The 144,179-nt window shown below is 40.1% G+C and overlaps 1 protein-coding gene across 1 annotated transcript; it reads right to left on the bottom strand.

Annotated features, from left to right (window-relative positions):
- Window positions 1–62,394: 62,394 nt before the first annotated feature.
- camkv.L (CaM kinase-like vesicle-associated L homeolog) lies at window positions 62,395–115,932 on the bottom strand. The gene is given in 11 exon segments (NM_001092783.1): window positions 62,395–63,210; window positions 64,422–64,509; window positions 64,973–65,051; window positions 65,974–66,110; window positions 68,213–68,288; window positions 68,775–68,898; window positions 69,312–69,450; window positions 80,989–81,063; window positions 81,368–81,499; window positions 82,070–82,171; window positions 115,774–115,932. Coding segments are annotated over 10 exon segments (1,134 nt in total). The 5' UTR covers window positions 82,165–82,171; window positions 115,774–115,932; the 3' UTR covers window positions 62,395–63,021.
- Between the last annotated feature and the right edge of the window lie 28,247 nt (window positions 115,933–144,179).

Genomic DNA, 144,179 nt, shown 5'->3' with positions numbered 1-144,179 from the left:
ATCACCGGTGGGATGGCACTAGGGTTGCCACCTTTTCTGGAAAAAAATTCCAGCCTTCCTACATATTTATCATTTTTCCCTATTAATAACATTGGGATCAACCATCATTTTTGCCAGCCAGGCTCGGAGCTGTTAGTTTTCCGAAGTAGCTCGAAGTTTCCTCTCGAGGCAATTTCAGGCAAATTTGGAAAACTAATCGCTCCGAGTGCCAAAATTTTCATTTTAGCCGGCGGGAAGGCAGTCCTGGGAGATTAGTCATTGGATGCTGTGTCTTTTAATCAAATGTAATAATAAAGATAACTGTTCTTAAACTGAAGCTGAATTGAGCGATCCTTGACCTTCGGAGTGCGCTGCAACATTCTTTGGATTCGGGGAGATTAGTTGCCCCAAAGAAGAAGAGATTTGTCGCTGGGAATCTGCCTGTGTGCCCTGACCCTAAGGCTACAAATGTATTGTTATTGCTACTTATTACTCATCCTTCTATTCAGGCCACTCCTATTCATATTCCAGTCTCTCATTAAAATCAGTGCATAGAAACTAGGGTAATTTGTACCCTAGCAACCAGATTGCTGAAATTGCAAACTGGAGAGCTGCTGAATAAAAAGCCAAATAACTCAAAAACCATAGATATTAAAAAATGAAAATCAATTGCAAATTGTCTCAGAATATCACCTTCTACATCATACTAAAAGTTAATTCAAAGTTAACCAACCCTTTATGAACCCAGAGAGGCACAGGGAAGCACAGGTAAAAAACAATAAAACAAGTTACGCATACATGAAAAACTGCTGTGTGTATTACATTTTTGCAGTAGATCATTGGATCACTGTCAGGCGTTTCCCGTTCAAGAGAATGGCAGGCAGCAGGGGTGGTTATGGGCACTTATCCATCGGCTGAAAAACCGCATCAGCCATAGTTTTGCAAAGACATGAATATGTTTCCTATGTCTGGGTGTGATAAATCATTAGGAGATCATTTCCATTCCTGCTGTATTTTTGTTTTACTATTACAGTAGGGCATGCAGCAGCAATTTAACAAAAGCAAATATTTAAGGTATGGTGCCAAACAAGATAATTTACTGGGTAACTAAGTTAAAGAATTGTGAAACTCTTAATTCCTTTAAAGCTTCCGTAATGCCTGTGTCTTCTAAAGATGACATGAAAGGCAATTTGCACCACCTTTCTCTAATAAATTATGATGGGGCTTATTTACAATTAGTGGGGCAGTACTAAGTGCAAATACATAAGTTAACTCTTGTTAAAATGCCATATTTAAAGTGGCTGTGCCATTCAGGTCTGGACTGGGAGTCAAAATAGGTTCTTGCATTCCAAGTACACAGAGGCCCAAATAGTCCTCCACCAGCCCACTAAATAGTGACTGTCTATGGGACCTTACAGCAGCCCCTCTGGCATTTGCCAGAACCCACAGATTGCCAGTCCGGGCCTGGTGCCATTTCACATACTAATACCAGTAAGACCCAATGCTCAGCATACAAATCAGCCATATATTTGGCACTTCCCATCGACTCACTTGGCAGTATGTATGCAATGTGCCTGGATTCCTTTGCACTTATTTTTGCAGAAAATTATTCCTTTGCACTTATTTTTGCAGAAAATTGAAGGGCTTACAATTATAAACATTTATAATTATAAACATTTTACACTGCATTTCAGCAGCTGTAATTATGCTGTAATTCTTACTATAAAACAAGGCAATTTGCACCACCCTCCCCTTTTAGTAAATGAGACCCTAAATCGTGGCTTTTTGCTAATGGTTTAAGTGAGAGAGTTACTGGATTGTATTCAATATGTGTGTGCGAGGGGTTAATGGGCTGGGGCAAATTTACTCCATGTAACTAAATGAGCTGCCTTATTGTGCCTCTGGGCATTACGATGATAGGATTAGGGAAGAATTATATTATATCTAACATCATGATCCAGGCTGGCAGTGGATGGTGGGAGTTGCAGTTTTCTGCAAGCGGAGCACTTAAGGTTACCTATTCTGGTACAGTGATCCCAGTGCCTTTTTCACATATTTCAGTAGGCTAAGATTCCATTTAATTATAAGAAAACATTAGCTCTGAAAATGAACTGACTTTTACTGCAGGGGATAATTTAACACTGAATATGAATCCCCATTCATGAATAGTTCTAATTATAATGCCTGCATTATGTGTTGCCTTTCTTGTTTTAAGATCAGCGTTGGATAAAGAATTTTTCCCCGTTTAGGGAATACGCTTGGGAATTCTGGAGCATTTTATTTGCTCCCACTCTTTTCCCCTTCACTTGCTGCATCACTAGCCATTTAATCATCCCCTTCCCTGTTCTTTGTATTGCTGCCTTTGTGTCTTCACGCTGATTAACTTTCAATACACAGCTAGCGAGCACAGAGGATCCGGAGTGTGCAAACACAGCCCAGACTCAAAGGGGAAGAAAGGACAAGCAACCCCACCTTTTTGGTATCCTCCCACTGCTCCCTCCCAACTACTCAAATCCTTCACCTCCTATAGGGGTGCTTTATTGCCCTGCCATTGACCCATATTACTGCAGCACCACAGATCTCTGACTTCATTTCCCTGGAACATCATTTTGTGTTTGCCCAGTGCCTTGTTTGCTCTTGCTATCTGTAGGGTGTGTAAACATGGGCTGAGTCTATTATTGCCCCTGCCACAATATTTTAAAATTCCATCCTTGTCCTAGCTCTAGCACTGAGATCCGTATTTCCCCTCTGAATTATAGTTTTGCTTATCTTGCTTCCCCTTGCCTTATCTTTAGTTCATAGAGTTCTGCATCTTGTTACCAAGTCATTATGTTTTGGCAGTAAAGCAATTCTTGATCCATATCACTCTGCAAATAGACTCATGGCATGTCACACTGAACCTCAGTCTTGGTCTAATAGGCCAGTTTTTTTGGACCAGCACACGGGGAGGGGGCGGGGTGTTTTGGGACCCTTCTTTTCATATATAAATGGTTACAGATGGTGAAGTTGACACAATGAAGTCCCTGGCATATTGGATTACAGCACTGGCTTTTAAATAAAACTGCATACTTTGCAACTTTGTTTTAACCAATGAAATGCCACTTTATTTTGCCAAAGTACCCATCTAATTTAACGGTGAAAATACGCCGGCGATGGCTTTGAGCCATCGCAACACTTCGCCAGGCGTAAATTCACTAGGATAACGCTAATTTACAAAAATGCAAAGTTGCGTCCAAATTTTTGCTAGCGTTACTTCGGCAATCAAAGCGAAGTTGCGCTCAATTCTGCCTAGCGCAACTTTGTTAGAGGTCTACGCTGAGGCTGATTTGCATATGGTGGGAAATTTAAAGTTGAATGGATGTATATGTTGCAGCAAATACATTATATTACACAAGTCCAGGGAACCTTAATAAAGACAATAGAGTTGTTATATTGCCCTACACATGAGCCCACTGTATAGTTAATGCTTCATATGTTATAAAATGTATGGGGGAATTCGGTTACCCAAAAAAAATGTTAAGGTTTTTTGCAGGCTATCACTCTGAAAAAAGGAAAAGACGCCAGTGTTTTTTGGACTTTTTCCACTAAAAAAATATGATGTAAGTAACAGAGGATTGAGGAAATCCTATGCAATTCAATGCACTTCGCCTGGTCTGAGCTGGCGAAGGCAAGTCTGACGAAAGAGGTAACATTCAGTAAAATCCGCATCTTAGTGAATTTGCAGAGTAACGTCCATTCGCCAGAGCGAAAATTCGCCTGGCGATAGAGTATGAATGACCGCTAGCGTCTGTCTCTCTCGCTAGCAAAGTTACGCCAGCGCCTGTTAGTAAATCGGCAAAGTGCCTAAAAACGGTAACGCTGGCGAATCATCGCCAGCGTTAGTAAAATTTACCCCTAAGTGCCTTAGTATGAGCTTAGTTAGAATGGCTCAGTCTAAGCATCTTTTTAACTGATTTTTCTTTATTATTTGCGTTCTTCTTCCAACTCTTTCCAGCTTAAAATGGGGATATCTCAAAAACAAATGCTCTGTAAGGCGACACATGTATTGTTATTGCTACTTTTTACTGCTCATCTATTATTTAGGCCTCTCCTATTCATAGTCCAGTCTCTCATTCAAATCAATACATGGTTGCTAGGGTAATTTAGACACTAGCAAAAGGATTGCTGAAATTGCAAACTGGAGAGCTGCTGAATAAAAAGCAATATTACTCAAAAACCACAAATAATAAAAAATGAAAACCAATTGCAAATTGTCTCAGTATAACACTCTCTACATTAAACTCAAAGTAAATTTAAAGGTGAACAACCCCTTTAAATAAGTCCTTTGCTTTCTTGCCCCGTCACATGTTTTGTATTGTTGGAAAGGCTGTGAAAATATTCAGCCAAATTCTGATCGTTATTTCTCAGGAGGTGTAGCTTTTAAAATAGCTGCTTGTGGTTTGATTCCCTGTTTGCTAAATATTTCAGTACAGAATATGTGGCTTTATATTTCAAATACAAAGAAGGGATCTACAAAATACTCAGGACCTGGGGTTTTCCAGATAAGGGATCTTTTTGTAATTTAGATCTCCATACCTTAAAGGAGTGGTTCACCAATATGTTAATATGTTATATTCTATAATTCTAAGCAACTTTTCAATTGGTCTTCGTTATTTTTTTTTTATATAGTTTTATAATTATCTGCCATTTTCTTCTGACTCTTTCCAGCTTTTACTGACCTCATCTAATAACCAGTGCTCTGTAAGGTCACAAATGTATTGTTAAAAGCAAGTAATGCTTAAGATTGCTTAAAATGCAAACTGGAGAGCTGCTGAATAAAAAGCTACATAACGCAAAAACCACAAATAATAAAAAATGAAAACCAATTGCAAATTGTCTCAGAATACCGCTCTCTACATCATATTAAAACTTAGCTCAAAGGTGAACAACCCCTTTAAGTCTGCTAAAAATCATGAAAACATTAAATAAACCCAATAGGCTGGTTTTGCCTCCAATAAGAATTTATTATCTCTTATAAGTACAAGGTACTGTTTTATTATTACAGATTAAAAAGAAATCATATTTAAAAATGTAATTATTTGTTTAAGATGGAGTCTTCGGGAGATGGCTGTCCCATAATTCAGAGTTTTCTGGATAAAGGGGTTCTGGATAATGGCTCCCCACTTAAACTGAGTATTCTGAGTACAACTCTGCGAGTACAGTAGTGGTGCCAAGTGATTTTATGAAGGAGCTCATGACATTTCAGATTGCTGCAGAAAATGGAGAGCCATCGTCTCCTAGTACAATATTCATTTGTACCACCTGCAAACCAATAGTGAGTTCAGGCTTCTATAATGTTGAGCAATAAGAATTAGAATGTGGTGCCTTTGAGTTGGGGGAATAGTTACCAGGTTCAGACAGGTACAACACACAACCAGAGGATTCCCCCCATTGGGCCCTGTGATATATATATATATTACACAAAAGCCATGAATATCTTGTAAATTATATCCTTATAAACAGTGAGTTCTGATGTCATCAGTTATAAACGGTGAGTTCTGATGTCATTTCTGTCACATGACTCACTGAAACTTGTGGTGTATTATAATAAATAAGTACCCCCAGTTGTAAAATATGAGGATATTAGAAGTTACCTCGGAGTTCCATGACCTGTATAAAAACTGGACTTCTGCCACAAGCTTTTATATGGTCATAAAACTCCTCTGTAATTTATGATATCCTTATATTTTACAAGAGGGGGTACTTTATTCACTATATATATAATGGTTGTGAGAGTGGGCTCTTAGGGTGAAGACACATCGAGCCACTTGGAGGTTGCTCCCAGTGGGCTCAGTGCAAGTGCTCCAGGCAAGTTTTAGCAAAAAACCATATGTACTGTAGGCTGCAAGTCCACGTAGGGGCTACCGTTTGCCAATCCATGATTGAACATTTTCCATGATTTTGTTGCTCTTCAACTTTTTAAACATTTAAATGTGGCTCACTGGTAAAAAAAAATGTTGGGGACCCCTTGTTTAGGGATACAGACTTCCATTTAATAATTTCTGAAAGGGCAGTAGAACATCTAGGAGCCATGTTTAGATGAAGATCAAGATGGACCTGACGTTATGTCTTTTCCACAATCTTATCTTTTTGCATTTGTTTCCCTTGCAGTAAAAATGCAGGACATCTCATAACGTTACACAGACATATGCAAATCTGTATGCAGAAAATGTGTGTAGAACTGCTATATTTGCCCCAGTTGTATAGGTTTGGGCCCGTCTTCAGGGCACCTGTACAGCAGTTCATTGGAGACAACAGATGGATGTCTTCTGGCTCTGAATTTGTAACACTGAATTGTCCGCATGACTGGGGCTACATCAGGTTCAGTTAAGGTAAGCTGCTTTTTGCTACTTATTCTTGACCAATTAAACCAGATATTTCTGCAGAAATTTAATATAAAGATGAAATACACTTCATCAGGGGAATTCTTGATGTCATGCAGAGAAATAATGATGTATTGTACCTTACACATTTCTAGAAATAAGCCTTCCATTATGCTTGTTATTAATGGCATTTGAAAGCCACTTAATTCACAGGACCAGAGTAGATAGGAGATCTTTCAACCATCGTCTTCTTGAGCTCCAAGGGAATTTGGTGATTTTCAACCACTTAGATACCCTGACACCAACTGTTGGTGCCTGAGTGAATATTTACTGGGAGGATAACAGTCTTGTCTTCCAACTTGAAAGAAATATAGGGCCAGATTCATTTAGTGAGAAAAAGGTTTATCACGTGAAAACTCATGGGCGAGATTCAATTTGAGATGCAATTCAATTCAACAAAATTTATCTCACAGTTTATCATGTGAAAACTCCATTGGGAAAAAAAACTTTTCACGTGATAAACTAGGAGATAACTTTTTTCTCACTGAATTGAATTTGGCCCATAGTGTGTAGAGGTACATGAGGATGTCAGCAGATCTGTATCCTTACCTAGAGATAATGAGTGACAGGACAGTTTTGGAGCAAGTGTCAGCTTGGTGACAATAAATGAAATGTATCTTTTGGTTTAATAGACTCTGGATCTGCAGGTTGGGAGGTTTCCCACGTAAATAACTGTAACAGTAACAGGCCTCACCCAAGGGAACTGGCCCAGTGATGAGACTTGCCCAAAGCAAGATACCAAAGGTGGAGGCAGATTTGAGTTAAAGCCTGAAACAAAGATTTAAGCTCCCCATAGACGTGACGATTCTTCTTGCCGAACGACCGATTTTAGGGAAGCCCGACCAATCCTTCGAAATTATCGTGCGGTTAGTGGTATTCGAACGATCGTACATCTTACGATTTTTCGGCCGACATCTGTCAGGAAATTGATCGGCCAGGTCAAAAAATCTTTGTCGGTCCCAGTGCAATCTATCTATGTTTGCAGGGCCAAGCAGGCAGCTCCCCTTTGTTTTCCTGGCAAATTGGTCTTTTTAGTTGATGGACAATTCGTACGATCGTTCTGAGAAGATCGTGGTCTCACGATCAGGATCTGATCTTTTAAAAATCTCAACGTCTATGGCCAGCTTTAGTATGTGGAGATCAGGCCAAAGGTCGGGTCAGACAGCAAACAGGTGAGACAAAGAACAATAAATCAGTCACAATGTTCCAACACTAAAGACAATTGGAAAACAAATCCCAGATTAGTTTTATATTCCCAGTCAGGTGGCTTCCACACTTCACTAGTGTCATATAGTTCAAAGAACTCCAAAGAAATAAGAGGTCAGGCAAAACATAAATTTGCTATATGTTGGAACACATAAATGATCATTGAGCATTGTCCTGGATAAAACTACTTTTTAAAGCTGCTTCTACTGCTAAAGCGACTTCATCAGAAGTACATTATGCGGCAGATTTATCAAGGGTCGAATTTCGAAGTAATGGGAGATTTTTTAAACTCCCATAACTTCGAAACTCTAATGAAAAAAGAATAACCGAAAATTATCAAAAAAATCAAAGGTTTTTTTTTGTGGGCGAATAGGCCGTTTTCATACGAATTCGAATCGTACGAATCAAAGTAACTTTGTATTCAATCGAATTCGAATCAAAGTTTTTTAATGAAAAAAACGTAGCTTTTTCAAAGTGCACCAATTGACTCGGAATAGGTTCTAGGAGGTCCCCCATAGGCTAAAACAGCAATTCGGCAGGTTTTAGATGGTGAATGGTTGAAGTGGAATTGTTAAAGACAAGCAGTGAAGTGAGGGGACACAGGTATTTAGCACTGGCCTAGCCACACGCCAATAATGAATCCAATATAAATGAAGAAAGAAGTGATCACTGAGGAAGGGCCATGCGGTCCTGAAAGTTTGATCAATTGTAAAGTGCCAATAGCACCATGAAATAAGTTTGGGCTCACCCCTCTTACTGCAAAATAAGGTATCGAATTTTTAAAGAGACAGTATATGATAAATTTCAATATTCGAATTTGGACTATTCCCTAGTCGAAGTACACAAAAAATAGCTCAAAATTTGATTTTTTTTTTTACTTCGACCCTTGATAATTCTGCCTCTATGTGTAAATGTGGCGTTTGAGTGTTGCACCTCTAATGTTATACAGTATACTGGGTACTATAATAGTCAGGAGTGCCATGTGTGGAGTAAAAAGGGGGGGGGGGCAATCCTTACTATTCTGTTCAAATCAATTCAATTAGAAGGCCTATTTCCAACATAAAATGTTTTATATACAAATACAAGTTCAGTGTGTTATTTCAGACACAAAGACCCATAATGCAGCTTTTTCCTAAAATTCTAGCATAATTGAAGCTGTTCCCCAAGATTTATCCTCCACAGTTGTAGGTTAGAAGTGGGGGTGGCGTCACTTGTTGAATGCACATTCAAAATGGCATAATTCCGGTGCATCTATTGACTTTAGGAAGTGCAGTTTTATGCCCGGACTGGCAATCTTTGGGTTCTGGCCAATGGCAGAGGGGCTGCGGTACGGTGCCATAGAAAGTCAGTATTTAGTGGGCTGGTGGGGACTGTTTGGGCCTCTGTGTACCTATAATGCCAGGGCCTATTTTAATTCTTAGTCCGGGCCTGTGCAGTCCAAGTCCTGTTTGGCAGTGTGTCTGGACGCAAGTACCTTAATGAATACCCACACTTTTTGTTTGTAAATGACCCCTGCAGTGCCATATGATTAAAGTGCTACTGTTTGGTATATAATGAGGAAATTCATAAGCAATAACAAGCAGAAAAGTATTTAGCAAATTTAAAAAGGTTAAAACACAAACCTCTGCTAAAAGAAAGCAGGTGGTACAACCCGACGTATTAAGTAGCTACGGCTATAGCCGTGAAAGTGGCCCCTTTCCCTCATAACAAAGGAGCAGTATCTGCCCAATCCTACATAATACCGAGCAGTAACCAATAGCACTGGGGATTACAGGAAGCGACTATGAAAGTAAAGAAGTTATGACCTGAGAGACTGAAGGAGATCTAGGAAGGAGATTTATGGAGCACAAGTTACAGGAGGGATTAGAGTGAGTAATAGGAATGGCTTTTTATTAAGGAGGGGTTAGACAAACAGGAATTATATGAAGTTATAAGGAAACTATAAAAATAAGAGCAGTTCAGAAATGTTATTGCAAGTGGGATTTTAAACATAGGAGGGGTCATTTACTATACTGGTGTTATGTTAAGAGTCAAATATCAGCGCAAACTAACATTGTTTACCCATCATGCAGCATTTTGCTTAGCATTCCAGTGTAATTGCACTAGTCACAGGATTCATTAATACAGGCACAAACAGTTGGTGTGCCAGATTGTACAGCATCGGATACTACATCAGCCTGGGCCACTATCAGTAATCACAGGGACCCACATTACAAAGTTAGCAGGGTCTGCCTCCTTAAGGTGCCCCCAATTATTAACCCATATGACACCTAAGTTGTTGGGTGGAGAACCCTTCCAACAAGTAGAATGGGGCCCCTATTAATAAAAAGAGCTGTAGATCTATAGAAACCTAAAGCTTGCTAAACGATGCGCAACTTACATCTACATTCAAGTTCAGTAGAACTTTAAAGACTTACTAAAGCCTATATATTAATAAGGGTAGAAACGCTATATTTTATATACTGAACTTACTGTACCAGCCAGAGGCCCTGTAACAGTAATGATCCACACATTCAAAGTTGTCAGCAGCAGCTCCCCTTCTTATTCTTGTCATTGGCCCTGCACATGCTCAGTGTTCTCTGGGCTGCTGTTAAGAAGTCAAGCTTAGGGACAGTACAGACTGATTAATTAGATTAGATTTATTGTCGCAATCAATCTGAATGACTTTTTAGCAAGCGAGGCAATAGAAGGTTAAGGAAGATAGCTCATAGTACAAGTTGGTCCAGGGACTGGTCCGATTACCATTTTGGAGTCAGGACGGAATTTTTCCCCTCTGAGGCAAATTGGAGAGGCTTCAGATTGTTTTTTTGTTTTTTTTTTTTGCCTTCCTCTGGATCAACTAGCTGTTAGGCAAGGTAAAATAGAGTTAAAAGTTTGAACTTGATGTGTACTTGGAATGCCAGACCTGTCCTGTATTATAATAAATAAAGTACCCCCTGTTGCAAAATATGAGGATATTAGACATTATCACCTTGGAGTTCCATGACCTGTATAAAAACACTCGGACTCAAGCTTTTATATGGTCATTAGTGATGTGCGGGTTGAGAATTTCTTGACCAGCAACCGACCATAACCCACACGCTCCCTACCCGCATCCGACCCAGGCCCGCTGCTCCCCTTTATTTATAGACCCACCCTGCAGTGACGTCACAAAAGGAGCGGGGCAGGCGGAAGTCTATAAATTCCGGCGCCGGAAGCCCGCAGTACTAGATCATGGGCGGGGAGAGCAGGAGAGCCCTCGGGTCGGCCCGCACATCATTAATGGTCATGGAACTCCTCGGTAACTTATAATATCCTTATATTTTACAAGAGTGGGTACTTTATTCACTATAGAACAGTAATAGGTTTGGTCACATTTGGTATCTGCCCTACAACTTTGCAGCTTTGAGCACCGCCACTACACAAAGCAGAATGGCTTTTGATTGGTCAGTGCAGACATACAGTATTATGACAAAGTGGCTCAGGTATAAGCTTTGATAAATGTGTTGATTCTTTCAAAACTTCTGGTCTGGAAAGATTTGCTAAACAGGCAAAGTATTAAACTACTGGGATTCTCCATCCGAGTTTGCTATTTGATAATTCAGTCTCATGATCTTTGTATCTAAATATATTTGTACTTGTTATTATTAATATGTATTTTTAGAGCGCCAGCATATTGCGCAGCGCTGTATATTGCACTGACTCTCCTCCCTGATGTTTCTATTCAGACTATATAAAACGCTGCAGCACTGCATTTAGTGGCACTATATATATACACTATATAAATACAGGAATACATACACCTGGATATTCTACCACATACCATGATGTAGTGATAGAAACGCATAGCTATGGGGCACACAACCCTCTTGAGCCTTTTCGGTTTATTAAAGGTTAATTTGCCCGTGCTGAGCATGGAAAGGAATGTCACTACCCATTTCATGCCCACGAGCATCTGTTATGAAAACGAATGCTGTGTCAGGAACTCTTGTCAGAGCTTGTTGTAGTCTAAGATGGTTGTATAATCGCCAACAACCCGACTGCATCTACAGACATGGGCACGCCTTCCCTGGCACAGCATTTTCACCACCGCCCTGGCTTATTCTTTAAGTTTAAGTCTTGGGTCAATAGTCAGTTCAAGAGTGTAAAATAAAAATGTAACATGATGTGCATGCCACTGGCATCTATACCCTATGTATGGCATGGGTACAGTAAAGGGGTGGTTCCCCTTAATGTTAACTTTTAGTATGTCATAAAATGGCTTATTCTAAGCAACATTTCAATTGCTCTTCATTTTTTTTTTTTTTTTATAGTTTTTAAAATATTTGCCTTCTTCTTCTGTCTCTGTCCAGTTTTTAAATGGGGGTCACTGTCCCCATCTAACAAAAAAATGCTATGTAAGACTTTAAATGTATTTATTTATTGTTATTGCTGCTTTCGATTATTCATCTTTCAGACCCTCTCCTATTCATATTCCAATCTCTTATTCAAATCGGTGCATAGTTGCTAGGGTAATTTGGACCCTAGCAACCAGATTGCTGAAACTGCAAGATGGAGAGCTGCTGAATAAAAAAAGTCATATAAATAAGTCAAAAAACATAAATTATAAAAAATGAAAACCAATTTGCAAATTGTCTCAGAATATCACTCTCTACATATTAAACGTTAATTTATAGGTGAACAACCCATTTAACAATCTAAGCCAGCTGCAGAAGCAGATGTATGGCATATGTCTAAGTACTGCAACAAGGTTGGAATAAAGTTGTGGCCCGTAGTTTCAAAGTGACTTCAGTTCATGTTTATTAACATATAGTGGAAAACTGCTCATTATCTGACCGACTTCCCTTGGCATTCAATGGTTGTTGGGACGTTTTCCAGTGTAAAAAGTATTTTGTAATTAGAAAGATGCCAGGGAAGATGAGATCCCTTTCTGTCTGTGGCAAGAAGAAATATGTGTTTCGTTAGGTTACAGATAAGCTGGTTCAGAGTAATAATGCAAGCGGTTATCTCCTACAACAAACTACAGTGAGAACTGAGACAAACCAGGGACTCCGCACTGACACTGGCACTTGATGACTGATGACTTACATTAGTAAAAGGCCTTCTGGGAATGCAGTCCTATGTATTGCCCAATGGAAGTAATGGATTCGCTTGACTATCTTGATAGATATCTCTGTAGCAGTTTCATTCACTAGAGACGGCTCTTGTATATCAATAGGTGGGTCTGTCGGAGCTGATTGATGCATGGGTCCTTGTCTTGAGCAGAACCAAGAGCATCGCTCAGCAGGTATGATGGCAGCACCTGAGGCTGTCAAACAGGAAAGGCAGAATACTACATCAGCCCTACCAGAATAGGGAGCTTTAGTAAGCATGGTATGTGGATTGAAGGGAGGCTCAGATGAATTACAGTCGCCTGGTGCAGGACGGGTGGCGCACGCTTACTCTAGAAAAAAACACTATCTATACTAAACATAACTAGAGAACAGCTCTAGGCTAAAAAGAGGTACATCACTCTCACATATCTGAAGTCTCAGAAAGATAAAAATCACAGGGTTGCATAGTTTGACTTGTATATAAAGCTCTATATAGAGAAAAAGTACCAATTCCACATAAAATCATTAAAGGGCGTCTTCAGCCAAAAAAAACATTCCAAGTAGTATCCCAATATACATTAACTCATATTTTCAATGGTTTTACAGTTATTTGCGGAAGAAAGCCGTGTTTCTTTATCCCGTTCTGTTCTCAAGGCCTGATTCTTGAAATGTTTTAACAGAAGTCGGTTCTTACACAGGTCTTTTAATCAGCTGGCTTCAGCAACGTTGTTTCAGGAGTCTGAAGCAGTAGTGCAGAGAATGTAAATAAGCAAACGCATGCAGATTTCAGTACAGGTAAGGGAACTGTTATCCAGAAAGCATTCTGGATAACAGTTCCCTTACCTGTACTGAAATCTGCATGTGTTTGCTTATTTACATTCTGGGGTTTTCCAGATAATGGATGTTTCCATAATATAGAACTTTAAAGGAGAAGGAAAGGCTTGCAGCACTTGGGGGTGCCTAAGGTTTGGCTTACCTGACTTACCTGAATCCCCGGGCCGGTGCTCCTATCAGCAGAAAACTGCACCGGCCCGGGATTATACCAGTGAGCATCACGGAATGATCTGCTGTAGAACAAAATAGTCGACTTTGTAGCTAAACTTCCTCTTTCTTCGTGCGGCTGCGCAGTAGTATGAAAAGCCGCACTTTAACTAAAAATTTAATTAATTAAATTAGTTGAATTTTGGTCAACTGCAATGCGTTTGCCGCGGGAAATTTGAAGGAAGAAGAAGATGGAAGAGGATCGCTCCGTGATGCTCACTGGTATCACCCCGGGCCTGTGCAGTTTTCTGCTGATAGGAGCACTGGCCCGGGGTTTCAGGTAAGTAAATACAATCACTTGGGGATGCCTAACATTTGGCACCCCAAGTGCTTTGGGTAAGCCTTTCCTTCTTCTTTCTACTAGAAAATTATATAAACATTAAATAAACCCAATAAGCTGTTTTTGCTTCCAAAAATTTTAAAAAATGTGGATTATTTGGATACAATGGAGTCTATGGGAGACCCTCTTTCCATAATTTGGAGCTTTCTGGATAACGTTTTTCCAGAGAATGGATCCTATACTTTTAGTAATTACATTTACATTTATAATCATTGAAATGTTTATTGGAAAGTTACTATTTTATTATGCAAAAAAAAAAGTTGTTGGCGGGTGATCACTTTTTTCTGACGGATGAAATATTTGGTGCCTATTGAGCATGGATAGTACAGCTAATAGTGTACCTTCTACTTTATATGTACAAGAAGCCATGATGTGTCCAGTCATCCAGGAGAAAATAGGATGTGTTTCATGCCACACTGACAGGCAATGGAAAGGCCAATTAATAGTTTATTCCGATATATGCTTCTGTCAAATGTCTTTTTTTAACCATTCCTCTACTGAATATCTGCCCCTGTACTGAGGGGGGTCCGAGCCCACTGGGGCTGCTGCATCCCCCCCCCCCCGTCAGGGCCCCTGACCCCCCTCCACCACCTCCACAGGCCCCCTGCCCCAATCTCCCTCTACCAAGGTGTACCTGCTTTTCTCTTATTGATCGGGGGCGGGGGGAGCATACAGTATCAGACGGCTGTGGGGAGCGGGTTTGTGCTGGTGGAGCTGGGTTTCACTTGTTTTTTTCCCAGTGTCCTGCCACCCCAGTCTGACCCTATCCCAGACACTTTTCTCACCCATATGTAAGGTATTCTATAATTTGGATAAAAGATCTGCCTCTAATTTATTGGGTAAGTTTAAAAATCCCATTGGACGAGGATCACATCCTCTCCCATCAGGTCTACATAGGTCCCTTATAATATCTGATACTTGGCCTGGGGGGCCAAAAGAGTGGATAAAGATAAAGGTAGTGCTGCAGTATATGATTAGTATGTTGGCCTAGAATTCAGCTACAAATAGCATCTAGTGCAGGGATGCAGGCCAACACTTTCCCAAGCACAAGAGATGCAAATCAGACAATGGCTGCAAGTTATACACAGTTATTCAGTTATCTGCATTCGTTACTCATTAGGAAGTTAAATAAACAGATGTAAGCACTTTCCCGTAGCACATGGCTTTACGCAGTCATCAGAAAAGCAAGTGAAATGCTAAAGATTGGGGCTTATGTAAAGAAATACCTTGAAAATTGCTGACTGTGGTCGTATGGCACGCAAAATATATGAACCAATGTTCCCATTTGTATTCTATGATTCCATTGAAGGTGGGCTCATTGAAAGGGGTCATTGTTAACCCATAAATATGACAGGAAACTGGCTTTATAAGTCACTATGGCATCTAAAGGCTTTCATTCTAAATGCTGCTCTCTGATCAGCAGACCATGAAGTGAAGGTGTGTGTGGGGAGGGCTGCTTGTTACGACTGAGTGCAGTTCAGCAGCAACATGTCACCTTGCATCAATACTCCCACCCGCCCAGAGGCCTTGCATCTGCTCCTGACATGCTGGAGTGGTTGCTCTGTGCATTCCTAAGTAGAGTCTCAGAGCTGTCGGCGCTGGGTTCCCCCCAGGGTCTGGAACAGAACAGATCGGTGTCATCAAGAGCCATAGACAGTGCCATTATGCTAAAAAAGCAGAGAGCTGTATGTATTGCTAACATGAAGTCTCTGCAGAGATTTCCCAGTGCAATCTGTCTTTTTCACACATGCACAACATTCCAGGCAACATATCCCTCATCACTGAATAAATAGGACTAATTCTCAATCCCCAAATGCTTTCTTTTTATTATGCTGAAATATTTGCAAACAATTCTTTTCAGCTTTTCTGTGACACATATTGTTATTTCAAAGGAATTTCACATGTAATGGTATGGAATTATGCAGCATCACATCTATTATTTCCACTGTTTTGTATGGACTGTGGCACAACAATGCCGACGTGTTTTGCAGCCATGTACAATAGGGAGGTGTACATCAGATAGAAAGAATACGTGCAGCTATTGATGGATACAGGAGGTAAAGAGGGCCCTGCTAAATAGAACTTAAAATCTAATATATATATATATATATATATATATATATATAATCGAATATCTAATTTCTGCCATAAAGATTCTGTTCCTTGGGCATCCCAAGGCAGTCAGTTCTTCAGTTGGTGTTTTTAGCAGAGAGCTGATATGAACTGCATGTGCAGTAAGGACAGACACACCAACTTCTGTGTGATCAGTAACTTGGTTGTATTTATAGAACTCAGCATACCATGTGTGCAACAGGAACTTTTCATAGAGAGCATACACAGGAAGAGGAAAAAGAAAATCACACAGGGTTACAGGTCAAACATGACATCACATTGCTAAGCAACAATAGACCCTCCCTGCATTAAGTAACATCCACTGGAACGATCTCTGTCTGTTGTTTTCCAACAGGTGTTTCATCATAGCATCTTATATCGCAAACCTGGGTTAGACCGGCCCACATGAGCTCCAGTACTGGTGAGTACTTTTATGACTAGGGGCCACCTAAATATTACAGCTGTTGACCATAAGCTAATTTTCCAAACTCCTCTCTTATATCATCTTATTATTTCTTCTACTCTCTTCTCTTTGCATACTCTCATCTATCATTTCCTCCATTTCAACCCTCTTTGCTTTGATAGGCAAACAAGGCTAAATGGTTGGGTGAGCCATCCAGGGTGCTGGTTTTCTTGGTACCTTGGTGGAGCACTCCAACACTGAATTCCCTCCCTCCCTACCCACCTCTCCCATCCTGTCCCAAAACAGTGTGTGTGTCCTCTGAGGTCAGCTTCTCTGGTGATTCCCAGGTACCCCAGTCAGTCGCTAAACAGGGATATGCTTTGGTGCAAAATCATGGTTGCATATCCTTGATGATATACAGCTACTGGTTATTGAAACAATGTCTGTATCTCTTCATGAAAAAGCTCAAGTTTGTCAAATGTGCCAAAAAGAGTGAATATAAGACACACTGCTTTCAAAATATTTATAGAAGGACATTCAGCAACAACAGAGAGTGCTTGGATTGTGACTACAACCAGCCTTGGAACACCATACAATACCAACTGCTCAACACTCACAAACATGGAATGAGGAATATAGTTATATATATATATGGTGTTCAGGGTGTATGGATGGGCCATGAACCACATTTTGCACTGAGACCTATAGGTTTCTAAATAGATTTCTGAGAGTAAAATGATAAGTAGAGGCCAAATATCAATCATAGGGCCATGGAGACTCTCCCTAATAAGAGGTGAAGAAGAGTTTAAGTGCGGTAGCTAAAATACAGGTTATATGTCTATCATACACTCTGCATAGCTCCCACCCTTCAAGATGTGACTTATTGCTCTATCCTTATTGCTCTATCCTTTTTCTCTCCCTTGTGATCAATGTGTAGGTGGACAACCTGGTTACCCCCTAGCTCAGTAATATATCTATGACAATGGTCTTTGTGGAGAAGGCCTGGAGGTTAAAAAAGTGAAAATGTGTTTGAGGTAAGCACAGAGCTTTCATGAAAGCCCCCCACGTGCACACACAGGATGATAGATGTGAATAGGTGGCGTTTGGTGCAACAATATGGATGCTTGGATGCAAAGTAAAAAAATGGAGATGTGGAAGCACTCTAAAGGCTAAGTAATAGTATATTTAAGTATAATGGAAGTGCTAGTTTTAATGCACATTCCCTAGTCCCCTGTCTCAAAAATTTACAAAACAGGGGTTTTTAGTTACCAAGTTATGATCATAAAGTTGAAAAGCCAACACACTCAATAAGCCCAACATTTGAGTCCATTTTAGCATTGACAAACTTTCATTGTGTGCAAATATTGTCTTTATAATCACAAATTATTGAAATTTCCTTTTCTTAATAAAAAATGATGCTGCATAATACATTGGATTGAGGAGGCTTAATGATATATTTTAAGAACTATAAAAATAGAAAACAAAATGAACTTCCAATACAGTTTTGGTTCATGTTTATAGATATGAACATTTCCCTTTATGTTTAGTATTGTATAATTGACTGTAAGCTCTTGTGAACAAGACCTAATCCTTCTATTTCATTCTGTAATACTGGTCTGTACAATTACAATTAATGTACAAACTGCAAGAACACTAGAAGTAGCACTGAACAACTCAAGCAAACCAAGAAGCTATTTGCATTTTTGTGCATTCTTCTTTTAGTAGATGGCTCCTTTCTTATGCCTTGAGGCTGGGAGCAGCACAGGATGAGCCGGGAGGTGGGGGCAGGATGTCTTCAGTGATTGATTGTCCCCTTAAAACCTCTTCTTGACCCAAACAAGCAGTTCAGAGACAAATGTGACACTTACAAGAAGAGAGGAGAGATCAAGTTGTTTAAAATAACAGAGAGAGAATGTACAGAGGAGGTGTGGTGCCCCCTCTACTTGGGAGAGACAATAGAGGAGAAAATAGATTGTGAAAGTGAGGCTTGTAATGGGGAAACCAATAAAGTAAAGATTTACTGTAAAGGAGATGTGTCGGAGTGGGGAATCAATTTCACTAATGTCCCAGGACTTATTCCTGTCTTGTTTTTACAGTTCATCCAAACAACAGCAGCATTTTTCTCTTGACTTAGCAGAAGACTATGTGAATATGAAATTAACTGGGTGTAAACATTATTATTGATATAAAAGAACTGAATGGGCTTTTAAGTAAGTGAGGGCCCCTGTGTCCTGACAGGTCCTTATGCAGTCAAATTGGTTGCCCTCAGAAATTACATATATTCACATTGTACCACTATGAGATCAAACTAGTATTTTGTTGTCCTGCCAATATGAGTGTGTGTCCATGGCCTAACTAGAGGTTACTTGGCCTAAAATCTTGTTAGCCCCCCTGTCTTGGGGATAGCCTGCCCAACTGGATTCTTTTTATGTGATATTATCATTTTGTTATCATCTAGCCCCGACCATATGTTATAATGTCAGCTGACTTTAAGGATAAAGTTGCTATACCTACTGGACTTACAGATTCCTGCATATTGTACAAAGAAGTACAATCAAAACTTAGATCCATGTCTATTACACTGAGTGGTTAGGATTAGATTTGACATGGCTAGTAAGCTTTCATCGTGGCATTGTCCAGAAAATATTTTATGTATATGCCTGAAAACAATATGTAACGTCATTCTGGAAACAAAAGGGATACATGTTAAGTGCTATCAACATTTTCTGTGGTTAGGAAAAAAAAGAAATGACTCATAAACCGTAACAGAAGGCACTTGAGATCCATGTAGGTCTCTGAGGTCGGATTCACATGTTGAGGTGTGATGGGGAAACAGTAGCTTGTGGTTTAGATGAGTAGAGGAACATGATGCTTCCAGGAGGGAACAAACCCTGGCAACATGTTATGGTAATGGCAGATCTTTTCATTCTTTGCTTTTGTTACATGCCTACACCTTTCCCAGTGACTGCATATGTCTGGCTATCTTTTGCAAACCTTTACAAAACCAAGGAGCAGCCATTTTTCTGACATACGCTTGTTGGATATGTCATTAATTTGGCACAAACTGAATACGTTATTGCTTGATGCTAAATGGTATGCATTTCTAGTTCTTTCTGTAAATAAACAATGCTCTGTGGTGCTGTTGCTTACCTTAGCTTAGTGACTGATGCACAAGATACTCAATATATATAATATAAATGTCACAATATAAGGCTGAGACTGGTTAGTAAATAATTATTGGTACATGGCAGCTCAGAAACCACCACAATTAGCATCAGAATTTAATAATCAGTCCTGTAGCATCAGTTGACCCCCGTTTTCCGCTGTTTTATTTGTGATGACCCCTAAGCTTAGCTTCTCAGCAGCTGTTCAAAACACACTGAGCATGTGCGTGTCGCAGACACTCCTAATAATATGCAAGATGGGAAACTCCAGTGACAACTCCTTTGAAGGCCTGGATCATTACTATTATAGAGATGCTAATCTCCAATATACTTTAATTAAAAAATGTGTACTGTTTTTATAGGAAACCTGACTGTATGCAGTGAATTCTCCCTTCATTTACTGCTGTGGATAGGAATTGTCAGATGGTCCCTAACTGCTGAGCAGGGAAACAATCATACTTATGAACAGCAGGGGGAGCCCCCGTCTTACTTCCCAGCCATGCAGAACTCAAGCAGCTTTGTTTATGACGATCCCTAAGTAGCCCAGACCACACTGAGCATGTGCACAGTCTTAGTCTTGCAAAGATGTTTAAAAAACGTACAAGATGTAGCCAACTTTGAAAGCATAAACTATTTGTTTGATAAGGCTTGTGGTGCAGTAAGTTCATGTTTATATGTAGTATACAAAATACAGCATTTCTAGCCTTATTATTATTTTAGGCTTTCCTTGTCCTTTAATGCGTGAAAACATGTCTCTCTCAATAAAAATTAAAACTGAATGCAAAGAACATAAAACCACAATTACCAACAAGTTGACCTGATTTGAATTAAAGTCAAAGTAGTTACAAGTACAGTATAAACCACAATTTAGACATTAGCAGACATGAAACAAGATAAGCAGTTTTAGGGAAACCCTATATGTAAGTTTATTCTTTCTAGATGACAGTGCTTTGACTTTGTATTATACAATAGTTTTTTATTTTACATTATAACTATTTAAATACTTTACGACTGATTTATCATGTCTCGAGGAGGAGGATCATTGTTGGCAAAACAATTGCAGAAAAAGGTGAGGATGGGGAGCAAGCTAAAGCCATTGAGTGCAGAAGACGCAAGCTTAGGAAGTGAGTTCAGGAAGTCCCTTGTCTTTTCTGCGGTTGTTTTGCCCAATGGTCCCTAAGTGTGTTTGTGCATGTACAAAAAGAATATAAAAGAATTGCATTACATAGATTCCATAATATAAAGCACTTTCACCCCCTCCCCATAGCAATTCTGCTACATGTGCTGGATTAAAGATCTTGCAGCCAGTATCTAGGGGGGATGTCCATGTCCTGCTCTTTGCAACCACTTATAAAATATGTCAGCTCCCTGATATCTCCTGATGGCTTCCCCCTCACCCAGTTCCTTGACGCAACAGCCCAAATCACCTACTACTAGTAATGTGCACAAAAGCAAGATCTATATTGAAAAGGACAGTTGGGCAATCAAAAGTATATTGCGTCAGAGGGGCAAAGGAATCTTGTATAGCAAACTGAGAAACACACAATCAATTAGCAGATTAGGAATTGGGTCATCATCAGACACACACTTATTCCTCTGGGTTAGGAGATAAGTTGTAGCTGCTCGTTGTGACATACTTCACAGGGTGTATGCTTTTAGCCCCATGCTACAACATACAGTATTAGGAACTTTCTCAACCTCTAATGACTGCTTTAATTAGGGGTGTTAGAGAGACCAAGCAAAAGGGTGTCAGAAAGGAATCACTCTTGGATCCTAGCTTCTCAATATGCACCAAGACCCTCTGGACAATAAGGACCACCTAGTTACTGTTACGAGACCAACACCTCATTGATCACAGAAATTATCAGAAATGATTGGCTGTTGGGCTTCAGACACATTCTGCCTCTGATATAAAAGAAAGAGAAAGAATAGTAAAAAAAACTTGCAGAGGGAGAACATCAGACAGGTAGATAAATATTCTGAGAAAGAGAAAGGGTTCTGGAATAGCCAGAGGCTAAGAGTCACAAAAGCACTGCTGATCAGAGAGAGTGTGTGGCTTCTGTAATTAATGAGAACATGGAGGGATACAATGGAAGTGTGAAGAATATTTATCAGTGTTTGGAGGGGAAAGTAGAGGGATAAATGAAGGATTTGCTAAAAGAAAAGGAAAACCATAAGAGAGAAACTGTCAGAGACAAAGGAATGACAGTCAATGGGAGTCAGCCCAGCACTGAGCGAAATGAAGCTGAAAAACCATGTAAGACATTTAGCCACTTTAAGGGAGAACGCTGAGGAATCAGCAAATGCAAATTGAGAAAATAAAAAGACAAAGTAGCGCAGACTGATTCCAAGAGAGTTTCTAGAAAAAGACAGCGAAAGGGTGAAGAACAGAGTTTTGTGCAATAAAGTGGGAGATGGGCGCTGGTGAGAGCGTTAGACCACGGAGGCCCCAGCGGAAGCACCTGCCTCCCCCTGATATAAAGTTATTGCTTTATAAGATATTCCCTGGGTTTCTTTTCATTTAATAACACTTTGGTTTCATATTAGTGCGAAATTAATTTCTTTTTATATGTCACTGGACGCCACTGTGGTGGGGAGGAATAAGCGAGGGGGAATCACACACACCTGCACTGGCTGCAGAATACATGCAGGTGCCTGGTCAGGTCCACCGGGGCTGATCAAGGCATAAAGACAAACCTGATTTAACCCTTTCATCGCCTCGACATTTCCAGTGCACATGTTCTTAAAGTGGCAGGGTCTTATTACTTCTTACTTAAGCCATTGGGATTACACAGTTCTGTTTATTTAAAGCCCAGTATGCTAATATTGTACTGTACCTACCCCAGGTAAGTATAGTCCTACCCTGTCCATCCCATTGACTTCAATATGTTCCTGTCAGTGTTACTTGTCTAGGACTCTGTTGAGCAATTATGTAGAAATACAGGTTAATGAATAGTGAGCAGTATAGTAATAAGGAACATGCTTGTTATTATAGTTTGTATGTCCATCAATCATTAAGCAGTGCTGGATGGTAAATATTAGTATATCCCTATGTAGTGTGGCTTGCCTGTAATCAACGGCTTTCTTTAACCCCTGCAGGGAACCTATAAAATTTTATTGTTAGCATGCACTTCTTCATTAAACGCTGCTGCATTTTGGGTTTCTAAACATCCTTAAAGTCACTATATAATATTTGCAAGTTCCCAAGGAGCTATTAATGTATTTCCTTCAGCATTTATGGCTCTAGAGAGTGCGGCTGCTCTTAACCCTTTACTCAGAACGACCCCCACCATCTAGTAATAGCAGGGGGTTTCCCTAACACCCCCAATAATGAGGCGGTTGCACATTCCAGGTCATTTTATGGGGTCTGGAGTGCAGATGGTGTCTGGTGCTGATTTATGTTTTTTATAAGGTCATGTTTGGGGCCCTAGACAACTTCCTTTAACTGATTTCATACAGGATTCTTGCAGAGCTCTATGTATTGAGTAGAAACAGTTAAATTGTGTTTTTATGTGCATTATCTCTAAATAGTCATGCAATGCTTTTCTGACTTTCCCAGTCCTATTATGGATGCAATCTCCTGTATGATTCAAATACTCCCAATGTCTGCATTATCCCTGCCTTCACCATCCACATGGGACCTTCTTGTTGTCCTCCCCTCTTCCCCTTCCTTCTTGTTGTTGTCCTGCTGAATCTTTAAGCATCTATGTCCTAAAGTCAGCTCTGCTGGATATCAGCGTGTGTTAAAGAGTGCATATATTATCCATCTCTATACTGCTGCCTTACTGATCACTGTTAACTTGCTTAGACTCCACTGGGTCAGTGATGTCACCCTTTAATCGTCTGCACCCCAGAACAGAATTTCCTTTCTTATTATGTATGTGACCATGGTTACTAAACAGAGAGGTGGGAAAGAGACAAACCATAAGCAAGGGAAAGTGGAACTAAGGTCAGTATAAGGGAGATTCAAAGTGTGTGAAGCAAATTTATTGCGGAACATAGTGAAAGAATCTGACAACATAGCAGTAATATCCCATGCACTGGCGGAATAGTAAAGTATTTAATATTTAATTACGGCCACCAGAAAGCCTCATGGACAATTACTGCCCTGCCCTACAAAAGAACCATCAAGGTTGTGTGATGGACCAAAAGAAGCCAAATGTATCCCCATGCCAAATATGCATCAAGATCTACTGGTTTAATAGCAGAGATACAGCCTAATAATTCAGAGCCATAAATCTAAACTTACAGACAAATTGTATCCATCACTTTAAATCTTATAAGTGCAAGATATTGGCACATAGCTATTGGAGAGCAAAAGCAAATAAGAACTGTCAAGGTTAGGACAAGAAGGATCAAAAGGAGGCATAAGCTATCTTCAATGCAAGAAATTAATGTGCTACACACATAGCGCTGCCTTAAAACCAGAGATGAGAAGCTGTAACTCCCAGTCATTGTTGGTGGAGGCAAATTGCATCAACGCACCATGATGCATGGCTCCATGTGAGTCGAAACGCGTTGATGCACCATGCACTAATAAAAGCCTTTTGATATACATTTGAGGAGCTATTGCCGTGAGTGCTTTCACTGGTCTGATGCTTATGAATTTGGTTAGCACCCAGCCCTTAACTAGATGAATGGTGAGTGCCGATTTTCAAGATATATATATATTACTTTTTATATATGAATCATCTCCATTATAGAGCCACCATCAACATAAAGACAAAATATCCTATTTACAAGAAAAAGTTATAAGCCAAGGATACCATCTGACCTCTGCTTATTTCTGCATAAGTACCAAACCCATGTATCTGCTAACCAAAGTGGCCCTATGGTTGTGTTTTTCATGACTTGTTCTTGCCATGTGTCCCTATGAAGGCAAAGCATTGTTCAGAGCGTTAGCTAATAATATGGTTACAGATACATATAAATTCTGCTACTTCAGCCACAGTTCTAAAGATATACAGGAGAGCAAATATACATATTCCTCAAAACTTAACCTTACTGGCCGTCAGGCTGTACCCTTCTCCCCCAACAAAAGCTCTTGGGATCCATCAGCCCAACAGTTTTGAAACCACTGCCCTACAACACTATTGAAACTTTAATGGCATCCCTAGTAGTTAAACAGTAGCTTCTATTTATAAACTATAATTAAAGCTTCTAAAGTAGCATAGCGTTTTGACCACACAGGTTAATATTACATTATATTTAAACACATACACATTCCTTTCATTAATTTGGTGTTACTGATGTTTTCACGGTCAATATGCTATTTGTCCACATCCTTGCACACTTATGGGTTCTGAGGAAACTTTAGTGGTACTGGTACAGGAATCCGTTATCTGGAAAACAGTTATTCAGGAAGCTCTGAATTACAGAAAGACCATCTCCCATAGACTGCATTTTATCCAAATAATCCAAATTTGTAAAATAATAATAAAACAGTTCCTTGTACTTGATTTAAACTAAGATATAATTAATCCTTTTTGGAGGCAAAACCAGCTGTTTACAAGATTATCTATGATTTCATCTATCTATTTATGATTTCTATCTATGATTCTGATTTAAGAAATTTGATGGAAGGATATTCACACCTATTTATTCAAAGATAACTGCATTAAAAACACAGTCCTTACCAGTATCTCTAGTGCTTCCACACTTGTGGCAGTCCAGCTGGTGCAACTCTTTTATGTTTTAATCTCTCCTGGGTTGGTGGTCCTCCTCTTCTTAAAGTTACCATGAACGTTACCTTACCTTAGTCATGGCATCCTCAGGGGCACTGACAACATAGTCCTTAATTAATACTAAAATCTGTTAATCTTTTTCATTTTTGAATTTGGAAACATTACAGTTCAGAAAATAATAGATACAAATAACATTGCTACATAAAAACAGCAAAATTAATATGGGTAGTGTTATCTGGAACTTTGGATATAATACAATTAGAAATCTAGAACATTCGATGTCATACGATTATATTCCTAAGCATACCTTAACAAAATTGGGTCAAATCACATACTGGGAGTTTTTAAAATATTTTTTACCCTAGAAAGGCACTAACTAAAAACGTTTAAACCTCATAGTACTAGAGGCCTCAAGTAAGTAAAAAATTAGCTACAGTGTGTGTTAGTAGTGTTACAAATTAGAAAACAAGTGAAGCTCACCGAATGTATTTGTCGGTTTTTCCCACTGAGGAATCCTGTGTCTGATATCCAAATTAAGTCAATCTGTAGACAAATCCAGGGCAGCAACTGGACTGCAAACGTTCTTTATTGGGGAGTAGAGATACACTTGAAGGGGCCGATTCACTAACTTCGAGTGAAGGATTCGAAGTTAAAAAACTTTGAATTTCGAAGTTTTTTTTGGGCTACTTCAACCATCGAATGGGCTACTTCGACTACGACTTCGAATCGAAGGATTCAAAGTAAAAATCGTTCGACTATTCGACCATTCGATAGTCGAAGTACTGTCTCTTTAAAAAAAACTTCGACCCCCTAGTTCGGCAGCTAAAAGCTACCGAAGTCAATGTTAGCCTATGGGGAAGGTCCCCATAGGCTTTCCTAAGTTTTTTTGATTGAAGGATATTCCTTCGATCGTTGGATTAAAATCCTTCGAATCGATCGATTCGAAGGATTTTACACGTTCGATCGAAGGAATAATCCTTCGATCGTACGATCGCAGTATTTGCGCTAAATCCTTCGACTTCGATATTCAAAGTCGAAGGATTTTAATTCCTAGTCGAATATCGAGGGTTAATTAACCCTCGATATTCGACCCTTAGTGAATCAGCCCCCACATGTTTCGGGCTGCGCCCTTTGTCAAGTTTGTATTAGTAGTGTTGTTCAACCTTCCAATGTTCATTTATTATCTGTATATTTTAAGAGATACAGGATGGGCAAAAATGTATAAGCAAATTGCATGCAAATGAGTGGCAACCGGTTTGTATTGTAGTAACGCCGCTGCTTACACACTAGAGAATGTTATTACTGGTATGTCTTATTTGCTCTGTAATCACTCACAGTGGTCTGAGATACCTTTGATATTCAAGTAAAATACTAACAGTTTTCCCTGATTGTTCCCATACATCAATAGTTTGTACCCGGGATTTGTGACTTTGCTCATGCAGATGCAAGATGTTCATGAGTAGTGATGGTCGAATTTGCGCCGTTTCGCTTCGCCGAAAAATTCGCGAATTTCGCGCGAAATTCGCGGAACGGCGCCGGCGTCTCGTTTTTGACGCCGGCACCCGTTTTTTCGACGCCGGCGCCCGTTTTTGACGCAAATTTTTTCGGCGAATTTTCGCGGGCATTTCGCGAATTTATTCGCCTGCCGCGAATCACGCATATTTGCCGCGAATTCGCGCCTGGCGAATAAATTCGCCCATCACTATTCATGAGTGTCATTGGAACAGTTTCAGTGTTTGGTGGGTATCAGGTAGACTAGTACTAGTCTACCTTCCAGCCTGACATTGATATTGTTTGGCATTTATTAAGCCAGAACAAATTTTGCAATTGTGCACAAGCTGAGTATGCTATCACAGAGCAATAATTACAAAAATATACAAATACAGATGAGAGCCCTGTTGTAGAAAGGCCTTGGTCCTACTAAAGCTCATGACATATGAGGTGTATACTCCACCAGACATGTTCAACCTGTTTTTTTACAATAATAGAAGGCTAGGTTAGAAGTCAGGAGACTATGTGGCAGTGTAATTAAAAGTCACAATCGTTATTTAAAATGGGGTCTTTGCTAATGTTTAGCACTGCTAAATATAGTCTCTGGAGAATATTACATTATTGCATTTTTGCTAAGCAAAGGTTTGGCGTTACCACCTGCTCTGGAGTTTCATTCAATATTTTGTCGCTAAAAGGTTTTGCGATTGCCAAATCTTATTACATCCACTGCAAACGTTCGCAAAAACGTTTTGGTCGCAAACTTTGCGATGAAGTTGTTGAGGTCTTTAATTAGTCAAAAAGGAAACAAACTTGTCTACTAACGTTTGCAAGAGTCTCTGCGCAGAAACATATCACATTCCCCCTTATATATATGCACATAAGCAATTTGCACAAGGTTGTCTTGAAATAATTAATCATCATTAAGGTTCCATCGCAGCTAGAGGTAGGAGAAATAGAGATAAAAGGAATAAAGGCGTGGGATCAGCAGTTTCCACAATAGGATGGCTATTGTGAGGATTTCATTATTTCATTATAGGGGTGATTATAGTGTGGTTTAGAAGTAATTGAATGTTCCATATGAAAGGGAAAACAGTTAGATTAGGAATAAAAAAAGGTAAGAAGTTGTGATATTGTTACAGTAAAGGGTAAGGGAGAGAAATTGAAGAGGACATTGGTGAGTAGTGGTGTAACTAGATGCTCCACAGCAAACTATTTTTCAGTTGTAACTATTTAAGATAAGCGGGTCTCTTGGAGAAACTGTGACTTGCTGCTTAAAGGGCAATTCACCTTCATTAGCAAAACTGTAATAACACATAAAACCTGACCCTAAAACCCCCAGAAATGTGTTTAAACCTGGCAACTTGTGTAAAATGGACATAGTAATTTGGGGGTGTGGCCATAAAATAGGCATGGTCAAATATTTTCCATAAAATAGGCATGGTCAAATATTTTCCATAAAATAGGCATGGTCAAATATTTTCCATAAAATAGGCATGGTCAAATATTTTCGCTACCCCGTGTGCCGCACAGCTTTTTGTCCCTTCTATTTTCAAAATGTTGGGGGGTATGGTGTAGATATAAGTGTTTCTACTTCCAGTGCAAAAAACTGAGTCCAGACCTGTACCTGGTATGTTACAGTAGAAAACGGCATGGCTTAGTGATCCTTTAGTGCTCCATGCAAAGCCACCGAGTTTTCCTTCATGATGGGAAAATACCATTTTTACAGTATGGTCAGTAAAGTTATTTAATTCTCACTAAAGTTATTTCATTCCCATTATGAATGGGTTATTTAATCATATAGAGCCCCTTCTATTGCAGAATATAAGGATAGAATATACTACTGAGGAGCTCCATGACTATATATATTTTTTGCAAGCAACTCCCATTTTTTTCTCATAACGTAATATATGGTTAAGTGAAATAATGATGTTTTTGTTTCAATGGCTTCAGCAGAGGCCGAGGTTGCACAGTCTCAGCTTTGAGCAACTCTCATGTCACTCCCCAGCTACTAAGTGCCCTCAGATGTTGGCAACTATGCTTCAGAGGTTTGAAACATCTCAGCTCAGTTTTATTTCCCTCTTTTACCCTTAGGGTAATAGCAAACAGGCGTTATGATAGCCGCACTCTTTTTAGGGAGATCAAAAAGGCTTTTGCGCCAGCAGCAGCTTCCCCTATATGATAAATGGATGACAGTTGGGGCTTATGGTACCCTACATGTACTTAATACTATAGTGATGCTCTCTTATTATTGAAACAGTCCCTGGCCTAATAGCTAAATCAGAAACAGACCCATCAAGACTTCAGAACTGAAGCAAAGGGTATTTGATCATGCCATGTGTGAGACATTTGCTCTGATCTGTGTATAAATCCCATAAAGCAGGGCACAAGTTTTTCTTTTTTGCCAGGAAATTGCCAGATGAAATAGAAACGGTCACAGACTTCCCCTTACAAACACAAAAAGTGATGCTGTTTTACTTATTATTCCAGATCTGGTTTCAGGTATCCTTTATCAGTGGAACATGAATAATTATCCATGAGGTAGCTTTACATATGTACATGCACTGAATATTCTAAATGTGATGTTGCTTTTGGGCTCTTCCATGCTTTAATATGCTTCTGTGCCGGCGAAGATTTTTTACGTCTATTGGGCAGATTGACAATATCTATACCTTAATGCTTCAGCAAACACCTGGCCAAAATGGTACTAAACATCATTTAATATGATATTATAGGTACTACAGATATAGGATCTGCTATCCAGAAACCCGTTAGTCAGAAAGTTATGAATTACGAGAAGGCCATCTCCCATAGACTCTGTTTTGTTCAAAAAATTGAATTTTTTAATAATGATTTGTTTTTGCTCAGTAACAACAAAACAGTACAGGTATGGGGTCTGTTATCCAGAAACCCGTTAACCGGAATATCCGAAGTATGAAAAGGCTGTCTCCCATAGACTCCATTTTATCCAAATAATCCAAATATTGAAAAAATTATTTCCCTTTTCTTTGTAATAATAAAACAGTATCTTGTACTTAATCCCAATTAAGATAGGATTAAACCTTATTAGAAGCTAAAACAGCCTATTAGGTTTATTTATTGTTTACATGATGTTCTAGTAGACTTAAGGTGTGAAGATCCAAATTACATAAAGATCAGTTATCCGGAAAACCCAGGTCCCCAGCATTCTGGATAACAGGTCCCATACCAGTACCTTGTAATTGTTCCACTAAGATAAAATGAATCCTTATTGAAGGCAAAACAATCCTCCCAGATTTAATTAAATATTTAAAAATATTTTTTAGCAGGTATGGAGATCCAGATTATGGAGAGACCCCTTATCCAGAAAACCCCAGGTCCCGAGCATTCTGGTGAACAGGTGCCATACCCGCAGTAAGACCAGCTTTATGAACCAATGCTACTTGCCTCTAAACTTTACCGTTCTCTTGTTATGAACTGCTGCTTCATGCCTCTGACCTCTACTGTACTTTTACCTCTGCCTGATTATCAGCCATACCCCCATATGCAATAAAAGGCACTACATTTTCCCAGGAGCAGTAACCCATAGCAAACAATAAGTTTTATTTTAAACAGGTGACCAACAAATTCTACCTTCTGATTGGTTGCTATGAGTAACTGCTTCTGGGCAGGTCCATTTACTAAAGTGCGCTAAATTTGTTTCCGCATGTTATTGCTGCGAATATTTTTCCACCGGAATATTCGCATCGACTAAGTTTACTAAACAGCGATGCGCTCAGAAGTCATTGCGATCACTTGCTTTAACTACGTTAACAAACCAGCTTACGTTAGCGGAAATTTTAGCGAGTTGTGAATTTTCTGGCGACATGCTATAAAATAGTCTTGTTTTATGGCGTTTATTATGCCATGATTCGTGGCCAGAAAAAACTGCTAAACTTTATAGACATTATCAACAACACAGTAAACAGATTTCACCCAATCAAACATGTAGGCATCATATAAATCCACATTTCAATACATCCAGTCACAAGACTTAACTCCTGCCAATAGAATCATATAAATAAAATTCATAAACAAGTTTTACCAATAAATCTGTGTGCATCATATAAATGTAGTTTAATCTAGGCTGACGAAGCCTTAGGTCCCTCCTAGCCATAATAAATCGTCTTTCAGATGAAAAAGCTGCTGTATCAGCAGACAAAAGAATAATCCAAAACATCTTGATTATCCTGTAACTTCTCTCTTCTCCTGTCAGGAATGGCAACAGAAAAATAATGATGGGTAAAACAAGGTGTTATGGGATATTTCCTGTCCCCTTGAGAATTTTCTGGCGAAAAAAGAAATTGCCGCCACTGTATAGATGGCGGTAAAAGTTTGTAATATTCTGGCGTTAATTTTGTCTTTTGCACGTTTCGCTGTTTAGTAAACCAGGCATTAACGTGTACGTAGCTTTATTTTCAGTAAATGCCATAACTGGCGAAAACATATTCTTGAGCAAGAAAATATGCAAATTTTTATTTATCGCAGGTTAGTAAACTGGCGAAAACATATTCGGTGACAAATTTGTCTATATTTTGTGCGCGTATTTTTACCGCGGCTTTAGTAAATGGACCCATTAGTGCCTTTTATTACATAACCCTAACTGTCTAAAATCCATCAGCTTTGTATCTCCCTCCACTCTACTCCATACAAGCCTTCTGTTATGGTCTCCAGTTGGGCCTTGATCTATCCAAAGGTGCAACTGGACTAAAAACCTCTCATTTCTGTTTCAAGAATCCCTCCATTTCAGTAGAATAATTAATGGCTTCCCAAGCTTCTCCACCAGAAGGACCATCTTAAGCCAAAGCCCCAGATCTATTGCCTGAGACTAAACTATAAACTGTGCTATATACACATCAAGAACATAATAATGTGCTGAGAGTTCTGTGCAAACGTAGGGTATTGTCTAGGTACCTTTAAACGCTCAAGTTGCTGACACATTGACAAAAATTTGCAGTTACTGTAGACACTCGAGAAATCAGAGAATAAAGGAAAATGCAGTGTGTGTACAGCAGAAGGCAGGAGTTAAGAGAAAGAGTTTATCGACTGTGTTTGGTTAGTTAATGAAGTTGAAAAGCAGCAGTGATCCATCAAATTTAATCAATCTCAGGTCACTGTACTATCGTTCAAGAAGAAGCAAACAACTCCCCCCTACTGAAAACTGCATTCCCCTATACAATGAAAAACAACTGTGATGTGAGTCCACTGTCACATACCTCCGCAGGCTGACTTTTCCTGCCTTTGATCACATTTTATTTACTAGTTCCTCCTGTATATTTCATCTCTGTTTGTCTCCCATTCATTGTTTTGTTTGTATAGACAATATGTCTGGGCCTAGCACAACACATCATCTGCCCTTTCAAGTGGAATTGTTGCATGACCAGGGAGCTTCATGCAATTATGAACATATCTGAAGTTAGCAATGAACAGGCCAGTCAATCATATCTGATGAAATGGGTGCCCTATGCATCCCCAGAATGGGATTCCCTCCTTCAGTTTTGAAAAATAACTAATGCCTTATAAAAGTTAATGTTGGGGACAAAGTAGAGGTTCACAGGCCCTTCTGTACATGATTCAATACCCCCTGAGATGCAAGACATTACCCTTTCTGGCTTCTTATAAAATAATAGGAGGGTGCTGGGCAGGTTGCAATTGGAAATAATTGTGTAATGGAGCACAAAAACCTATGTCTTTACCATGAATACAGTAATGTACAGTAATGTTCAACAGTAAAGTATTCATGGGAGACAGACTGGGGTGGTATGTGGGTTTCCAGACTTATTCAGACACTCAAGCTGAGGAGCACCAGTAACAACCCATAAGGCTTCAGCACTTTCACTGGACTTTTTAAAAATGCGGCCTTACATCTATTGAAGCAATTTGAAATCAGATAGATTATTAATTTGCAGCTTTACTAAAAATCCCCACCGACATCTGAAATGTGTGGTTACCATGTGGGGTATGAGCCTTTGGCACAACACACTGACGCATATTAGTGATACATTTTTAACATTCGGAAGAAAGGTGAATGAACGATTCCACTGATATGCCCAGTATATACAGTCAATAGCATTAACATTTACTACTACATCCATGGACTCCTGGTTCCTCTTCCTTAATGATACCCTTGTACCAAATACAGAATGCCTGAAAGTAATCAGTAGCTGCAAATTAATAATCTATCTGATTTCAAATTGCTTCAATAGATGTAAGGCCGCATTTTTAAAAAGTCCAGTGAAAGTGCTGAAGCCTTATGGGTTGTTACTGGTGCTCCTCAGCTTGAGTGTCTGAATAAGTCTGGAAACCCACATACCACCCCAGTCTGTCTCCCATGAATACTTTACTGTTGAACATTACTGTACATTACTGTATTCATGGTAAAGACATAGGTTTTTGTGCTCCATTACACAATTATTTCCAATTGCAACCTGCCCAGCACCCTCCTATTATTTTATAAGAAGCCAGAAAGGGTCTGTGTCTGCCATTACCTCTACCAGACAGGGGTAATCAATGTGGTGGAACCAGCAATTGACACCCTTGCCTTGTTGGATGCCAAAATCTTTGGCCCGGGCCCCAGGGAAGTCTCACAACAGCATACTTAGATTCTCGATCCACTGTTTGTGCCGACTTATAATCAAATCCAGCTATCTGTTTGATCGTATTAAGCAATTAGTGAATTGAGGGGCCAGATGTGGATTTGCAGTACATGGGAATTTAATTTATAGCTGTATTTAGAGAAAGGGTTCTACTCAGTTATACCCTCGATTAGCCTGTTTTTTTTATTGCAGAAGAATAGAGTATGGACCAAGAATTTATATCCTTCTTTAAAACTAGAGACCTAGATTGGGTTAATTTGCTAACCAAACCATTACACCCTCCTTCTTACTCCTTTAAGGGGTGCCCGAACATATTGGTTTACAAACCTTTACACCTCAACAGCTGCTTCATGAAAAAATGTAGAGGTGGCTACAGTTAAACTCTCATCACTGCCTGATCAACGTTCACTGATAGCAGGAGCTGAATTTATTTCCTTTTGTCGGAATAATCCTTGATGTTCTGGATCATCATCTCTGTTTTCTATCACAGACTGGTTCAGTAACACGCTGGACTCGTACTTAGTACAAACACTCCCTCCTTCCACTTTACATACTTTTTATCACAGCTTGGATGACTACAACCAGCTCTGCCACATTTTACCAGCCCACAAAATAAATAGAAAACATACTGCATTGGTGCATTTATTTGATCCATAAAAAACTGATAAAAATCAGAGGCACATGGAACAATATTGTTGTTAAATATTTTCCCTACACAAAGAGCAGTGGGTAGCTGTTCCTTGTCGAACACAGGGGTCTGCTTATGCCAGAGGGGCTGCTATAAGGTCCCATAGAAAGTCAGTATTTAGTGGGCTGGTGGGCCTCTGTGTACCTGAAATTCCAGGGCCTATTTTAATTCTCAGTCCGGACCTTTATTCAAGCAAACTAAAAACAGTGTACTTAATAAGAAAAGTATGTCAGAATCTCTTCCTGTAGCACTTATCCTCTACTCTACATGATACACACTCCCTCTGTAGAAAAGCATTATGCGATAAATTTACACTTTCATCAGGCGCTCGTCCTTTGCCTCGACATCAGGCTCTTACTTAATCAGACTCTGCACACTGTCTGCTCTCATTTGTTAACACAATAAACATCGTTCTGCAACACAGCCCACACTAGTCCCTTACGTCAAGTAAATTGCATTCTTTCTAACAGCGGGCTCTCCTTTTATCACCCAGGGAATTTCTAGTTCGTTTGAATATGGGGAGGACCAGAATAGAGATTGGCACAAATGCATAGCAGAGAAAATTCAGCACATTGAATGTGAAAATGTATTTATCTTTGGCAAGGGGTCTCCAATAGAGTGAATAGATGGTCTGATTTTCATCTAATTTTAGTAACCACAGAGCTGCCAGATCTGCATGTCCACAATGTGCCAACCTAGAGATCATATGTGTAGGGTGTAGAACAGAAAGACTACAGGGGTCATTTACAACCACAAACGCAGTTGCACTCCCACAATTGTCTCACCATTTTGTGTGTTAAAACCAATTAAAACCCTTCAGCTACTGACACTTCTGAGCCAGGCAGTACCTTCAACATTCCCTTCTGCATCAATAGGTGCAGTGCAGTTGCATCCAATGGATTGGTGCCAAACAAACGCCACACAATTGCGGCAGATCTGCAACAAAATCCGCAAACAGTTTTGCTAATTGTGAATTGCCCCCAATTACATCAGGCACACCACAATTTCATCAGGCGCTTGTGACAGCAACATTGCTGCATTATGGGAAAACATGATGATTGAGCTTGAACTTGCCCTTCCCTCACTGCACATGCAGATGTAAATGACCCCTTTCGTCATTACAGAAGTAAAAGGAACAGACATAAGGGGTCATTTACATTTGAACACAATTGCCATATTTTTCCCCTAACGCAGCATTTTACTCAGAATTCCAGAGTCATTGTGATCACAAAGGTTCCGTCTGGCACAATTGTGTCCCATTCATCAAGCTTGGTGTAATTTGCGGTGTTCCGCATGATATCTGTACCCCTTACTTTAGATGGAAGTGTGCTGCACCTACTTTGCAAAGTGAACCCTAGACATAACCCTTGGTCCCGAGGTGGTGGTAGCTGCAGGGTTCTCCTGAGTCAGTAGGTGCAGCAGTGCTTGATTCAGGAGGCAGGAAGGACTGAGTGGTGTAGAGTGCAACTATACGGGATCGTAAGTACCTTTTAAGAATGGAGTTTAAAAAGTGCAACTGCGCTTTCTGTTGTAAATGAACGCTATAATATGCTGTCAGAAGATAGAATAAAAAACAAATTGGAAAGGTATTTATAGCTGTAACCTTGCAATCCTTCTTTACCAAGATACACAATTGTCCCTGATACTTCAAGTACACACAGCATTATGTTAAAGCAGCACCACTGGATTTTTCCAGATGCCAGTTCACACCTGTTAAGAACAATAGAAGTGTAAACCAAGGTTTTGGATACACATGCTCCCTTGTGTGTGCTAAGCTTCCACGGGCAGAACATTTGCTTGTGACAGTGAATGGCTTGCAGTTTTGTGCAATTTACTCCTGGATTATTGCCCCTTATTAACATGCCATTCTTTCAGTGCTAAAAGGACCCCCTGTGCATGCAAGGTTCAGCAGGATCTCTGTACTTGGTGGTTAATATTTGCCTTGCAAAGAGAAATGCAGAGAAATCAAGCAATGCAGGAAGGGGTTCTCGTACTAGCTGATCCGAGCAAAAAGCTGAAGAAGAAAATTAAAAGATGAATAAGCGCAACAGTATATGTCTGTGACCAATATGAAATTTGAAACGCTGCCAGATAGGATTTAAAGGTTTAAGGATTTAAATTAATAGAGAAACTGATCTGGGCAGGCTATCATCAGGAATCCAGACCTACAGTTCTTTAAAGGAGAAGGAAAGGTTAAAACTAAGTAAGCCTTATCAGAAAGGTCCATCTAAATATACCAGTAAACCCCCAAAGTGGTGCTGCTCTGAGTCCCCTGTCAAAAGAAACACAGCATTTCTTTCCTTCTATTGTGTACACATGGGCTTCTGTATCAGACTTCCTGCCTTCTGCTTAAACCTCATTGCCCTGGGCAAGAGCATGCTCAGTTTGCTCCTCTTCCCCCTCCCCCTCCCTTCTCTACTGTAATCTGAGCCCAGAGCAGGGAGAGACTCAGGCAGGAAGTGATGTCACACCATGTTAATACTGCAGCTCCTATCCTAAACAAACAGAGAGTTTCTAGAGCTTTTTACTCAGGTATGGTAAAACATTCTACAGAATAAATATAGCATTCTAGCTTGCACTATTGCAGCTAATCTATTGGCAATAAAATGCCTCCGTAGCTTTCCTTCTCCTTTAACCCGATGGAGTAACTGACTAACAAAATGACTTAATAAACTGTCCCCTCAGGCACATAACCTAACCCAGTGACCAGAAGTGGCTGAGATCCATACACTATATACACTAACCCTTCCTTTGCCCTTCATACATACAGGCATACTGAGCTGCTGAAATAGCATTTGTCTAGAAAAGCCAACCATATAACTTAGCATGGGAATCCAGCTGCTAAACTTAGCTGTACCCTCAGCAGGGGAAGTGGGTCATGCAAAGTTAGTGGCAATATTATATAGACTGTGCAAATACGTACAGGCAAGTGGTCTGAATAATTATAAATACCTTGTATAGATGGCATTCAATTATTTGGCTTTAGAATAGTGGAGAAGTATATAGCGGCAGTAGAAATTATTAGCAATAGTCTAAGCTCTAGTCTAGGCTTGCTTATAGTTTTGTAGTTAGATCTTATCAGCATCTTATCAGCCTTTACCAGGCCTAGTTAATAAGTGGCTCTTTAGATGTCTATGGAAATTGTTGGCATCACTAGGTTTTCAGATCAGCTGCTCTCCGGATAGGAGAAAGGCATCTCAATAGGGATGGATGGTTTGGGGCTTTGCTATTATACAATATATATGCATAATAGTCTATAGTAATATGGCTACAAGACTGAAAGGCCATTTATTGTCATTGCTAGTTTTTAATTACTCATCTTTCTGTTTAGGCCCTCTCCTATTCATATTCCATGATCAATGCATCATTGTCTCAGAATATCACTGTCTGTATCATACTTAAAGTTACAACCCCTTTAAGGCTTTAGTTATCTCTAGCAAAACCCGAGTCATTTATTGGATTTTACTTTGATATAATTTCATATAAACAATAGTCTACTTAAAGTATAATACATTTATCTATAGAATTCTGTAGGTTTAGTGTAGATGTTACTATGCAGGTATGGAAGGATTAGGACTCAGAGGAGTAAGGAGATTTTAATTTGTGATCTCAGAAGGAAAGTAACAACTCACAGACATGGAACAGATAACTGTACATTGTGAGAATCACATAGGCATATGTTATTAGTTAGACCAGACTTCATGTCGCCAATTAGTGTGTTGTTTAAAAGAGGGAGAACTCATGTTTTAATAAACTACAACGATATCTGAGTAGGTTGGAGAGGCCCAATTTCTGGTGGGCTGTGCAGAAATGTCTGTATAGGTATATAATATAATATGAGCTGTACTGCAGATGAGCCCTATTCTTCTATCTGTAAGTTCCACTCTCGACCTGACAGCAGATTCGTTTAATAACGAATTCATTCTGGGTTCCTACAAACTGATTCTATAAATCACCTTGGCCTCATGCCACATATGGTGATCAAAACTTGCCATAGTGACTAACTGTATAATATCCTTATAATACACAAAAGCTATGAATATCTTGTAAATGATATCCTTATAAACGGTGAGTTCTGATGTCATTTCTGTCACATGACTCACTGAAACTTGTGTATTATAATAAATAAAGTACCCCCAGTTGTAAAATATGTGGATATTAGAATTAACCTCGGATTTCCATGACCTGTATAAAAGCACTCGGCCTCCGGCCTCCTGTTTTTATATGGTCATGAATCTCCTCTGTAAAATATCCTTATATTTTACCAGAGGGGGTACTTTATTCACTATATATTTTACCATAGTGGCTTCATTATTAACTATGTATTTAATTCTCTTTAGTTAATTCCCTTTACCATATACCTATTTCATAGACTCTTACAGAATGTCACCAAGCTACCTTTTTCATCCTTTACATTAGGTATCCTCAGCTGTTACTACTTATTAGTTGCAATGAGAAGCTGCCCTGTATCTGTGATTATTGCCTGGAAACACTCTGATGCCCTATGCATTTTCATTCTACACATTCTCTGAGACACAAAGGGCCCCCCTATTCCAGAGAACACAGGCCTAATCACTGAATATACCCTCAGAAAATGAGAAACAATTACTGATCCTTCCTTTATCAGGCCCAGAATGGAACATGTAAAATCAAATACATGCTGTGCCTGTAACTCTTATATAAAATGCATTCTCTGCCCTGGATCCAAAACTGCTCTTCCAATAAATTTTTCCAGCAACATGCAGCTCCATTAGTTCCACATAGTTCTTTTCTACATCCTTTTGCTTGCCCTCGTCAATAAATGAACTTTAGGAACAAACAAAGGGCACCATAGCTAAGTGCAAAGTCTTGGTCATGGGCCCCCGGGATCATCTGATCCTTCACCTTGTGTGTATAAAGAAGGCCAGTCTAGAAAGACCAATGGCAAGCACTCCATGAACTGTTGTTAGTGCTGACATTGATTCTACTGCTGCTGACACTGCACATTGTATTGTTGGGCTATTGAGCTGCTGCTAGTTATGGTAATAAAACACAGAAAGAAATCACCAGCGCTCGGTCTAACTCACGTCGTGGCATTGACCAGCTGCTGTAAACACCATTGTGCCAGCACTCGGCCTAACCCACATTTTGGAGTTGACCAGCTGATATAAATAATAAAAAGCCAATATTTATACACAAAAAAAAAAATTCTCTTTGTGAATGTAGGTTAGACCGAGTGCTGGCATAATGGTGTTTATAGCAGCTGGTAAACGCCACAGCGTGAGTTCTTTCTGTGTTTTGTTTACAAATTTTAGCCAAATATTGCCTATAGCTGCCGTTCAGCCTTTAAAACAGGGAATCACTATGTTAATTGGCTGGGGCTAAAAAGCTCCTTGCTTTTTCACTATTGCCCCTGAGTTAAGGGGAAGTGCATCATGGTCTTATTACTCAGTTGCATTGTTTACTGGGGGACTTGATTTTAAATGCACTACAAAGAAAGGTAATTATTCACAGGTGTATGTTTGCTGGCTGAGGCTTAAAAGCTCCCTGCTTTCCCACTAGAGCTCCTGAGTTAAAGGAGAACTAAACCCCTTCGGCGCTAAAGAAGACCGCACGGAGAAGATGGCGCCTGTGAACTCCATGGACAGGACCTGTGCCGAGGGGCATTTGCCCATGGGGGGGGGGTAGGCCAGGGGGGAGGAGGGAGGGGAGAGGTATTTTAGCACTGAAGGGGTTGATGTCTCCTTTAAGGGTAAGTGCACATTGGTCTTACTACTCAGTCACACTGATTGCTGGAGGACTTGATTTTAAAAACACTACAAACTTATAATGCTCATAAATAGTGTAGGACTCCCGTACAATGAGGGGCCTTGACGTAGTATGTGAGCTTACATATTTTGGCCAACCTGTGGCACTAACACCTCATTTTTCGTAAATGGCTCATGTAGTTTTAATGTCTCCCATGCTCTAACTCTAGTCAAACCAAAGGGACTTTTAGAGTCTATGAGCTGCTTACTCTTGATTAGCAAGAAGGCCCAAGTGCAAGACTATTTGTGGCCTTCTATTCTTATTGGACCATATTCCACTAAATATCTCTTAATATTCCATGTTTACAGTGAAGCACAATCCCAAATGAGGTTGGGCCTCAGTTCAGTTCCACAGTTGCTTCTGCCATGGACAATGCAGCAAGGCCGGGTGCAATGGGTTGGACTGGGTTGATAAGGTGAAGAGTACAGAGTGAGCAGGAGAGAGATATTGAGGGTGAGTAGAAGAAAGATTAAGCATGCAAGGGGGAGGGACAGACAAAGAACAAACTGGTGTTTGATCAATAAATCATATTGATTACTCTGTGTTTAAAAATTGCTCTTCTTGTAATATAAATACACTGTAGCAACCACAGGCTGACTTCCAGCCCAGACTCATACTGCACCTCTAGCACAATGCTACACAAACATCAGTAAAAAATTATAATTATCCTTTAATTCCACAGCACTGACGTCTTATGTGATAGTTATACATGGCGGCATCCCTCAATCGAATATGTCACCCCCCAAATATTTAGTATATCAGTCATTAGCTCCAGGTAACACTGGTCTGGGATGCAGGGCTACATTTCTGTGTATATAGTTCAGGTATGGGATCTGTTATCTGGAAACCTTTTATACATAAAGCTCTGAATTACGGGAAGGCCATCTCCCACAGACTTCCTTTTAGGCAAATAATTAAATTTTTTTTAAATCATTTCCTTTTTCTCTGTAATAATAAAACAGTACCATGTTCTTGATCCCAACTTAGATATAATTAATTCTTATTGGAGGCAAAACAATCCTATTCAGGGTCTGACTGGGCCGACGGGCCGCCAGACCAGCTCCCCCAATTGGCTGGGCGCATGCGCATCGAGCGTGCGCGCGGGAGCCCCGGAAGTTTGGAACCTGATGTGCCCCCAATGCTCTAGTCCAATCCTGATCCTATTGGGTTTATTTAACGTTTACACAATTTTCTATTTTTTCTATTTTTTTTTATTATAAAGATCCACATTACAGAAAGACCCATTATCCAGAAAATGCCAGGTCCCGAGCATTCTAGATAACAGGTCCCATACTAATTAAAGTTGTGATTTCCCATTGTATCAGAGAATCAGAAAAAGCTACAAAAACCCAGTGCTGATGAGACTTCTGCAAGACATTAGACTGTCATAGATGCTGTTTATTTCTGCCAAAAGCCCCCAGCGCATATTGTCTAAATATTACACGGATCCACGGAATATTACAGATTCTAACAGTGTTCTGCAGAGCAAAATTCTGTAACTTATTTCCCAAGACAGTCCAACAGCTTTTCTATCATTAGACGTGCTTGTTTAAGTGCCAGAGAAGTCTGTGGTGCATTATTCCTGCCATCTAGTGGTGGACATGGCAACTGCTGAGAGCTATTATCCTGGGCACTGGGCAGCTTCCATGCCATAGATGTTCAACTTTCCTAAATGTACCACTTGCCGCTTAATCACCCTGTTATCAAGTTGTTTCTCACACTGATATTCACTGTATGTCTATTTGTGTTTACGCCATTGACCACCTGTCTTGCTGTCAGTGCTAACAAGCTGCCTGCTAAGCTGCATTATAAAGATTAAGCACTTGATCAGCCTTGTGTGTGTGTCCAGTCTATGGATTAAGCTTCTCTTTATAAGAACACACCCATAGACAAAGTCTGTGCAGCTGTATATTCAATCCTCACTGACAGATGCTGCTAGTTGGCCACATGCAGAATCCATGAATCCTATTCCTACAGTTTAATGTAATACAGAGGGATCCAGTTTTATTTTGCAGAGTCCTGATTGGGCTGCAAGACCTGTCTCAGTTTCAGGGGCACCTGGTTTTCATTGCTATGTTAGATCCTTAAAAGCTCATCATTTCCTTACTCAGCACGTTCTTTTACAGCTCGGACCCTCAGCAGCCTTGGCAACAGGGCGAGAGATTAAGGGAACCTGAGTGACAAAGCTGCCAAAACTCTAATACGTTCTCATCATATTTCCTCTTGACCTCTGCAACATCATTACCTTCCTTTCTCCTTGGCAGCCCAGTATAAATGCTGCTGCGAGTACCAGGCTGTGTTCATTTATGAAATATAATGACATTGTCAAATCCAGTTCTAATGCAAGGTTTGTGAGGGCATTGGGGGATCTTGAGAGCAGAAGAGGGCAAAATGCCCTTGTTAAGATTAAAAATATAACCATGATATTTAATAATACTTCGGGACCTTTTTCTTTATCTTCTGGCCCCAAACACAGCCCTCTTTCTTATCAACCAGTCTCATTTCTTCTGAATGGTGAGGATAGTTATTCATTCGAATTTTGGTGGTATATATCTCCTTAATTGTTTCTTACTTTTTGATGTAATGTGGATTCTGACATGACATTCTTTTTTTCAGCTCCATCTCTTGAAAAGACATCTGAGCCGGCTTCCCATTAATATTTCATCCAGGTTTTAAAACTGAAATGGAGTAAAGATTATATTTCATGTACTGCCAATGAAATTCGCCTATAAAGCGGAAGAGTTCAGTTTGCGTGTATGGATTTCCATTGGGGTGTTCATGTTCAAGTTGAAGCATTGAAAACCAATATTATGTGATGGGGGCCTACAATGCAACATTGGTGGACCCCTTTGGAGAAACTGGGTTTCTGATGGTCACCCTGGGCACTTTAGGGTGCTGCAGAGAGACCCTGAATGATCAAACTGCTGATAGGCTGCCAATACAGGTATAAGACTTGTTATCCAGAATGCTTGGGACCTGGGGGTTTTCAGATAACAGATCTTTCCATAATTTCATACCATAAGTCTACTAGAAAATCATGTAAACATTAAATAAACCCAATAATCTGGTTCTGCTTCCAATAAGGATTAATTATATCTTAGTAAGGATCAAGTACAAAGTACTGTTTTATTATTACAGAGAAAAAGCAAATCATTTTTATTTGGATAAAATGGAGTCTATGGGAGACAGCCTTTCCGTAATTCAGAGCTTTCTGGATTATGGTTTCCAGATAACAGATCCCATACCTTTTATGGGACAGGTCTATGGCAGTTTCTGCTGCCAATACAGTGGGGTCGCTCAGGAAAGGGATATATACCAGAGGCATAATGTGTAAAGCACCTGCACAATGAATTGCATGTCGACTAAAACATCATTCACAGAGCCCTGTAATGTGCCTTTAATGTGCCTTGCTTCGTTTTATTTGTCCAGATTTCTGCAGAATTTCTTTCAAGTCTCTAATAAAAAAGAACATAAAAAATCATAATATTTGGTTTCCACTTCCCTCGACATCCCGTAAAACATAACTGACATTATTGCTGCGCATAGCAGCAAAGATGAGAGCCAAAGTAAACATATTAGCCATTTTGTCCTCGGCATGCTCTATAACAAGCATATATATATACTGTATATATATATATGAGCAGTCTGGCTTTGTTCGGAAACATGATCTGTTGAAACTCAATATTGTGGTCATAGATATTTATAGATCCAAATCACTTGACCTTCTGTCTAGAATTTATATATATGCTGCTCAAAATACTTGTACTGCTGAAGACTGATCTCTTAATCAAGAATTTGTTACATTCTTATAGATTCTAATAGTGTCGTTAAAATCAAAAAATCTATGTAAACTGTATAAGCACTTATACAGGTATATATTTATATAATACATAAAAGCCATGAATATCTTTTAAATTATATCCTTATAAATGGTGAGTTCTGATGTCATCGGTTATAAACGCTGAGTTCTGATGTCATTTCTGTCACATGAATCACTGAAACTTGTGTATTATAATAAATAAAGTACCCCCAGTTGCAAAATATGAGGATATTATAAGTTACCTCAGAGTTCCATGACCTGTATAAAAACACTCAGGCTTCGGCCTCGTGTTTTTATATGGTCATGAAACTCCTCGGTAACTTATAATATGCTTATGATTTACAAGAGGGGGTACTTTATTCACTATATTATACTATAGATGTACATATATGAGAAGTCTGACTCCATTTATTCCAAATTTATTATTCCGTTATGTGGAAATCCATTATCTAGAAAGCTCTGAATTACGGTAAGGCCATCTCCCATAGACTCCATTTATCCAAATAATCCAATTTATTAAAAATGATTTCCTTTTTCTCAGTAATAATAAAACAGTAACTTGTACATGATCCAAACTAAGATATAATTCGTCCTTATTGGAAGCAAAACCAGACTATTTTGTTTATTTAATGTTTAATGATTTTCTAGTAGACTTAGGGGCAAATTCATCAAGGGTCGAATTTCGAGGGGTTAAATCCCTCGAAATTCGACTGGGGAATAGAATCGAATAGGCAATTCGGGCTAATTTATGCGCTGGCGAATAGTCGAATTGGCGAATATTCGCCAGGCGAATAGGCGATCAATCGAATATTTGCTCGAAGGATTTTCATTCGATCGAATGCCTTTTTATTCGATCAAAAACTTGGAAAACAAGCCTATGGGACTTTCCCATAGGCTTTTAAAGCAATTCGGTTTTAGGTGGCGAAGTAGGCAGTCGGTTGAAGTATTTTTAAAAGAGACAGTACTTCGACTATCGAATGGGTGAATAGTCGCAGCGTTTTTGCGCTCGATCTATTCGAATCATTCTACTCAGGAGAATTTACGCCAATTCGATAGTTGAGGAGCACAAAAATCTACTCGAAATTCGAAGTTTTTTTACTTCGAATCCTTCACTCGAAGTTAGTGAATCGGCCCCTTGAGGAATGAAGATCCAAATTACCAAAAGATCTGTAATACAGAAAACCCCAGCTCCTGATCATTCTGAACAACAGGTCCCATACCTGTACTACACAACTGTAGCCAAGTCAGAATTGTAGCTGGGGTCCCCACCTGCAGGTGAACGGACATAAATCATGCATGTCCATCCTGAAGCCCTCCAGCTGTTATTGAACTACAGTACAAATGCCAGCAGCCCCAGGCAGCCTTCAGGGGGATGTTGGACTGACAAGAGATGGGGCTAACTAGTTCATTGCAGCACTAACATAATTCTTTTTGCCTATAATGAGTGACAGTAATTGTATCAGATTCCGCCTCTGGTACCGATTGTACCCAGCGTGGCCTTGTTCCATTTCTTATTCTGTTAATATAAGCTACAACTGACATTTTAGAAATGGCACATTTATCAAAAGCTAAGTAGTGGTATTGAATGATTTCCCATAATCATGAATCATCTCCAATTAATAATACATTTCTTTTTAGCTACCTGTATTTCAGAAAAATCCTGAATGGGATCATGGGGATCAAGCGTAAAGAAATGATGCTTGACCGTTCGGCCTGATGTTTTCGAATCCCAGCATTCTTTCTGATCGTCCAGCATTTAGGTGACACCTTGAATATTTGTGTTTCCATTAAATCAAAAATGGACGACCTATGCCCCTGATATTAGAATAGGCAATTCCCATGGATTTTTATAGTATCTTAGTAACTAACTAACTCGGTTTGAGTTTGTTATATTATAAATCTCAAAAATCATGATATTTAGAACTCCAAAAAAGTGAGTTTCATTCGAAAATTAAATGTTCATCAAGGGGAAAGTTAGCTAACTCACATAAAACCAGAACAAAAGCTTCACATAAAGGTTGTATTTCTGGACAGCCCTCCTTTGCCCTAAACCACACCAGTTTGCCCCCTTCATCCACCCAATTTTTCTTACCTGCTAAGAAAAAGTAGAGTAGTGGGGGTAGAAGGAAGCCATAGGATAAACAAAAATAGTTCTGCGTCCCTCCAAAAATCAGTCAATATGGTAAAAAGTACAAAAGTTTATTAATACATGATAAATATCGGCCTAAAACGTTTCGTGCCTGCTGGGGCACTTACTATTAGCCTATTTTTGTTTATCCTATGCATTTGCACCTATGGACTAGGGTGAACTGTGAGTACCCCCCCCCCCCTTCACCTAATAATTGCCATGCTTTATTGTGACTTAATTAACTTTTGGTAGTGCCTAAATTGGCTTTTGGCAACTATTTTTCTTGTTTTAGAAGGAAACCATCTCCTGCCACTGAATCTTCTCCTGTAAGCAGTGCCCACAACTGAAGAAGCATAAGGAATGGGAGACTAATGTAAACAAATGAAGGGGGGCAGTGAGGTCTAGAGAGGGGTATGTGGCATCAAACGTGTGGATAATGGGTGGGTGGGGGGTCTGGAGCAGATATTGGCTTCAGGCATCCTTGTATCTCTCAGGCCCCCACAAATAAATCTTCAAAGAGGCCCAGTACTCAGCGACACCTACAGGGCCCCCTCCTGACTGCTCCCCACATCCTGCCCGCTATCTCCTGCCTCCCACTAGTGTCTCTAAAGCACATATGGCCTCCCTCTCAGTTTGCAGGTAAAAGAGCCGCTGGGGAGGGTGGGATAAATTCCAGACACCACAGCCCAGGCCCCCCTGTCCCCCGAGACCCCCGCAACCGCTGGTTCTGCTTTCTCTAAAGTTATGCCACTGACCAGGCTCTGATCTCGGACCTCAGCCTTTATAAATTGTTTCCATAATGCTTTAGCAAAATAACACATGTACAGCCAGGGAATCCAATTTATATATATTGCATCTATTAGCTGGTATGTTTGGGACCTCAGGCTTTCTAGATAATGATACAATGTAAAATACAACAATAAAGCCATGCGTTTCTCTCTTATTGAAAAGCAAGCCAACACAATAGATATATACAATTTTAAAAAGATCAAAAATAGTGGCACTTTTTACAGTGTAAGTATACCCTCTTCCAGTCTCAATTGGGTGCAACTAAATACAAGCAGAATAAGTGGTATAGCAAGTGAGTGTACACATCCAAGCTGTGACTCTCCCAAGCAGGGGTGTAACTGCAGAGGAAGCAGACCCTGTGACTGTAGGGGGCCCAGGAGGTATAGGGGTCCCATGAGGCCCTAAATCATATACAGTTTCAATAAATATTGGTAAAAGTCAATCTCTAGACATTTTGTGGGCCTGAACAATTATTTGCTGTTGGGCTCAGTAACATCTAGTTTTGCCACTGCTCCCCAGTATCTGATGCAGTTCAATGATTAAACATAATTAGTTTGGATCTCTTAGGGTAGGGACACACTGGGCGATTTGGGGAGATTTAGTCGCCTGGCGACTAATCGCAGCGACTTTTCTCCCCGAATGCTTCCCCTCACTCTGCGCCTGGCTAAAATGAAAAATCGCCTGCGCTAATCACACGCGGCGATTCGTTTTCCGAAGTCGCCCGAAGTTGCCTCACGAGGAAACTTCGGGCGACTTCGGAAAACGAATCGCCGCGTGTGATTAGCGCAGGCGATTTTTCATTTTAGCCAGGCGCAGAGCGAGGGGAAGCATTTGGGGAAGATTGGTCGTCGAAAGTCGCGGCGATTAGTCGCCAGGCGACTAAATCTCCCCAAATCGCCCAGTATGTCCCTACCCTTAACCATGTCGACTAAACCCGTTTAGACATGAATTAAACCCTATAGGATTGTTTTGCCACCTTGTGCAGCTTAGTACAAGGTACAGGCATGGGACCTGTTACCCAGAATGCTTGGGACCTGGGGTTTTCCGGATAATGGATCTTTCTGTATTTTGGAACTTCATACCTTAATCTACTAGAAAATCATGTAAACATTAAATAAACCCAATAGGCTGGTATTGCCTCCCGTAAGGATTAATTATATCTTAGTTTGGATAAAGTACAAGGTACTGTTTTATTATTACAGGTATAGGATCCCATATCCGGAAACCTGATATCCAGAAAGCTCCTAATTACGGAATGGCTGTCTCCCATAGACTCCATTTTATCCAAATAATCCAAATTTTTAAAAATTATTTCCTTTTTCTCTGTAATAATAAAACAGTAACTTGTACTTGATCCCAAATAAGATGTAATTAATCCTTATTGGAAGCAAAACCATCCTATTGGGTTTATTTAATGTTTACATGATTTTCTAGTAGACTTAAGGCATGAAGACCCAAATTATGGAAAGATCCATTATCCGGAAAACACCAGGTCCAAAGCATTCTGGATTACAGGTCCCATACCTTTACAAAAAAAAAGGAGATCATTTTTTTTAATAAATTGGATTATTTGGATAAAATAGAGTCTATGGGAGACAGCCTTACCGTAATTCAGAGCTTTCTAGATAACGGGTTTCCAGATAATGGATGCCATACCTGTACTGTTTTATTATTAAAGAGAAAAAGGAATTTATTTTTAGAAGTTAGAATTATTTGCACAAAATGGAGTCTATGCAAGATGGCCTTCCCAAGCTTTCTGTATATCTGGTTTCCTAATAAGAGATCCCATGCACTTGTATGTATTATATATATATATAGAGAGAGAGAGAGAGAGAGAGAGAGAGAGAGAGTATTAATGAGTAAATGGGGCAAACTGCTTTAAAATGTAACTCTGCTCAAGAAACCGCCAAAAATTGCAATCATTGCCGGAGGAAGCCAGTCGCACAATTACAGAATGTAAAGAACGCACTCACGCTGGAAAATGTTTTAAGAAGACAAATCCCTCAATCAAACCCTTCAAATCAAGATACGAGTGCGGCAATTTCTAATCAGCGCCAGAAAGAAACATTCATTTGAATTAAAAACATCTTGGCTTTTGTACTTACAGAACTTAAAGGAGCCATTCACTGGAAACTTCCCCCTTATGAAATGATATTTTGAGATTTCCAAGAGTTTTATAGTTATTTGTAACTGTAATTGCCAGTGTCTGTACGGCTGTTTATTCTCTGCACTGCTGGCCATGACTCCTCAAATAATGATGCAAGCCAGCTGATTAAAGCTGATTATGAGACCTGGATATGACCCTGACTCTTGTTACATTGTTTCAGGAGTTAGAACCAGAGACTATGTTCAATAAATATTTGTTGGAAAGTGGCTCAGAATTGTATTTTGTTTTATTAAGCACAAAATCAGTGTTTGGGTGAAGTTCCCCTTCAAAAATGTATTTACAGTGTCTCTATGGCTGTTTATTCTCTGCACTGCTGGCCCTGATTCCTCAAATAATGATGCAAGCCAGCTGATTAAAGCTGATTAAGAGACCTGGAATTTGCTCAGAATTATATTTTGTTTTATTAAGCACAAAATCAGTGTTTGGGTGTCGTTACCCTTCAAAAGAATTAACACAATATATTGTTTAAAAACTGGACCATTTTGATCCATACCTTGATTTGCTCAGACCAAAGCTTGACAAGGGAACACCCGTTCCTACCCTAAACAGGGGGAGCCTCTAAATTAACTGCTTTCTCTTTACAATATGTACATTTTATACAGTTTCTTTCCAAGAAAATGGCTCCAGAAAGAAGTCAACACTAGGTCATTTGTCTAAATTTACTAAAAATGAGGTCATATCACAAACATGATCAGGACTATAAGGGTGGAAATGAGTGCAAGAGTGGAGTCAGTATATAACTTGGAAGGAAGTAAGTTCAGATGTCCTGTACATAAATGGAGGATGGAGAAGCGCCTCCTAGAACTGGAAGGTCTTTTTCGAACTTCAGCACAAATCCGTGGCTCATTTATTGTCAATATATTTCATGCAACATCCATGAAAACCCCAAGTTTAATAGGATATACGTGCTACACACAGTGCTAACGTTCTCATTGATGAAAATCTTTTATCACACCTGGAACACCCACTCATTTCAACTCTTCAAGAATATCCCTTGTGCTTTTCAAAATAACTAAGGCATGGTGCACAACTGTCTTTGATCACCACCCTCTGTTTGATACAGTTGGCTGCCATAGACGTTCCCATTCATGAGAATGGGCAGCAGCTGCTGATGGGGGAAGGTTTTTTGATCGGCCATGGTTTTTCTTGCTTTTCCTCTGCTCTCTCTCTCACATCCCATGGACGTAAGGTTGGAGACCTGGTGAGCAAGTCCCGGATGAGTAATGACTCAAGAGCATTTCAGCAAAAGGTTTTTACACTTTTATTTTGGTTCCTATGTTTTATTCTTTTAATTTTCTTAATCTGAACATTCTATTTCCAACTCTTGATAAAACATGAGTGCCCCTGTTTTCTTATTTTGGACATTCAGAAAGTGAAAATATCATGTTAAAGTTTTGAAACCTTTTCTGACATCTCTCCTTGTTCATCTCCATCACCCTGCCCAACACCAATGTGGAGAACATTTAAAGGTAGATGAATAATGGAGCATTTATCTCAATAAAAGGAGCCATCCATCTACTTCAACACATAAATGGGAGTGAATATACTGCAGCCGGTGACAAGCAGCATGTGCAAAGTACAAATTATCCTTTATGATCCATTAACTGCCTCACCTATCCTTTCCAGTTGAATTGTGGTTGAAAGAAACAACCCTAGAGCAGTCATCAAGAGTTACGGAAACAGTCACGGTTCATTTAATACAGCTATGATTGTTTTATGCAAAGCCACCCAAGGTGTTCTAAGAGTCTATGGGACTGCAGACATATGCTCAGTCATGATCACAAAGGCACAAAGGAAGCTGAATTCTTAGGTATACACCATGGCCATGTCCCAGTCTTTTAGAATCATGAGAGGGGCAACTGAGCAACAGTGGAAGGGTTGCTGGTTTGACATTGATGATATACAGATAGAGAAGGATTTACGATTAGTATAGGGTTCAAAATGGCAATCATTTAATATATTGTAGGGAATAGGGTTCCTCTGGAACATGTTAAACTACATTGAGACCTAATGCATGGTTAAAGTCTATATGAGGGCTGAGATTCCATCCAAACCATTATAGTGTTATATTTTAGGAAGTTTTGTGTAGAGCAGTGATCACCAACCAGTGGTTCATGAGCAACATGTTGCTCTCCAACCCCTTAGATGTTGTTCACAGTGGCGTCAAAGCAGGAGCATATTTTTTAATTCCGGGCAAAATTTGGTTGCATAAAAACCAGTTGTACTGCCAAACACAGCCTCCTGTAGGCTGCCAGTCCACATAGAGGCTACCAGTAGCCAATGACAGCCCTTTTTGGCTCCCCCTTGAACAATGTTCATGCTTGTGTTGCTCCCCTACTATTTCAATGTTGCTCACTTGTAAAAAAAGAAAGTGGGGGACCCCCGGTGTAGAGCATTGTGGATATACAAAAAACACAATTTGTTCTTACGCTCAGCCGTGCAGGGGTTAATTCCTCGATGCTTCGATCCTCAGCAAAGGATTACCGCAATCCTATGTAGACTCAAAATTCTGCAGTATAGAGGAGAGCACTCAAATAGCAGTTACTGTTAGAAAAATATTTTATTGACTACCAATCACATGACATGTTTCAGGCTTAGCCCTTTCTCAAGTGGCACTTGAGACATGTCGTGTGATTTGTAGTCAATAAAATATTTTTCTAGCAGTAACTGCTATTTGAGTGCTCTCCTCTATACTGCAGAATTTTGAGCATTGTGGATATACTGGGCAAGATCATACAAATAAGGGTACCACCTCAACCCAAGCACATAGATTTCCTCCATAACTGCAGAGTGCACAGCTTATATTGACACACAGCTGCTTTCCATGTCCATTTACACATCTCTGTTACCTAATGAAAGCTCCTGCTGAGCTGCTGAATTACACACAGTAGCAGCACTTTTGATTAGAAATATAAATTAATCTGGAAATAGAAGATTTAGGAGAGAACAGTGGAGACTGCTGACTGTAAAAATGCTAATGGTAATTCCTAGAAGAGCAACAATTTTCGCCGGTGCGTGAAAAAGCTGACCCATGATAGACCTTAGTAACCAGTCATTTGTGGGCCAACTTAAAATAAGCTTTCCGGACTGGAAAGCCTCAGAAAGACCAGGGTAATGTTTCAATCACCCAACATTCTTTGTCATCAGGATATGTACCTAGAATGACTTTGACACTGACAGCAATGCTCTACTGGGACTGAAACCTGAAGGATTTGTTTAATGCTAAATAAGTGTATGGGGAGCATTATTTAATGCCGTATTCCTGTACTGGGACTTAAACCTGCACTTTTATTTTATACTGTATGACTGTACTGGGAATAAAACCTGCAGCTTTCAGCTGTTAGAAAACTGCAGAGCAATATTTCAGATTTCTAATATGAAAGTAAACGTGAAATGAAATGAGCACAGACATGATTTGTTTACTAGTTTTTGCCTTGAGCGGCTATGGTATACTTGTGTCATGTTTTCCTACTACTGTGAATTGGCCCCACGGTTAATTTACAAAGCAAGAAAACCAGAAGTTTTCTGATATTTATGAAAATTACCTTTTGCTGCTATGCGCAACAGAAGGCTGAGGCTGCGAGGACATCATGTTTCCCTGAATAGATCTCTGTTGAGTGGCAGGAGTGTGGGTTCAGTGGCAGAGTATTCCTAGATGACCATGGACATCAGTGGAGGTTCCAAACTGTTGGTTGCTGTGCAGACTATACTGTACAAGCATTGTTGGCCATAAGCAGTAATGTACGTGGTTGTTCCTCAGTGGCAGTGCCTGCAGCTTCTACTGGTGTCTGCCTCCAGTGATAATCAGTGCTAACTGAGATTATGGCTGACAAATAGCAATTTGGGGCCACATTGCTTACCAGAATGCACCAAATTGCCTCCCTATGCAGTCTATGGAAGTCATGTGATAGTTCCCATACTTAGTCAAGCTAGTAAAAACAGTTTTGCCCTTTTTTGGGTATGTAAGTACAGGTATGTGACCTGTTATCCAGAATGCTCAGGACCTGGGGTTTTCCAGATAATGGATCTTTATGCCTTAAGTCTACTGGAAAATCATGTAAACATTAATAAACCCAATAGGTTGGTTTTGATTCCAATAAGGATTAATTAAATCTTTGTTGGGATCAAGTACAAAGTATAACTTTATTATTACAGAGAAAAAGGAAATTATTTTTTAAAAATGTGGATAATTTGAATACAATAGAGTCCATTGGAGACCGGCTTTCCATAATTCAGAGTTTTCTGGATAATGGGTTTCCGGATAACGGTTACCTGTACCAACTTGATGAAGAATTAAACCATCCCCCCCCCCCTCTTGATATACCTGGTGGTTATGGCGGAGACTTTAAGTCACCAATGTTTTCATACAATTCCTTTACACATGCAGAGGGCAAAGCTTCTCACTAATGTTTCATTAGAAAAACCTCTTGTATTAACCTCTTGATATCTAGCTCATGTAACAGCTGCCTCTGTCCATCTTCAAGGTAAATTAAAACACCAATTTTTGGAGCTATATATTTTATGAATTTATAGTTCAGTATCCCGGATATTGTGAGCTGGAAAGTTGATGCTCTTATCCTTTTTCTAACTTGATTGCAAGGTCTAAATTAATTTTTTTTCCTCTGGAAAATACTGCAGGTTTATTGGCTCCTGATAAAACTGACAGTGTGTGTGAATGTGATAGGCACCTTAGATTGTAAACTCCACTGGGACAGGAACTGATGTGTAAAATGTATAATCTCTGTAGAATGTCAGATAAAGCATAATAATAATATGCAATACCATAATGTATTTAGCCCACTTGATTTTCCTATCATCACTTAATATATTTATTGCCTGATGGTTTGCTATGCCAGTAGAGTGCAGATCACTTGGCACCAGATGCACACCATGCTAGGGATGAGTTAACCCCAAGCAAAGCATCTAGAGTCCACAGAAATCAAAAGGGACAGTATATTTGTTATAAGAGAATGTTTACGTGGGAACCCCTTTCTTCATTAGCATCAAGGTCCTACAGTGGGCTTTGCTGGTGTCCGTGGCGAATTAAATGCAGTTCACTGGTGGGTTAATGGAAAGTACTTGTGCTAGTGTTAAATCTGATTATAGAGTTAAAACAATAACAAGGAATATGCAGTACTATATCTCCAACAGCTGCTGGGAGATATATTACTGCAACAGCTGGAGAGCTATAGGTTAGACATTGGCAAACAACTGTAGGCTTGTCTGCCAATCTACTCTTTTTGGAACATAAAGATGCACATGGTAGAACATAACCTACACTGTCTGTTTCCCAGTTGGCTGTGTTGATAGCAAAATGTACTTTGTACAACCGTTCACTTTTCCACACCTAACAACATCAAAAGCTTTTCCAGAAGTAGATCTATTACCTTTGATGGAGCAGCCACATGAACTTCTCAACCATGTCCTCCTCCAGACACTGTGAAAATTTGAAAAGCTGGAGCATTATGAACCAAGGATATTAAACACATGTGCCTGTATATGTGAGTGAATGTGAGTTCTGTCTCTAATTCATAATGCTGGGAGATACAGTTTGGGAAGCAACATTAGGCTCCCCATACCCCTGCAAATATGCAAACAAGTCATGTATATGAGTATTGCAATAATCAGTTCTCCGAAAAAAAGGAACCACAACTGGAAGCCTTCAGCTCATGCTGGGAAGAGTGAGCCCCCTGGTTTCAAAGATGCAATATTTTGTCAATTGTTGTATGGTGGCTTTTATCAAATGTGGTTGCTACCAAATGTTGTCACCATGGAATCTTGGTGGGTGATTGGGTTAGAGCAGTGATCCCCAACCAGTGGTTTGCGAGCAACATGTTACTCACCAACCCCTTGGCTGTTGTTCCCAGTGGCCTCAAAGCAGGCGCTTATTTTTGAATTCCAGGCTTGGAGGCAAGTTTTAGTTGCACAAAAACCAGGTGAACTGCCAAGCAGAGCCTTCTGTAGTCTGCCAATCAACATAGGGACTATAAAAAAGCCAATCACAACCCTTATTTTGCATCCCCAGGAACTTTTTTATGCTTGTGCTGCTCCAACACACTTTTTACAATTTAATGTGGCTCATGGGTAAAAAAACAAAAGTTGGGAACCCCTGGTTTAGAGTGATTATGCTGTGCCACGCTGGATGGCAACTAACTGTATTCTCACTTTCCTCAAATGGGTGCCTTCAGACCAAGCCTAACTATACTTACTGCAGCAAACGTCTCTCCAATATTTCTTCAGGCCATTGACCTCGGATGTTGTATTTATGTCACTGCAGATAAAAAAGACAAAGGAAATATCTGAGACTGGATCAAATGGCGCTAAGTGAGATATTCAATCATTTCTACACATAATGCTTTAATGGTTTGTGTGAAGGTTAGGCATTGGTTTCACCCATAGTTTTGGTTCCTCTGTTAGGAGGGTATAGCAAGGCAAAAATGTACTAAATTTGTAAGCGTGGTTCAGGTTCCATCTGTTTTACTTAGGCTGTGATATATGTACATCTATATTATTTTGTGTACATAGCATTTGCTTTTTTGCAGGGGGTTTATAACTTTAAAGATGTTCATAAACCAGGTTTATGCAAAAAGCAAGTTTACGGATGAATATTTGAGTATTGTAACAGAACAGTATCACTTGAACATTTGTTCATGTCCCCCTAATCCTTAACAATGCTGAAGATATATGAAAATACTTATGTACTGTATTAGGCCTTTAGCTTTAGTTTTAAGAATAAACAAGAGGGCAAATAAGCATTCGCCCCCAAATCACTTCCTAAATTATGTTTAGGCTGTACCCCCTCCCCTCCAACCACTACTCTGAGCCCACAGTTTAGGTAGCACATTGATAATGTGAAAAGAAATGCTTCTCGCTAAACCTTTAATGTATATTTTGCCCCCTATAAAGCTCTCTGCTCCATGGCTTCTAAAGATTTCAAGTGAATACTTTATATGATTTATAGTGGTGGGTAAGTGATAATTCAGGTACAAATTACTGACAGAGGGTAACAGGCCTATTATTGCAGGTGGCCAGGAAAAGGAAAGTTAAATCAGTGTGACTCCCAAGAAAAAAAATTTGTGTTGACAGCTGTAAAATTTGCAGCAGTGTTTCTAATAAACATTAGGGGGCAGATTTATCAAAGGTCGAAGTGAAGGTTCGAAGTTAAAAACTTCGAATTTCTAAGTAATTTTTGGGTACTTCGACCATAGAATAGTCCAACTTCGATTCGAAGTTGAAAAAAACTTCGAAATTCAAATATCGAAATTTATCATGTACTGTCTCTTTAAAACTTCGACTTCGACCATTCGCCTCCTAAAAGCTGCCAAAGTGCTATTTTAGCCTATGGGGGACCTCCTACAACTTGTATAGAGGCAATTAGGGGAGTTTGGGAGATCGAAGGTCGTAGTTAAAAAAACTTTGAATCGAAGTACGATTGAAGTACGATTGTACTATTCGAAGACCCGAAAAAACTTCGAAATCCATTCGAATTTGAAGTTCTAAGTTTTTTTAACTTCGACCTTTGATAAATCTGCCCCTAGATATATACTACACTCTGGTGCGCTCAAATCCTACATCCATATTCAGTCTAAATGTAGGTAGATTAATTCCCTACAACGCTCATCCAGGTCTCGGGTGGGCCCGGGTGCACATGACCCGGACCTTTCGCTTAAATCACAAATTTCAATTTCAATTTTATGGTAGACAGGTCACTCACCACTCCACTTCTCTGGAGACTTTCACAGCCAATATAGAACCCTTTCGGCATGCACTCTACAAATCAGCAGGCAGTGGTGAAGTTAAAAAAGCATTTTATTTCCCAAGTAGTCCTCTTGGAGCATAAAATATCCTTATTTTTAACATCGCACAGAGCAGTGCTGGAAAATTATAATTATATATAAATATATATATATATATATCAGATCTTCAGCTGGAGTATAAATATTGATGGTGGCAGTGGGGTATCTATACAGCAGCACGGGCCCCTTGGCAAAGGCAGTGGCTCTGGTTCCTGCTGGGATATAATGTCAGGCACTTGATAGAATGGCAGAACTGCGGGGAAGCTCAGAGCAAAGGAAGCAGGGCAGCGATTATTAATAAAAACATTGCCATTACACGAGAGATAACGTGCTGCACTTTATTACACAAACGCTGGGATTTTAATGAATTCATTAGTGATTCTTTTCCCTTTAAAGCCCTCGGTGGGAGTCCAAGACAGTGAAGCGAATGAATGCATTGTATGGAAGCCAAAGGTATGTTTTGCTTCCTTGTTCCAAGACAAGCAATTTGTATGAGAAGCCTGTCAGATACTAATGGCCAGATTTGTCCAAGAATGTAACATATGAGAAATATTAATACCATTATTTTAGCGTCCTTTGTGCTGCTGTGTCAAGCGATACCTTTTATTTAGTATCTTTTGTGTGTGCAAACCCAGAAGTGCCAGCGGGATTCCCGGAGCCTGGGTTAGTCGAATAAAAACCTATAGAATAACAGTTTAACAACTGATCATGTAATGAATGAGCAATGGGCCTTTTGAAAAGCGAAATAAAAAGAGATTTAGAGAGAGAGACAAAGGCCAAAAGCATAAAGTGTTTCCCCAAAGTGCTGCCCATGCACAGAGATTAAAGATGAGGAGAAATCTAATCAGGTTTATCTGCACAAAGGAGATTTGTGTTGGGGAATCTATGATTGGAAGTGCATTGGATTTGAAAGTACATTCAGAGCTTTTGGACAAATGTGATATTTACATGTTGCTGTACAAACTGTTCTGCCTACATATTAGGGCAAGTGTTATGTTTTAGGTAGCCGAGGATGAGTAGAGTATAACAGTGCTTTATTAGCAGAGACTCATGCAGCCATTACACAACAGTAACTTTCACTTTTAAGCTGTCAGGAAGTATGCACAGTATAAGTCTGGGCACAGTGACATCTACAGGCCATTTGTATAAACACCACAGCAAGTAACAGCAAATATAATCTGTTTGGAAGCAGCTGGTTGGTTGCAATAAGAAATCCAAAGTGATTTGCAGTGTTCTTCCGGTGTCTGTGATTAAATGACATTCATCTCTGATCTCCAAATACTCTCCTTCGTGCAACCTTTGCTCTGCTTCTGATCTTCGCCTCTCTTCTCCTCTCATCACTTCTGCCCATTCTCGTCTACAAGACTTCTCTCGGGCTTCTGCTTTTCTTTGAAGACCCACCTTTCTTTAAAGACCCACCTGTTTAAAGAAGCTTATTCACTGTACCTTAATGAATCAATCATTGCTGTACCACAAAACAAATTCTAAAATCGTAATATCTCAAGTGTACCCTAACCTTTAGTTTTTAAACTCTAATTTGTAGGGCCCTCTAATCCTATTGTACTCTGTAACCCTTGTTTGTTATCCACCGTTTATTCCCTGTTTGTTATAACCAAGGTAAAGCACTGCGTATCTTGTCGGCGCTACAGTATATAAATAAAGGATGATGACATGTAAACCCTCAAAACAAGTACTCAGAGCGCTCCTTTGAGCAGTTTTGCAATTTGCAACAGTGCCACCTGCTGTTCAATTTGCCAAACTCGACACAGATAGTAGAAAATGAATCAGTGAAAAAAAGAACGTCTTGAGATGTTGCTCTGCTTCCAACCAGGTGACTCTTCTCTGCTCACTAACTTCATCTTCTACCAACTTCAGTCAAAGAAGTTATAGAAGAGTGAAAATAGAGCTCACTACTGTTCGCTGGAGGGAAACATCACAGCTCTCAGTGCATTTGTACAGGGTTGTTAGTGGCTTATATATCAGGGGTTAAAATAGAGAAAACTCCCTCTAAAACCTTGTATAAGTGAATAGAAAGCTGGAGAGTTCTCTTCTGGTGAACTGTGATGAACAATTATTTCACTGGTGAGAAACTGTCTTACAAGCTCATTGACTGATGACATGTGATCGAGTGGCTATGTAACAAATCACAGAACAGTTTTCTCACTGCCGTTTATCGCTGACAGATGGCTGCAGACTGTGGCTCCCCTAAGGGCTATTCCACACGGGGAGATAGCCACGCGTTTGCGGTCGCGGCGACAAAGCGCCGCGCCAGTCGCCGCGACCGGCGCAGGCGACAGTTTTGTATGGGCGCCTATGTAAAAACGCCTGTGCTAACCACACGAGGCGATGCGCTTTTCAACAGTCGCCTGAAAATGCCTGGCGAGGCATTTTCAGGCGACTGTTGAAAAGCGCATCGCCTCGTGTGGTTAGCACAGGCGTTTTTACATAGGCGCCCATACAAAACTGTCGCCTGCGCCGGTCGCGGCGACTGGCGCGGCGCTTTGTCGCCGCGACCGCAAACGCGTGGCTATCTCCCCGTGTGGACTAGCCCTAAGTCTTCTGCGACGGTGCCAAAAATCGACATAAAAACCACAGTTTAATGAAACTACAAGAACAAATAGGCCTAGTTTGGGATCAGTCAAAAGGAGCAATACAGCTAGTGGTCAGAACTGATTCTCTTCTTACATCACCAATCGTTCCTTCAGTGTCTCCTACAACGGAGTAGCATCTTCTCTCCTACCTGTTTCTGTTGGAGTTCCTCAAGGCTCTGTCCTGGGACCATTACTATTCTCCCTCTATACTTCCTCCCTCGTCAAATTAATCAACTGGAATGGTTTCCACTACCACCTCTATGCTGACGATACTCAGATCTATCTCTCGTCTCCTGATCTCAACCCAGAACTCCTAATTCGCGTCTCCTCCTGCCTGTCCGCTATCTCTACCTGGATGTTGCAACGCTACCTTAAATTAAACCTCTCTAAAACTGAAATGGTTCTCTTTCCTCCAACTTACACCAGTAACATCCTGGAAGTATCCATCATAGTTAACAATTCCACTATCACCCCCTCTCCGCAGGCCCGGTGCCTTGGGGTTATCCTAGATTCTGCCCTGTCATTCACTCCTCATACCCAGTCACTTATTAAATCATGTCACTTCCACCTAAGGAACATATCCAAAATACGATCATTTATCACCCAAGATGCTGCCAAAATTCTTATTCACTCTCTCATCATGTCATGCCTAGACTACTGTAACTCTCTTTTAATTGGCCTTCCCCTCCAGAGACTGTCACCTCTCCAGTCCATAATGAACACTGCTGCGAGGCTCATACACCTCAGCAACCGCTCCTCCTCTGCCTCGCCATTCTGTCAATCCCTGCACTGGCTTCCGTTACCTTTCAGAATCAAGTTCAAATTAATGACACTGACTTTCAAAGCACTTCACAACTCTGCCCCACCCTACATCTCTGAACTCATCTCTATATACTCACCCAACCGCTTACTACGCTCCTCTACTGACCTGTTACTCAACTCTTCTCTCATTACCTCCTCACATGCTCACATTCAAGACTTTGGAAGGGCTGCAACCCTCCTCTGGAACTCTCTCCCACGGTCTGTCTGACTTTTTCCCAACCTTTCTGCTTTCAAGAAATCTCTTAAAATGCTCTTCTTTCGAGAAGCCTACCCTCACTCTGCTTAACTACCAAATGCAACACCACATACAATACCACATTTCTCACCCACTTAATTCGATCTTGCCCACTACCACATTTTGTGTATTGCTCCCTTCCCTTTAGACTGTATGCCTATGCATAGGGCCTTCCTCACCTCTTTGTACCTGTATTGATTGTAATGTATGTAACTCAATATGTTCTGTGTATATAATTCATGTGATTTAGTTGTATAATCACATTTACTTTACAGTGCTATGCAATATGTTGGCGCTATATAAATACATGTTAATAATAATAATAATAATACACTGTGTGTGACTGTTAACACCTGGCACTGCTGATAAAAGGGGGTAGTATGTGGCCAAGGGGCTTATGTTATTGGGATAAAACCAACATTGCAACCAACAATTATCAAGCAAAAACTTAACTGCCTGGCAAGTGAAGGGCAAGCAGTGCTAGAATAGAACAATGTATCTGATGAGAACATCATGATTTGTAGAAAAGTCAGAGCAGATATCAGCAGCACACCGTAGATATGAATAAACGTGTATTTTATTGCATCAAATTATTTCAAACAGGGCAACGTTTTGGGCCGCCCAGGCCCTTTATCAAGCCTCTTGAACGTTGCCCTGTTTGAAATAATTTGATGCAATAAAATACACTTTTATTCATATCTACGGTGTGCTGCTGATATCTGCTCTGATTGGATAATTTGGCCCTGTAAAAGGCGTGGGTCCTTCAGTACAGCACCTGGTACCGCAAAGGTATGTGTTCAAGACCTTAAGCTCTCCACCTCAGTTTCTGGTTTGTAGAAAAGTGTTTGGCTGAGCCAGTTTGACAGAATGGAAAAATAGGGACTATGTAAAATGGGTCAGTTTGTCCTATGCAGATGGTCCATTTAACTCCAGTAGACCAACGGCTGAACAATCAGACGAGTTGGGGGCTGGGGCAGTAGTTGCCTATGGTATTCAGTAAACTTCAACCCTGTATTATTGGGATAAAGGTTATTATAGGGGAGAGCCATTGTGATGCGCCTGCCAACTCCAGGATATAACTCATAAACGGCTTTTACAAATGCAGTGCAGTATACAAAATGCAATTTTTAGATGCAAATCGCTGTTTTTTTTATCTGCGATGCAGCATTAGGGAGTTGTTGTTACATCAATAGGAACACAGGTGCAAGTGTTCACAAAGCGGGTGCACCTATAGGTGTATTTGTGCACAATTCAGCAGAAGAGGCAGGACAGACACAATGGAGCACCGAACTAGCACACGGAAGTGCAAGGAGCATGTTTGTATGTACAGATTATCAACATTTTTATCCATTTTAGCTTGACCAAACTTTGTATATGACCCGTGATGTTTTTTATAAAGGGGTGTGTCCTGTTTTTTTTTCATGTCATTATCTATATATCACAGATATTTTGGCTGCATTATATTAAGGGAGATCAGCAGAAAATGGTTTATTGCCCAGAGCACAATTCTATGCAAGTTTCCAATATGCATTCGTTAAACATTTGATGGTTTTAAAGTTATTTGTTACTGCTACTGAAACCAACACTTTTCTCTGCTCTTGCAGGAGAAACCAGTTCTCCTCCAGGTCTGCTTTGTGCAAAACTGTTTCAGGAATCAGAACCAGCAGTGCAGACAATATAGACAGTCACTGCTTTTGATAACAATTGCAAATAACTTCAAAATCACCGATAATGCTTAATATATATGGGGAATTTGTTTAGATTCTGGCCTAGCAATAGGCCAGTCTATGAAAGATAATGTATGTACCCTTTATTCTTGATGAGTGCAAGTTGCATACATTTCTATCAAGGCCATATTTCCATGCACTATAATGTAATGTGTGTTTTGTGAAAAATGCAGAGTGTTTGAAACCTCTGGGAGTATGGGTTACCTTTCAAAATATACACTGCATGTTCATTCGGTAACATAAGATTCCTATTACAAACAGTGGATATATATGGATACGTACGGCAGATATTCCAGAGGTCATGTAACACAAGCAGGGCTGGGAGAAGCAGCAAGTTTATTCATAGTAAAGCATACAAAACACAGGGCCAAGGTCTGTACATTACATGCCCCCTCGGATCCCACTAGAGAGAGTAAAGAGGAGGCAGGTGGCCTGAATCAGCTGCCCCAGGCAGGTGTGAATAAACAGTTTAGGAAAGAATGCAGGGAGAAGGGCTGAGAATATATAAACCTTCCTGCTTGGGGACATATACAAGGGGATAAATCCCACGTTTACAGAAGGTGTAAAGGAATGATGGAGCAATGCTCTGCAGATGTATCTAGCAACATATCAATGAGGAAAAAAATCATATTTGTCTAACAGTGTGCCTAAGCTTTCTAGCAACTAGAAAATGAAAGAGAGAAAAAGAAATAGTCTGCTGCAGCAGCTGAAGGTTCATGTAGCTATGCAAAGAAAGTGCTCCGACTTGTTTTTAGCAATTAAAGAAGTAAACCCTTGTGTGGCCAGAGGGGTGTGCAACTCATTGCAGACCCATTTGGCAGTGAAAGGGTTGAAGTCATGACTCTGCAAAAAAGGCCCTCGCATTGGAGGGAGAGGGACGATTGAAGGTATTTTGCTCTGCAGTCAGTGGGGCTTTGGGGCTCAGCCACTCCTTTCCCTCAGCTGCTCAGCCTGTGGTGTCTGGAGAAGGACAAGGAAGAGAAGGTGCACCTTCAGCTGGTGTATTGGCAGGTGAGGGTGCAGGTGTGGCCATGCTGGGAGTCTTGTCGCTGTCCTTCGAGGGAGAAGGGGTCCCAGGGTCTGTCTGTTCAGGAGCTCTCAAACGCTTCATCATGGTGGTTACTCTCACCGCTTTCTGCAAAAGAAATGAATGCCAGCACCCAAGTTATAACTTGCCACCTTCACACACAAGTATTGCTGCCTTGGGTAGTTTATTTCTAAACAGTCATCAAAACATTGCTTCTGAATTCCTAAGTGCATTAATGCCTCCAGCCAAGCAGTAGATCCGAGTGTCAATCCCTGCAGAAGTGCCATGTTGCCAAACGTCTTACACTATCACATGACTGACAATGGGAACTTTGGCCTTTTACAGCCATATGGATGCACACCAAGAAACAACAGTGATCAGTGAAAACTGAGATACAGGGATGTCAGTGTCTCTAAAAATGTTCCCATGGAGATCAAGTCCACCTACTGGAAGTGCAAGTTTTTCTTTTTACACCTCGTTGCCTGATTTCATCTTTAAAACTCTCCCTGTTTGTGACAGCAGAAAACAATGGGCCGTCAAGTAACCCAAAGATTGCTGCCAGCTAATCATCGCTGATCAATAACCCTTGGCTACAGCAAACAGTTGCTTTATGGTTATTGGTGCTGCTTCGGTCGTTACATTTCAGAAAGTACCAATATGTTACTGCTGAAGGGGAAGAGACAACAGCATCATTAGGGTTTTCATTAGACGAATATTAGTTTGCTGTTTACTGAAAGAGTTTAAAGGAGAATTATAACGTAATAGAGAATTAGGCTAGAAAGGCTGCACATTCGAGAGAAGGCCTAACTAAATCCAAAATGGCAAACTTTTTTTTTTGGAGAAGTTTGGACTTTTTTAATGTTATTAAGCTACTGAAACTCTCTGGTAAAATAACATTCAGCATATAATACAGCAGTTTAGCTATATTTATTTGTAGGATTTAGTTCTTCATTAAGTGTTTAGAATAAGGACTTTACTCTTTAGAGGTAAAGTGGCAAGGGTACTGGTATTATTGCCATAATGAAGAACTAGACTATATAAACCGCTTGTTGTTGTCTGATCTTGGGTTTAATGATTTAAATTTCCCCAAAAGACTTGGTTCAGTTATGAAAATTAAGCAGATTGGTAGTAACCCATGGCAACCATAGCATCAGATTTTTAAACAACTACAGGTAGAGAAATTTAAGCAAACTTTTTATTGGTTGCCATAGGTAACTGCCTGGTTGGAAAACAGAGAACAAGGAGGTTGTTTATTTGCAGCTGGGAGCCAGGATAAAAATTTGACTTTGCAGAACAGAATAATCCCACATGGTTTTTACCTTCCACTTGGCTTTAGCAAAATTCTTCTCAATCTGAGCACATACACCATCCTTTATGTTTTTATCTGATGCTGCATTTCCTGAAATCCTGAGATACAGAGTCACACACACAAATTAATTCAACAGCAATTGCACAATTTGAACACAATTTGAACACAATTTGAACACAATTTAAACACAATCTGAAAACAATTTGAACACAATTTGAACACAATTCTTCTTCATTGCATGGCACTGGAGCATTATGGTGGGGCGACTAACCAGTTGTCTAATTTCTGCACAGGGATCAATGAGACTCAACTCCAGCTGCCCAATCACATATAGCCCCTCTTGTATTCTGGTATTACTGGGGTAATGGAAGCATGTTAAAACAAAATTGGGCAGGAGGCATTTAAGGGATATGTATACCCACATTCTGGAACCTGTTTGTTGAGTATCAGGGCCAAATATAGCTATTAAGTGCTTTCATCTAATTATATTGATATACTGTTAATCCAATGATAGCTATATGTTTTAAAGAGAATTTAAAGAGGGTCCATAGGAAAGTTCACCATTCATGGCTGATGGCATCTGCAGCTGTTACTCTCTGGTCTTGTTCCACCTCCATCAGACGGGTCACTAGATCTTTTGCTGTAGAAAAAAAGAGAATTATCAATCTTTCCCGGGAGTATATGGATAAATAGAAAGTCAAAAACCAATTAAGTTCTGTGTTGAGTCTCTCAGTGTTTGCATTTAGACCGGCATGGGTCTTGACGCAACTCTCTGCTGCACCCATTACTTTAATACTGTGCCATTAAGTGCATCTTCTGTAGGGTTTGCTACAGACATAGGTACAAGCTGCTGCAAAGTAGCCCTGATGGTGAGTGTTAATCTGTGCTCATGTGCATGCGTATGTATGAATAACTGCTTCATCAGATGCTATGCCATTATCCTTTTAGTAGACTGGTCTGCAGTTTAACTATATATTATCCACAAATGCCAATATTGAAATTCCCTGTAGCGTTATAATGAAACATGATTCCAGTTAAAGAAGAGCAAAGGATTGGTTCCTTGTGAATAGGAGAGAGAATCAGAAGGGATGTAGGTATACGTGTTTAAGACTTGGACTATGGATGCTAACAGATCTGTAGATGCATCCCTTTAACACATATTCTAGCATGGGAACCCATATGGTTTCATTTATATATTACATTGCTTTTGTGGACCCCAGAGATTGGCTGTTATTTGGCCCACCCAAGAAAAAACAGGAGAAAGGGAGAAACAGGAGAAAAAAACCCACATCAGCCATTAATAAGCTTCAGTAAACCACTCAGTGACAGGGCTGAAATACACATAGGGTGCATATGTATATATGGAAGCCATTGAGTTGCTCAGCTAATGACTCTTTCCCACATCTAAAGCACAATAGTACAGCACAACCTCAGGGATCAGAAAAGCTGTATTTCCATATGAGGCTACAAATCTGATTACAGTCAGGAAAACAAGCCTATGCTCCATTTATTCCACTGTATAACATAACGATCATCTTGGAATGTTCTAGCCCCTTGCTTGCCTGCAGGTGATATATCATCCCAGTATGGAGAGTCAAACTCATAATCCCCATGTAGAATTTTCCGGAACAAATTTTTGTCATGGCTCTCGTAGTCCTCTTCTTCCAACTCATCATAGAATGGAGGGTTTCCAGACAGACTGCATCGGGGAGAGAATTCTATTTTAATGTGGATATGTGCTCTGATCCCAAATGGATCTCTGTCACTGGCACACAGCCTCACACAACACACAACTCTCTAGCAAAGTCACACAATCAATATATGTCAGGGGAGACACACAGCGTCCTGTCCTTTCGACACAGCATCACTATTTGTCACCATAAGACACTTAGCTATCTGTCAGTTTGGCACAATCAGTGTAGAATGTCACCGGGAGACACATTAGATCTGTCATTGTGACGCGGCTGTCACCATCTGTCACTGTAACACATAGTTACCCATCATGGAGACATAATCACAGTTACCAGGAATCATCAGTGAGAGACAAGCCCCTGTCATCATGCCATGAGCAACTGTCTGTCACCGGAGGCCACCAATGAACGTCATGCCAAAAATAGAAATGAGGGCATAAGACCAAAAACTGGAACAATCCAATGCAATTTGTGGTCATTATTATAAAAACCATTAAAGGAGCAGTAACACCAAAAACTGAAAGTATATAAAAGTAATTAAAATATAATGCACTGTTGCTCTGCACTGGTAAAACTGGTGTGTTTGTTTCAGAAAGACTACTATAGTTTATCTAGACAAGCTGCTGTGTAGCCATGGGGGCAGCCATTCAAGGTGGAAATAAGAAGAAAAGGCACAGGTTATATAGCAGATAACAGATTGCATTAGACAGGGCATACTATATATGTTATGTGCTATGTACCCTGAGTAGGGATGGGCAGATTTTTTCACCTTGTTTTGCCGCAAAAACGACACCCTTAGACTTGTATGGCGTCGTGTGTCAAAAAAAAAAGACGCCCATCAAAAAAATTTTGCAACAACATTTTTTTGACGCAAATTTTTGGCGAAACTAAATGGGTCAAATACGCCCATCCTTAACCCTGAGCCTTTTTTCCAGCTTGAATGGCTGCCCCCATGGCTATATAAACTATAGTAGTGTTTCTGAAGCAAACTCACAGCTTTTGCCAGAGCATGCTAACAATATATTATATGTAAATGACTTTCAAATGCTTTAATTTGTTGGTGCTACTGTTCCTTTAAATATAGCCAGGGATAGCTTCATAGACAATACTTTCTGGCCCAGATCAGCTATAAGTTTGTCCAATGTTTGTGCCTTTCTTTTGCAAGAAAATAATACTCATCGGGCCGATTCACAAAGGGTTGAATATCGAGGGTTAATTAACCCTCGATATTCGAGTGGGAATTAAAATCCTTGACTTCGAATATCGAAGTCGAAGGATTTTAGCGCAAATAGTGCGATCGAACGATCGAAGGATTATTCCTTCGATCGAACGATAAAATCCTTTGAATCGAGCGATTTGAAGGATTTTAATCCAACGATCGAAGGAATATCCTTCGATCATAAAAACTTAGGAAAGCCTATGAGGACCTTCCCCATAGGCTAACATTGAGTTCGGTAGCTTTTAGATGGCAAACTAGGGGGTCGAAGTTTTTTCTTAAAGAGACAGTACTTCGACTATCGAATGGTCGAATAGTCGAACGATTTTTAGTTTGAATCCCTCGATTCGAAGTCATAGTCGAAGGTCGAAGTAGCCCATTCGCTTGAAGTAGCCCAAAAAACACTTCGAAATTCAAAGTTTTTTTACTTCGAATCCTTCACTCGAAGTTAGTGAATCTGCCCCATCATGTCAACTGGGATGCTATTAAATTATTATTATACCAATTATGACCATTATATCAGGGGGCATCAGTTTTGCTCCCCAAAGCCCCTGCATATTGGCAATGTTAATTAAACCAGTGTTTGGGTTTGGACATATTTATTGAAGTACTGACAATCTGGCTCTTCTCATTCTCAATATAAAGCTCTACTCAGACTTGTTCCCAGGTGACTGGATTAAAGTGGAACACGTGTTGTCTAAATGGAAATGATTCCTAAGGGAAACATTTACTGCATCTGTCAATTATATATCTAAAACATGTATGTGTGTATATATATATATATATATATATATATATATATATATATATATATATATATATATATCTTTACATGTTTAGAATAAGGACATGCACACATATGTCTCTCATTATGAATCATTAACTGCCACTCACAGTATATACATGATGACTCCAATCGCCCAACAGTCCACGGGCCGCCCATACCTCTGCCGTGCAACCACTTCGGGGGCTGGGAAAATGACAAGTCAGGAATATTGTAAACCATTAACATGTTTGCTATTGGACCTGTTATCCAGAATTCACAGGACCTAGGGTTTACTGTATACGGGGTCTTTCTGTAATTTGGATCCCCATGCCTTAAGTCTACTAAAAAATCATTGTCTACTTAAAATCATTATTAACCATTATTAAGTCTACTAAAAATTATGTAATCATTATGTAATTAAACCCAATATGATTTTTTGTCTCCAGTTAGGATTAATTATATTTTGGTTGGGATCAAGTACAAGGTACTGTTTTATTATAACAGAAATCAAGGAAATCATTTTTAAAATTTTGAATTATCATCTTATAAAGGAGTGAAAGGGAGATGGCCTTCCTGTAATTCGGAGCTTTCTGGATATTGGGTTTCTAGATAACGGATCCATACCCAGCATTCACTATCAACTGGGTTCATGGGGATTGCTAATAAACTATTGGCAATAATCGGTCTTACCCAGATATTCTGGTGTCCCGCATGGTTCCTTGATAAGACTGTTGGTCTCCACTTTGGCCAAATGAAAATCACTGATCACTATTTTCGAATTCTTCATGCGGTTAAAATACAAGAGGTTCTCAAGCTGTAAAAGGCAGTGAGAATAAAAGGGATGGGATGGTGTCCAACTTGTGTCCCTTTAGCTTTTGCTGAATTGCAATTCCAGCACTATACAGAGATGCCTTCTGCACAGCATGCTGATCTGTACGTCACTTGCAATTCAGAGTTCAGAGAATTCTGAGGTACAAGGTTCCAATGGCTGTTCTTTACAAGAGCAATCAATCTTATCGTAATTATTTCAATTTTCCTTGTATTTAAGAAAAATCTCCCAAGTTGTACTAAATAAAGGATTTATTTGATACCGTAATAGAGCAAAGGATCCATATTTCATATAATTTTTTTGTGAGCCAGACCAAGCTAGTTATCTGAACTAAATCACGCCCTGACTGCTATAATTTAGGGTCTCCCTTTGCCTTACCCCCACTCCCCCCCCCTTACCTTCAGATTTCTGTGCACAACACACAATGAATGCAGGTAGGCCACAGCCTCCAACACTTGCCGGATGACATTGCTTGTGTCCTTCTCCGAATAATAGCCTTGATCTAGGATCCAGTCAAAAACCTCGCGCCCTGATGCCCTGCAAGGGGTGCAACATTAAAAAGATAAACAAAACTTGATAAAACTTGATAAATACTTTTCAGTACATTCTTTAAACTTGTTTTTTTGGTTTATGTAATTTTAACACAGTAAAGGACAAATGTACCAACTATAAAGGTTCCGTCCTCTATAGAAAATAAATCGGGAATGACTGGATTTCAAGCATCAGGGCTACACATGTAGAATAATGGTTACCAAACCATAGTAAAATGCCCCTGAACCAAAGACTCCTGTGATTTAGGTGCCATAGTTGTTTGATCCCCATTGGTGGAAATATGCTGGCAATGATGTGTGTGCACTGCTTCCATTAGCTGTAGAGAAGTTCATGAGCCATGTGAAATAATCTTACAATGGCTGACGCCAATATCGAATGGGCGTCAATAGTGGTGCCTGATAGGGTGCTTGGCATAGAGGGTCCTTTTGTATTTGTGATGATTAAAAATATCCCAAAGTAGGTTATAGCTTTTTTGCTTAGGTGCAGTAGGGTATACAGACAGGGTAAAATGTGGTCAGATTTAATATTTAAATATTCAGTTACATTTAATTTTATATCCTATCTTGTAGTTGGACAGATAATCCTTACTCCCTTAACCACCTTTTGCTGCCAGTCATGTTTCCTGTGAATGGAAAATAAAGAAGGAATAATGTGTGTGTTTCGTATATTCGGTTTCTTGTTCCCATCTTGTGCTGTGATACAAGAGCATGCAATACAATCCTCACGGAGAGTCATTCGCTGATCTAATGTGGGAGGTTAAAACTTCCATTGGAACAAAACAACATTGTACTGAATTTTAGACCAAAGAAAATGCCATGAGAGAGCCATGTGAATTGTGTATACTATTAGGTACTCCATGGGGGAGGGCTGTAATACTATTTAATTTCAATTCTTTATTACTGCTACATCGGGAATGATTTTTCAGTAGAACATTCTGGCACTGATCACTGTCTGAACTAGAAGTTACTGGGGCCCACACACATCTATAAAGGGCTCTTATCCCCTAAATTTTGGCTAAAAGTAACTTTCTGACACATATACTATACTATCATTAACTAGGATCCCCACTAGGTTCTCTAGACTCCTGGGGCCACAACTGACACCTGGTGGCACATTTACTTAGGGTAGAATATCGAGGGTTAATTAACCCTCGATATTCGACCGTCGAAGTAAAATCCTTCGACTTCGAATATCGAAGTCGAAGGATTTACCGCATTCAGTACGATCGAAGGAAAAATCGATTTTAATCCATCGATCGAACAATTTTCCTTCAATCACAAATTGGCTAGAAAGCCTATGGGGACCTTCCCCATAGGCTAACATTGATGTTCGGTAGGTTTTAAGTGGCGAAGTAGGTGGTCGAATTTTTTTTAAAGAGACAGTACTATCGAATGGTCGAATAGTCGAACGATTTTTAGTTCGAATCGTTCGATTCAAAGTCATAGTCGAGGATCGAAGTAGCCAATTCGATGGACGAAGTAGCCAAAAAAATACTTCGAAATTCAAAGTATTTTTCATTCTAATCCGTCACTCGAGCTAAGTAAATGTGCCCCCTGGTCTGCCTTTTTTTGTCTTTAACTCCCTGGGGCAGATAGATGACACTGGTAAAACCACCTTACACTTCAGTGCTTTATGTAAAAGGTCGTTATGAAAGGAAAACATGCCTTTCACCGAAGCATTTATACACAAGGAGGTCACCTGATTGATTAACTGTCTATTTATCCTCTTAAGGTATGTGTAAATGCCACCTAGTGGTTGAAATCTGTATCTGTATATGGTTTCTTCTTTGTAATAATGCATTGCTGGGAAGTTATCCAATCTCATGGACACAGTCTCATTGGTCAGATGGCACCCGTGTGATTTTGGACATTCTCAGATACAATTGAATGGTGCAATGTCATTGGTCAGATGGCAGTCATTTAATTTTAATTTAAACAAATGGCAGAATGAAGCTCTCATCACCTTTGAAAAGCCCTAAGTACAGACTTTGTCCTTTGCCACAATGGTTCTACAATACTATGGAACCACTAGGTTCATTTGGATGTACCCTATGAAATGCTGAAATCTGTTTTTTTTTAACGAAAAGTACCTTTTATCATGGCTCATGGGTGAGACCCTGAGAAATTTTCTTGCATTTGGGCATTCCATGTCAGGTTTACCCGCAGGTCAAACAGGTTTGGGCTGACATTCGCATAGTATTTCTGGGTATCCAGCTTCCACCTCCAGCAGGTTGTATTTATAGGTTATGCCTGACCCACAGGAGCTTTGTCGGTTGGGTGCAGGTTGGGAGCAGGTGGGCTAAGGTCAAATGCAGGTCCGCTTTTCGTTAACCAGCACATCACTAATACATATATATATGATTCACTGGAAAGTGCCGGAGTTGTTGTCATGTATCAGATCCTCTCTTTTGTTAAAGCAAAGTGATGGGTCAGTACAGGGGCAATGACAGCCTAAATTTCCATTTTCTTCTTTTCCTGCATCATTTTTCCTCATTTCAAAGAGGCTTTTGGGATCCTGCTGTGCTATAATGCTTGCCTTTCAAGTGACATGCTACTTTTATCTTGTCTTCCTATTACTCATTGAAAATGACATTGCAGCTCAAATCTGATGATGCAATACCTTAAATGATGCTGTTTCTTTATAATCCCTTTATTAATACACATTGATTCATGTGAGTCATTGCCCTGTTGCTGGAGAGTTACCAGATGTACCACCGCCACTGCTATCAAAGTGGCCATTATCTTTAAGTTCCTAAATAAAAGAAATAGGAAGATAATGAAATCCAAAGCAGATGGCTTGAGAAATAGAGGCTAGAGGGATAGAGTTCACTGACTTGGTTCGGAAAGAAGGTTGGCAGACAAACAAAACAGTGCACTTTACCCACCCATCTCTTTCTATGAAACTGAAATAAATGCAGTTTTAAATGAGAGTTGCTGAAAGGGACATAACCATCGCCCCATCCTATACTCACTTACATGCCTAAATGTAAAATTGTTCCTGAGATAGTAAATGACTAAATGAGCATCTGGAGTTGCTTCCCACATCAATACTTTAATCTTTTGCTTTTCTGTCCAGAAGAGAATAGCTGGGGGAGCTCTTGTTACGATTTCATTAGCTAATATCATCAAAACAAAATGAAATAAATAATGTACATTGCAAGAGTGCTCATCAGAGCACTTTGAGCTATTTTACATTAAAGGAGAAGGAAAGTAGAAATCACATGGAGTTGCCAAATGTTAGGCAGAAGAGAGTCGCTCCATGGTGCACATTAAGAAGAATCCCGGGCCAGGTAAGTAATTATAGTCACTGGGGTGCCTAATATTTGGCACCCCCAGTGGTTTAGATGTTCCTGTTCCTGGTCCTTTAAGTTCGGTAGGGAGTTTATGTCCCTTTTTGCCAGTTGAGTGTTCCCAGGGAATAAAATGTGCTAAATGTTCAAGCAGGGAGTGCAGGGCCTTGTTATAACTGCTGCAGAGAGCATACTCACAATGAATATTTACATATTGTGCCCATAGTCACTAGCATCTGCATTCACTACAACTACATGCTTGCCCCAGAGAAATAATGAGATTGGCAAATATGGGGCAAGACTTGAACCCTCTGACAACTGGTCTGGGTTAGTCACAGATATTCCCATATGTCTGTCAGGCTAATGAATTGCACACAGGCAGTTTATCCACCAGCAAGGAATTAATGACCTATTAAATATTTTTATACATATATTGGCCTTTTAGACCTTTAACCTTGAGCCACCATTTTGTCTTGTTCTGTGTGTCACTCATTGATCACCTGACAGGAAACACTCCAGGTAGCAACTGTTGTGTGGGAGTAAAAGACACAGCTCTGTCCATTCATTGGCTGATGCAACCTAGCATGTAAGTGTGCCTCTGGTTTGTATGTGAGCACAGTGCCTCATAAAAGCCAGAGGGACGGACTTTAGGACTTATAATAGCAACATCTTATTTAGCGGGTGAGGCCATAAAATGGGGGTTGTCTGATTTTTTTTTTTGCCATGGCACAACTTTTTTCAAATGTTGAGAGGTATGGCTATTGTGGCAGTACTAGAACAGCTCCTGGTATAGGGTTACCATTTTTGGGCCATCTAACTCCAGACAGGGGCGGGTTAGTGACACGGCAGGGGCAGAGTTGTGACATCAGGGGGAGGTATTATAACATGCCGACCGGTGATTGGCCTATTGCGGCATCAGTCATAGGGAATCCTGCCCAGTTTTCTTAATTTGGAAAACTGGGTAGGCAGCTCTGACTCGGACAGCCCTTCAGAAAACCAGGCTGTCTGGAGTCAAAACCAGAGAGGTGGAAATCCTAACTGGTATTAAGCTGGCCATAGACACAAAGATCTCATTATACTAATTGAGGATTCGTACGATTTTCGGAACGTGTGTGGAGAGTCCCGACATTTTTCGTCCGGTGGAGATCGGTCGTTTGGTTGATCGGACAGGTTAGAAAATATCTGTCGGTTGCCGATAATATCTCTGCGTGTATTGCCGATCGTACGATTTTCAGTGGGAGACTGTCACTAGATTTGTCGGACATAACTTTCGTACGATTGCTGTCAGGGGCAGAACATCGGCTGATCTGTTCTTTTACTACTTTATTTGATCGGAATGGTTAGTGGCAGGTCGGGAGATGGGAATGTCCGATCGTACGTTGATTTGTACGATCAGATCTTTAGCTTCAGCTTTAGGCCTGGTTTAGAATGAATGCTCTGGGCAAGTATGTTTGCCCAGTCATTACTGTAGAGCAGTCTCCCTTAAGCTGAATTTAGCATGTGGGCACAAAATAGAAACATGGGCAGGATGGGAAACAGGCGTCTCTTCAGGAAGCAGTTTACCCCGGCTCTCCCCTCCCTCCCTCCCTCCCTCCCTCCCGCTAACAACTACGGGCAGCGCCACCAAAGAAAATTCTTTTGAAGGGGCCCAGTGCCTACTGCAGGAAGCAGTATCCTCTGCTCTGCCGTCCTCCAACAACTCCGGGCTGCCCCAACCCGGCGAAAAATCTTTTACGGGGCCCAGCTCAATTGCATGCGTGCCTTCCATCAAAGGTGGAAGCTGAACCCAAGGCAGCTATAGAGGAAGCTGACCCCAAGGTCCGGGCGCCCAATTCCCCCGCCCCCTCAACCAGTGGGGGTCTGTTTCCTCTATAGTTAAGCCACTGCTCTTATTGTACTACAGCAGTTCAAGAGTTAACTAGCAAGCAAACAACAATGGAATTTGGTATCATTACACATTCTAAAGTGAATATACAGTACTCATGATACACCCAGTCAGAGTAAATACTTGACATTAGTGCTAATGTACCAACTGTTAGTAAATAAGGTTCTATAACTCCGCCCCCCCACACCCCCGCTATTTCACTCTGCATTTTGGGAATGTATAGCAGATGTTTTTCTTTAATAAAGGGAAAGAACTATAGTTTTCTTCTGTCTGTATGGGAAGGGGACATCAAATCTTTGTTGCTTTGCCATTTAAAAAAACTTACAATTTACAGTGTCATTTTAAAGTATCCATTGATTTTTTTTTCTTTTTTCCCAAATCTCTATAAAACTACACAAACACTCACAAACGTAATTCTGCCATGCAACTCCCTTGGTTTACCACTCGGTGTCAGTACATGCTCAGTGAATCACTCACATTGTAACTCTAGCTGAGCTGCGCTTATCCTAAGAACAAACCAAATGAATAACGAGTCTTTGGTGGAGCAGAACTGCTGCACCCACAAACTCCAAATACTAAAACATATACATATATATATATATATATATATATATATATATATATATATATATATATATACATATATATATATATACATGTATATATATATATATATATTTGAATTGCGAGATGATACTCAAGGGTCTGAAAAGCAACTGGGTGTTCTACCACCGATAGCCGCTTATCTTAGCAATTACAGGGTCCTAAGCAGGTGTCTATGGAATATTGTGTGTAATCTGGCTTTGATGGAAACCCCTACCCCTAATATAATGTCTATTTCACTGTGGAGAAGCCAAGACCTATATTCAGAAATATAATAGACTACTAAAACCCCTGATGCCTAGACACAAAGAAAACTGGGGAATAGCCAGCCCCCCTCTGTAGTTTGTGGTGTCCGTAACTATTTCTGGGAAATAACTTTGGGACACAAATGAAATACAGGTACTGTATGGGACCTGTTATCCAGAATGCTCAGGACCTGGGGTTTTCCAAATAACAAATATTTCCGTAATTTGGATCTTCATACCTTAAGTCTACTAGAAAAACATGTAAACATTTGGAGAAAGTGGGTTTCTGTTGGTCGCCCTGGGCACATATGCACTTTAGGGTGCTGCAGTGGGACCCTGAATGATCAAACTACTGATAGCCTGTCAATATAAGTATAGGACCTGTTATATAGAATGCTTGAAACCTGGGACTTTCCAGATAATGGATATTCTATAACTTGGATCTTCATACCTTAATTCTATTAGAAACACATGTAAACATCAAATAAACCCAATAGGCTGGTTTTGCTTCCAATAAGGATTAATCATCTTAGTTTGGATCAAGTACAAGGTACTGTTTTATTATTACAGAGAAAAAGGGAAATCGCTTTTAAAAATTTGGATTATTTGCTTAAAATGGAGTCTATAGGAGACAGCCTTCCAGGAATTTGTAGCTTTCTGGATAATAGCTTTCCGGATAAAGGATCCCATACCTGTACTCAAACATATAAAACCATGTGTCATATATATCTATGTGATCAGGATGTAAGACGCTCTGTAAAACTGCATTTGGTTCAGATGATAAATAAACATTGCCATCTATTAACTCTAAAGTGATGCATAAAATCTTTTTAAAACTACTATGTAAATCCTTTGTTGCCGTGGCTGCAGAACTATGAGATGATATAAACCCCGGCTCCTTGTACTCTGGCAGCAGCTCCAGCTTTCTAACAACATCGGTGAGCTCATTCTGTTCATGGCCCGCAGCACCATGCGATTGCTTGTCAGCTGCAGCCCATGGAATGAACATCATGGGCTTGATTAGTATGTGCATCAGCCGCAGGACAGCCCATCCATAACTCTCATTATCTGTCTAACGGCTCCTAATAAAGGACAGAACAAATGCAATTTGGAATTAAAGGGATACAGTTGGGCCCCTGAAACAAGCACATACTGAAACATGGGTCTGCATCTGATGAAGCCTCAGTGTTTCCTGCTACTCTATGGTTGCTGGTTTAAAGCACAACCATAACTGCCAAGTCCTATGTTCCCTGTTCCTGAAACATTGAGGTCCTTTGGCCCCAGATGGAAGGGACCAGTGTTTCCAAAGGCACATGGAGCAGCAGCTTCATCCAGGCTCGGAGCCCAGCACATACGGCATTTGTTGGCCAACTCATCACCCGATACCCAGGTGTTGGCATTGCTTTGTTGGCCCATAAAATGCCTCATAACATCTGTGGGTTTCCTTGCATCTTTATTCCAAAGGGATTAGGATAAAAGCTTTGTTGAATAGGCAAAAAGCCAGCACTAATAATGGGACAAGTAGCAAACATCACAGGGAATAAGAGTGGTTAAATCAAGTAATCTCCTGCCCTTTAAGGTACCCTTTAATGTAGAACTTCTTATTCTAAGGGCCAAGAGGGTCACCCTTTTGATGCAATGAAATGCCATCCACCAACAGACAATGCTAATCTGAAGATGACACAGAATCAAAAACAAGTTTCTCCCACATCTTTATACACCTCAAAACATGGAAGGGAAAATCCTTTAAATGTTACTGTTTGCATTAAGTTTACACTGCAAATAATTCACTGCACAATATAAAATGTCATTACTGAACCAGCAAGTGGTTTTAGTTGTAATATTGGTGTGTAGGTGCATCTCAGGTCATTTTGCCTGGTCATGTGCTTTCGGAAATAGCCAGCACTTTAGGATGGAACTGCTTTCTGGCAGGCTGTTGTTTCTCCTACTCAATGTAACTGAATGTGTCGCAGTGGGACCTGGATTTTACTATTGAGTGTTGTTCTTAGATCTACCAGGGAGCTGTTATCTTGTGTCAGGGAGTTGCTATCAGATTACCTTCCCATTGTTCATTGTTCTGTTAGGATGCTGGTGGGGGGAGGGGTGATATCACTGCAACTTGCAGTGCAGCAGTAAAGAGTGACTGAAGTTTATCAGAGTACAAGTCACATGACTGGTGGCAGCTGGGAAACTGACAAGATCTCTAGCCCCATGTCAGATTTCAAAATTAAACATTTAAAAAATATGTTTGCTCTTTTGAGAAATGGATTTCAGTGCAGAATTATGCTGGAGCAGCACTATTAACTGATTAAAAATGTTCCCATGACAGTATCCCTTTAAAAAAAACTCTATGTCGGTGGCCTTATGGGTTGTTCTGAGAAAAGGAACAAGACAAGCAGCCTTTTATAACTGTAATCACCCTAAAAATATCTTATGTGGTATAATAGGCAAAAAAATCTTATGGGGTATAATAGGCAAGCCTTTTGGTCAGAGCACTTACTACCCCCAATGAAAGGATGAGCTTTATATTTTATTGCTTTCTTGTGAAGGGCCTGAACTCTAGCAGATGTGCAGCGACTGGCACAAATGTTTGTCAGTTCTAATCTGCAATACAATCGTTCATCTGCTGGAATATTTGCACAGAATTGTCTTCCCACATCAGTCACAATTTAAAACAAAAGAAACATAAATATACAGTGTTGTGGGTAAAATGGTACAAAGAAAGAACACAATATAGTATATATATATATATATATATATATATATATATATATATATATATATATATATATATATATATATATATATATATATATATATATATATACTGTATAATAAGGGTACATGAATGCAGAGGCATCTGACCAAGAAGCCTACCGGATTGGCTGCAGGTTCCGAGGCTGATACAGTATACTGAACCTAACATATATGCACTGGTGCAATCAACTACAACAAACATTTAGGGGCAGATTTACTAAGCTCGAGTGAATAGTTCGAATCAAAGTAATTTTTTGGGTGCTTCGACCATCGAATTGGTTAAATTCGATCGATTTCGATCGAATCGAATGATTCGAACGATTCAAAGTAAAAATCGTTCGACCATTCGATAATCGAAGTACTGTCTCTTTAAAAAAAACTTTGACTTCATACTTCGCCAAATTAAAGCTACCGAAGTCCAATGTTAGCTATGGGGACCTTCCCCAGCACTTTTCTAAGCTTTTTTTGGTCGAATAAAAATCCTTCGATAGATCGCTTAAAATGGTTCGAATCGTTCGATTCTAACGATTTCATCGTTCAATCGTGCTTTTGCGCTAAATCCTTCAAATTCGATATATGAATTCAAAGGATTTTACTTCGAGGGTCAAATTCGAGGGTTGAATTCGAGGGTTTTTTAACCCACGAAATTCGACCCTTAGTAAATCTGCCCCTTAATGTGCATTCTAATGTGCAGAAGACTATTCAATACTAATTGCTGATTGGCTGCTGTGGGAAACTGCACTGGTGCAATTAAACACCCGTGTTAGTAAAATAGCCCCTGCACATTAGAAAATATTAAGGATGGCATTCAACAGTACTGCCTACAGTAATTCTTTTCCAGGGGTATGACTGATATTGGGTGGTGACCCCATACGTGATCTACTGTGGGGTTACCCACCAATAGAAGTTTTATATTTTGATTTTTTAGCTGTGCATGTGGTCTTGTGTGAAGACCCCACACTTACCTAAACAGATGAATGTTGATTTTGGGTTAGTCCCAACATTATATTTATGTGGCTGTTAAATCTGTTATCTCCTTTCTGTTTTAGTGTCTTCTTTTTCCCAAACTTATGTCCCCTCTTCTGCTTTTTTCATTTTCATTTTGTCACCCCATTATTAGTCTCCTTACGTTATGTTTCAACTTCTCCTAAATTCTGTTCTTCCCCTTTTCATTTTCATTATATGTTCTCATTCTTCCCATCTACTTACCAAGCCTATCTATCTCACCCTGTACCCACAATCCTCTCTTCTTCTTCACATTTCTTCCCTTTTAATATTGAAGGGCAGGGGCACATGGGCAGAATCGGGGAGATTTAGTCGCCTTCCCCCTGCCTTCCGCCTGCTATAATGAGAAAACGCCAGCGCAATGGCACTCAAAGCGCTTCACAGTGCCAATTTCCCCATTATATTAATCAATGCATGAAGTGCTCAGGTTTAGATACTATCAAAAAACATTTTCCCTTGTGACACCTTCCTTGCAATGCAGCTCAGCACAAATTCAATTGTTTCCTTCTTAAATATCTATGCAATCTGAATAATACTGTTCTTAGAATGCTATACACAGTCTTAAACACCCAACATAGGATCATTCTCCATGGAGAATCCTGGGGCCATCTGAGAAAACGGTGGCAGGTAATGACGACACTTGGACCCAAAAGTTGCTGTTTGTCTCCTGCTAAGTAACTGACAATAATACACTGCATGGCCACAAGTATACAAATCTTTAGTCAAAGTGGCACGTGGGTTTTTTATGGAGAACTAATATCACCATGGCCAATTTTTGGTTGGAGTGGTATAGTGGTCACCACCATTGCACTCTGGTGCAGTGGAAATAGGTCCTCTGGGTTAACGTCCATCAGACATTGTGAGGGAAAAGTCAGGAGAACATTAGCTGCATGATTGGTCTGGACAGTTCCCCATCTTTTGGACTGGGTCCCCTGGTTCCTCTGAAAGCAAACTTTAAGGCTACCGTTTACAATGGCATTCTTGGATACACAATGCTTCATCCTTTGTGGAAACAGTTTGGAGAAGATTCAGCAGCATTATAAGCCCGTTGAAAAAGTAAGGTTCATGCAGGATAGGTTTGCTGAGATGGGAGTGGCAGAACTTATTTGCCCTGCACAGAGCCCTGAACCCAACGGAACACCTGTGGGATTAATTGGAAACCGACTGACAAATATGCCCGAACCTCAAAATCAGCTCAACCTCACTCTCGTGGCTGAATGGAAGCAAATCTCACCAACATCTAGTGCAAAGGTTTCCGATAAGACAAGAGGCTGTTTTAACAACAAAAGGATGACAAACTTGGTTTGAGAAAATAAGATGTTGGACAGGCAGGTTCACATATCTTTGAACACTTTAAATGCAGATCTGCTTCAGTATGTGAAATAACTGAGGCTAACTGATTAGGTTGTTATCTTATAAAATCAAATTTAGATATTTAAAAAAAAAAGAAAAGAAAATTGCAGTATTCAGATGTGCAGTTTATGGGTATGCGTTCATGTCTTGATAAAAGCAAAGATAATGAGTACAACCTATTCCATTTGGTGCAATTCGGGAAGCAATATAATGTGGCTTTTCGTTTCCTGCCATTTTCCTTTACAGCCTCGTTATAAAGTGAGGAGTGTTCCTGCCATTAGCCTCCTGAAAATCTAAATATTTATGACTCATGCAAATATATGCCTGGCTAATAAAAACTGCACACTAAATCTTAAAATTATCATTGACATCTCGCAGTTACTTACAGTTCCATAAAGATGAAGTACTCCTTCCGTGTTTCAAACACATCCACCAGTTGTAGGATGTTATGATGCTTAACCCTGTGGAAAAAGGCAGGTTATTAATAGGGTCCAATGCATGATTAGAATTGAGCATTCTCTATGCAGTGGTTTAAATAAAATGCAATTTATACTAAATTTCTTAATTTTTTAATTGTCATTACATAAAAATTTGGGCCACTTCTTTTGGGATAGACTAACTCAAAAAGCACCAAAATCCCTTCAATATTGTTAGTCTATATGCATGTAGTTATCCTTTCTCTGCATTGCTATGTTGCATACTGTATATAAATATATATTCTGTATAAATATATAAATATATTTGTTCTTGGAAGAGGGTACTTACATTTTCAGGATGTTGATCTCATTCTTAGCTGCTTTCCTTACTTTACGCCCATCTCGCTTTAGAAACCGCTTACAGGTATAAAGCTTCCCCGAAGATTTCTCTTTGGCTCGAAAGACCTCACAGAATTCCTCCCTGGAGGGGAAAAATATATTAAGGTTGTAATGAAACAAGTTTATATTGCCTCTGCTCTGAAATATTAGCTGTGGTTGCAATATTTCTACATATGGGGAAAGAAATATATGCCACCAGGAGTTGTAGTATGTCTTGTATTATCACTAGGACTTGCAGAGTTACAGTATGGCTGGACCTACCATGATCACCTGCATTATCAGACATTATCAGCATGACCTGCAGTGTTAGAGTACGACTGGTAGGGGTATCATGGACTACAGACAGTTGCAGAATGTGACATTCTATCACCATGACCTGCAGTGTTTGAGTATGAGTGTCATTGCAAATAGTGGCAGAGTATGATTTACTACCACCAAGAACTATAGTTTTAACAAATGACTGGCACTATTACAGGACCTGGACCTTTATTAAATGACTGGCACTACCACCAGTGACTGCTGCCCTAGTGGGAATATAATAATATTGGCAATGTTGCACAATGTCTGTTCCTATAAGAGGGGCAGTGCTGTTTTGCTTTCCTGAAGCATGTAATATCACAGTGTCACCCCTACTACTGCTTCCCATACTCACGTTTTAATAAGCTGCCCGAGGTCATATCTGTCGCTCACTTCTGTGGGATGATTGTAATCCTTCTTGTCACCTAAAGTCACACATCCAAACGGCATTGCCTGCCTGCAAGAGAAGAGAAAGTGGTGCCTGATGTGTTTGAGACTGATAACCCTGCCAACGGGCTCTGAAAAAGGAATTCCAGCAGGGCAATAATCGCTACATATCAACTTAAGAAGGATATTGTGAATATTGGGTCTATGCATCTGAATCATTAGGAGGAGTGTTGAAAAAAGATGTTATAACTGGATTGGGAGGTTGCAGTTCTGCAATTATAGCAGTTGGTGGTTGGTACGCCAAAAGCTCTCCACATTATATATATAATCTGGATGCTTTAGAGCAGTGATCCCCAACCAGTAGCTTGTGAGAAACATGTTGCTCTCCAACCCCTTGAAGGTTGCTCCAAGTGGCCTCAAATCAGGTGAATTCCTGACTTGGCAAGTTTTGGTTGTATAAAAAACAGGTGTACTGCCAAACAGAGTCTCCTGTAGGCTGCCAGTCCAGATAGGGTCTACCAAATGGCCAATCACAGACCTTATTTGTCACCCACAGACTTTTTTGTGCTTGCGTTGCTCCCCAACTCTTTGTACATCTGAATGATGTTCAGATGTTCAGAAGAGGAGTGGTCTACCACTGACATCACCAATAGGGATGGCACATTGGAAGATGGCATCAAAGGTAACCCTCAGGAACTCAAGGCTGCAGGTCTGGCAATACCAAAAGCTGGACCTGTCAACTGTTTGAACCCATGCCAGAAACCCCACTTTGTAACCTGACTATTTGTAGCCACCTTGATTGCTCTCTGATTGGTGCTTTTAACTGCAGATTTGTCAACCTTTTTGGATTTTTCAGGGGTCATCTGGAGTTATACCTCTGGTAGGGACAAAGCAAGAGGTGTGATTTGGCATGAATTGTGGTATGGCTGGGCATAACTGTACAGAAGTTGAGAAGACAAAAGTGGTGAATGATAGTAAGTTATCTGATAAATCAAACTTCATACATAACATTAAAAACATAAACACCTAATACATTTTGTGTGCTCTTCAGTTCCTGGTATATTCTCCCATTTTGCTATAGAAATGAGTTGTGCTGCACAGAGGTCATTACCAAATTTACTGGTTGTCTGATTTAACTTTATCACAAGATTATGGAACCTGGTAAAGTGGGGTCTGGGACCTGGGGGACTTCACATTTAAGACTGGAAAGGGACCCATCCAGGATGAGTTGTAATGCTGCATGTGCCAAGGCGCTTAGATAATATGTATTAATAATTGTTGCTGTTCAATTTCTCTTTATCATTTCATATTAGTAACCTCAACCAATATCAATACTCCTTTGCTTCACAATTTGCCTTAAATAAACTCTTCCTCAAACACACAGAGCCTCATTATAAATATACACCCAACATATGTCATTTTTATTCAAATTAATAAAAAATTCATTAAATATGTAAATCTGTTATGGTCAATCTTTTTCTGTATCCTGTATATTCTTCTACTAGCCATGCTGCAACTTTATACAATTCATTAAACTACCTGTTGGGAAGCTCCTACCCTTATGTGTAATGTCCTACAAGACAACATGTTGGGAAATTATAGAGTCAGTTTCCAGTTTCCAGCACCTATGGCTTTACAAGCAATAGACATTTTTATAACTGGTCTTCCCAGCTCTCCATCAGAATCTGACGTTATCCAGTGAACTAGTTAAATTGTTCTGAAGAGAAGAAAGTACATGAGAGAAGCCAAGAGGAAAGACAAAGAGATAAAGAGGGGCAGGTAAGAACAAAGGTGAATGATGCAGAAGGGAAATAGGTCACAGTGGGAAAGACAAAGGAGCCTGCAGAAGGAGGGAAGGACATGGGAAATGGAAAGGTAGAAAGAAAGAGTGAGGCAAGAATCACTGCATGTATGTCTGCCGCAACACTGAGATTTTTTCCTATGCACACATTCCCCCAGGAGCCTAGTGCTTTTCCACTGCAGAGCAATGCTTAGTGACAGCCTGCACTCACTGACCTGGAAAGGGAGCACTTCGGGGAGGAGAACCTCACCACCACTACAAATACTCCCCATGTTAACCTTACCACTGCTGAAGGGCCATTCATGCTCTGCAAAGAGGTGTGACATATTGATACCATCATGCAGCATGATTTAATAACAAGAAGAGCCATGTAATGCCTTGGACAGTGATTAAAACCAAAGTGCCGGAGCAGACTTAACAAGCAGAATTATATAAATGCTTAATGACAAAGTAGCTGGAGGATGGGCTAATAAGATGCACACTGAAAATCCTCAGTGATATAAAAGCCTTGGCAGTGAATGATTCAGTACACTCAGTGATATAGCATTAAAGGGAAAGAGTCGGTGAGGAGGGGAAAAAAAAGTCAGCTCTGAGGCACCAGTGCACTTTACCATGAATGGGTAAAAAACCAACTATGTCTTGAGCTCTTGAGTATTCCCATAGCCTGCCCTAGGCTTGAAAGCCAGATAGGATAAGGTTCAACCTGACCTAGTTAGGGAACTAACATAAAATGAAATATTTTGCACACTCCTTGTTCGCACCACATTGCAGTGCTGTGGGTGAAGCTTTGCCTTGAATAATATTGGGATATGTGGCCCCTTGTTAATGTAGATAGATAACAGGGACATGCCTCAGCTACTGATGCCTTCTCAGAGGCTTCTTACCAATGTTCTAAACATCACAAGCCCCCCTATTTACCTCCTCACTGCCTACTGTGTACATCTGCTCTACTATAATGTATCTAGCGCAGCGTTAATTACATTAATATGCATGGAAATTGGCACTAGTTGCACTTTACACAGCTTCCCTTTTTGTTCGTAGAAAATTGTGCTGATTCTGGACATCTCCAACAAGGCATAAATAATTTAGAGAAATTTCAAAGAAGGGTCACTAAAACTCTGCACTGCTTATACACAAAATCTCTTTAAAGGTCTCACCGGAGACGAGGGAAAGGAGAGAGGCGCATTTAAATGAAATAGTAACTACATAGAGTTCTAGAGAGAAAGAGAAGGAAATACATTGTTACTAAAGGACTGATTGATACCCGTACACGATGCAGTTATCTCTACAACTGACAGTCAGGAAGACCTGGCATGAAGACAGGATAAATGTAAAGAGGAGAATAGCTCATTTACAAGTCAACAGCAACGTTCTGCCTCTGAGAAAGGTGCGAACAAAGTTACATTTTACATAAACACTAGACCAGAGTGTGTGTGAATATAACACCCCCATTTTATATATTTAGATTGTATTTATATGTACTACCTCAGCGGTACCTAGACATATTGGCCTCCTCTTTCCATTTTGGCTACCGTCTTTCTGCTCACTTTTAGATTCTGATATATAGCGGTTATTCTCAGAATTGAGTAAAACGATTCAGGAAATTTCAGATTAAAAAAAAAAAAGTCAAAGACTGTTTACTTATTTGTCGAAATGGGGTAAAACTTTATCCTCAGTCCTATTTCTTCGGATCCCCACTTGGAGTAAAGGCTGAAGATTAAAGGGTAAGGTAATGTATCCCTGACCAAAGCATATTTTATTTGGGACCTAATTCTAAGAATTGTGTACTGTACTAAGTTAAAGGGGTGGCTCATCTTTAAGTTTACTTTTAGTCTGTTATAGAATGGCTAATTCTAAACAACTTTCCAACTAGCCTTAGTATTATTTGTCTTCTTCTGACTTTCCAGCTTTCAAATGGGGGTCACCGATCCCATCTAAAAACAAATTATCTGTAAAGCTACAAATGTAGAGTTATTGCTACTTTTTTTTATTAATCATCTTTATATTCAGTCCATCTCCTGTTCATATTCCATTCTCCTGTTTAAATCAGTGCATGGCTGCTAGTGTCATTTGGTCCCTAGCAACCAGATTGCTGAAATTGCAAACAGGAGAGCTGCTGAAATAAAAAGCTAAATAACTCAAAAACCACAAATAATAAAAAATTAAAACCAATTGCAACTTGTCTCAAAATATCCCTCTCTGCATCATCCTAAAATTAAACTTAAAGGTGAACAACCCTTCAATCTCATGTCTCTTTTGCATTCAAGGCACTGTTGCTTGGTTTATTGAAATAATATTATTAAATTGAATTGAAATTCACGTATTTACATTTCTCATTTGAGTGAATGGGAAGTGCTGCTGTCAGGGAGGTTTGATGTCCCTGAGAGGATAGCTGGGCTTAAATTTGCCATGTTTGCCATTTCCCATGGGCTGGTAAATTGCCAGATATAGAAGGAATGAGTAGTGATTACTAAGGGGCAGATTTATCAAGGGTTGAATTTCAAGTTATTTAAAACTCCCATGAACTCAAAATTCGACCAACTGCAATTTATCAAAAACTTGAAATTTTTAAAACTCGGGTAAATGAAATCGACCGCATCAAATTCGATTAGAGTTTTTTCTCCGAAATAAACTCGAATGTCAGGAAGCCACCAACTCTAAATTAAACAGCGATTCGGCAGTTTAAAGGGGGCAAATAGTCGAATTTAGATTCTTAAAGGGTCAGTACATGATCAATTTTGAAAACCAAATTACATTTTCTTTTTTAAAAAAAAACTCAATTGGAATTGTAACTGAAAAAAACTCAAAAATTAGAATTTCAAAATTTGAAATTCAAATTCGAAATTCGAATTTTCATTTTGACCCTTGATAAATTTGCCCCTAAATGTGATGAACAGTATCTGAAGTAGAACAATAAACAGCCACAGGTAAAGGACCCCTGCTCTTAAGGACTTGGCATTCATCTTTTGCTTCATGCCAAATTTTCTAAACTCTTTCCATTAAAGGAACAGTAACGTCAAAAAATAAAAGTGTTTTAAAGTAATGAAAATATAATGCAGTGTTACCCTGCACTGGTAAAACTGCTGTGTTTAAGAAACACTACTATAGTTTATATAAATAAGCTGCTGTGTAGCAATGGGGGCAGCCATTCAAAGGAGAAAAAGCTCAGGTTACACAGCAGATAGCAAATAAGCTCTGTCTGTCTAATGGTATTATCTGTTATCCATTTGTTAACCTGTGCCATATAGCCGTTTTTCAATTTCCGCCATTGCTTCACAGCAGCTTGTTTATATGAACTATAGTAGTGTTTCTGAAGCAAACACAGCAGTTTTACCAGTGCAGGGCAACACTACATGATATTTTCATTACTTTAAAACACTTACATTTTTTGGTGTTACTGTTCCTTTAATTATCTGAAGATAATGAAATAACTTTGTTTCCATGGAGGATTGTGCTCTACTGTAATACTTTTTATGAAATTATCCCTGGTGTCTGCAGTCAGGTGAAATAAGTTAATAGTTAAGATTAGAAAAGTCCCTCAACCATTGAAGGAATCATATTATTTACGTTTCCACACAATGTTTCATCGGTTTTGTTACACAAGAGAACTACAGTAATTTTCAGACAATTATATCTTATAACCCATTGCTCATTAATGCAGTGGATGCAGTGGGCAAAGCCAGCATGTACCTTTGTTCCTTTAGTTTATGAGCGGGCCAGTTGAGAATGCTCCACAGAGGCCCATGATGGCCTATAAGTACATTAACAAGTGGCATAAGAGAACTCATCGCCCCACACGAGGGGAAGAATATGGCGTCCCACAGTGATCTTCATTCCTTAGGGCAGATTCACTAACTGGCGAAAAGTCGCCAGCCACCACTCAGCACCTATCGCTACACTTCGCCAGGCGAAAATTCATTCAGACAATGGTGATTCACTAAAATGCAGAGTTTTGTCGTGGGCGCCGAACAATGGCGACTTTTCAATAGCGTTACTTTGGCAATGCAATTAATTCCAATCGAAGATGCGCTAGTATTCATTTCTGCCTAGTGCAAATTCGCTAAAGGTCTTACGCTCAGGTTAATTACATACAGTGGTAAATATAAAGTTGAATGGACGTCTTTATGTTATATGTTGCAGCAAATACATTACATTTCCACTGTTAATTACACATGTCCAGGGAACCTTAACAAGGCAATAGAGTTGTTATAATGCCCTACACATGAGCCCACTGTATAATTCATGTTCCATATATATATGTGGGGGGGGGAAACCGGTTACCCCAAAAAAAATGTTTAGGACTTTTGCAGGCTATCACTCTGAAAAAAGGAAAAGACGCCAGCGTTTTTTGAACTTTGATGCTTTTGCCACTCACAGAATATGATGTAAGTAACAGAAGATTGAAGAAGATCTATTGCACTTCGCCTGGTCTGAGCTGGCGAAGGCAAGTCTGGTGGAAGAGGTAACATTCAGTAAAATTCGCATTTTAGTGAATTTGCGGAGTAACGTCCATTTGCCAGAGTGAATTGTCGCCTGGCGATAGAGTGCGAATGAGCACTAGCGTCTGTCTCTTTCGCCAGCGAATTGGCACCTGCGCCCGTTAGTAAATTGCTGATGTCCCTGTGGGCAGTAATGTTGGCAAATTGTCGTCAGTATTTGCCACTTTGTCCTTTAGTAAATCTGCACCTTTTTGTGTTGGTTTTGCTACTTATCCATTTATAATGTCACAATGACAATGGATTTTTCTGAAATTTAAATATGAAATGAGGTAGTAAAAATGTTGGTATTTGGCTCAAACCTATGGAATCAGAGCATTCCTAATAAAAATAATAAGCCTCTAGACCAGTGATCCCCCAACCAGTGGTTCATGAACAACATGTTGCTCGCCAACCCTTTGGATTTTGCTCCCAGTGGTCTCAGAACAGGTGCGTATTTATGAATTTCTGGCTTGAAGGCAAGTTTTGGTTGCAGAAAAACCAAATGTACTGTAGGCTGCCAGTCCACATAGGGGCTACCAAATTGCCAGTCACGGCCTTTATTTGGTACTTTCCCAGGAATTTTTTTTCATGCTTGTGTTGCTCCCCAACTCTTTTTACGTTTAAATGTGGCTTATGGGTAAAAAAAGGTTGTGGGCCCCTGCTCTATACAGATATTCTACAATGAAGCTGATGATGACAGTCTACATAAATGCTAAAATAGGATCCAAGCAATATTATACATGCAATATAAAAGAGGATATTATTAATGAACTGGACATATTGCTTCAGCTCTGAGAGTTATTTCTGTGTTCTCCAACTGATGGGTGGTGTTATAAGTGGGTGCAGTCGAATAAAAAGGGGTTGTGGACGTATTCTCAGTTGTTATGAAGGGACTGAAAGTGTTGTCATGGCAACCTTCCTCTCCTGAACCATCATGGTGAGAACAAGACTCAGTGCTGTATCCCTAAAACACAGCGCCAGATGGTCGTCATAATGGAAAAGGCTGGGTAATGCCAGAACAACTATTTAAAGCACAGCTACATAAAGTATGGCCGCAAACCATATAATGACGAGCTTGGAATGTAACGTAGCCCTTCAAGGAACACAACATTTTCTTGTACAGGCATTCTGGCTTAAAATATGCATGGCTAAATTGACAACAAGAACCCATTTGGAAAAGAGAGATTCTCAGAACACTTTAACCTTTGGGAAGTGCGGTGCAAGGAGCCAGTGTGTGCAGGGATATGCTCTTGTTTCTGATACACAACTGGTATGGATTATCACACAGAACACTTGAATAGTGGGCAGGCACCACTCTGGAACACCAAAATCAGTCAGTCAGTAGAATAAAAGCCTGACGTATCCCCCAAGGACACTTAATCACTATGATTAAGTGTCCTTGGGGGACACGAAACGCGTAAGGCCTTTATTTTTTATACATAATGTAAAATAAAGACTTTTTGTAGTATTTAAATATTTCGGCTCCTGGATTCTACTGACTGACTGATTTTGGTGTTCTGGAGTGGTGCCTGCCCGCAATTCAAGTTTTCTGTGTGTTGCTTCCCTTTGCTGAAAGTCTGGGGCATGAGCACCCAGACCCGATGTGGAAAGCGGTAAACGTGTCCTCTTATTCATAAAATTCATTATTGTCATCAAGCCTCCCATTGTCAAACAAAGACTGGGAGAAGGCATAGGATCACCTGCAGGAAGTCCTCTTAGATATGAGGAGACCATATGAACTACATATGGATAAGGATTGTCAGAATCAAGGACACTTTTAAACTTTTAGGCCATTTTTAAGTAATTAGTGTCATCAAACCTCCCACTTTCCAACAACGACTGGGAGAAGGGAAAGGATCACCTGGAAGAAGCCCTCTCAGATATGAGGAGACCATATGAAATACACATGGATAAGGATTGTCAGTATCAATGACATTTCTAAACTTTTAGCTCGTTTTTAAGTTATTAATGTCATCATGCCTCCCACTGTGAAACAATGACTGGGGGAAGACATAGGATCACCTGTAGGAAGCCCTCTCAGATATGGGGAGACCATACAAACTAGACAGAGATAAAGATGGTCAGAATCAAGAACACCCCTAAACTTTTAGGTAATTTTTAAGTCATTAGAGTTGTCATAACTCCCACTGTCAAACTGTTTTCTGTGTCTGCCCAAGGTTCCATCTGCAAGACAGCTACACTCATGCTTGAGCAAATGGTGTTATTGCTTTAGGATTACCAAGATAGCCCTTAGGTAAGAACCAGCATGAGGCAGCATGGTCCTACTGGAGCACCATGCTGGAGGCCTGTGCAAAGAATTGGGAGGTGGTATTTATCATCTGCATCTGAGCCCTTCATGGTCTTACAGTGCCTCACCATTTCCATTGACTTTCAGTTGCAATACATGGAGAATTACATCAAGGATATCTGAGTATTGAGAATGTCCAAGCATGGCAGGCTCAACATGATATAAAGCAATCAATGGAGCCTTTCGGTGTACCACTTTATACTGAGAGGAACAGATCTGTTTTCCTGCTAGCGGCCCAGCCTTGTCTTTAGAAGTGAAGAGAGGAGCCTTTGGTGGAGCCAGTGCAAAGCTTGCAGGATGCAATAATATACCTCTGGCCACTTACTGTTACCCTGTTATGATGCTGTCAGTCTAGTAATGGCTGAATCTGTCCCGTTTTGTGTCGAGGAAAATTCAAGAAATGCATTGAAGTCAATGGGTATTTTTTTTGCATGACTTTTTCCAAACAGTGAAACGTCTTCCCCAATATATTGGAGTCTATGGGGCAGATTTACTAAAGGGCGAAGTGACTAATGCTGGCGAAGATTCACCAGCGTTACCATTTTCAGGGTCATGCGCAGGCGTCACTTCGCTAGTAAAGGAGATAGACGCTAGTGGTGATTTGCACTCTATCACGAGGTAAATTTTCGCTATGGCGAATGGACGTTACTCCGCAAATTCACTAAGATGCGGATTTTACTAAATGTTACCTCTTTCACCAAACTTGCCTTCACCAACTCAGACCAGGCGAAGTGCATTGGAGTGCATAGATCTTCCTCAATCTTCTGTTACTTACATCATATTTTTTAGTGGAAAATTTTCTAAGTCCAAAAAACGCAGGTGTCTTTTCCTTTTTTTCAGAGAGATAGCCTGCAAAAGTCCTTAAAATTTTTGTTGGGGTATCCGGGTTCCCCCATTCATTTTCTAACATATGGAACATACTATACAGTGGGCTCATGTGTAGGGCAATATAACAATCTATTGTCTTTATTAAGATTCCCTGGACTTGTGTAATGTAATGTATTTGCTGCAACATATACATCCATTCAACTTTAAATTTCCCGCCGTATGCAAAGTAACCTGAGCAAAGATCTCTAACGAAGTTGCACAGAATTGAACGGTAGCGCATCTTCGCTTTGATTTGCTCCCATTGCCGAAGTAATGTTAGCGAAAATTCGCCAATGTTCAGCGCCCTGGACGCAACTTCGCATTTTAGTAAATTAGCGTTGTCTGAGTGAATTTTTGACTGGCGAAGGGTTGCAATGGCTGTGAAGCCGTCACTTGCGAATTTTTGCCGCTTAGTAAATTTACCCCTATGGGTGTATTTGCACAGTGAAACCTGCCGAAAGATTTCGGCCATCCCTACCACTTATACTGATGTTCTGATCAGTATAACAGTTTCTCTGCATTGTACATTTTGCTCAGGAGCACTTTGCCGAGAAGACTGTTCAGTCAATTCCACAGGGTAAGTTTCATTGAAGTTGTGAAATTGTGTGAAGAAATAACAGTTTGGATCTAGTATAATGGGGACAAGCATGTATCCCAATCATGTATAAGTAAAGTACTTGCACTTTTTCATGGTTCTTCAGCCCTCCTCATGCTAAAATTATTTTTAAGTGATATTGAAAATGTCTCTGCTTATGTGCCCTCAGTATCTATAAACCTGTTGGTCCAGAGGGGTGCACGGTTGATGTTTTTTATGTGCAGAATAACTGTTTATAGCGGAGATGAGTCTGGGTGCATTTCCCTTCATTATACCAACTGCAGCCCCCGTGCCATCAGTGCCGTGGGGCAGACTCTGACCAGTTATACAGTAGTAAGCATGATAACCAGCACCGGAGTCTATGGGCATTTTTTGGCACATTGTTTCTTCTTTGGGAAAATTCTGAAGTTCGCTGCGAATCTGTACATGGCAAAATTTTCCGCTCATCACTACAGCCAACCCATTTTTCTAATATCATATATATCGCCAAATTTTAGCATCATCTTTTTGCAAGGGTAAACCCTGCTATTAATTGCACTCAAAATAAATTCCAAAAGTTATCAATGCATCTATTAAACTAAAAGCAGCAATTAGAGGGGAAACCTGCCAGTATTTACTATGCAAAATAGAAGAAAGCATTTAGTCACAGCTATTCACTTTACTGAAGTCGATGAATCTGCCTCTCAAATATATAGATAATCGACAGATAGCAAAGTGTAAAGTTATAGAATAGAATGAAGGTCTATCACTGCTTTCTTGTTTTCTTGTCATTCCTCAGCAAATTAATCAACTCGTATGGTTTCCACTACCACCTCTATGCTGACGATACTCAGATCTATCTCTCATCTCCTAATCTCAGCCCAGAACTCCTAACTCGGGTCTCCTCCTGCCTGTCCGCAATCTCTACTTGGATATCGCAACGTTACCTTAAATTAAACCTCTCTAAAATTAAAATGGTTCTCTTCCCTCCAACTAACACCATTAACATCCCGGAAGTATGCATCATAGCAAGTGATGGGCAAATAAATTCGCCTGGCACTAATTTGCGGCGAATTTCCGTGTTTCGCCACCGGCAAATAAAGTTGCGAATCTCCGGCCAAAATTCGCCAGCGTCAATTTTAGATTTTTATGTGAAAACTTTCGAATTGCTCGATTTTTTTGTGAAATTGTTCGAATTGCTCGATTTTTTTGTAAAAATGTCTGTTTTCACGATTTTTCACAAATTCTTTGCCATTTCACAGATTTTGTGAGAAATTCGCGAATTTTTCTGCAAATCGAAATGGAGAAATTTGCCCATCACTAATTATAGCTAACAATTCCACTATCACCCCATCTCCCCAGGCCTGGTGCCTTGGGGTTATCCTAGATTCTGCCCTGTCCTTCGCTCCTCAAATCCAGTCACTTATTAAATCATGTCACTTCACCTAAGGAACATATCCAAAATACGATCATTTATCACAAAAGATGCTGCCAAAATTCTTATTCATTCTCTCGTCATATTACATCTAGACTACTGTAACTCTCTGTTAATTGGCCTTCCCCTCCAGAGACTGTCACCAGTCCATAATGAACACTGCTGCGAGGCTCATACACCTCAGCAACCGCTCCTCCTCTGCCTCGGCATTCTGCCAATCCCTGCACTGGCTTCCGCTACCTTTCAGAATCAAATTCAAATTAATGACACTGACTTTCAAAGCACTTCAATTAATGTGATTTAGTTGTATAAACACATTTACTTTACAGCGCTTCGAAATATGCTGGCGCTATATAAATAAATGTTAATAATAAAATAATAATAATTAATAAAGTGTTTATATACAACCTCTGTATATTGGTTTTTATTGTCCATCGTTAGGGATATAGCACAGCTGCTTATATTTCCCCCCAGGTCCACCATGAGAATTAAAACAACATGACAGAATGCCCTTTAAATAGACGTTATTGCAGATTCCAATGGAATATTACATAGAAAAATCACTGAAACCTTTACCCCTGCTGCCATAGTGCTTGTGCATTCATTATATCCAGAGAACATATGTATGGGCCTGGCACAGTAGCATCTGTTAGATACAGCGCACATATGTAAACTATACAGGGAGCTTTAGCGCTCTGAGTCTCATTTACATCAGACTCAGCTGTTCATACATAGACTATGATGCACAATATCTCAGTGCAGTGTATAAGCGACATGGCAGGCTACACAGCAAATGTTTAAATCATATAGAAAAAGGTGATTATACAGTGTGTATGAATCATTCCACACAGCCTGATTGTACAGTAGGCACATATAGGATAAAGTGCATATATATATGTTGCACGTCACAGGCTGAACATTAATTGGTATTGTAGCTACGAGCCTGCGTTTTGGACTTAAAGTCTTGGGTTTTCATTGCTTACAGCTAAGAGCATATAAAATACAGAACATATACATATATATATATATATATATATATATATATATATATATATATATATATACACACACACACTGTGCACATGTGTTTCATGGTGTAACAGGCTCTCAGTGTGCAGAGCAGGGGTGCTGGCATGAATACAGTGAGTCACGGCACATATGGAGGCCTCGGATCAGGTACATGCGGAGGATGCAATGCAGTTAACTTTATAGTGGGGTTAAATCTGGGTGTTACCATGGTAACCAATCCACAGCCTCTGTATCTTGCTACTGTTATTAAACCATCAATCCCTGAGCTTCTTGCTGACACGTGTACACCCTTTGCAGGGGATACAGAGATAGTAGTTGCACAGGGAGATAGGGGGGTGCAGTGCCGGGGATGGATTTTTATAGACTATCATCAAAAGTGAAGAGCAGCAACGATATGAAGCAGTGTGACGTACAGATAGATGTGGGTAATAATCTGTCAACAATCAGTTGTATGAAGATATAAAGGCTCATTTATTATATGGTGCAAACTGTCGCCAGCCAACCTGTGTCTCTAATCTTTTAATAACATTGGCATCAAGGGTCATCTTTACCAACCAAGTGGCAACACCTTAGCTAATTGCACTCTATCATGTAAGAGGAGTGCCTATGGGTGCAATTTTTTGGGGTGGGGGAGGCGCAAGGACTAAGTGTGGGTGCAAATTTGTGCAGCTCATTGAAGAGCGGCTAAATAAAGTTATAAAGGTTATGGTAAGATGCCAGTTAAAGACTTTGCAAATCTATGAATGCCCTGAATCTGACGAGCAAAGCAGTGTTCTCACGCACTCCCTTGATACTATAGCCAGGTGCCCAGTCCTCTGGGGGAGACGGCCCTTCCCTAAATACAGTGGAACAAAAAACAAGATATAGACACAAGGTTTCCTCTCCTGGGAGGGCCCTTAAAAGGGTTGTTCACCTTCCTAAACTTTTTTCAATTCACTTATTTTTAGATTGTTCCCCAGAAATAAAGACTTTTTTCAATTACTTTCTACACTCTGGTGTTTGAGTCTGGCAGCTCAGTAATTCAGGTGCAGACTCTAAGCTGTTTTATAACATTTAGTTGATACATTTCTCAGCAGTGTCTCTGGAGTATTAGCAACTATTGTATCAATTCTAACAGCTGCCTGTAATGAAACCCAGAGATTCTGCTCAGCAGGGACAAAGATAACAAATGTATCAACTAAATGTATCAATTTAGAACAGTTTACAGGGTCGGCGACCCCCCCTCCCAGGGCTGCTTCAGAAGGTGAAAAATGACACTTTACACTTCAATATTAGAAAAACGGTGACACAGAAAATAGAGAGTCATTGGAAAATGTCGTTATTTCTGGTGATCTATCTGAAACCAACTAGTTGCTTGAAGGTGAACAGCCCATTAATGGCTTTGACTAATGGCTGCCAAATCACCTGACAAAGGGGCAAGCCCCCAAAATGTTGTGATTTTGTTTGTGACACAATAAACTGCAATAAACTAGCCCACTGGGATACCAGGAAAACTCCCGGTGGCCCCAGGTGTCAGTGGGCCTCTTGCTTCTAACCATTTGGCCTATTTCATGGTCATTCCCTATTTCTTTTTAAGAAAAAAGAGGCTTTATAATGGAACAATAGAATATAGTAAGTAGATATAAAAGACTTGGAGAATAAAGAGGTTGAGTGAGGAGAGGAGGAATAATAGTTTGGAAAGTGGGCCCACGGTCTAAGGTTTTCTGGTGGGGCCCTGGCATCCCAGTCCGACACTGATAAACAGGTTATCACCTATTGCATTTGCCTTCATGTGCCGGTACCTCGTTTTTTTGTGCCCTGAATCGGATCATTAATCGTAATACCTTCAGTTACTGGATTCCACTGACCTTGGTAAAGATATGGGACCTGTTATCCAGAATACCTGGTACCTGGGGGTTTCCAGATAAGGAATCTTTCTGTAATTTGGGTCTCCATACCTTAAGGGCAGTGGCCAAAGGGGAGATTTGTCACCCGCGATTATTTATGCACAACTGCGAACAACAAACCTCCCGAAAATGCCTCTCCATTGGAAATAACTGAAATCGCCATCGCAGGTACCTACATATTGTGAAAGTCTGCTTAAGTTGCCTTGGGAGGAAACTTCGGTTGACTTTCTGATATGTAGGTTTTACCCCTGCCAATGTCAGTTATTTCCAACAGAGAGGCATTTTCGAGAGCTTTGTCGCCAGCAGTTGTGCATTTTTATCTCGGCCAACAAATCTCCCCGTCAGCCACTGCCCTAAATCTACTAAAAAAAACAATAGGATTGTTTTGCCTCCAATAAGGGTTAATTATATCTTAGTTGGGATCAAGTACAAGGTACTGTTTTATTATTACAGAGAAAAAGGAAATAATTTAAAAATGTTTGAATTATTTGATCTATGGGAGATGGTCTTCCCATAACTCAGAATTTTCTGGATAATGGGTTTCTGTATAACGGATCCTATACCTGTATACAAACAAATCATGTTCCTGCCCTGAAGTCCTATCTCACATATTTTGTCTCAAACTGTGCTCCTTACACCACTGGCTTGCACCGTAGCTGATCAGAAATTCTGTTTTGTTCAGAAAGAACTGAATAAGGCAAAGAACACTCTGACTGGGCTTCAAGGCCCTTTTGGGTTCCCTTTAGCTGATGTAGCATCTAGCAAACTGTTTCATTGCAATTTATTGTTGGAGTTGTTTTGCTGTGTCAGTTCACTGGTGGTACTATATGATCACTGCTCTGTTCTCTTGATAAAGTGCCGTGCTGCACTGGAACCTCATTGTTTTGTGCAAAATGTTATATTGTATAATTTATGTGCCGTAGAGAATAAAGCCTTTGTTCCTTAGATCCAACTGTTACTTATAGTGCAGTCCGTTGCGCTGTTAATAATAAATCTTATAATGCCCCTTTGGGCTATTATTTGGCTGCAAAGTGCATCTGTAGCATAATCACAACATCTGCATCCATCCAAGTATATTTTTCTGTAAAAAAGTTTCTTTCGGGTTGTTGGAGAAATATATAATCAGATCCAGAAGCTGAAGTTGGAGCTGAGTGTGGTTTTGCAGTTACCCCAGTGTTGAGAGATTTCATATCCCATGATAATTTACCTGTCTAGCTGTGCTCATAAATAGCTTAATATTCCAGTAGAATCATCTCGCAATGAGCCATGCTGCTGGAATCATATTGTCAAAGGAGAATACATTTGCAGCAGCCACAGCTCCTAAGTGCCTTCTAGTCCCTGGAGAATATTGAAGCATTAGGTTGTTATTATTTTGCAATGTTATTATGCTTTATATGTTTCTCCTGCATACATTTTTTTAGTTTCCACTTGTGTGTCCTCTACTATTGGAATGGTGAAAACGTTCTACTTAGGGATGCACCGAATCCACTATTTTGGATTCGGCCGGACCCCCGAATCCTTCACAAAAGATTTGGCTGAATACCGAACCGAACCCTAATTTGCATATGCAAATTAGGGCTGGGAAGGGGAAAACATTCTTGACTTCCTTGTTTTGTGACAAAAAGTCACATGATTTCCCTCCCCGCCCCTAATTTACATATGCAAATGAGGATTCGGATTCGGTTCGGCCAAGCAGAAGGATTCGGCCGAATCCGAATCCTGCTGAAAAAGGCCGAATCCTGTCCAAATCCTGAACTGAATCCTGGATTTGGTGCATCCCTAGTTCTACTGTAGTCTTTTGTTCTTTGATTTTGGAGAAGCCTACGGGTTCCGAGGTACGAGTGTTCTATTGAGTGCATCTTTTACCTTGCTCTTCATTATTTATTTTTTATAGTTTTTTAATTATGTGGCTTTTCCTTGTGAGTCTTTCTAGTTTTCAAATGGGGGTCACTATTGCTATTGCTACTTTTGATTTCTCATCTTACTATTCAGGTCCTCCTCTATTCCTATTCCAGTCTCTTATTCAAACAAATGCATAGTTGCCAGGGTAATTTGGACCCTAGCAACCTTATGGCTGAAATTGCAAACTGGAGAGCTGCTGTCATCATATTGGCACTTTGGCAGCATAGCATGGTTCTCCTTATTGGACTGCACGATGACTTCAGCAGTGCCTTTTCTTTGACAGTTTGTTTCAGTTTGTGCCCTGTTAAAGGAATAGTAACATTAAAAAATTATATTGTTTTAAAGAAATAAAAATATAACGCAGTGTTGCCCTGCACTGGAAAAACTGCTGTGTTTGTGTCAGAAACACTACTATTGTTTATATAAATAAGCTGCTACAGTGCAATGGGGGCAGCCATTCAAAGGAGAAAAGGCTCAGGTTACACAGCAGATAAGCTCTGTAGACATAATGTTATCTGTTATTCACTATTTAACCTGTGCCATATAGACTTTTTCAATTTCAGCCAATGCTACACAGCAGCTTGTTTATATGAACTATAGTAGTGTTTCTGAAGCAAAAAGATCAGTTTTACCAGTGCAGGGCAACACTACATGATATTTTCATTATTTTAAAACACTTTTTGATGTTACTGTTCCTTTCAATTGGCAGATCTGCTGATTTGTGTTAGGGATGCACCGAATCCACTATTTCGGATTCGGCCGAAACCCCAGAATCCTTTGCGAAAGATTACGAATACCGAATCCAAACCCTAAGGATTGGAGAAGGAGAAAAATTTTTTTACTTTCTTGTTTTCTGACAAAAAGTCACGCGATTTCCCTCCCCGTCCATAATTTGCATATGCAAATTAGGATTCAGAATCGGTTCGGCCGGACAGAAGGATTCGGCCGAATCCTGCTGAAAAAGGCCGAATCCTGGCCGAATCCCGAACCGAATCCTGGATTCGGTGCATCCCTAATTTCTATACAGATGTACCTTGTGTTATCAGCCACACCTCACTAAATTCACACACCCCATTCAATATCAGGCCAGATTCAATACAGTGAAAAAAGGCTTTATAACGTGAAAAGTCATGGACGAGATTCAATTTGAGATGCAATTCAATTCAGAAAAACGTATCTCACGGTTTATCACGAGAAAACTCTATTGAAGTCTATGGGAACAAAACTGGAACTGAATTTGGAGAAAAGTCTTCTCTCCTCGAATTGAATCTTGTCCATGACTTTTCGGGTGATAGACCATGAGATAACTTTTTGCCAGTGAATTGAATCTGGCCCATTGCTGGAAATAAAGATATAAATATAGTCCACCTTCCGTCAAGGAAATCTACTGTATGTTGCTACCTTAAATCAGTGGGATTTTGGGTTGGATTGTGTTTAGTGCACAATGTGCATGCAGGCTTTATATATCCCCCCACTAGAATATCTTCCTTTGTACTTAAATTCTAGAATACTGCATTGTTCTGTAGAATCTGATCCAATCTACTATCCCTAGAGAATGCTCATGCAGCTGCTGTGCTTCACCCTGCTGATTTGCCTTTAATTGTTCTCTGATAAATTCTAGGGTGCCTTATTACTGAATTCCTTATTTTTCATAATAATAAGAGCAGTATTTCAGCTCTACAGATGCTTATTATTCCTGCAAAATCTTCCTTCAATAGACTTTCTCCCACGAGCCTTATTGTCCCAGGATAACCTTTGTGCTAATATGTTGCTTCTTACCTTACAGCCTTTAAACATGTTGTTGCTCTGTTGTTCAGGGATTTACTGTCTTTAGAGAGCCATCCCGCAATATACTGTGGCTAAGCGCCTTTTAAAGGGCATGTAAAGTCTAAAATAGAATAGAAATGCTTTATTTTGTATACTAAATATAAACATGAACTTACTGCACCACAAGCCTAATCAACAAATAATTTATGCTTTCAAAGTTGGCTACAGGGGGTCACCATCTTGTAACTTTGTTAAACATCTTTGCAAGACTAAGACTGTGCAGCTGGGAAATTGACAAAAAGTCTAGCCCCATGTCAGATTTCAAAATTGAATATAACAAAATCTGTTTGCTCTTTTGAAAAATGGATTCCAGTGCAGAATTCTGCTGGAGCAGCCCTATTAACTGATGCGTTTTGAAAAAAACATGTTTTCCCATGACAGTATCCCTTTAAGGATCATCATAAACAAAGCTGCTTGAGTTCTGCATGGCTGGGAAGTAAGGCGTGGAGTCCCTCTGCTGTTCATAAGTATGATTGTTTCCCTGCTCAGCAGTTAGGGACCATCTGACAATTCCTATCCACAGCAGTAAAGTGAAGGGAGAATTTCACTGCATACAGTCAGGTTTCTTATAAAAATGGTACATATTTTTTAATTAAAGTATATTGGCGATAGGTTTCTTTTTCATTAAAGAAAGTAAAAATGGGATCTTATTTTTTGCCTTTACATGCCCTTTAAGCCCTGACAAATTTCTTTGCTTTGGGACATGAGATAAAAGGGGCCTGCTAAATTGCAGATTGTAAATTTGAGTTTGAGCATGTGGGGATTGTGGGATACAAGGGGGACCAACGTTTATTTTTTTGATGGGGGGAACCAGGGCCATGCAGTTATGTCCCTGCCCCTGCTTAATACTCAGGAATTAGCCTGGATCCTGCACGTTATAAAATGACATTATTTCACAGCAGCACCTGACAAAACTTTCTGTATTATTTAAACCTTCTGATTTAATAAAAGGGGCCAGTACAACAAGTGCAGTTATAATTAATATGTTCTTACTGCTAATACAGAATTAATTGTCTAATTTCTAACTGCTAGCACAAAATTCAGCTGTCAAAAATGCACTAAAATGTAGTAGATATTAAATAATTCTATTTGACAAATAGGTTTTATTATTTCTTTTAGTTGTTGAGATTTTTTAGGTAGTTTTATTTGTGTGTATCTTCAAGCCAGCATCCTTTTTCTGCTGCAAACAACTCATGGTATATCAATAGTGCACATTCTGGGTCTTCTGCATCATGATCTACTTTACGGAAAGATGCCTAGAAAACCCCAGGTCCCAAGAGTTCTTTATAAAAGCTCACATACAACTAACTATTTATTGCCCTTTAAACATGATTTCCTGTAACAGTGGCCTTTACTTTTTATCTGGAGAAACCCCTGCTAACAATTACCACTGGAATTCTCCTCCTAAGTGCCTTGTATCTTAGTCCAAACAATCCTATATGGCAGGGTTTAATATATATCTTTGGGGTAATGTAATAAAAAGTTGTAATTTTCTAGACAGCCATATCAATCAATTAATCAATTAGATAAATCATTAAAATAAACCTGCTGATTGGCTGCTAGACAAGTTAAGACAATTTATTACATTACCCCGATTATGTTTTATTGTCTTAAATATGCGGTGTTCATTACTTTTATTTTTAAAATCAATCATAAGGTATGTGTGATTCTTTATAAACATCTTGTTTAGATAATAACTATTATGTCAGTGACATCATATCCTGTATGCCAAAAAAGCCATAAAAAAAAGACAATACATTGGCGTTTTTTCATATTTTAATGTGGGATTATGTTTAAAAGTTGTAACTGTTACATATATGCTTTTTTTAAATGTTTTTACCATTTGAAGCTCATGCTACATTTGTGTTAGGATGGGCTCACGTCTAGGACCACAGAGGATCTCTATTTGTGTAGTATACAATTGGATTTCTCAGACCTTATCTGTTATCTGTACTCTGTGCTTGAATGGCTGCCCTTATGGATACACAGCAGCTGGGTTACATAAACTATAGTTGTGTTTCTGAAGCAAACACACCAATTTTGCCAAGTACATTGTATTGTCTTTCCTTTATAACTTTTATTTTTTGGTGTTACTGTCCCTTTAACATGAGTTTGTGTTATTCTGCCAGTCCTTGGCACAGTTAAATGCTCTGATACACAGTGTTACAATGTCACAGCACTGTCCTGTAGGAGGGAGTGTAATAAAAGCTCTCCCTTGTCGCTGGCGTGTGACACGTTTTTCACACACCCCGCGTGCCTCTGCAGTGTTATTATCCAAACTCTTCATGGATGCGCAACAAAAGATGTCATTAGAGTCTAAATATAAACCGCATCCTCCCCACAGCTGGAAGTGTGTTTCAACTCCCCTTCTCTCAGGGGTATCCCCTATACTGTACAGCTTTGCCGTCCCACCAGCATAGCGCGACAATAAGGTCATTCATCAACGCGCCGCTGCATTTTATTCATATTCTTAGTTTAGTAAATCTCTGGCAGCTCCGGCACAAAGAGGAACAGGATGGCCAATAGGAAATCTGTAATATCAGTGTCTGCAACAAGGAAGTGAAAGCAATTCTTGTCTTTGCCATTAGATTTGTATTCAGTGAAATCTATCTGTAAAATGCAGAAAAAAACAATTCTTTGTCAAAGATATAGGGAGGTCTTTCAGTTAGTGCAGCCAGGGTAAAGTGAGAAAAGATGGTGGATTGAGCCTGTTTTTTGCACTTAGTTTAGAGAAGCAGATCCCGCCATTGAGGACCAGACCGCAGGAGCTGCTTCTTCTATAGTTTAAAGAAATCTTTTCTCCCCAGCCGCCCTCTTACCTTCTCTGAGGTGAGGGGCCTGGGAGCAGGTGTTGGACAGGACAGGTAGGGGCTGCTGTGTCCCCAGACTGGCTTGACATAGGGGCGTGACCCCGAAACGTTGCTCACTTCCGCAATAAACGTGCAAGGGGTTCCTTGCTTGCAGCAGCCTGTGTGCCGTGGATAATTTTCTATGTGTACCCAGACCCCTCCACAGATTTGTACGGGGGCCTGGAGCCTGACTAGAGCCAGGTCAACACATAAGGGTGCACAATGGAAGCCACAGGCCTCCGAATCAGCAGCAAAGAGCAGGGCAGGAGTTACAGGCATTAGGGGAATATTCCTAGGCAGGGTCAGACCGAGTTGGAGGGACACTGGGAAATAACCTGTTGGGCCTCAGCCCTTATGGGCTGCTCTGACCCAGACCCGATCTTCTCCTGACACCCTGACCTCCCCCCCTGGCCCCAATTGTGGCCACAAGAAAAGGACACAAGATACACGCTTGGAAAGGGGAGGCTGAGGGGGGGTTGCAGCTGGGGCCTGGGGGGGGGTTGTGACTGGGGCAGGGGGCCTGGTGACCTATCTCACACCAATATTGTGGTCAAGCATGTGCCACTTCTGCCTACCCCTAGTTCCAGCCCAGACTGCTACAAACAAACCTGTAAAGAAGGCAAATCAGAAAAGTGTACAGGGCATTGTGGGAACTGGTGTCCTGCCTTTACAAGAGCCGACTACCGCTACAGTGTTCAGTGGTGCAGACTGTCAGGACAAGCAGCGAAGCAAAGGGCAAATACTGCTCTTAAAAGCAGTTGCATTTACACATAGGGGCATACTGTATTTATCATGGGTCGAAGTTTGAAGTTAAAAAAAACTTCGAACTTCGAATTCAAAAAGACCAACCGAATAGAGGTCGAAGTGGTCCGCATTCGAATCGTACGATCGAAGGAATGGCGCCTTCAATCTACTTCGATTCGAAGTTATTTAACTTCGAACTTCGATCTCCCAAACTCCACAATAGCATTTATCTATCTATATATATATATAAATATATAAATATATATATATATATATATATATATATATATATATATATATATATATATATATATATATATACACATATACAGAGTAGACAAGAAAAAGGCAGCACTCGTTGTATCAAAAAGTGAAAAAAGTGTATTTAAGTTAAAAGTTCATTACATGACCTGTTAGTGGCAGAACATCTCTCCGCCTGCGACGTTTCGGGCCTGCAGCATGCCCTTTCTCAAGCATCCCTATGACTATGATCTGTATTTATTTCTGTGATACAATGTAGCAGCATGACATGAAGTAGGTGTGTTAGATTTGATTTTGGAATTCCCAGAGGTGAATTGCTTATGACTCTATGTAACAACAGGGATGGCAGAGAATGGGTTAAAAATGCTGACAGCTAATGAGCCTGATGTCATTTCCTGTTGAGATGTTTAAATGTTTGGCATGTGTTACTGACATTATCCTGTTATGCTTGAGAAAGGGCACGCTGCAGGCCCGAAACGTCGCAGGCGGAGAGATGTTCTGCCACTAACAGGTCATGTAATGAACTTTTAACTTAAATACACTTTTTTCACTTTTTGATACAACGAGTGCTGCCTTTTTTCTTGTCTACTCTGTATTTGTATGGGAAGCCTACGGAAGTCTCCCTAAAGGCACACCTGTGAAGCTGAAGATATAGTGAGTGCTGCTAAATACTTGTCTTTATATATATATATATATATATATATATATATGAACAGTGCAGAATCTCATGCATCTGCTCAGTTATACAGTATTGCATGATACACAATTCAAAATCATCCTGTTATGCACTTTCTGCAAGCCTGATCAGTATCGCTTCAAATGTATGCATGTCTGGAGATGGGATTTAAATCCATGTTAATCCCTATACATTGTGTTTTTCAGGGTGGGAGGACTACATTTAGGAGCTGTGGGCAGGTACTTTGATGGGTAACATCTTCATCTGGGAGATGTATTCTAGTGCCTAGTGAACCAGCAAACTCATCAAGGTATTTCATTGATCCGGGTGAAAGCAGAGATCAAGGCGAATCCTTCTGAGGTGTTCTGAGGGGTTTATTAAAGTTCAGAAAGTAGAACTGCAATAACTAATAGATCTGAATCATTTTACTCACTACCTGAATGCATGATGTCTCTCGTGCTGCGACAGTGCATTCTAGGACCCCAGAGCTTTTCTTGTACCTTCACTATTTTCTTTTTTTTTGTTCTGACACACATTGCCAAGGCAGGTATCAGGTATCTTGGGGCCTCACACAACTAGTGATGGGCGAATTTGCGTCGAATTTGTATATATATATATACAACTCTAAGAACTATCAGTGTATTCTGCTAATTTTATATAAAAAAAAAAAAATATGGAACATTTAAACTATCCCATGAGGGATTTTTACATGGCATATTTATACATATTGATTGGTGATCGCTAGAGCTGGTGAATCTATTTATAATCTATCAAGCATCTATCTATACACACACTTAAATAATAGCAAGTGATTATTTTTCATATTGTGCATATTGATTCTGTTACTGCAATTTATTCCATTCCCCCCCCTTATACTTTCCAGTGAGAAGTCAAAGCACCAAAAAATTATAGACTTCTGTGTGCTTACAGATTCTCAAAAACAATTACTGCCTGAGGATTCATGAGAACTCTCAACAGTTTAAGCATTTCCATATGATTTAGTTAACCAAGTTCTTGCACTGCCGGCAAATAATCACCTTTGCTTGTTTAAGGAAGTTTCATGATTAAAACAAACCAGAGTGCTGATTAGAGTTAACATTTGCGTAGTAATATTCACCTAATTTTTGCGCATGGGTTATAATGGGATAAATGTTTGCAAAATATAAACAAACTGTTATTGAATCTGCTCGCTTGAGTTAAGGTGAACCTTTTGTAATTACTTTTTTTTCTTGAACTGTTGGGTGATAGGAACACGCTAATTTAAACACAGCTAGCAACTCTTCAACCGGAAGAATCTTTTTATAACTTGTTAGAACCAACCAAATTAATCTGTAGAGACACAAGATACATCATTTAATATATCCATGAAGCTATATCATTTTGACCAGTTTAAAGTGGACCAACTGCAGATATCAAGGACAAATTCAGATGGCCACCCATTTGGTTGTGTATAAGACAGCCCATTTTTATATCAAGACTAGGAAGTTTTATTCTTTCATGTCATAATAGGGTACAGTTCTTCATTGATCCTTGGATGGTGTCTATTAAAAGCAGGAATTAAACATATCCCTACTTAGCAAATCAGATCTTTATTAAGTATAAATATAACATGAGCATTTTCTGAAGCAGAGCCCAAATCTAGACAGTCTTATTGATGGCATTTACAGAAAGAACAGAAAACCAGCTGGACGCTGCACATGTTTCTGCTGGCACATGCTATTTATCATGCCTAGTTTTACATTTAGGGTCAAATTTGAGGATTTTCGGTTTAATTCAGATCTGGCTGAACTGGAATCTGAGGTTTTACAGCAATAGACTGCTACAGTCAAAGTGCAGTTGATTGTTAAAATGAAACAGATGTTCGCAGATACATTTTAGGTAAGGCGATATTTACACATTCTGAACATCTTGAACAGATACAATGATTATGGGTTCCAGAAGATCAGTGATTCTCATATCTCCTTGTTGACTAGTGAGGATATGGCCTTGCAATATGTTTTTGGATAAACGTCGTTGAGACCCTCTACTTAAGGCTGTGGGCAGCATGGTTTTTTTAAATGGCGACTGCTGCATAAATATGCACATTGGAAGACGGTTTTCAGCCAAGCATATTAAGGCTCCCATGCTGCAATGCACCAAATCGTGGTTTTGCATAATGACGCCTGGTGCACACTTGCGGACGTTCTTAAGTGGGTGTGCTGTTTCCTCTAACATTGCGTCATGAAATCACCTGATTTAATTTAGGCCAATAAGAGTTATTTCCTTGTTTTCTTATAAGATCCAACATGGCAGGTGTGTGCTCTCTCCAGTGTCGGACTGGGATGCCAGGGGCCCACCAGAAAACCTTAGACCGTGGGCCCACTTTACAAACTATTATTATATACTCACTTAACCTCTTTATTCTTTTATATCTACTTACTAATTCCATTGTTCCATTATTAAGCCTCTTTTTTCCTAAAAAGAAATAGGGATTGACCATGAAACAGGCCAAATGATTAGAAGCAAGATGCCCACTGACACCTGGGCCCACCGGCCCACCCGGACCAGCTTTCCTGATATCCCAGTGGGCCAGTCCGACTCTGGCTCTCTCAGTGTTGTTGCTCTACACAAATTCATAATTTTCCTCTTGCGGCATAAATTTTACACCATGCTTATATGGGTTGTTGAAAAGCATGACCGCAAAAGGAAAGTGATGGAAATTGGGGAGGAGAATGAGAAGCCATTCTGGGATAAATCAATCCATGAGCCACATTCAGTGCATTTGGTCAGATTTAAAGAGGCACCAACCTGACCTCTTTCATGACATTTCACAAAACATCCGTCTGGTAAGTATTGTCTCAAATAAATGTGTAAAAATAAAATAAATGCTGACAACATATCAATACATCTACAAATACAGAATAAATAAGCCAATCTGCTATTTCTTACTTTTAAACCAGTTAGAAAACTGAGCATGGGTGTTAACATTTTTTGCTCAGTATATTACTACATGTGCCACTATGCAACAACTGCTTTCAAACAAACAAATGTCTGTATTTTTTGCCATTTTCTTGGTCACCTGGTCAGACCCATGAAAAGTCACCGTAAACCTCAGCAAGTAAATAATCTATATATATATATTTATATATATATATATATATATATATATAATATATATATATATATACAGTCTAGTGCACTTTTGCCTTGTTGACAGAGGGGCTTCCTAGAAGCCCAATTCCATTTCATAGACATAAAAACATAAACGTTTTGTCACCTCGTTTAAAATAAATGGTACAATGTCACTCTTGCTGGTGTGCAGGTTTTTATCTGAGACAACAACACACTCAGTATAGTCTATATTTTCCATATATAGGATTCTTTGCTGTTTAAACAAAAAGTAAGCCTTTCCCAAACAATGCCACGGTACAATAATGTGTCTTGACCTTTATTTTTACACACCCAAATTAAGTTGAGGAATCAGTTCTGTGACCAAAAAACGGATTAAGATCTAATTACATGTCTGATTTACATTATGATTTTCTATTGCAGGAAGACATTACACATTATAAAGAGTTAATGAGACCCATCAAAAGCAACAAGGGGACCTAGCTCATAGGTGAACAATGTGGAGGAGTTACTGTCTGGTAATGTATATGCCTGGTTTCAGTGGTATTCTTTTCAAATGTTTTGATATGTGCCTATAACATTGGAATTGCATATGGGACAGCGAGCAACCTCCTAAACAATACTTTTTCAATGTCCGTATTATGCTCCTGTGGGAAAAACCAAGTATTGTATCGCCTCCACAAAATTCCCAAATGAAATTCTGCATTTGGTGTATCCCTACTAAACAGAGCAAGTACCAGTGATACCATATATCACAGTTCCGGGAGCTGGATCTTCAAATTGTATTAATACGTAAACTACATTTTCTCTTGCCTCAATCTGCCACAACTTCCCTGAAGATAATTTCTTCCACTCTATATGAGACTTTAGAAGGAGAATCCCAAGGCTCTCTTTAACGACCCTAAGTGCTTATGATGGAGAAACCAATCAATCCCATTGGTTCAGTGAACTGGAAGTGTGAAACCAAAAACGGCAAATCATATTTAAATCCCAGTAGGTTGTCAAACATCTACCATTCCAAAGCCTTTTTTCAATAAAGAGCAAACAGCTAGAATCAGGAATAGTTTAGGGCATATGATGTTGACATTAACGAATGTAATAATTGCAATAAACTGCATTGTCTGCACAACAAGCTTTGCCATTCAGCCATATTTAATTCTCCACAACAAAAATTTATGAAACCACAGATTACACCAGGGAGGGTTCTAGCATTCTATTTTGGACACAAGTGAACTTTGTGCAGTAACAACTCAAATCATACCCATGCTCTCAACTGCTTGGGGCACATTGGGTATTGTAGCAGATAAGCACACTGAAGGTTGCTTATCCATATCTGGTGTTGCGCACAAACAGCTTTAAAATGAAAAACCAGGCTATATGCCCTTCAGCAGTGATAATGATAGGTCTCATTCAAAGACACAGGAGGACATTTCTCAACAAAACGTCCATTGCTAAATGGTTCAGCATTGACTTCTGCCTCCAACAGTGACCAAATTAGCATGTATCACAAGGCAATTTTCAGTCATTTTGCTCCACTCTGAAATTCACAATTTCTCTGTCTGGAGGTCTGGTCAGTGATATATGTATAACTGAGTTGCAAGCTGTGCATGGCTTATTAGCAAGAGACCTGTTTCATAGTTAGGTGCATTGACATAACTTTACAGGAAGTGGAGATTAAGATTGCACTGGCTAAAAAAGCAATCTTAATGAAAAATATCTTAGTTAGAAAGTTTATGAGGCTCTGAAAAGATTGCTCTATGGGGTGGGGTCACATTGCTTCTATCAGTGCTTTTATTCATTCCCTTAAAAATGTGTCCAGAGGCCGCCCCTTTATAGTTGAGGAACTGTACTTTTAATTTCAAGCAGTCTAGGGGGTTCTTCACAGTGAGGACAGTGAGGTTGTGGAATGCCCTGCTGGGTGATGTTGTGATGCTGATTCAGTTAATGCCTTAAAGAGTGGCTTGGATGATTTCTTGAAGAAGCATAACATCCAAAGCTATTCTGATCTTAAGATCTTCACTTAGTATGTATGCATGCATGTATGTATGTATGTATGTATGTATATTTTTATTTGTAAAGCGCTCCTCGAGGGCAAAGGACTGTACAGTAAAACAATAAATTAGTAGTAACAAACAAGAGGTCATTGGAAAAAAAAAGTAACAATAAGTGCGTTATTAGAAATACAATTCACATAAATATAAAAAATATAATTACAATACAGATTAAGTGCTCAGTGTCAAGGAAACAAAAGGCTAGAGGACCCTACCCCGTAGGGCTTACAGTCTAAATGGGAGGGTAACATACAGACTCAATTCAGAGGGGTATTAAGGTGCTGTGGGTTACAGTTTGTTACACTGTTATATAAGTGCCAGTTCAGTTAGTATAAATAGTTTATATATGTGAGTGTATACATAGGTCTGTATAGGTTTGTAAGTTGAGCATGATGAACTTTTGTCTTTTTGCAACTCAAATAATGAAAATAATGGTCCTTCACTCATAGATTTCATGAAATAGCCTGAAGGTAAAGCAACTTCATGGCACAATCTTATGAGAAACTGGTACCCTGGATCTCTGCCTCCCAAACGTCCTAGCAACCAGTGCACAGACTTGTGTTTCTGTAAACATTCCTTTTTGGTACTACAGTTTGCACAGAGTGTCTGGGGTGTTTCAGGTGGCTAGCCAAATGGAGACTGTATAGGCTGGTGACCTGAGAGACTAGTTGAGGTATGTTATCTTTATCTATTGCACTGAGGTTAGTCTATGATATAACTAAGTTGCCATGGGTTGAGTAATTTTAGGGGGTTTTAACTTCTATCCAGTTAACTGTATTTTAGTGCTGTATAATGTATATATACAAATGCAAATGATGGAAGTTCTTAGAGAGCATGTATGCGTTAGTACACAGAAGTGGTAACTGGACAACACCCAACATCCATAATTATCTGTCAACAACAGCAACTAGATTACAGTTTACACATCTCATCCATACACAGAGGCACCATCATTGAACAGGCAGCTTCATGAAATAACCCTGGATGACTATCATGCTTAACCCCTGCCAAGTACCATGAACATGTCAGGACTTGCAGTTGGGCAGCCCACATCTTCTGTATTGGTTACATTATCCCAGGTTAGCAATTTGTATCCTTTATATGAAGAGCCAACCACGTACTCTAGCATAACACAATCTGGAGAAATACAGTGACATAATGATGCAAACTGGTACAAACTGTAGGAAGAACCTTGACAGATGGAGCACTAACTCAACCATATCTTCATATGCTTCACTTCTTTTATGTGCTTCATTCCTTGCACAGAACACACCAATTAACCTGAATTCTCCAACCACTAGTTAAGGTAGGAAAGGAGCACTGGGGACCAGAGAAAGCATCAAATACAGGTGCTCACAATAATACAGCAGGAAATCTGGTACAAGATGGTCAGAAATGAGTTATAGCAATCCAATAATAACAGGTTAACTTTGTAAAACAGACAACATCTCCCTACAATGGGGGGGTCTATACGCAAAGAAAGTATACTGTAGCTATGGCATTTATTATCCTCAACCCACTAATCTAGGATTACTGTTCCTTTAAAAAAACAAGTCTGTGTTTTTTAATTGTTGTCAATTAATTTAGCAAAAACCCATGTTTCTAGCAATTGGCATGCCCCAAATCACTAAAAGTCCTTATATGAAAAAAAACATGGGTCCCAAGCTTTCTGGATAACAGATCTAATACCTGTGATTTACAGATCTGCTTGCTAAGCTGTAGTCTAGATATCCCTTAGTGCTATTTATGCTGAGTAAGAAATGACAACACCAATGAACGTCATTTATTTACAATACTGAACCCAAGTCACAAGGCAGCTTTACCAACCAACCAACCAACCAACAAAAGAGAAAATTGCCTACTCTCTCCTATTTGTCTTCCTCCCACTGGTTTAGGAAGGCCCCACAGGGTAGTATTCGGTACATAGGGCCTGCCAGCCTACTACCTTTCCTGACATGACTCACCAAATGGGCAAATTGGACTAAATCTGTCAGGCCTTCACAATTTACTCGCAGATTTTGCGGGCACAAAACACAAAGACTGGTCCGATTTACATTTTGTAGTCAGGATGGAATTTTTTCCCCCCTCTGAGTCAATTTGGATAGGGTTCAGAAGTGTTTTTGCCTTCCTCTCAATCAGACCTGGACTGGGAGTCAAAATAGGCCCTGCCATTCCAAGTACAGAGAGGCCCAAACAACCCATTTACCAGCCCAAGCATCCCCCTACCAGCCCATTATATGGTAAATTTCTATGGAACCATACAGCAGCCCCTCTGGCATTTGCCAGAACCCACAGATTGCCAGTCCGGGCCTGCTCTCAATCAGCTAGTAGTTAGGCAGGTTTTATATAGACATGAAAGGTTGAACTTGATGGACATGTGTCTTGTTTCATGTGTCTACTTAAATTTCTGAAATCTGTATGTATACATTTTTCTACAGTGATGAATCTAGTACAGTCAAACAACAAGTCCTCTGCACCAGATTCAGCCAAATACTGAATCAGTTTAATGTAAACACAATCAACTAATTGACAAATTACAATCAGTACATGGAACTGTGGCACAGATATGGCATCCATTATCCGGAAACTCATTATCCAGAAAGCTCCAAATTCTGGGATGGCCATCTCCCATTGACTCTATTATAATCAAATAACAATTTTTTTTAAACAATCATTTCCGTTTTCTGTGTGTAAATAAAACAGTACCTTGTACTTGATTCCAATGAGGTACAATTAATCCTTATTGGAGGCAGAGCTAATTAATATTTCAATTATTTTGAAGTAGCCTTAAGGTATTGATTTGCAAATTACAGAAATATCCCTTATCTGGAAAATCCTTGGTCCCGAGCATTCTAAATAACAGGTCCAATACCTAATGCACAGAAGAGTTGGCGTATACATTTATTTGTGCACTTGTATAAATTTATAAAATTATTATACTCTTTTTTTTTTTCTTTTTTTTTAGTACCATTTGCATTAAATCCAATGCACAGTTTTCTATAACCCTTCAATCCCAACCCCAGGAAGTATTGAAAATGAGTGGCAGCTTCTTAGGAAACATTCCGCAATCACAATCCTATACAATGCACAGCAATCTTCTGATACATAGCAACCCATCCAAGCACTCTTAGCAGTCATTCGAAATAACCTCAAACCCTGCAGCACAAGTCTCTGACAGACCTAGCCATCTGCTGGCACTCGCAGAAATCTTATTACAAACGGAGCTCGTTTGGGAAAACTTTTATTGTATAGATTGTAGCCCTCCGAGCTGTTTTTTTTTTTTTTCTAACCTGGAAGAAGCAATAGGCGTGCAATAATAAACCATGCACTTAGATCGATATCACGGCTTGCAGGCATAAAAGCAGACATATCTTCTAGAATGTTATTGCATGCAGAATAAATTGCTGTATAAAACCATTATTACCATGCCAACTATATTAATTATGGAGCCCTCCTAATGCTGAGATCAGTGAAAACCTATGAAAACCAGTGGAATATTACATAATGCAGAGCAATAACAAACCAATGTAATGGATGTACATAAGCATGTTATAAAGAAAAAAATATATAGCAAAAAAGGGAAAGTTGCAATGAGGCTTTGACCACAAAATTCATACAGAACAAGACAAAAGGTTCTCAGTTTGAGTGCAGAAAGAAAAAACCACAGCATGATCATGTAAATAAGAGATAAAAGATAGAACACTAATAAATTACCTTCAGATACAGTGCATGACATGCAGGGCTATGTGCTATGTTGCATTTCACCGTACAACAAAATAATGTGTATATATATTTATATATATATATATATATATATATATATATGTACATACAGAATATATATTATAATTCAATTGTACCAGGCAATTATCAAACACCCAGGGGAATATTATGAAACAGAGCAATTTTGAAACTCCCAGGGTAATAGAAAGGCACACAGAGCAATGCAAAGCGCAGAGCAACCTCCTATCATGCAGAGTTAACTAATAGCATGCAGAGCCGTTTTATATGTCACAGAGCAACTGTATATTTGCCAGAGACACTGTACATCGTGCTGGGAGAGGCAATGCGACTTAGTTACGGCACTAAAGGGATTGAAGTCAGGTTAAAGGAGAAGGCAGCACACACGCTGGTAGCAGGTGGGACCTATCGGAGCCAAAGCACTGCTAGAAAGTATCTGGCTGCTTTTAAACATTCTCAATTAAACCAAATCAGCTGGAAAAAATGACTTTATAACATTCAAAGGAACTTTGCCCTATGATATTGAGAGACTCAATTGAATGAATACTAGGGGCAAGTGCTAAGATTGGAGAAAGGGGGTTTGTGGCTTCTAGACAGCCGCTAAGGGCAATTAGGTTGCCAGGAGCAGCGGAGAAAATAAGTGGCTACTTAGCCAGCGAAAGGGAGAGATGAGGTCTCCCCCAGGAGAGAAGACCTAATTCCTTCACAAATCTGTCTGAAACACTCTGCTGGTAGGTGACAAAAATCTGTGCCAAAATAGCATCTCTAGTTAGAAGGGGAGACAAAAATACCCTTCTGCACAAGGAGCATTAACCCTAACAGGGCCAGGGAGAAAAGGAGCCGACTGCAAACCTAGTGTATATCTATGTGTATCACTGTCATTGCCAATACCCCATGCAAGCAATAGTCTGTGATGAATGAGGATCTTTATAGGGCATTTTACTGAGGGAGGTGAAGAGGTGGGGATAATTATGAATATAGCACTGAGGAAAGTGATGAGTTGGGGATCATTCTGGGCATAGTACTAAGGGGGGCTGATGAGTTGGAGATCATTATGAGTATGTTAATGTTTCAGGGATTATTTTGAGCTTGGTACTCAGGGGGGTCATGACATGAGTTAGGGGTTCATTATTGGCATGCTACTGAGAGGGATGATGAGTTGGGCATCATTATGAGCATGGCCCTGAGAGGGTGATAACTCGGGCATCATTATTGGAATACTACTGAGGGGATTGATGATTGATAATATTTATAGGCATGCTACTGAGGAGAGTAATGAGTTGGGAATCAATGGTAGTGCAGGGGGCAATGAATTGTGGTTCATTATGGGCATATTAGTATGGGGGTATCATTTATGGAATATTATGGCCATGCCACTGAGGGGAGTGATGAGTTGTAGTTCTTTACAAACATGCTACTGAGGGAAGCGATGAGTTGGGGATCATTATGGGCATTTTACTGGGGGGTTGACAACTAATCTTTACAAATAGAGTTGAAGGTAAAGGTGACACCAGATTCCCAACTTCATTAAAGCTTTCATGGGTTAACAAAGTAAAAGAAACAACATATCTTCCCCCAGATTTTTAGATGTGTGCATATAAACTCAGCAAGGGAGGGGAAATAATTTGATTGCACACTTACACCTGCAGCACAGAGAGTGCAGTGGTTTACCTGAGCCCCTCCTAATGTTGTTGTACAGGTATGTTGTAGGTATGGGACCTGTTATCCAGAATGCTCGGGACCTGGGGTTTTCCGGATAATGGATCTTTCCGTAATTTGGGTCTTCATGCCTTAAGTCTACTAGAAATTTATTTAAACATTAAATAACCCCAATAGGCTGGTTTTGCTTCCAATAAGGAATAATTATATCTTAGTTGGGATCAAGTACAAGCTACTGTTTTATTAATACTACAGAGAAAAAGGAAATAATTTTTAAAAATTTGGATTATTTGGATAAAATGGAGTCTATGGGAGACAGCCATTCCGTAATTTGGAGCTTTCTGGATATCAGGTTTCCGGATAAGGGATCCTATACCTGTACCACAACACCTACTGCAGCCCGTAGTACGAGATACAGTTAAAAAAAATGTGGCAGCCACAGGTTGCCAAATTCTATAACACAATGCCCAATTTACCTTTAATATGTAGTGGCTCCTCCTGGAAGAATGTATAGCTCCTTTATTCACCACGGAGGCCGAGTTCCACAGCAGCAGAAGCCCAGGCTCTTCCTTTCCACTCACAGGCAGATGTGTGAAATCTCAGAGAGAGCAGGACGATGCTGCGTTCTCCATGTGGTCTCCTCCACTTAAACCCCTTGTGAAACTTACAGCTTGGAACTGACACACAGACACGCCTACACAGGAGGGAAGGCGGGGCACCTGATAGCATCAGCAGCAAACTTTAAGCACCTCCCCTTTGCCTCTCATGTGCATCCAGCAGTGATGGAGATTCTGGGTACCAAATCCCTATAGCTGTTCCCTATATCTTTATATTGCCCTTGCAACGTCCCCGGGAAACCAACTAGATTTATTCTTGCAGGAATAACTCTCCTTATACATGGATCAAAGGCAAATAGCATTGAGCGTGGATAATGGGGCAGGGAGTCAGGCATGCTGGAGGAGGGGATGGTAGGCATGGATAAAGAAAGGCAGGCTTTCTGCTAGCCAGAGAAGTGAAATATAAGGGAGGGGGATTATATGCTGCCGTGCTGCCTCTTTCAATCACATTGAACATTTTGTTTTGCTGTTGCTTCAGGTTCTGCAAATCGGCGGAGGCTGAACAAAGACAAACACAAAGTGCTGCAATCAGAAAGTAGCCCACATCAAACACAGGGAGGAAGCCTTCAGCTAAAAAAGGACAGCAGCCATCAGTTCAGGGTCAGCAGAAAAGTAGTTCCACCTAAAGATACCACTAGGAACCTCAAGAGGCTAATAAAGGTGGCCAAGCATGTTACAATGATGATCTTTCCTGCAACTATAGGAGCTGAATTTACAGGAAGAAACAAAAGAATTCTACCTATATCTGACGATTCAGCACTAACTTTGTCAAAGTTTTGTACAATAATATCTGTGAATGTATGACCACCTTAAGGAGGCCAAGGTGAAAGGCCACATACCTAAGGCCCTTATGGCTGATACTCCTGCTTCCTTACAAGCACCCAGGTTGCATCAGTGGCAGAACTGGGAAAGTCGGGGTGTCCATGTCTCCAGGGCTGGTCCTATCAAATGTGGGGCCCAATTGGGACCATGTTGGCGGGGCCCCTAGACAAAGTGTTGCTGGCTACTGACACACCAAGTATTTAGGAAAATAAGGGCATACAGGCACAAAATAGAAAGGAAAGGGGCAGTGCGGGGCCCCCAGAGGTGCGGGGCCCAATTGGGCCCAATTGGTCCAATTGGCCTAAGGCCGGCCCTGCATGTCTCCCCTAGATTCATATACTGTATAACTTGCAGAGCAACTGGTTCCCATTGTGCCATTCAGTTTTGCAACTGTCAGTCGGGGGGGGGGGTGCAAGTTCAATCTCACTCTGAACTGTTAGAGAAGTGCATAGTCCGAATCAAGCAACAAGCTATGTGGCAGTTGGCAGGTGGGTGATTAATTGAGGCGAGGGGCAGGGGAGTGGCAACTGGAGAGTGACAGTTGGTTGGAAAAAGCAGTGCCAGTGCAGGTACTGATGAAATCTATATGCAAAGTTTATAAGATCTATCAGTTATTTGGATTAAGTCCATACAGCTACTTGGTACTGGAGAAATCCTTGGTAGGTCCTGGTCTTGTTGGGCTTTTTGGTTGGACACAGAGCATTAACTCTTTACTACATTTTCCAGGCTCTGCTTGTGTTTTCATTGATTCCCAGCAGTATTAATACTTTTTTTTTTTGGCTAAATATAAAAAAGGACCACACTCTGTTTCTCCACAAAGAAATGTTTGATACAAGGTTCTTGGGGAAAGCCTAATCATGAAAAAAAAGATAAGAAAGGGTTAACCTAGGACTATGTGATGGGGTCAAGGAAAAGACAGAAGCCAAATGTATTGCCACAGATTAGCAGGAGAATCCGGGGAGGGTGTTAATTATAAAGGGCTGCCAGGGTGCTAGGAAGAATTTGCACAGTGTAAACGGGAGAGCAAGAGTTGATGTACCGCACTAAGAACAACATCAGCCCAAAACAACCATATCATCTGGGCTCCAAAAACAAGAAAACTTCAGGCAACTTCAGAAAAACTAAGCGTCGCGTATGCCATCCCCATGTGCCACCACCCTAATGTAGTAACTGAAAATACCTGATATTTCAGAACAGCTCAGTGCTCCTTTATCAAAGAATAAAACCATAATGCAAACCACAGAATGTAAACAAATTAAGCCACTATGCATCATTAGCATTAACATACAACAAAAGATTAAGAAACAATTAAACCTTTAGGCTACAAGGTCTCTAAGGTAAAAACTCCAAAGCATTCCTTCTGAAGCCCACACTGGTCCCTGTAACCTCCACATTTCAATATTAAATCTAATGTATAACCATGGCATGAAACACACAAATGTAATGGGGGGGGGTTCGGCTCAATGTAGGGCTAGGGGTGTTCTTCTCTTTAAGTTTCCCTTCTTGGAAATGACCAAGGTATAGGATCTATTATTCTTGGGACCTGAGGTTTGCTTATTTGCTTAACATGGACTCAATGTAACTTGGATGATAGGTTTCTGGATCAGGATCCCATAACTCCATGTCCCCAAAGCTAGTTTTAAACATACGATTAATCTTTTGTATATATATATATATATATATATATATATATATATATATATATATATATATATATATATATATATATATATATATATATATATATACTGTATATATGAGTATATATACACATATTTAAAATGAACATGGACATTTTATAACATTAACAGTGGGAATAGGCTAATGACACACGGGGAGAAGTGTCACCCATTGTAGTAGTGTGTTCAAAATAAAATAAGGACGCCAGGAGTTTATTTGCAAAAAAAGATTAATTGTCCAAGACAATGTCCACAGGAGTTTTTACTTACATCGAACAAGGCAAAGTAGCAGCACAAGATGATCAATGTCAGGACAGTCCAAAACAGAGACAGCACGATCTGACACCATGTGGAGAGTTAAAGGGTCAACTTCTCATGTGGTCCGGATCCCATAAAGCAGAAATGGATCAGGGAGAAGAATCCCAGCCTCATTGGAGCAATCAACTGGTTGAACAGATGCAGGTCAAAATCCACCCCTAACCAAACACTATATAAAAGTGTGGCAGGAAGTGGTCATAAGAATATGGTCAATTATAGAGATATAGAAATTAAGTAACAAGATACATGGGCATCATGCCCAACATCTAGGGAAATGAGGAAGTGTAGGGATGGTAATGAACCTATGGGTCCCTACAAAAGCTTTAATCTGGTGGCACCTCTATTCATTATGATATTAGCTGTCAACCCCTCCCCCATAATGATTCCCAACTCATCACTGCCCTCAGTATCATTCCCATAATGGTCACCCAGTCAACACATAATCCATATAGCTGCTCCCTATTTGCACCTCCTATTTGCCTCACATGTGCCACCTGCTGTGATGGAGATGCTGGGTACCAAATCCCTATAGCTCTCTATAGCTGCTTCCTATAGCACTCATTCCCCCTAGTGCTTCCCTGTGTAACTCGCTAGATACCTGCAGGCAGTGGTGTAACTAGATGTTACTGGGCCCCATAGCACATTAATTTTAGGGCCCCTAACATATCCAGAGGCTGTCCTGTTTTACCAATATATGTTGAAATTGCTCATTAATTAGGGTCTCATGGGGCCCCCTATACCTCCTGGGCCCCCCTGCAGCCGCAGGGTCTGCTTCCTCTGTAGTTACGCCGCTGCCTGCAGGGAATTCCTTAGTTAAATGTTGTAAATAAGGTTAACTCTCCTTTTACTTTCCACAAGAACTAGTTTCATAGTCTTTGTTTCAATTATATGTCATTATGCTACATTAGCCCCTTAATAATCTTTCCACTATAAGCTTTAATTCTGTTACAATTACATATACTCTGCTGCATATAGAGGGACTCATTTACACAGAACTATGGCTCAGTGACAAAGTGTACCCTTCTCTACAAAGGTTTCCCCGCCATAAATCTTGTTTTTTTTATTTCTTTGTCAGCAACCTCACCTGGAGAAATAGCGGCTACTTACTATATAACTATAACACCTACCATAACCTTTTCAAATATCTGGTTTACGCTCCACATCATCAACATTTAATCAGCCCCCTCATCTCACAACAAGCTGTTACATGAAAACATTATTGCATCACTCTCATCTTTTTTAAATTAATAACTATGGGTGTTCACCCCAAAACTCTCTCTAACTGACCTTGGGGCTCAGCTTCCTGCACAGTCATCATTCAGTCCAAACGTAACTAGCCGTTCAGGCTGAGTCATTCCATTTACTGTTTGCGGCCCCAATGAGCCCAACTCCATATTTTGGAAACATGTGTTCCATAGACTATTTCACCCAAGACACTTTGCACTTTTTTTTATATATGACGATTATAACGAATATTGTTGTTATAGGAAACCCGCCATGGTTTCTACATCTGGGCACCCTACACACTGCTGATGCATTGCTTCTGTTGTCAAACCTCTGAGCACAACCCTATTATCAGAGATCCAAACTTCTTCCTGGCTGTTCAGCATATGTACAGGTTTCACACATACTTTTGGTTCCAACTAGGGCAGCAAACAGAAAGTATAAATTTAGGGCCCCATTAAAGCATTATTTATATTCCATCAAGGCTGGATCCATGAATATCCCAGTGCAACATAAATATGTTAGGTTGTTATGAATATGTTAGTTTGTCACAGGATCCCCAAAGTGTACCCTTAAATAAGGTAAAAAAAAAGTGTCCAGATGGTGGCCATGGTACAAGCATTGCCTGACAGGGAAGTTCCTCACCCTCTGCTGATATGGAGCCCCATTCAATACATCCAATAAATTAAACATTTCAATGATTCTTATGCTTTTCCGTTCTGTAGCTTTGCTTTAACGTACAGCTCCTCTGGAGAGAGCGGGGTAGAACTTTAACCAAAACCCAAGACATTATTGGTGAGAAAATTATGGTTTCTGAAAGCTGGGGGGGGGGCAAAATAAAGTGAAACTCCTACATACTTGTTGCTCCAGGTGAGTTGGTTGAGGATATAAACCTATCCTGCACTGAGAGAAGGAATGAGCATGTACAGGAAGGAAATAAACTTCTGAGAAACAGCCGGGAGGAATGTAATGAGATGGTAGGAGGGCATGTGAGAGTGTGTGGGAATTAGAGGAAACACTTCTTCCCTGACTCCACACAGGAGACCAACTGTGAAAATTACAGAGTCTGTCACTGTCCCTATATTAATGACACAAGAGCTGCAATTACATGTACCACGCACAGGCTACAAGGGAGGGAGCACTGACATTCAATGTGCTTATATTCTGCTGCGTATACAGTTAAATAGGATCCTTCAGTATGTTGTGGGGCAGACATGAAACCCAAGTATTTCACATGGGTGTTTATCTGTAGGGATGTGTTTAGTGCTGGGGAAGCCCATGGCAAAATAGACTTTACAGGGCCCCATTATTTATATAAAGAACTGTCTATGGCCTATGACCCAATAGATGCTGTTGAACAACCAATTCCTTCAACCACAGGCTATTATTCCATGGCTACTTTAGCCTCCATCTTTACATACTATACCTGATATCCCACAGCCACAGTCCCTTCCCAGAGACAATTATCTACCAGCTACTATAGGCACCATCTCTTCCTACTATACCTGCTATCCCACAGCCACAGTCCCTTCGCAGAGACTATTATCCCACTGTAACTATAGGCACCATCTCTCCCTACTATATCTGCTATCCCACAGTCACACTCCCTTCCCAGAGACTATTATCCCACTGCTACTATAGGCACCATCTCTCCCTACTATATCTGCTATCCCACAGTCACACTCCCTTCCCAGAGACTATTATCCCACTGTTACTATAGGCACCATCTCTCCCTACTAAACCTGCTATCCCACAGTCACACTCCCTTCCCAGAGACTATTATCCCACTGTTACTATAGGCACCATCTCTCCCTACTATACCTGCTATCCCACAGTCACACTCCCTTCCCAGAGACTATTATCCCACTGTAACTATAGGCACCATCTCTCCCTACTATACCTGCTATCCCACAGTCCCTTCCCAGAGACTATTAACCCCACTGTTACTATAGGCACCATCTCTCATTACTATACCTGCTATCCCGCAGTCAAAGTTCATTCCTAGAGGCTATTAGCCCTACTGCTAATATAGGCACCATCTCTTACTACTATACCTTCTATCCCGCAGTCATAGTCCCTTCATCGGTAATATCTCATCCTGCTATATCTGCTCTCCCAAATTGCTACTATAGACACCTGTGAGCTGCCTTCACAATAAAAAACGGTAAATTTGTGACAGATAGATTTAGTTCTCTTTTCCTACCTGCAACTATTATCTTACAGTTAAATGGGTGTGAGTGGTGTACGTGACAATGTACTACAGAGTGATGCTAGTACTGTGTGATGCTGCATTCCATAATGTGCCAGAAATGAGAGGATTCCACAGAGAGACAGCAAATGTTCCCCCAGGAGTTTGGACAGAAAATAAACATAACAGCAACATGACATGTCGCTGCAGGAGGGGATGGTAATGAATAACTTGTTCACTCATATATCCTATCTAATAATGCTATATTTCCATACAATGGTAATAAAAGTGTCACACTGTATAATTATGCAATAATATCTTTATATTTGTATAACACTGCAAACGTCTTCTACATGGTCAGTAATTGGCCCCCAGTGAACGTATTTAGGAATGGAAAAAAATGATTGTAGAAATGATTAATACATTGTGTCTTTTGGGACCATTTCCCTTAATTCCATAATGTCTTTTTCCTAATGGAAGTGACTCATTTGTTCTAAATACAGCTATTCCTATTGGGTGGAATTTGGACAGAATGACTCCAGGTTACCCCTTGTTTACTTACTGAGACAGCTCCATTGATTTCTGAGGAATGTTTCCTGAGATAATTAAGCAGCAATGGCTTTCAATAAGGTCCAGCTGTGCCTTAATGGCCCATAGTTTAATGATGCTGAGTATTATTGTCTTGGTGATGAATATATGGTATGATACCTATTCTCTGATATAAACAAATTATTTAGTGGGATTGCCTGCTGATTGCGTGTTTTTTTTTTGTGATTATTTTAACACATCGGTCGTTATCCAATTAAATTTAGAATCTCAATTTGGTATCTGTGTGTATTTATTTTATGCATGTGTATTTAGATAGGCAGGCTCTATGAGTCTGCTCTGACTCATTGCAGTTTGCCTTTAGATAAACACTTGACTTAACCATGTAAGTGCCAGGGTAAGAAAGGTGTGCCAGTGTGAGATAGGTACAAGAGAAGGAAGGCAGCAGATCAGAGAAAACAACCAATGTGCCATTAGCCTCAACTTATCTGGAGAGAGGTTCAGTGCCTCTTTACCCAATTTGGTCACCAACACACTGGGCTAAGTTGGAATGGTCCTATCACTTCAAGCCCCAGCTCATCAATCCAATCATAACGTGGGCCTAGGCAGGCCCCTCGCAAAAGGATTGCATTGACCCTTTCATGTGGGAGTGTCTAATCTGCCCAATAGATATCTGGCCAATATCAGTCAGTCAGGACATCCAAAACACAGGCCCATTGGCAAAATTATAGTTTTCCCACATGAAAAAAAATCTTCAGAGGGGCCCTAACGCACTGTGATCTCTAATCACCCTCCTGTCTGCCCACTTCTAAGTCTGTCTATTTCCCATGCCAGAGTCTCCCAGCTGCATGCTCCGCCCTTCCCCGCTGCAGGTAAGAAAGTGACTGTGGAGGGGGATATTCTTTTCAGCTATAGAGGAAGAAGACCCTGCAGTCTGGGCCCACCCAGGCACCACATGACAGTGGACTCTGTGTCCTCTATATAGGAGCCCCCAACCTTTTTTCACCCGTGAGGAACATTCAGATGTAAAAAAAGGTTGGAGAGCAACAAGTTCCTGGGGAAACCAAGAATGAGGTGTGATTGGCTATTTAGTACCCCCTATGTGAACTATCAGCCTACAGGAAGCTCTGCTTGGAGGTACAACTGGTTTTTATGGAACAAAAAGTTGCCTCCAAGCCTGGAATTGAAAAAGAATTACCTGCTTTGAGGCCACTGGGAGCAACAGCCAATGGGTTGATGAGCAACATGTTGCTCACGAGACACTGGTTGGGGACCACTGTTCTATAGTAATGCCACTGGGTCAAGACTGCCGCTTTTATAAGCCTGTGTATGACCAGCTTTACAAGGCAATTTAATTTCATTAGGTATAAATATTGATGCAGTAAAATAAAATGTCCACACAATCAGCACATGATAGATGCCCCTTTAAAGTATTGTATATGGGTGATAGAAACACTGCTTGGGGAAATAATGCATTTCACACAGCCCTATAAAACCATACATTTCCATTCCTCACTGACAGTCAGTACACAACCCTGCAAAATGATTAAGAGTCTCTGCATGCTCTGTGCCAACATTTTGCACTTATTATTATTGTTATTATTATTATACAAAGTACTCAGTCCTTATTCTCATGCTGCCAGGCTTTACTGTATCAGATCCTGGTATTACAGGACTTCTTGCAATAATACGCATTATAGCAGTAATGAATTGAATGGTGTTAAGATCCTAGACACTAATAATGGACAATGAACAGGGTATAATGAAGGCAATTAATGAACAATCTGCTCTGTATAATGATGGGAATGAATGAACAATCTGCTCTCTTTAATTATCACAAGTATCTCCTCTCCACCAACGACCGTATTGCATTATATAATGAATTGAATTAGTACTATGGTGCTCAATGCCTGGGAACCCTTTGATGTTTCTATCTGTATTCTGAAATATTTACAGGTATAGGATCCATTATCTGGAAAGCCATTATCCAGAAAGCTCCAAACTACCAGAAAGGTTGCCTCCCATAGACTCCATGTTAAAGGAATAATTCACATTTTTAAAAATGATTTCCTTTTCTCTGTAATAATAAAACAATACCTTGTACTTGGTCCCAACTAAGATATAATTAATCCTTATTGGAGTCAAAACAGTCCTATTGGGTTTGTTTAATCTCTAAATGATTTTTAGCAGACTAAAGGTATGGAGATTAACATTACAGAAATATTCCTTGCCCAGAAAACCCCTTCTGGATAACAGGTCCTGTACCTGTATATATTCAGAATTCCCTGATGCATTAAACCAGCCCTCAGATGTTGTGAAACTGCAATTCAGTGTAGAGAGGTACAGTTTAGCCATATCTGGAGGGCTTTCCAGCAGTGCTCTATACACAGGATTAATGTTGATTTTTGGAAATAAATATTAAAAAATATATATATTTAGTAATACTTTAAGTACATAATTTTTTCAGGGAAATATTACAGTGTGTACTCCCCCTACAGCTTATAAGGATAATTTGTGCCAAAGTGTCATTTCTTTCAAATTGCCTTTAACTAATTGATACAAAGGTAAACACAAAACAGAAATGATATATAAAATAAACCGCTGTACGGTGTGCCCACACTTTATAGAGTCAGCGCATGTGAATGTTATTCTCGGGAACATTTGGTGTCTCTATGGCGACACCCGCACCAAGTAGTGTGACAAAGGATGCTGCTATTGCCATGGCAACCGATGACAACAAACAGGGCCGTCAGTGTTGTTCTCTCAAGGTCCCCTCTTGTATGAGGGGGGTCAGGGGGAACAATAATGAGCAGGTGACAAAGCAGGAACGGCGAGTTGAGCTTCATCATGACAGCATTTGTATAGGGGCTTTTGAGGGATAGATATGTGATAAATAGGAAGATAATGCACGCTGTACATAGCGCAGTGATGGATAGAAAGTGTATTCAATTATTTCTCCAACATCCATGTTTCCATTTATTCTCCTCAATATCTTGTTTCAGTCATGTTCCTTCAGAGAATTTCAGTGTCAGGACTCTACTTTGTACTTATGATGTCTTCTCCGCTATGTGTATGTATAGACAGGATAATATATATTTCAGGTGAGTCCTTACCCCATTATAACATGAGTGTAGACATAACCACTGTTTATCTGTGACGGTCATGGGCTGTGGACCCTGAAACTTAGTTTAGGAACCGACCAATTCTGTGCACAGCCTTATGTAGTTGACATATATAAGTTGACATATATAAGAATAAACACAAAGTTCTAACTGAGGAGAACTTACTCCGTCAATGTGGTACACTACTCAAAGCTGCTGAGGAAAGATGTCCACCAGTATAATGACAATATAGGGCATAAATCCTGGCATTGCCTCTTATACTTCACTAGTTCTATGTTTTTTTTATACCTGCCAGCTGAATTCCTTTTCTTGTTCCCTTCTCACTCCTGCCTTCATTATTTCTCCTCATTTGTGGTCTTATTTTTGGTGCTTCTCTTCATCTTCAGCAGTCAAATCCCAGTTTTCATTGCAAGCTAATTTCTCTCTTTCCCTTTCTGAGTTTGTAGCTTCCAGTGATTTCCCTTCAGTTGATTCCATTTCCTAAAAGTATATTTAATAGGCAAAAATGACTGCCACCCCCCATAATTAGACATAGTTGGCAATTAGGTCTGCATATCTCCTATTTTATTCAAAGTATCTGCTCAACAGTTTGTCAACACATTTCCAATCTTTTGAAGATTCTTTCGATCCATCCTTCCCCCAGGCTTATAAACCTCCACATTACTCCATTTGCTCGTCTCCTGGCTCTCCTGAGCAACCATCTGCCTCATGGGTCTGTATGTAGCCTCTTCCATAATCTATATCATTGATTTGCAACCAGTGGCTCACAAACCCCTTGGATGTAGCCTCTTTTAGACTGCCAGTCAACATAGGGGCTACCAAATAGCCAACCACAACCCTTATTTGACACCCCCGGGAATATTTTTTCATGCTTGAGTTGCTCCCCAATTTTTTTTTTACAATTGAATGTGACTCACGGGTAAAAAAGTTGGAGGCCCCTGAATATGATCCTTTCTATGCACAATACCCATTTAGATGCTGGAACAGTAGGTCCAGTCATTCCATGGTACAGGCATAATTAGGGTGTCATTAAGTGCTACAAATAGAAATAATATATGATTTTAAGTGAATTCTACTAAAGGTGGGATATAGGTCTTCCATCTTCGTTTCGTAAAGCCTCGTCGTTGATTGTTAATGTACAGCTAAAGAGCCCTTCACGATGAAGTACCTGACCATTCCAGGCATTAATGAAAGAGTCCATAATGGTCAATGGATGATAATAACATGGATAATGGTTGCAAAAATATTAAATAAGGGCTGTGGATAGATTGAACTTCTCTATGTGACCCCCTCTAGGGTATCAGTAACCTGGGAACATGGAGTGTGCAGAATCCTGCAGTATTCTACTTATATAATCTCATATACAAGTAACAGGCAGTAATGACTTTATAAAACATAATAGATTTTAGCTGTGTGACTCATAAGATCAGTCATTTAACTGCACCGTAGGATAAATGTATGAAGGAGGTGTGTGAGCCCCAACAATCCTTTGTGCTCTTCTCCTTGTTACAACATCTATACATATGTGTATATATATATATATATATATATATATATATATATATATATATATATATATATATATATATATATATATATATATTTGTGTGTGTATATACAGTATATTATTTGCACCCCAAATCCACTTGAGCAATTAATTATGTATGAACCCCTCAAGTGTCACATAAATACTGATCTCTTACCAAAAACAAAGGAAATAAGAACAGAAAAATACCATAACAGCAACAACAGAAAACACATTATATATGACACGTTCCCTGTGTATCAGATTATAAATGGGAATGGTTTTTTTGCGTGAGTAGAGGTGTACTGTGGAACCCATTTGTCTGGCAGTCAATACCACCCAGGGATGAAGAGGGATTAGGCAATAAAACCGAGGAATACTTTGTCTATGGAACAAGATGATTAAACTATGTCAATGCAAATTGATTTTTGACCACTTAGCTGGGCAGGCTTTTGGAACGACTCCATACACTGCCCAATAAACTGCTGGCTTGGGCTGGAGGGGCCAAGTCGGTAGTTTTATTGGCCTGTCTATGGGCAAATATGCCTGTATTACTGGCACTTGCAGGGTTAAGTGTTGAAGGGGGACTGTTATCACCACATCAGGCATAAGAAGGCAGAAAGGTAGATGCCTAGGGTCCTAATGCGCAGGATCAGACTGGGGTGTGAGAGGTTCACTGGCCCCCACACCCCCACTGGGGCCTCCACTGCCTGCCCCCTTACACACCGTCAGACCTCACCCACGACACACACACCCCCCTCTCTACACACAGCTTTATTTACTTGTGGTGCCATCGAGGGAGAGAAGGCAGTTGGTGAGTGAAGGCAGGCATCGGAGGGCAGGTGGGGGATTGTGTCTGGGTCCACTGGGTGTCCTGCCGGGCCAGTCCAACCCTGCTAGTGGCCATGCTATCCTTGCAACATAGGAACCTGCCTCGTCTATCTACCCCTAGTTCTGGCCCTGACTGACCATAGCGTGTGTAAATGTGATAGGGACCTTAAACTGTAAGCTCCACTGGAGCAGGGACTCATGTGAATGATGTTTAATCTCTGTAAAGCCCTGCAGAGTATGCAGGATAATATTAGTAATACTAGTTCCATAGTTCACACCTTCCCTGCCAATTATATATTTGGGTACAAATGTGGAGCAGACTGGGAATCGGAAGTAGAATTTTATAGTTAGGGCAGAAAAGTGCTAAGGAGGGAAATTTTGCACTGCCCCCCAAAAAATACCATTTACAAAAAAAATGTTAGGTTGCTTTAATGGTGTCTTCATAAAGCAGGCTCCATATCAGCTGAAATGATTAATGGTCATGCTTAGCACCCTGTTGTGACCAGCAGATAAACATAGGTAATGAGTGCTGGATAGCATTTGCCATCGGAAGGGTGAGGGTACATTTTTTTCTTTACAAGACTAATAATTGGCCGTTTTTGACAGGATTGCAATAATTGCAATTTGTAGCACCTAAGGTCAATATACAGGGAGTTCCTGTGTGAGATGCTGTAGCCTAGTGCGTAAAGCAGATTTAAAGGGATACCATCATTAATTTGAAGAAAATTGCTACTGCTTTTCAGTATGAAGCTGAGATCAGTACAGGCCATTGCATTTGTTCTTTAATTATACTGCACAGCTTTGTATAAATTTCTGGAAATACAGAATATGCCACACACACACATATATATATATATATATATATATATATATATATATATATATATATAGATAGATAGATAGATAGATAGATAGATAGATAGATAGATATAGATAGATATATATATAGATATATATAACAATCACCTAGGGGCATATTTATTTAAATATAAAGAAAAAGTTCACCCTTTGATAAAGGTCCATGTGTGGACCGAAACGTCGATCCAATAAAACAAGTTTTATTTTGATAAATCCCAGTGTGCGTCGGCTTTCTACATGAGTATACGTTTTTTTCTGACTGGCACCTGGGTCTTTGCTTCAGTGGGTGTGTGCCACAGCCCTTCTACATATATATATATTATATATATATATATATATATATATAGATATATATAGATAGATATATATATAGATATATATAACAATCACCTAGGGGCATATTTATTTAAATATAAAGAAAAAGTTCACCCTTTGGGCCATGTCACAGGTTGAGTTTTCCTCTGCCTGCATATCAGGCTGCCATACTTTCTCATTTCCACGCTAAAATCCACCCACTCACTGTACTAAAAGGCCAATGTCATGCCTGTCAGTGCACAGTGATTAGGGTGGAAGAGAGCAGATCAGTCATTTTCCCTGGTTTAGATGCACAGGTGTATTAAATGCCATGTGTGACATGACACTTTGATAAATATGCACCTCAAAAATTCCTTTGAGTTTTTTCTCTAGAGAACTTTGATTTTACCCTTCGACAAATAGTCACCTTAGTGTGGAGACAGAGGTGTGAAAAATACAGGGGGCTCTAATGGTTTAAGACTGCTCTGTGGAGGCTGCAGGAAAAGAATGAAACTGTATTTCCTCATTAAATAATACTTGGGTAGTAAAAAAACAAGGTGTAAGAATACACCAAATCTTGACAACCAGCTGTAGTGAGAAGTGAGGACAATGCCTGCTTCTAGGAGGTGTAATATACTTGCTGCTGTTGTGAGGGAGGTGTGAGATGCCTGGTGGAGTGAGGTTTCAATGATGGGCAATGTGATAGGGGGGAGACGCCCTATGTTATGGGCAGGTGCATGTTAGATGCCCTCTGCTCTGACTGGGTGGAACTAAATTAGATGTCTTCTGTTGGTAAGGTGGAAGCAGATGTCCCTCTGATGAGGTAAAATCATTGTTATCACAGAGATGCCTGGTACATAAGGTGTGAGTGAAATGCCAGCTGCTAATCAAATACCTGCTGTTGAGAGAGAGGTTTGAGTGAGACATCTAAGAATGAAATGTGACATATGAAAGAAATGAGAGTGAGATACTTCCAGTGAATCACGTGTAAGTGATATAATGTGCCTGCTGATGAGAGAGATGAACCCGTATATGTGGGTGTGTTTTAGTACTACTCCATCCCAGTGCAGTTATTGGCTCTGATGCCTGCAAGTACTGGGTCAAATGGAGAGATCCCTGTTAGTAGGCTCACAAATCATCGAGAAGAAAGGGAGAGATCTCTGCTGTTATTCTCACTGGCCTTCATTTGCTATGAGCAAAAGTTTTTCGAATCCTCAAGTATCAGCCAAAAAAAATGCACAGGAAAAAAAAGTTGCATGGTCACCAGGAAAATACGCCCATTGACTTTAATGTGTTTTGCGAATTTTCGCTGTTTCGCAAATTTTTTAACTCATCACTAGCCTCCATTTTTGGAAGTCCACAACCCTGGTCTTTTGCTTACTTGTCTGTGGGTCAGAGAGAGATTTGTGCCATTTTTCTTACTCATGTCCAAGAATTCAGCTCCTAGATCTCTTCATAGTTGTAGAGACTTTCAAGAAATACTGGTGGATTTTGAATTTATAGTTGAAAAATATGATTCCTTCTCAATCATTGAGTTTCTGGGTGCTATACTAGATGTACAGAGATGAAATAATGATGCCAGAGGCTCGATGTTTAAGATAATTGAAGAAGTGTGGCATTGCAGGTTTGTGTATTGTCTGATCATGTCTGTGTCTTGGTACTATGCCCTTGTCACCCTGATCCTGTTCTTGCGTCACCCCTACTAGTCAGTGTGCACAGTAGCAGCTCCTCACCTGAAGGACTCCCTTACAGAGAATAGGAATTGAACCAATCAATAAGTCTTTGGCTGAATCAGAAATGGGCATCTAACATACATTCATGTATTTGCCTCCTAAAGCAACAGAAAGGTCCCACAATTCATGTCAACGTTCCTCAGATGAAGGTGACTTGATGCATTCACCAGGTAGTGGAATTAACTGGTTTATGCCTTTCCCCTAGTTCTATAGTCCAGAATATTTGTTATCTTCCTAAGGTACCAAAGTCTTTATCATGTCCACCACTTGAGCCTCTTCAGAATATATATATAAAGCTACTCTCCTGACAGCTGATATTTCTACTGATATAGTTTCTGTAAGGAGGATTGGAGAATATATATGTAACCCTTTCGACACCCCTTTGTCAGTGTTACACTCCACGTGTGGCACTTACCTGATGGCACGGGACAAACCTGAGCCACCCCACAGTGGTATTGGGAGAGACTGGGTACACGGTACTTACTAGCGCACTGCCTCCACCTAGTGGGATCTGGGAGTGCACCTATGGGTGGCCCCACTAGGAATACGGTAATAACACACACACACACACACACACGCAGTATTGGTACTGTCCCTTTAAAGAAGAATTCAACCTGTGGGGAAAAAAACCCGTACCCCCCACCCCAGGTAGACCCCCCTCCCTCCTCCCCCCAGGCTACCCCCCCTCAGGGAAATGCCCCATACTCCATACTTACCCCTCGCCGCAGATTCTTCCAGTGGAGTTCCACGCATCCATCTTCCGCGTCCTCTGTAAGCCGACTGGAAGATCGGTATTTCTGCGCATGGATCGGTTTGTGACAACTTTGCATGCACAGAATTACACGGAAATTGCCGATCTCCCAGTCATCTTACCGAGGACACAGACGATGGACGCTGGAAGAATCTGTGGCGAGGGGTAAGTATGGAGTATGGGGCATTTCCCAGGGGGAAAGCCTGGGGGGAGGAGGGAGGGGGGTCTACTGGGGTGGGGGGTACAGTTTTTTTTTTCCCCACAGGTTGAATTCTCCTTTAAACAGGATACTCACTCCAAATGCTCTTCGGATGCTTTACAGAGTTCTATTCACGCAAGTACAGCACGTTCAGACCTACAGTGCGACTACCAGCCCCTGATCAGATAGGAATCTCCTGCTGGTTGTTCCTTCAGTCTGTATTCCTTTCACACATTCTGTCCCTCCAGGCACAGTATCTGGCTTCTCTGTGCCAGCCTGATCCAAATGAATGCTTTTGGTGCAGCCTCACAGCTCTCTTGGCCCACCAGCAGCATTCTAGTCTCTCTCTCTGTCCACTGTATGGTTCTCTCTGCCAGGCTTTTCTCTTCTGCCAGCATCTGCAACTACCTATTCCTGCCAGCCACTCACTAGCTGTTGTGTCACTTCCTGTTGCACTGAGATCACTGAACAGCTAGTTGCTAGGTAACAGCTTACAGCACACGGACACAGGCTCTGTGCCTGATCTCTTACAGGGATAAGTGCAATGGTTTTGCACAAACTTCCTACATATACAGTATATATATAATACACAAAAGCCATGAATTTGCTATAAATTTGTGTATTATAATAAATAAAGTACCCCCTGTTGCAAAATATGAGGATATTAGAAGTTACCTCGGAGTTCCATGACCTGTATAAAAACACTCGGCCTTCAGCCTCGTGTTTTTATATGGTCATGAAACTCCTTGGTAACTTATAATATCCTTATATTTTACAAGAGGGGGTACTTTATTCACTATATAAATGGTGCTTAGTTATGTCTTCAGTTATAATCAAAGCTCAGTGATGTCATTTCTGTCACATGACTTAATTAAACATTTGTTTATATATGCTTTCATATGTTCATGGAACTCCACAGTAACTTATAATGTCCTTATATTTTACAAGAGAGGTACTTTATTTACTATATTAAATATTTATAAGGTTTCCAGAAAAGATGCTCTTAAGACTAGCCTTACTGCCTACAACGTACAAGGCAGCAACTTTCTTTTTCAGGTGAAACCTGCTATGTAAGGATGTCATGTGGGTGGCTCTTAGGCATTCATATATACACACATGCCCCTTACCTGCATTTCATTATTGACTCACAAGTAGGAGCTTTTGGGGGGCACAAGACAAATCCAAATACCTGTACTTAATACCTGATCAACAGGTACAGGGGGTTCCTTTGAGCTCTCATGTAAGTATTTTTCATGCTTATCAGGAGCTGGGGTGGAAGCTGATAAAGGTTGCATTTTGCAAGAAATATGGCCACATCCTGGCAGTCAAAGGAAAGATTTCAGTGAAGAAGTTCTGCAAGGCTAATGTTGGGGTTCTTCAGAAACATTCATGAAATATTACAGATTGGCAGATTTCTGCTTTTGAATTACACCGCTTGATTTATTGCAATAATGGGTGTTGTGTGGTTTATTCTTTCCCCTGATTCTTGGCTGATTCCTATTATGCTGTTTCATGAGTCCAAGAATAGAAAGAATCGTGTCATTACTTACCATAATTCTCTTTCTATGGACTCTAGAGAAATAAAATACACCGGTATACCGCCCTAATAACTTTGTTACTAAATGCAGTGGAGAGGGTGTGGGGGTGGGTGGTTTATACTAGCGTAGATTCATTTTGAGATAAGTGGCAGGAGGCTTGTCATAATCTCAAAGACAGTGGATATTAACCCATTCTCAGGAACTCATAAAAGAAACATCACAGTTAATTAATGATACAATGTTCTCTAGTAAATGCAGAGGTGCTGAAGGGAGAATTTAGGACAGAGATATAACAAATATGCCATACTAATATCACCCTTAAGAAAAAGGCGAACAGCATTTTTTTTAGTGCCTGGAACCGTTAAGAGCCCAGAGCTGGGGCTGCACACAGCATTCCGTTCTCACTTTCGTTGCCATAAGCAGAGAGATACGGGTTCTCACATTACATTATATACATGCTATCAATTCTTTCTTGGAGGAGAAGTGTGAAACGACTTTGTGTACACACACACTGCTGCATATTAATGAGAGAGATGATTGCTCTTCAACTTTATTATGTACCTAATGCCTTCTTTGAACCATCTGCAGTGAGGAGTATGTCCGCACCGTCTGCCTACTGCCATTTATTCTCTTTAACTGGTGGAGATTTAAAGTTCAACACGTTCAGAGCTCTTTTTGGAATCCTCTTTTTGGAATCTGTCATCACTATTATCCTGCATGAATACGCCTTCTAGTTGGATTATTTTGGATGTCCTCAAATTTTCATATGATCCAGAAATAAGGTGATTGTTGCCTTATGCTGTTACTAATTCCCAATACCTTTTTTATATCAATGAGGGCGGAACATTCACCATCACTTACCTCTATAGCAGTGAACCCTAACCAGTAGCTCATGAGTAACATGTTGCTTTCCAACCCCTTGGATGTTGCTCCTAGTGGCCTCAAAGCAGGTGCTGATTTTTGAATTCCAGGCTTGGAGGAAAGTTTTGACTGCATAAATACCAGGTGTCCTGCCAAACAGAGCCTCAATGTAGATTGACAATCCACAAAGGGTCTACTAAATGGCCAATAACAGACCTTATTTGGCACCCCAGGAACATCTTTCATGCTTGTGTTGCTCCCCAACTACTTTTACTTCTGAATGGTGCTCACAGGTTCTAAAGGTTGGGATCCCTGCTCTAAAGAGTTCTAGGAATGCATACGTCCACAGTTCTTTGGAGTACTGTGATAAAAATGTGTGCACACTTTGGTGCCAGTTTCAGTTCAGAGAAAAAATGTTATCTCATGGTTTATCACGTGAAAACAAATGGACAAGATTTAATTAGAGTAGAAAAAACTTTTCTCCTACTTCAGTTCCAGTTTTTTTCCCATATCCACATTAATAGTGGTAACACCAGAAAAAAACAAATTGTTGGTGCTCACTGGAGGGATATCACTCATATGTGAAAAAAGTTGTCATATTAAGACATAACCTTAAAGCCATATGCCTCCTCCTCCTCCCCTCCTGTGGATAATGTGGATAACGCAGCACCCCACCCAGCATATGATTAAACACCCAGCGCCGTTTTTTTTGCCGGTCACCCCTAAGCCGCGTGGTCCGACCAGGCGGCCGTGCGGTCCTAGAGCCCTCCTAAACTTCCCCTTCCCAGCGCGCCGGCGCAGCTGGTGTAATTGAATGGGGACCCACACGTCCCCATAATGCGGCTGGGTGGCATGCCGCCCCTATTTTTTACCACCCTAGGCCCAGGCTTATGTGGCCTCGCCACAAATCCGGGCATGTAAACACCTTAGGGCCCCTAACAACAATTGCATTAACAAATGCTAACAACCCTCCAGAAGAAAGCCCTGCCATGCTAACGATCCACAGGCAGAGCAGGACACACACGGGCAGAGTATGAGACACACAGGGAGCACAGGGCAGGCAGAGTATGGCACATGCAGGGAGCATTGGGCAGGCAGAGTATGGCACACACAGGGAACAAAGTGTTAGCAGAGAGCTGACCTGAAATGCATGTGCAGCTTCTCTGTAAGTGAGGACAGACACACCAACTTCTGTGTGAACAGTAACTCGGTTGCTTTATAGAACTCAGCATAAACACTTCAGCATAACATGTCTGCCACAGGTACTTTTCATAGAGAGCATACACAGGAAGAGGAAGAAGAAAATCACACAGGGTTACAGGTCAAAAATGAAATCACATTGCTAAGCAACAATAGATCCTCCCAGCATTAAGTAGCATCCACTGGAACAATCTCTGCCTGTTGTTTTCCAACACATAGGGTAGGCAGAGTATGGCAAACGCAGGGAGCACAGGGCAGGCAGAGTATGGCACACAGGGAGCATAGGGTAGGCGGAGTATGGCACACGCAGGGAGAATAGGGAAGGCAGAGTATGGCACACATAGGGAGCATAGGGCCAGTTAATCTCTGTAATGAGACCTTTTAAAGCTTACACAAGGTAAACAGACACAGCAGGCAGACTTTCCTGTCTGGAAATCTGTAGGTTCTGGCAAATGCCAGAGGGGTTGCTGTAAGATTCCATACACAGTCAGTATTTAGTGGGTTGGTGGGGGCTGTTTGGGCCTCTGTGTACTTGGAATGCCAGGGCCTAATTTGATTCCCAGTCCAGATCTGGTGGGGGCCATAAAAGGAGCATCGCAGGCCGCTACTTGGACAGCACTGCTCTATACGGAAGGGGCCAGGCTGCATGACGTAGAAATATCAAGTTATCTCTATTGAATTCTCTTTCAAATTATTTCCCACCTAGATTGCTGCAACATACTCCTTACGACAGTTATCCCCAAGCAGTGGTTCTCAAGCAACAAGATGCTTACCAAACCCTTGGATGCTGCGCCGAGTGGCCTCAAAGAGGGTGCTTATTTTGAATTCCTGGCTGGGAGGCAAGTTTTGGTTGGAAAAAAACCAAGTGTACCACCAAACACAGCCTCCTGTAGACTGCCAGTCCACACAGGGGCTACCAGACAGCTAATCACAGCACTGTTTTCATGTTACTCCCCATCCATTTTTATGTGGCTCACAGGTAAAAAAGTCTTGGGACCCCTGTTGTACAAGCAATCTACTTTACTATCTTTCACAGCTTTATCCAGTACTAAATGTTGTCACTAGTCAGTTTTAGCTCTTCATATTTTCAGATTCCTTCACTGCATTTCCTCGGAAATTAAAGCCAAACTCTTAAAGAAATTGTTCAGTATAAAAATAAAAACTGGGCAAATAGATCGGCTGTGCAAAATAAAAAATGTTTCTAATATAGTTAGTTAGCCAAAAATGTAATGTATAAAGGCTGGAGTGACTGGATGTGTAACATAATAGCCAGAACACTACTTCCTGCTTTGCAGCTCTCTTGGTTTCCACTCACTGGTTACCAGTCAGTAAAATCAGTGACTTGAGTGGGGGGGACGGGCATGAGCCATATCTGTTGCTTTTGAATCTGAACTAAATGTTAAGGATCAATTGCAAACTCACTGAACAGTTATGACCCATGTGGCCCCCTTCAAGCCACTGACTAACTCAGAGTTAGAGAGCTGAAAAGCAGGAAGTAGTGTTCTGGCTGTTATGTTAGACATCCAGTCATTCCAGTCTGAATGCATTACATTTTTGCCTAACTTACTAACTAACTAACTAACTAAAACTCATGTGTAAGGACTCTAACAATGAAACCTGTCCCTCGCTCCTTTATTCTTCCTACTTTCTGCCTCAGACCTTTGTCTCTCCCATTCCCAACTACAATATTTCTCTCAATCACGGCTTCTTTTTAAACAACCACACTCTCCCCTTTTCTTCAAACCTTTAAACACTCCCTAAAGACCCACCACTTTAAAGAAGCCTGTTTGATCCGCCCTGAATTATAAGAAGTCCGCATACTATAGAGAGCCATCACCTGTTCATTTTTAAAAAACCTTATGTGTCAGAGCCGCATAACTTGCTGGCTCAATAAATAAATGATAAGGAGGATGAATAAGAACAGTTCCAAGCACAGTCTTCTATATGAGTCCTCTTAGTCTGTGTAAAGACTTCTCTCACTCTCTGATCAGCTTGTAAATAGAGATTTTTTTGTTAAGCATTTAATTTTGCATAATGAAAGGAAATATAATTGTAAGCAAAGTGAATTACTACAAATTATAATTTTCTTGCTGATTGCTGCACTGTTGGTCCTGACTCCATTCCTTGCACCTCTGCATCTACTCACACTTGGCCTACAGTGGCCTGCATCAATGGACACAGCAGAATTGTGATGTTTTTACACAGAGCGCTGGAAATGACACAATTGTTCAGGTATGAGATCCATTAGCTGGAAACCCGTTATCCAGAAAGCCCTGAATTACAGGAACACCATCTCTCATAGACTTAATTTTATCCAAATAATCCACATGTGTAAAAATGATTTTTCTATGTAGTAATAAAACAGTAGTTTGTACCTGATCCAGACTAAGATATTATTAATCCTTTTTGGAGACAAAACAAGCTCATTGGGATTATTTAATGTTTAAAGGCTATAGTAAATTATAGCCGATAATCTTCCCATTATGAGCTGAGGCACACTGGCCTTTAATTATATATATATACTGTATATGCTTTTACTCCAGTTCAGATCTTCTGTAAGGATAGGGTTAACAACCCCCCACCCCAATAATAATCAACTGTTAGCTATCTTCATGCTTATGTTGGTTACTTTTACCCTTCATTTTAAGGCCCCATCTCTCTTTTTTATTTCTACACTTCCCCATTCCCCTTAATGTTAATGTATGAAATTCTTCACCTCACTCTTTTTATCTGGCTTCAAACTGCCTGACAGATATATAGTTCAAAGATTGGCTGCCCTGGAGAATCTGCATGCATTGCAGCCTGAAGACAAGCCAGCACTGCAATGTAGAGCGATAAGGAGTATGAGTTTTCTATCATGTGCTTAACCTCCTGGGCGCCCAAGGCATCCTTCAAAGGCCTGTAAAGCAGAAAACTCAGCAAAATTGTGCAGATGATATTAACAAGATAGACTCAGTGCCACTCCCTGCTATTGCTCATTTTATTTGGGGGCCCAAACCCTTTTGGCAAAGGGATCCTTTTTATGGTCTTTATTTTTAGCATCATTAATTGTTTCTATATGGTGGTCAGTCATGCATAGATACTTATTCACATCATAGCTTATAACAATTCTATCACTGATGTGGGGGTAAACACTTACACACAATCACAGAAAAGCCTTTAATGAATAAAAAGAACTTAGTTTGATGAAGCTAATGACCCCTGTATCCAAGCTGCTGAGATTCCCATAGGCGGCACTAATGAGGTAGCAAAACACTCCTTTGCAATTAATTCTGCCTCTGGTGGAGAAGCCAGAAACAGGACAGGTCCCTAGGGCAACAAGGCAGAGGACAAATTAACCACCTCTCCACCATGTGGAGGAATTAAGAATATATATATATATATATATATATATATATATATATATATATATATATATATATATATAATATTATTATTATTATTATTATTATTACACAAATACATAATATAATAGCCCCATTGAACCTTTAATTATCCTCTTCTGACCCAAGAGTGATGGTGGGGTGTAAGGTGATGCAAGTTGTGAATAAAGTTGCTACAGGGAGGGATTAACCTCAGGAGGGAGGAAGAGAATAGTGGCCATTCTGTCAGTGCTAGAAACAGGGAAAGAAGCTTTTTTGCTGCTGGGTGGGATTAAAGAGATATTGACACCAGAAAATACACCTTTTTATATCTATCATTACATTGTCTTTGTATACAATTTATAATTTTGCCATTAAAGTATTTGCCTGATGCTTTTACATTACCTTTCTTACTCCCATGTTCCTCCATGAGGGGGCTGCCATATTTGTGCAGCAATAGTCCGTTAGCATTAGAAACTCCAACTGACAGTCTAAGAAGGGACAGTCAAGTTGGCAAACAGTCTGGTTAAGGAACCTCAAGTAATAATTACTTACAAAAGCAGAACTATCAGTGAAAAAATGATCAACATGACCTATAGGTAACTTTTACTGTAGATTCATATTTTGAAAATAATTTTTTTAGAATCAGTATCACTTTAAACAAGTCAGAACAGTGGTTGTGTGTTAACTCAGAGCGGAGCCAATGAGTTGTATATGAGATCTGAGATCTGGTTTAAAGACCAAGACTTCCGAATATGCTACTTGAACTTTACAGGGGGCCCAGAGCAAATATTCTTTTTGTGCTTCTGACAACTTTCAATACCAGATCTTTTTATAGGTATTTATATGGTAGAACTTTACCATAAAGTTCCATCTGCTTCTTAATATGAAGCATCATGTTTGAGCTTCAGTACATTCCTCTTTTATCCTGGTAAATTGTTGAACCCTCATTGAGATGTCATGTCCATGTAAATCGGGGATTTTAGGTAATATATCTGTTTTATTTTTTTATATTCACAGTTAATACATTGATACAGATGAGAACACTTACGGATACCATCAGAATATTTCTTAATAAGATATCACATGACTGTCATAGACAGGTATGCACATTTTGCATCAAGGTTTGCACTTAGTAATTACTTACTCAGAGGGTGGTACCAAACTCAGGTTTTATCTACTTATACCTGTTTCATGTTCACTTTTGTAAGAGCACTTGATAAAGGTGGTTGATCCCCTGAAACGTTGTGCAGAGATCCAAATAAATCACAACATTTATGCACATTTTGCTATGTGTGTGCCATCTAAATCTTCTTGGTTACTTCTGTAGACATGGAACTGTTGAGCAGCAAAGTTCCCAGATAGAGCACCACTGAAACGTGACCCACGGAGTTCGGATTTTATTAAAGTACACTACATTGGTTACCATGCATGCAATATTTAAGGTTGCTGAGGTTGGAGTTTCAGTGAGTCCTATGGGAGGGAATGCAGCTTACATCAAGTGTTGCCCATGGATTTCAGTACCAACCAGTTTTTCAGGGTTTTGTTAAGAGACAAGGAAAGGACTTTAGTCCTTTCCTTGTCTCTTAACAAAACCCTGAAAAACTGGTTGGTACTGAAATCCATGGGCAACACTTGATGTAAGCTGCTCATAGAAATCATGGTAATTTTTGGTGAAATATTAAAATGTCGTTCACTAAGATGCCCTCTTGCACGGCATAGTTGCCCTTCATAAAAGCAGAACATCCATCTCAGTAGATATTTCAAGGACTTGCCTCCAGGCTCTCTAGTTTTTCCAACAGTTCAAATCTATTCAATTGGCTTGTGATTAAATTGTCCTGTGGGTTTTTTTGTCCCCGTGTGTGCATGTTTCTCATGAGACCAAGAAAGAAAATTGTAATCTCCGTTAAATTGTGGTTAATATATCTAAGAAAGGAGAGCAATTGTTCTCAATGTACAAAAATCTGAGTTTTCATTCCAGGAATGTCATTCTGAAGCATTCTTCATGTTATTGCACTGCAAGTAACAGGGGTGTAACTAGAGCGGAAGCAGACCCTGAGGTTGCAGGGGGGGGTCTAGAAGTGTAGGGGGGCAGTGAGGCCCTAATTAATGAACAATTTTCATATATCTTGGCCAATTTATCAATATTTTGGGGCCCTAACTTGAATTTGATGTGGGGACCAGTAACATCTAGTTACACCACTGGGACCCACAGAAAAGAAAAACCCTCTAGACCTGGGGGAAGATAACTTGTTCAACGCATTTAGATGGAATTTGTGCATATTTTAGGACCCCATTCAACTCTACTGTCCTGATAACTGCTGGGTCTGCTGCCAATATTATTATACCCATGTCATGGTTATACAGGTATGACCAGGACAGGGTCTATTAAAGTTTATTAGAAAAAAAGTAGTTTGGATCAAGAACAAGGTACTGTTTAATAACTACAGAGAAAAAGGGAATAATTGAAGAAAAAGTAATTATTTTATGAAAGGGACTCTGCAGGAGAAGGTCTGCCTTCCTGTCATTGTGAGCTTTTTGTATATCAGGTTTCGGAAATTTAGATCACACACAGTTCAATGCTGAACTGGAGGACCTCAGAAGTGGAAGGACAGTGTGTTGGCCAATAATGTTCCAGTTATCCAATGAATCACTAACACATACACATAATCGCCAGCTACTCTACCATCCTCCCCTTCATTGCACAGAAAGTCTCACTGCGCTCATGATTGTAGTGTAAACACAGCGGCAAGCATTTTCAGTTACATTTCTCTTAGGATATTCCCTTTCCCTTGGAAGTTGCATGGAAATGATTTTGTGTCATGTAAATAATTTAAAAGATTTGAAAATGCTTCGACTCACTGAGATTTGTTGAACCTGGAGTAGTTATAATGCAAGTACATTCTATGGGAGGAAATGTGCGGGCTAAAAATATAAGGAGCATGGATCTTTAGAGATGGGATTTTGGAGCGAAGTTCAAGTGCAAATCAGTGGAATAATTTGTAGGTTTCAGGGTTCAGTCAGGGGATTTCTGGCATAATATAATAAGAGGGGAAGTGTATAGACCCAGTGCATGGCAATAATGGTACTGATGGCAGAGTTAAATATGCTACTATTGGTATTGAGACAGTGTTGGACTGGAGTAACAGGGGCCCACCCAGGGGCTCTGTGCCAATGAGGTGGGTTGAGAGACTTGCCTCAAGCAGCAGCACCCCACTGCTCCTGTTACTTTAACTTTTCAAACGAGAAATTTGGCTCCTCTAGTGCAGAGAGCACAATTGTGATTCTCTGCACTATGGTCTAAGATTTAAGTGCAGCCACAGCTGTGACCACAGCAGGGCTAACACAATAAAATATGGAGCCTAAGGGATGAAAGTGAATATTTCAACTGAATTTAGCATGGTGCCAACATTTTGAATGCTTTTCACCCAGAAATGCAAGTAAAATCACTGCAGAAAACGAATACTGAAGACATTAATCCCAGACATGCTAGCAGGATTACTGCAGATTGAAAGCATTACCTTACCCACACAAGTTGCACAAGCAGAATGCCACAAACTTATCCAATGCCTTCATTCTGCTCTCATGCTGCTCATTCTATTCTACCTTCTCCATAGCTGAAATTTGCGCCTGCATAAAAATCATGCGTTCCACCTCATTGCCAATGTCAGTTAGGTGGGGCTTTTAAAACAAAATATATTATATTTGACTCCTACCTCTATTGACTTTTGGGGTTTGGATCTAACAAATGAAGAAAAGAGAAGAATCCTTTGTGCACATTAATGATATATTGAGCTTGGGAAGATTGTACTTGAACCTTTACTGGCTTGTTCACAATCCCCTGTTAGTTCACACCTCCTTTAAAAAGAAACAAAAAAAAAAACACACACACACACACACACACACACACACACACACACACACACACACACACACACACACACACACACACACACACACACACACACACACACACACACACACACACACACACACACACACACACACACACACACACACACACACACACACACACACACACACACACACACACACACACACACACACACACACACACATACACACACACACACACTATATATAAACTGCATATATATGCATAGAAAAATACACACATATAGATTATTAGGTTAATTTACTAACATAGGGTAATCTTGCGCAGTTGCCCATAGCAACCAGTCAGATATTTGCTGTCATTATCCTAACTGCCACAGGATCAAAGCTAATTGCCAATTGCTTGTTATGGGTTATTGCACCAGGGCAATTTTGCACCACGTTTCTGTATATCCTTTTATGCGTTACACTGGCAAAGTGACATTACAATAGCTCCCGTCCAATGAGATTTGCTGCTGCAGTGTAGCAACGTAATGGCCTGAGTTATTTTGGTGCCCTCCTAATGATAGCAATATGCAGAATACCGAGTATCATTAGCAATATAATGAGCAAGCCTTGGCAAATAATACTTTTACGTGGGTTTTTATATGGCATGTCACTGAGCAGGACTATAGTTAGCAGACTGAGAACTGATGAGCCAGCACCAAGGTGCTGCGTCGCTCACTGAGCTTTTTCTCTTCTCCGTCACCCATCTCCGCTCCTATAGTCATTGTCCTTGCTTCCCCCATTAACTCAATAACAGCTTCACTTCTCACTGCCTCCTTCTTCCTTCCCAATGAACAGGAACTATTTGTTCAATCAGAAAAAAAAGCCAATAATTTTTTTACAAGCAGGATGGGTAAACAACTCCAGCTAAAAACTATATTTATTTGAAAATAAATAAATAAATAAATTTAAAAAAAAAATAATATATATATATATATATATAGTGTATATGTGTATATGTATATTTATATATATATATATATATATATATATATATATATATATATATACACACACACACACAAAGACTCAGACATACATACACTGTGTATATATAAAGAGACATTCTTTAGTATTGCGGCTGCTCGGTGAAACCTAGTGAAATGATACAGTATGCTATCACGAAGGCAAAATGTGGATTTAGAGCCCATATGGCACGCATATGCCTTCTGCTAATAGGAAAGCTCAGGGTTAGGAAGGAATGTGGCAGAATTAGCCTACTAGTGGTTATGTGTGTTTTTCTTTATGGAAATAGTATATGATTTCCTACTGTCTATGGGTCTATGGATTAATATACAGTTACTAATGCAGAGA

Source organism: Xenopus laevis, chromosome 4L (assembly GCF_017654675.1).
Source record: "Xenopus laevis strain J_2021 chromosome 4L, Xenopus_laevis_v10.1, whole genome shotgun sequence".
Lineage (NCBI taxonomy): Eukaryota > Metazoa > Chordata > Amphibia > Anura > Pipidae > Xenopus > Xenopus laevis.
The sequence above is the reverse complement of the archived record's forward strand: the minus strand, read 5'-3'. Positions and strand labels throughout refer to the sequence as shown.